This window comes from Lates calcarifer, linkage group LG13 (genome assembly GCF_001640805.2).
Source record: "Lates calcarifer isolate ASB-BC8 linkage group LG13, TLL_Latcal_v3, whole genome shotgun sequence".
NCBI lineage: Eukaryota > Metazoa > Chordata > Actinopteri > Centropomidae > Lates > Lates calcarifer.
In genome coordinates, this window is record NC_066845.1 from 24,683,318 (window position 1) to 24,787,789 (window position 104,472).

Here is a 104,472-nt window from a genome sequence, read left to right on the forward strand (position 1 = left end):
CAGGCTCCTATAACACAACAGGTCTCTCTAGCTGCAGTTAAGCTTCTGGTACTGATTTTTTCACTTCCTGTGTATATTCAACTTTGCTTCTGGTGGTATGTTGAGTAGGAGATTGTGTGTGGCTTCATTCAGTGAGGTGGATGATCTGCTTTCCCTGCTGGCCTCATTTCCATATGGCCTAGTGTTTCGCTGCAGGAAACCACACTTCAGTATCGTCTTAGTGAACCAGTAGACTCTTTGGTTCTCAGAATGTTCCAGCACAGTCTCGAAGAGAGGGGTTTTCGCAACCTTTTCAAGCTTGTGACTGTGTTTTGAGGTTGAGAAAATCTGCACTTTTCCGTGTTGCAGCAAGTTCACAGTTGTATTGTGAATTTTCATACTTATTCTGCAGGGATGCAAATATTTTTTTGGTCTATTACCCATTAGAAAATTGGGAAAAATGCCAAGGTGCCATCCTCAAATGGATCCTCAAATATTGACAGTGATACTGATCTGACTTTTTAGCATTTAGGTAAATAGCAACAACTGAATACTCCACCCCTTCCTTTCCACGTGTGTAGCAGAATACATGGAAGCCTTCAGGTGACAAAGAAGCGCAAAAGGCCCTCTCTAGACCCAGTGTTTGGTTTGTCCATTCTGGGCTGCCGTAGAAACATGATGGTGCAACATGGCTGACTCCTTGGAAGAGGACCGGCTCATTCTAGGCTTATGAAACACAATGGTTCTTAATTTCAGGTGAATATACTCTAATGCTAACGTATTTATGCATCTGTAGATCCTCCTAAATCCTACACACTGGTTCTTACAATGATTAATTGATAATTCATCTGCTGAATAATTGATAGTCATTGGTTGCAGCCACCAGATATCAGTATGTTAGATTAAGGTTGAGAGACTGCTCTAGAGAAAACTTTTTCTGTTCTCTATATGTGTCTCAGAAAGCGGCTGATGTCATAATAATGCAGAGTTAATGTGAACTCAGTGTGCCTGGACGTACATAACAGCAACTAAATCCCCATAAGATGAATTTTTAATGGTGCTTGCTACTGTGGCTTATGCATGCCCCTTCCCCCCCTTTTTCTGGTCTAAATGGTATGTTCCTCTCAGTGTGACGGCCATAGTCCCCCAGCACCACCACCACCACACCACCTCCCCTCCTCCTCCTCCTCCTCTTCCTCCAAAGCCCTGTACACCCCACCCGGTGTCAGGGGGGATCAGCTGTGCCAGTCCCGGCAGGCCACACACACACAGAGCGCTGGCTGGCAAACAAAGCCCCTGGCACTGCCAATGAAGACAAGCCATGCCTCCGCGCTTAGCCTCTCCTCTTCTCACGCCGCCGTGAGGGGAAGGCATGACACCATTGTCGTCGGGTTGCCATATCAGAGAGACGACAGTTTTTTGAGGGAGAGGAGACGGTCTTGGTTTACAGTGGAATATTTTTCTCCTCTTATGCTGCTGATGAGTTGAGATGCTCGCGGAGCGAAGAGAGAACAGCAGGTAGGGAAAATCTAGAGCTGGGTGCTGAGCTTGTCTCCGCAGCGACCAAAGGGTTTGTTTACTGTTAACCGGTGGCAAGCCTGACCTCGGTGGATGTAGCATGTTTATTTGTTATTATTGATGTAAAAGCATTGGCTGTCAGTGTCAGCACCAGACTGATTTACATCTTACTTAACATTTCAGCTGTTTTGGAGATGCTTACAGCCGGGGTGACTGAGTGCAGTCGTGTGATAAGCGTCGATTACCATCATCACCACCATCAAGCAGTGAGGGATGCAACAGTCGGAGCTACTGTATCTGTAACCAGATACCCTGATGGCTCTAGAGTTATCATGTGCAGGATAAAAAGCAGCATGGGCTTCTTCCATTAGGGCTACATTTAACTCAATATGACAACAAGTGTTAAGATTAGAAGAGTGTTGATCGTTTATTTGGTGGATATTCGGTTCCTTTTGTGTGATGTTTTTAAGTCTTTTTACTCATTGCTGATGCACTGCCACAACATAAAAAATCTTGCCTGGGTGCGTAGTGGAACAGGATTATTCATGAAATATTTTCCATAAGAGTGTCACTGATTTTTAAAGCTGAAACATCTGGTTGCAACTGATGAAATTACGGAGCACAATTTACATGTCACTGTGCTTCCTAGATCAAATTAAGCATCCAAGCTCTACTTAGACCAGCAGAGATTAAGGGATATTTAGTGCCTCCATTATACAAGCAGCAAATGACTTGTGACCAAGACAAAAGCAAAGATGGAGACGTGGGCTGATGGGAGAGAAAGAAAAAACATTACAAAGACGCTCTTTAGTAAGAATTATGATAGATAGGCGCATGAATTTCTGCTGCACATACAACCACATTTTAACACCTTTTCTATTTGGCCAATGGTGAAAGTTTTTGGTGAATCTTTGGTATTTAAAGGACAAATTCAGAGTTCAGATTTTATGGAAAGTTTGCCATGGGATGGTGGATTACCTTAGGGTTGAAATTTGCAAATGGAATACAAGGTGTTGTTGATGCAACATACAAATTTATGGAAATTTGTGATATCACAGTTAAAGCAACGTTATGCAGCTATTTTACTTTAAAATAACAGCTTCAGAATCAATTTGACGGTTCACTGACTTGTAATGAGTAGAATAGTGTCTCTTTCATTCCTGTTTCACGCCCTGAACGCATCTTTTTAGTGGGTAAGATCTCCTGCTAACTGAGTGATAGTCAGCAGCTTAAACTGCTGGAATCAGGCCCAGCAAGTTCAACAGTAATGCTGAACTGTAGATCGGTTAAAAAGACTTAGAACTCATTAAAAACCAGCGTTCATCTCCGATATCCAGCCAGGAAACTTTGAATATATTCAAAATTATAAATGGATTTTGGCTCGTTCGTTAAACAGCAGCACCTCTGGCTCTGGAAGAGGGGGATCATGGGTAATAGGCACCGTTTGTAGATGTTATAGTTCACTGAGTGGGACTACACAGTTAGAGCTCCGGTCAGTCGATTGATTTGCTCAGCAAAGTTAAACTTTGTTGCTTTAAAGTCAAACTGACTCTTAGAGTTGAGATTTAAAATAAACATCCCTCCTAATATTTTAGAATTATATAATTTTGTGGTTCTTGACAGCCGGCAATTTTGTATGAGACTCACTTGTTGTCATGGAAACTGCTCAATGATTGAACCAAGACATTATTGAAAAAATATTGGCTGGGCAACATTACTCTTTGAACTTGACTTGTATTAGAAGGTGTGTCTTGGCTTCTCTGAGAAATAAATCCACCTTTTGTCCACTGTTCACACTAGCCGCTGCTGCTGCAACTCAACATTCGCCAATTACAGTTTATCTGCCCAAACAGCTGGCAGTAGAGTCACAGGTAGAATTAAAGTGGGTGATTGGTGGGAACAGCCTGTGACAATGACACCCCAGTCGTCGTTTACCAAAGGCCTAAATAGATGTCCAGTGAGGAGGCTGTCGTCCTGTCTGGACTTGTTTGACGTGAGGTAATTTCCTGCCCTTCTGGCTCTTGTTACACTCACACAGATCAGGTTTTAGCTGCTAATCGAAAGCATGCTGTGGTAGTTTAAGGCGGCTCCGGTGTAACTTTATCACTCACACAGTTATTTTGTATTTTAATTTCTATATCATCTAGTCTGTCAGTGAACAAAGAGCGGTGTTTAATGGTAGGTTTTGTGTCACAGTGGCTTGCAGGGGACAGTCTAAATGCACCAACATTTGGCTGGAGGTTGGTGTGAATTCTCCACTCTGCCTGCAAAGCCTTTTACTTTCTTCAAATTTGCATTTTGTTTTACAAGTTTTGGTTCTTTATCTACCTCCTGTCAACCCAGTTTTTTTTTCTCTTCTTCTCTGTGGAGTGCCGCAGCTTCCACCTACCCCTGTAAACTGTCAGACAGGAGACATTTCTGTGATTACATCACTTTCTCCAGAGGAACAACCACACAAGCCTTTGAAGAGTTGGGCTTTTCCAGGGCATTGGCTGCCTTCATCTCCCAGGAGTTGGTGCTAACTCCGCGAGACGTTCATTGAAGCTGGCGTCCGCTTAAAGAGAATGCTTTGAAAAAGACTGGAGGGCCAAGAAAGCCAGCTCAGTTCCCCGCTGCATAGAGTCAACATTCCATTGATGCCACTGACTTGTTTTCTTTCCTTCAGCTGTAGACATGGTTTAATTCACTTTTTCCTTTGAATGGCATTGGTCTTAGCATGGTCAGGGATGCACACACTCTTTTCTAGCGCTCTAAGAAGTATCATTAGCTTTAAGTTGGTAATTACTCTGCACGATGTAGGTGCTGTGGGTTTCTAATCCTCATCAAAGCTGCCATCTTAATCCTCCCTGTTATGTCACCTCTCCCTGAGTTTGATCGAGTGTTCAGCGAGCTCTCTGCTTGCATGGGTCGACCGCTGGGCTTTCAAATTCACATCAGGGTGGAGAGATGAGCAATGAGCGAGCAACTTCTAAACTTATTTCGTTATATTAGGATATAAAAAGACGGTGTCCCAAACAAAAGCCGCTCAGTGGCTCAGTGTTGGAGATAACAACAGTGTGGCAGCTGTGCGAGGAATCTAAATCACTTGTGCTCGCAAATTTCAGTCCTTTTGAACCGTTTCCAGCTTCCTTCAGGTGCATCCACTCTCTCACAACACGTTCTGGATCAACAGATAAATCGGCTTCATATGTCTGAAGGAAGCAAGAGGCCTCTGTTGCCAAAGATGTGGGCATCATGTTTTTTCTGGCTATGTTTCCAGATCTGAAACTAAAAATGGATCCAATTAATTTCAAGGCAAACGCATGAAATAAAACACTCCCAGATATCAGGCTAATACATGTTATATCCATCTTTTAATGCAGATCTTTTATAATATCAACCAGTAAAAATCTGTCATATACTTTTCAAAAAGCTGAGATAAAGGAGAAGAACTTCAGGATTGTTGTGCTCATGTTTGGAGGTTTATACCACCAAAGAGCTAAATACTCCATGTGCTATTTGAAGCATTGAAACCTTTGTTTTCACAGAGGACTGGCCAGATAAAAGTCACCATCTCCTCTGAGATGAAGCTCCAGGAAATCAATCAGAAACAAAAAGCAGCTTTTAGGTAAAACTATACTCCTCTGTGAGATATTAATTAAGTAAAGCTGCAGCGAGACAGTAATTTATGCTCCCAAATCTGTTTTCCGTGTCTCTTAGTTTCAGTTTTGACTCCACTTAAGAGCCTAGTGTTGAAAGGGATGTGCAAACAGAGCTCGAAATGATATGTCTTAGGACTCCGGGATTCTGTGGTTTTGTGACGCTCGCTGCTTACCAAGTAGGTGGAGTGAGTTGTAATCCTGCATTTGTCTGTGGATCACTGCCTCCCCTTTTGTTGGTTTTCCAGCTCAGCCTTATGCTGAGTCGTATGACATGTGTTTGCCCCAGTTTGTGGTCCCGGCCCTGCTGCGCTCCGACTCTACCATTCTCTCAGCACTCGTGTCTGCTTCACTGACTCTCTGTTACATAGGAGCCCGGTACAGCAGCGTTAACAGTCAGCATTGTTCAGAGATAAATGCTGGCTTTGATCTGCGTCAAGGATACATTACAGTACAAAAAAATAGGTGGGCTATTTCAGCTGCAGTACAGCTCAACGTATAATCTGGTTAGGTCTGCACGATTAATCGTGTTAGAATTGGATCTTGGTTCGTACCTGTATGCGATCTTATTTCTAAATGACATGCTGCATTTTGATCAGGGACTTGAGCTGCATTAAAACAAGCGCTCCTGTTTTCCCTGAGTGGGAGACATGAGCAAATGTCTCATCATTTTTACACTCAAAAAATCAGAAAACCTTTGTGAATTTATTTTAATTTCTTTTGCTGCTAAAATTGTACATTGTAAGTAATAGTGGAGATCTCAGAACACACTGACAGCAGTAAAAATAAATCATACTGGGCAGAAAACACCAGCAGATGTCCTTGATGTCTTACCTCCACCACAGAGGTTTGTTTGTGTATTTGTCTGCAGGATTTTGTAAAAAGTACTAAACAGATTTGCACCAAACTTAGTAAAGGGATGGGGCGCAGGCCAGGGAAGAACCCATTAAATTCTGGTGCAGTTCCTGTTAAAGGGGCAGATATGACACATAAATAATTTATGTTATCAGAAGACTTCCCTTTTCCTTTTATTTTTTTGGAGTCACGCAGTCGTGTAGGATTGTTTGGCCTTGGTGGAGGTATGTGCTCTACTGAATGCCAATGTAGTTTGGAAGATAAAATGAAGACAAACAGCAACATCATAACAAACTGTACTTTAAAATGCCAATCATAGTTGACAGACTGTGATGCAGTTTTTCTGTGCAGTTTATTACTGACATTACCGAGTGCTTACTTTTGCTTTAACCTCCAAATAAAAGCTAAACATTTGGCTTTCAGACCTTGTTGTGATGTTCCCAGGTGCTAACAGTGTTATCACAGATAGATACCACAGCCAAACCTCTCAAAATAAGATCAAGGTTTTTTCCCCAGAGAAAACGTTTTCTTTTTTCTGCTAAGTGAATGATCCCCAGCTGAGCTCAATCAGTTAGATCCTAACTCATCATAATTTGCACCTAGATGACAGTAAGAACCAGCTGGCTTGTTTAGAAATGGCATTTCCCTTGCTGTGTGATGCAGCGTTATTGCTGTAGTTCCCCCTGAATTTTAATAAGCCTAATATTGGTTTTTCTAAGTGTGACCATGTCTTGTAACTTTAGCAGAAGCGCTTATTTCAGGCGAGGTGGGGCGCCTCAACTGTAAAACACTGTGGGAAAAACCCTGAGATCTAAGTTGTAAAAATACAGCACGCCAAATAATATTTTGGTGCACAAGAGACAGCAAAGATTTACAGTCGAGGATGACAAAACACTGCATTTTAGAGATTCATTTATTCATTTTCTCCCCTTGTGACCACACCAGATGACCTTCACATTTTCTGGCAGAGCTGTCAGGATCTATTTTTAAAATTTCTCCAGGTCTCCAAACGCTTTCCAAACAAATCCAAGTCTCAGAACAAACGTCTGCTGGTTTCTGTAGTTCTTCCTGTTTCATAGTGAAACTTGCAGTTTTAAACAGTGACTCAAGAACCTGTCCCAGTGGACTGGATATTTTTAAACCGGCCACAGGCCAACCACTTCTGCTTCTGGATTCTCAATTTTTGACATCCAGCAAGATTTTCTTCCTGATTGGCAGCTTTTCAACAGGCTTGTCTGTGGCTCAGCCTGAGTTTCCATTATAGCCAACAGCTGAAGACCGGCTTTTCTGCTGATGCTGCTGAGGCTACATCTTGATCACTTTATAACCCTGCTGCTGGTGTGCCGGCTTCGCCAAATGTGCAGTAGATCTGTGGCTTCTTCTCAAAGCCTTGGCCAGCTATAGATGTACCTCTTTTTTTTTACTACTGCCTGTGGTCTGCCCATTAATCCAGCAGAGGATTCAGTGTGTTTTATTTATGATATGGACTGTAATGTGGGTTGTGTGGATTATTAAATGATATAAATTAGAACCAAGGGCCAAATGCAGTATATGTGTCAACACAGAAAGGGAGAGGATTTAGGCAGAGGAAAGAGCTGCAGCAGTGCTGTGAATATCTCTCTCATCTCATCAGTGTTATGACAGGTAATAGTAGTAATCAACCTTTACTTCCGTAAACATAATCCTGATAAAACATGCCAAGGATAAACAATTCAGTCCTCACTCAGCGACCTTCAATGAGTCACCAAACACTTTAAAATCAGCTGTCACAGTCAACAGGTAAACATGTCAGCAGCATGTACAGACAATAATTTTCCTTTTTTGTGTAATTTCCTGTTCTGACTGTTACAAATTGCTGACTCAGCTTCTGGCATCCAATCAAAAACCAGGAGCCATTTTCTTGTGAAAACAACAACTCCTGGGTCTCAGTAAAACTGTTTCCTGGGAAAAACCCTGCAGGTCAGCTTATACTCAGTCAGCAGTTCACTCACATCACGGTTTTATGGCGGTGTTTGTTGATTGTGACCATCTCGGTTGACGTACATTAAAGCTGACAAAACAAACTGAATAATATTGTGACGACTGGCTGTCACATAAACAGTGGTCCCCATTGTTAGCATCCCCGTCTGGCTGCGTACTCTGTGCTTGATCTATGCAACACAAATGTACTTTTTCAACTTTATACAGTCAAACTTGATTTAAAGTTTAGTTTAAATTGAAGCTTCTCTCAATGGTGTAGTTAATCAGACCCCACCTTGTTACTTCCTGTGGCTGAAAAGACTTAATGTTCTGCACTCACTTCCTCTTATAGGGTAAAAGAGAAGCAGTACTGTGTTTTCAGTCAGTATATAGAGACTTTTTTTGTCTTAATAAACTATGATGTGGCTACAGCACAGTGAGGATAAAGTGTATCTTAAACCTTCAGTTTCTTAGTTGATATATTGCCTTGTATCTTCATGTTTTATTCTTTCTTTGCTGCAAAGATGAGATTTATTCCCTGGAAATCTGTGAAGATCACCTTAATATATAATAAAGAATAAGTGAGAGTGCAGCAAAAAAAAGTAACTCCTACAATTTAGAGTTGGTGCTTTTATAGGCCTGTCACTGAAAACAAAAATGTCCTGTCACGTGCTCAACAAACTTTATCAGTCCCTGCAGCAGGCAGGGTTATAATTTTGTTGTTTTGGAAGGATATATACTGTAGGGTTTTCTCTAATGCCTTATCTCCAACAGGCAGAGCTGGTGGTTAGTATTAGGAGTGTATCGCTGCCAACACACAGGCTGTATTGTAAATGTCAAACCCAGAGCCTTTCAGCTCTTGTCTCTTTTGATCTCCATCATGTGTCTGAAATTAACCCAAACATCCTACCTGTCCTCCTCTTATTTTCTAATGAAATCTTCTTTCAAACTGAGGAAAGAAGCCCAGAGGCACTGATGTGACACAACTAATTAAGGAACTCAAAGCGTGATTATTGCAGCGTTTGTCATTTCCTTTGATTTCTTGCTTTGTGATCTTTATGTTACCAGCTCTTACTAAGAGTCCCGGTATAGTGAGTGTTTCCTGTGTTGTCATAAAGCCGAGCACTTACCAGGTGAAGGGGTTCAACCCCTTGAATCTATTCATGCTAAAAACATACCGTATGTAGGCACTCATAGGCAGTGTCAGGCACTTGAGATAAAAGTGTACTAAATGGTGGATGTTAAATGGAATTGCAGTTCGAGTGTGAGTTCACCCAGAGGGCAGCCCTGCTGTGTGGGAAAAGTGAGTTACTAAAGCCTTCTGTCTGGGCTAATTCTGTTAGTGCCACCGATGCCACGTTCCTGTAAATCAGAACAACACTTGGAAGCTTCTTCGTATCCGTCCGTCTCTTCCATTCCGTCTTTTATGACGGTCCTTAAATCGAACGAGAGGGACGAGGAAGAAAGAAGATGTGGGTCGTTGAGATGCCAGTCATGGAAAAGCAGACCTCGAACGAGAAGGCTCTCAGCAGAGGGCAGACCTCTGGGAACACCTGATAATTGTCCCAATTAGTTATGAAACTGTAGCCAGAGAGTTGTGGTGCCAGGGAAAAGGTCATTGGGTTATCTAATCAGTGAGTATTTTCTTGTTGGGAGCATGATTTCAATCAGTGAATATTGTGCGTTTAATGAATCAGTTTTGTGTGATGGTGGGATGAGAGGAAAGGTGATAGGGTCACTGAAATCCTCCTCTTCTTTCATACCTACGTAGCCATTAAATTCAAGTATCTCTTTGTCACAAACAACTTAGCATATGGATTGATTGATTGGCATATGGCGTTAATTGGAAAAACAGTCATTTCAGGCACAAGAATAGAACACACTCGGGTTGCTGTTTACATGCAGAGGAGGAAACAAACAGAGCCAAGAACAGCAAGGAGCAGCATCCTCAGTCACATTATTCAAAATCATCTGTGTCTGGCATGCTGTCAAGTCTACAGACTACTTTAAAAAATACCCTAAGATCTCCGAAGTGCCATCAAGTGTGATATCACAACAACAGAATCAAATTTAATATACAGCCAACAGATGGAGAAGCTTTCCAAGAGTGAATTAGCCTGCTCGGAGGGGCTGTTACCCCGAGGGTTGTTGGTTTGAATCCAGATTTGTTTAGACTTCACATAAGTGGCTGCAGAGCGGGGATGGAAAACACTGCCTCCGTCTACAGGAGCTGTGATCTGTGTCTGATACCGAGTAGCACAGCAACATGTCTCTCTGCACAGGGATAGTGTATGAAATTCACCCTTTGGTTTGATCCTGTAAGTTTGTAACCCTGTGGACCTGATCAGTATGTGTGGAGCAGCAGGGAATCAACACAGTGCTAAAACCCTTTGTTTTGTTTTGGTTTGCATGCAGAGTGTACTGTACTTTGTCCCTGGGACAAAGTTTGGTGGCATGCATAGAGTAGAGCTGCCCTTTAGTGTCCTGGTCACTGGTTCACTGCATTATTTAGTTATGAAATAATCATTTTAGGGTTCTTTCACCTTTATTAAATAGTGATTTGATGGGACTATTATTAAAAAAATGGCACCCAGAAATCTTAACTGTGATATTGTGTTTATTTTTTAAACTAAAGGTCAGGAACTGTTTTGTCAGAGTCTAAAGTGAGTGTAATCCGCTGTGAGGAGTGCTCTTCTGGACTGCATGGTAGACTGTCATGTCTCCTCTGTGTCCAGGAAGCTGGAGGACTGGAGCTGAACTGTCAGTGCGTTTTAGCTGCAGTTCACTTCAGCGTATGTCTAAGAGTTGATCAGGGATGTAACCTTTGTAAATATACCTGACGTTTAGATGTAAAGGAAAAAGATGTACAGAACAGGAATTTATCCGTTGCAAGCTAAGGCTTTTGAGCTACATATGATTTCAAAAGTAGGCCAAGTGTGCAGCTGGTAAATAAAGAGACCAAAGGTCAGAGCAGTCATACTGTCATCGCAGGTGTAACAAAACACAGGTGTAACTTGAGCGTGATTATCTCTGATGGAGAAATTCAAGGAAATGAAACAGGATCTGAGGAAAGAGGTTCAAAGGTTTTTTTCATGTCTTCTGTAGCAAAACTGTGTGATTGTTTTTCCCCCATAAAGTCCCACATCCCCAGAGGCTCATACTCTATCATGTGGGGAGAGTAAATGAGAAATGCGTCTCTCTCCCTCAGTCACCAGTGTCAGTGTGCCCTTGAGCAAGGTACAGAGTGTCAGCGCGGTTGCTGAAAAAGGGAGCTTGTATTGAGATTGATGAGCAACTTAGTTGCACCGTTCCAGCCTCTTTATTCTGTTTTTACCAGCGGATGTTTGTCTGTGTTGTATGTAGGCTTTGCAACTCAGTGACGTCTCCTAGCAACCATCTTAAAGATAGTCAGGAGAGATTTGGATGTGTGGAAATAATGGCTAAAAATAAAACAACCATGCTGTAAAGAGAAAAGATATCAAATTAATACAGTACGAAGTAAATTGGCTTAAGAAACACATTAACCTTGGTAGATGTGTACTCCAACGCAGTGCCAGCTGTAGACTGAGATGTGTCAGAGCTGCCATTCTGAACAAACTGTTGTTTTTTAGTAGCTGGCCAACAAGGCAGCAAGAGACTACACTTTAAAAAACAAAAAATGTCTGCTTTATGTCTGAAGTACTGAAAAAAAGACTCAGGATTGTTTTAAATGAGCAATAGCTGTGTCTGCCACTTCTTCATTTTCCTAGTTTGAGAAACATAAACACATTTTCTTAACAAAACATATACATATATATGTTTACAAGGAAACAAAGCCACAAATCTGGCCAAGTGATGCCACCTTTGCCAAGCCCAAGTCAGGAGCCACCTCTGGATTGTAGCTGGCTGGCTGCTGCATAGACTTTACTATCTGGAAATTCATTCTTAGAGCTGAGGACCTTTAGTAAAGTCTGCAGAGGTACAACACACTACATGTTTATATTGTGATTTTGTTTTCTGCTCAATTTATTTACAGTGCCAATTATTTGAGAAGAGTGAAAGTTTGAAGACAGGCAGCCAAACAACCATTAAACTAAGAAAAAATATGATTTAAATCAGACTCTAATTAAAGAAGGAGTGAGTAAGAGTACAAATCTGCTGTGTGCAGTGCCAACTTTTGGTCGTTAACAGTTTTTAAAACTTTATACTGTGGACAAGCTTAATTGGTACCAAAAAAAGTATTCAAATTTGACATTCAGCCCAACAGGATGTTATAAGTATTGAACTGCTGTGAGACATGTGGTTAACGTCCCCTCTCCCATCCACAGGGCTGCCTTTGCCCTGACAAAGCCGCTCAAGATGAACATGGTGAAGAGGATCATGGGGCGGCCGAGGCAGGAGGAGTGCAGCCCCCAGGACAACGCGCTGGGCCTGATGCACCTGCGACGCCTGTTCTCAGAACTGTGCCACCCTCCTCGCCACATGACCCAGAAGGAGCAGGAGGAGAAGCTCTATATGATGCTTCCTGTGTTTAACAGGGTAAGTCACGGCAGGTGTCGGAGGCTGTTTAAACACAGGCAGATTAATGTGGTTGGCCAGATGTCAATTCATAACAACTCTGAGTTGACAGCTTACTGGAAAGCATTCACTTTGGTTCTGTGATGTTTGGAGCTGGCACTCAAACCTGGTATTTCTTGTCCGTGTAGACTTAATAGATACTGTTGATGGATTGATATGGAATCAATAAAAGAGACGTCACCTGGGAATTATTTGGGATTCAGATCCTGTGGTTCACAGGTCATTTCCATACAAAGCTGATAGTAAAATCTGATGGAAATGTACTGGTTGACTTGTGCATGTATGTTGACTTGCACACTAACATACATGTTTTCAGTCTACCATGTACATGATCAAATACAGTATGTAGATTATACTTCTCTAGCACTGACACTGAATTAAATCTGAAGCTCCTCAGTGACACAGGCTGGTCCCAAAGTACAGATCAGACAAGTTGACAAAGTGAATATTGTCTAATGCACACCTGTTAGACAGGTGCGTAGGAGAATGAAGTCATGCAACGGTAACAAATTCCCACACACTGTCAAGTTTAATCGAAATGCAACAGCCTCTTAGTGCTCGGGCCACAGGCTGCATCAAAAAAGAAATGAAATCCACAAAAATATTTTGTTATGGATATCAAAACTTAAAAAACATAGTTTGACCTTTAAATGGGAACAGCCATAGATGAATGTAAAATGTCTGTGTCTGTGTTTGTTTATTCAATAAAACAAGTTAAGTGATTTTTCTATTTATTTGCAGTCTTTCTGTTACACTGATAGAGCAGCATGCCTCTTTGTTTTGCAGCCGTTACTGCAGGCAGCCTTGCTGAGTGTTCTCGTCAGACTGGAGTGCCTTACCAAGGGTCTCTTGACTTGTCAGCTAATTACCCGGTGCTGGCTGTGATTCACTCACTGGTGGCATAATTCATGTCAAAAGTGGAGTGCTCCCGGTGCAGCGGGGCGCTGGGCTCCGGGCCTACTTTCATGTCAGATTTGCTGGATAAATAAATACACGATGAGCCGTTGTTGAATGAAGTGTAGTTTATCTTTGACCTGCGCTCCCAAAGGCCCCGGCTGCAGCGTGCACTGTGGCTGTAAAATTAGAGCACGCCAGAAGGAACACAAAGATGTTAGCCAGTGTACTTCAAATATCAAATGTTCTACTCTCTGGTCAGTTTAACCCTTGTTATAAATGCAGGTTGACATTAGAGGAGTTTTATTACCCTTTTTTTCTGGATTAAACTACAGCTGATCTGTTTCCTTTAGGTCTTTGGGAATGCTCCGCCCAGCAGCATGACGGAGAAGTTCTCCGACCTGCTGCAGTTCACCACCCAGGTCTCGAGGCTCATGGTGACTGAGATCAGACGAAGAGCCTCCAATAAATCAACAGGTGAGCCCTCTGGCAGGTAGATGTAGGAAAAATATAATAGGAAGTACTTGTAAACATCTATTTATCATTTCTTTGGCATCGTTGTGGGTATTTCCCAAAACCGTTTTTCTTCTTGTCACAAAGATGATCTACTTGTTCCCCCCTCTGCAGGTGTTTGTTCTCCCTTTGGATTTACTCCTTCCATTATGATCAATTTGGGTTGTTTTCATAGTAAAAACCATGATGCAAAGATTGTTTTTGGTTAAATTTTTTGCTGTCAAGCTGCAGCAAATATATCCTGTAAGAAAATAAAACACCCAAAATATATTCTGCCAATTTTTCATCTCTTAGGAACAGTGTCTGTCTTATTCTACAGTGATTAAAATGTACAATTTTCCAATTAAAACGAGCCTAGCTGTTTCACAGTCAGTAGATTTTCTTGTAGAAAGGACCAGTGTGATGTGTCTTTATTCTGACATGAAAGGTTAGTCTGCACTACAGGTGTGCCAGCAGCATCTCCGCAAAGCTTTGACAGTAGTGGCAGCTTTGACTGAGGCTTCCCCACAGGAAACAAACAGACGCACACAAACACACACACACACAGTTTGTGAGTCTCCAGCTCTCCGTCTCTGATTTCTCCTTCTTTATCATCTCTCTCCATCTCCCTCTCGTCTCTGTCTGACCATGTGATGTGTTGTTTTCGAGCAGAGAACAGCTCTGATTTTGCAACAGCACAGTTTATAAACACACACTTCTCCAGCTGGTCACCAGGCCTCTGTAGACTGACTCAGTAGTTGACTCAGGCTCTCGGCGGACTCTGCAGAACTCTGTCATCATCAACACAACTGATTTAGATTTTCTCTAAACAGCAAGCTGCAGGATTTTAAGCAAATATTTCTGAGTGTCTGTTATAAAGAGAGAATTTAATAAGTGAACGACAGGGTGATGTTGGACACAGTGCTGGTGTTGTTCTCACGATTTCCATGTTTGGAGATGAATCTAAGCAAATCAGAGCCTTTGTGATTGACGATAAAGATGATGAGTCAGACCAGTGACTGTGTGAAGATTGAAGACGTGTCTCTGCTTCCTCCCACTGTACAAAAAATGAAGCCAAAATATCCCGGATACAGGCGCTGCCATTGTGTGCTGGTGACGTCATTTGGAGCCAGAGTCTGTGCAGTAGTAGTGACTGGCCGGTGTGATCCCGCTCAGACGACCGCCCGACCAATCGTGAATCAATCAGAGCAGTCATCACCCACTAATTAAATGTCCCTTTTGCTAACGTGGAGGGGAAAGTCTTAAAGTGATTTTCTTGATTGCTTTAATTATCTGTATTAAATTTAGACAGAAAACATGAAGCCGGTGTCAGACTGAATGATGGAGCGATAACAAAATGGCAGTTCAGTTGCTTTGAAGCAGAACAGTCGTGTTTCAGTGGAGAAGAGGGAGATCCACATTAAAATTGGATAAAAGCCAGTGTCCATTCAAACGGTTTACATGAAGAATGCATGTGTTAATGTGTGAGACATGTTACGCTGTTATCTCTCTACAAGAAGCCAATTTTTGATTTATAAATTCAGTTTTTCTGTCCTGGAATAGTGGGTTATAGACGAGACAAACCCACAACCCTCAGCCCCACACTTTCCCACGTCTCGCATTCACCACAATGATTTATTTGTTGCATAACTAATCATTGTTCCAGCAGCCCATCTGCCTGCCACAATGAGCTGTCACTTTCCATCCAGCTAACGGTGTGTTTATGTGTGTGTGTGTGTGTTTGCTTCTCCAGAGGCAGCCAGTCGAGCCATAGTCCAGTTCCTGGAGGTGAACCAGAGTGAGGAGGCGAGTCGCGGCTGGATGCTTCTGACCACCATCAACCTGTTGGCCTCCTCCGGACAGGTCGGTAGAATAACAATAAACTCATTTGCATCACCGAGCTGACGTTATGTTTGTGTGTGTGTGATTTCTGTCCTGTGTGTCTTCGTATGTGTCCTCGCTTTGCTGTAGATGAAACATGAAATCTGGGGGAAACAGCCTGAATTCTGTATCTGTTTGACCTATTTCTGTCTCCCCTCTTTGATCCCTCCCCTGCAGGAAATAGCATCATCCTCTGTAAGAACTGAGAAACAGGCTCTTGAGTACGACTAAGAAATCCCACCTGACCCATCTCAGCTCATTCTCCCCAAACACAGTCATTTGTTAAACCTGCTTTACTGTACTGAGTGAAGGAATCGATGCTGAGCCCGATGTTTCTTCGTATTCTTATTTTCTCTCTACGCATAATCATGCTGCTGATGCCTCTGTATGTCACATGAGCAGCATTACTGCCATGCAGTGAGATCTAGTCAACAATTGGATTTGTTCTGCATAATTCTGAGTGTTCCCGTGGCAGCGTCTTGCCCTCCTGGTTTAAAGGTTAGACATTAAGCTCTTGTTTTCCCTCTCTGTCTCTGCTCTCAAACTGTGGCCAGCAGACGTCTTTTGAACTTTTCCGGCCCGCATTCCTCTGGAGGTCTTGAGGGGAGCATCGCTGTCAGCTGGCCGGCTGGCTGACTGGCTGGCTGCTTTTCCTGGTCTGCTGCACATCAGAAATCTGCCTTTGTTGTTGTCGAGTCAAACACGTCCTCTCTCCTTCCGCAGACATGTTTTAAAACCCCCCCGCTGCTCTTGTTTTTTCTATGAGTTACATGTTCTTGTCGACACACACACGCTCACAGCAGCCGTGCTTCATATAGATTTAGTTCACCTCTAAGACGGTGTGTGGAAAGATTATATTTGGAGGCTTGAGAGAAAATACAGCACAGTCTGTGTTTGTATCAGTTTGTTTCTGCTGCATTATGTTCAAAACAGTAAGTCACTGCAGCACTAAAGCAGAATAGTTGAAGGATAAATGCCTCAAGGGGCAACATTGAAGTGCCACTACTTACTGTGCATACACTATTGCAAAAATATACTCAGTCAGGTTTGTACACATGCAGACAGCAAGCCTCTACTGTCAGTGAATAAAAATAAAATTTATCCTTCAAGTCCACTTTCTGCTCCTCAGTTCTCACAGCTGATGCTTTGGGATTTAAACCACTCACATGTCAATGAAATGTAGTTTCTTTTCTGTTTAGAGACTGGTTCAGCTCTATAACCAGTCAGAATGCATTCTTGTGGTCATTTGAGTTGGTTGTGGTGGTTTTAAATGAAGCCAGATTCTTATGTTTTTGGTTTTTTAAACAGGAAGTGTGTTTTCATCAGATAAACCTCCATTAAATTCATACATTCTGAGTTCAGTACCATTTTATTCACTGATAAAGTTTCTTATGAAATGAGACGCCGACTAACTGAATATTTTCAGGATTGGGTTTTAAAGAATAATAAGGAGGAAGGGAAGGTTCCATTAGAGATTAGTTAGTATTGGAGCTTAAAGAATCTGGGACCAGAAACTGGATCCAAAATGGCACCAGCTATCAGAACCCAACCTGCATTTTCTCTTGTGTTCAGCCCTCCAGTCTTGGCATTCAGACGTCTCTTTCAGCAGCTCCTCTGAAGATTTTTGATGAGCGCTTTTCTTTAAGGAACCTTGAGACGAGCTGTAAAACGAGGCACGCTTCACAAGTCTCAACTCCAGAATTATTAACTTCACAGCTTTTATTTCTGCGGCTTTTCAGACGTACCCGCTCAATGAAATAAAAACAAACCTGTCATGCACATAATTACAGCTCGTTATTAATTGTCAGAGCTCAGAGTGTTTGAGCTCAGATGTTAACCTGCTGCTGCATCCTTTCCTCCATTCTCATCTGTTTCCACTATTTTGCCGACCTCCTCTTATGTCATCATGATGGGCCAGGCAACAGTTTCATTATACTGCTGCATAACTGCTCGATGTTCGTACACACAAACTGACAAGAAAAAGAATTACCCGCTGTTGAAGAGGGTGGCTGAGGTCCTGTTTGTGTGTTTTTCTCTCTCTGTGTGTGTGTGTGTGTGTTTCAGAGGGAGTGACTGGGTTTAATGGATTTGTATTCCTTTCCTCTGGTGTCTCAGACGGTAAAACAAAGGACTCTCCTGGCAGCTGGTCTCCCATAAACCTGACGTCACCTCCCTCCCTTTAATGCTCTTCTTCTGTCTCTTTTCTCTCCCTCACCTCCTGCTCTTTCTCCCTCAGATGATAAAACAGCAATATTTTTGTTTGTAGCTCTGTCTTTACCTCCACGCTGCCTTCTCTCTCTCCCTCTCTCTCTCTCTTTTTTTTTGTAATAGGATGCCCTTCACGCTCTGTGTTCCCAGTGCACTTATCTCTCTCTGGCTTTGACACAGATGGGCTTTCTTGACGTGTTTCTTCTTTTTCTTTCCTTGTGTTCATGTCTCTCTCCTTCCCCCTCTCTCTCTCTCCCACACATGCATCCAATAAAGCATCTTTCCCTCTCTGGTTTTCTCCCTGATTGACTGTTAGCAGTAACCTTGACCTTAAAGCTGCAGCAGGGCCAATAAGTCTGTCACGGCCTGTAAACACACTTCACCTCACGGGCTCGGTGAACCACAGGTGCTGGTCCAGTTTTCCATTATACTGATTCACTATCAACTATAGACTCCTCTGCCTACTTCTCCTTCTCCTCTTTTTCCTCTCCCTCCCCCCACTCCCTCTCTCCATCGATCAGCTGAGTATTTGAGTGTGTGTGTGTGTGTGTGTGTGCGTGCTGTCTTCTGTTATTCATCATCATGAGTCCACCTCCTCTCTCGTGCGCACACGGGGCTGGAGTAGAATGGGAGGGTCATTTCAACCAGCCACAGTGTGTGTGTGGTTATTGTCTTATATGAGAGCTCGTGTGTAAGTGAAAGTAAGAGTGAGGTAATTTGTCAGTGTGAGCTTTCTTCCTGTGTGTGTGTGTGTGTGTGTGTGTGTGTGTGTGTGTGTGTGTGTGTGTGTGTGTGTGTGTGTATTTGTGGGAGGCAGCATTTGATTATCTGAATCATTCGCCTCAGTGAGCACAAACCCCATCTCTTTCTCCGGCCCTTTTCCTTGCCATCAGGACAAAAACACACACTCTCTTACACACACACACATAGTAAAATTGTGGAAAACACACAATAAACACACACTTCAAGCACTCACAACTCTTCCTGCCCTTTCTGTTTCCTCACAGGAACACAACCATGAATCATAACACAGCAGTGAAAATACCCATTTACCAAAGTCGCACAAAAAACTAAAACATTTTCATCTTTATTTGTTGAGCACAAATCAGCTGCAGCTCTACAGAGATTTTCACAGTACAGTCGGCTACTGCAAAAAAAAATTCTGGTGTCAACTAGTGTTGCAAAGAGGCAGGAAGCTTTCCATGGGAAGTTAGGCTGGGGAATTTTGAAAATATTGAATTAGAAATGAGAAATTAGTGGCAATTTATACAAACTGTATCACAAATATAAACGTTTTGTTTTGTCATAAGCAGGCGTGTGTGCAAAATAATACACATTTTAAAAAAATGAAATTTTTGACGTTTATTGATATGTGAGTTGAATTTTAATCTATTCTTTTCACTGAACAACAACAAAAAACAGGAATGTTGAATAAAATAAACATATAAACCTGCTGTTAGCTAGCTTAAATTTATCTGATTTACTGGTTAGCTAGCTTGCAGTTAGCATATCTGATTTAGCAGCTAGCCAGCTACTGTACAAACGTGTAGATGTATTTTTGCTGGTTGAACTTTAATAGCACAGATCAAATATATTGAGCCCAGTAAAATGATTCAAACTGACTTGACTGGATGTGGATGTAGTCTCAACTACATTTAAGTTCCCTGTTATAGGCTAACCTTCAGTTTAGCTAATTTCCATTTCATTCCCATTAATTCCTGTTGATTCCCATTAAAAGTTTAAAATTTAGAAAATTCCCTGAATTTTGCAACCCTACTCTCAACACAGTTCTTCTTTTTTTTTTTTATAATGTACAATCTGTTTTGTTTTGTCCCTCATCAGAAAACGGTGGACTGCATGACGACCATGTCCGTACCCTCCACGCTGGTCAAATGTCTCTACCTGTTCTTCGACCTGCCCCACATGGCCGAGGCCCCGGTGGGCCCCACCCCGCAGCCGCCGCCCCCACCGCCGCCCACACAGGAGAAGACCCCAGGCCAGGGCCACACCCAGCCGGAGCTGCCCCTGGCCGATCGCAGGGCACTGCTACAGAAAGTCTTTGTCCAGGTAAAAAGACAACTGCGCTGGTTCATTGGTTCATCCACAGCTGGAAGATGTTTATTCTGTTTCAGCTTCTTCCTCGTACCACAGAATTAAATTAACTTAAGATTTAAATCTCTTAATACGTCAAAAATCAATAAATTACTTGATTTTCCTCCTCTGATGTAGAAAGCTATATTTACTTCTGGCAGAGAAGCAAATCTCAATAATTTGTTGTTGACTCGGTATAAAGTTAAATCTTGTAAAGATTTGTAGTATGTCAGTATTCTGCATCAGCACATTATAAGATGGTTATTGCTTTAGTTTGATCCTTGTGGGAAATTCATCCTGTTAAGTGTTACATTTACTCCATAATGGCCTTAGTCCCTTACACATATCACAATGCCAGTTACAAAAGACACATTTAACAAACACTCCTCTGTCTCCATGATGAAAGACTTGGGCTTCACTTTGCAAGCGGCTGTTTTTTTTTTTTTTGTTTTTTTTTCCAGCTGTAGTTTTATCAGCTCATTTTCAGGCTGATGCCTGGAGTCAATTTCCTGTCTTTTTCAACCGTTGCAGATCCTGGTGAAGCTCTGCACCTTCGTGTCTCCGGCGGAGGAGCTGGCCCAAAAGGACGACCTCCAGCTGCTGTTCAGTGCCATCACCTCCTGGTGCCCCCCCCACAACCTGCCGTGGAGGAGGAGTGCCGGCGAGGTGCTCACCACCATCTCCCGACACGGCCTCAGTGTCAACGTGGTCAAATACATACATGGTAAATACAAATATAGAGTATGTGTAGGACGTCTCAGCCCACCCAAGCTGCACTGAAGCGTCAAACCACATCAAGAGTTCATTGGCCACATGAAAAAAACTGGAAAAAGCTGTGTAATCCACATATAGGAGCTATAAACTTTTTAATCTATAGATCCAACAAGGAATCGCATTTTAAATGAACTAAACAGTTTGTTTACTGACGGTTTTAAGGCTCACAACTAATTTAAAGTTTGTGTTTTGGGAAATTAACGTAATAAAATCTCTCAAGCTAAGTCACATTTTATTTATTTAGGGGCATATAACAGTCTGTACAGCATTACGTCACCCTCTTTCATTCGACCCTCAAACGGGACAAAGAAAATCCCTGCATTCTCAGACTGAAGAGATGATTTTCTTTCTAGTGAAAGAGATTGGAAAAATTATTGACATTTCAGAGCTAATTAAGATTTTCCACCTGATGCTGAATCTTCTGAACCATGATGGTAATAAACCAAGAGCACAGCCTGCTTACATGAGCTCCTTGAAACTATATTATTTATTTATTGTTTATATTATTTACTCTATACATTCTGTTGCATCAATTCACCAAACTCGACCCCTCCATCCACAGAGAAGGAATGCCTGTCCACATGTGTTCAGAACATGCAGCAGTCTGATGATCTCTCCCCTCTGGAGATTGTCGAGATGTTCGCCGGCCTCTCCTGCTTTCTCAAAGACTCCAGCGACGTTTCACAGACCCTGCTGGATGATTTCCGGATGTGCCAGGGTTACGCCTTCCTCTGCGACCTCATGCTCAGGTACAGCTCCTCATTCTCACAGCGCACCATACCATGTTGAGCATTACGAGCACTGTGTACTTACAAGCTTCTCTCTTCGTGTCCAGACTGGAACAGGCTAAGGAAGACGAATCAAAAGATGCACTGAAGGACCTGGTGAACCTGGTCACCTGTCTCACCACGTACGGGGTGACGGAGCTGAAACCTGCTGGCCTGACAACCGGAGCCCCCTTCCTGCTGCCTGGCTTCGTTCTTCCACAGCCTTCTGGGAAAGGTGTGTTAGTGAGAGCAGCTGAATTTTGTTTCTTAATCTTGTTTTTTACCAACAGACAAAGACACAGACAACTTTAAATACAATTTGACACCTTCTTTAGGTAGATTAAATATCAATGACGTGTATTTTGATTCAAACAGATCGTTGTAATCGTGCTATAAAATCAGAACATGTCACAGTTCAGTCAGTCATTTGCTTCAGATATCTCCTCTCTCTTTCTGATTACATTTGCTTGAAAAGCAGAAGCATTATCTTCACTAATAAGACTCGTCTCATTACAGCTGATCATTCATTTAAAGAAGGCAGGTGCTCTTCTATATTTCTTTTACTGTCATCAAATCCTTTGAAAACACCAAAAAAGAGTCTGATCCTAGGAACAAGTACTGTGTGTATCCAAAGCATGAGATTCAGATATTATACCTCGCTCTGTTATTGTCCAAAAAATTGTTAAAAACCACAGAGCCACGTGGTTAGACTGCACACACTGTCCTGTCACTGTAAATACTTGCTAGCACATTGAATGTTTGTCTGAAAATAATCCCCAACAAATGCACTGTTTACTCCTGTTAAGTAATGACTGCTAAAAACATTAGAGCCCAGTTGCTTTCCATTGATTTACGTCAGGAACTAATGGGTGAGTGTCACAGACAGCTGGGGGAAATTGGAAAGTAAAGAGAAGTGGATTAACACATCGTCAGTCGCAGTCTTTTCATGAGATGTTGTGACAATAAGAAATGAATTCTGTGTGTTGACATTGTTTGAAATCCCAGATACATCAGAGAAAAGCGCCACATAAAACACCAGACCAGGAAACAGTTAGAGAAAAAGCATCTCTGTTAAAATTACCTTCTAAAGAAGGAGTGGAGGACACAGTGACACTAAATGTTGAGGGAGTGAAGACATTCTCTCGCTCTTCTATCCAAGATACAACCCAGTGATTCTCCAATCACAGGCCCGCCTCTTAAATCTGTCGACCACCACCGACTCAGTTTGCCCAAAGCCCCGAAACAAGGGAAAGGAATTACTTGTGGAAAAAGTCTTCATGTATACCCCAGCTGCCGTTATCTCCCTGTCAGATCTTAATCCCTGAAATGACTTTGATGCTTGGCTGATCCCAGTAAGCTTAACCTGTTGACAGACACCATGGCAACTCTGCCGCCTGTCACACTGCTGGAGATGAATGCCTGAAGCCTCCTGCATATAAATGTGGCTCTTTGGAGTCCAGAGATGCTTTAGTGGTTCAGGGAATTGTCTTGGGCCTAAGAAGCTCTCCCCCTCAAACGGTTCCCTCTTAGATAGTCAGAGAAATATACAGAATACACAAGAAATGAAAAGACGTGGGAAGTAAACAGATTAGTAAAGAGAAGAGTAGATAACTAAAATAAAACTGCTATGATTTGGAAGAAGAAATCATTTTTATAATATTTTAATTTGAAAAATAATTTTCTGAGTTAAAAAATCTTTTAAGATTTAATTAAGGAGCATTATAGAAATTAATATAAGCTGTTCGACTGCTTTGATCATTTTAGTGTGTTATAATAATTTAAACTGCTTAGTGAAGATATTCTTTCGTATAAAACTAAAATCCCTGCAGACAGTCACAGCATAGATACTCATGGGATGTCTGTGCTTATTTATTATGATATCTATAATGTTTCATCTATTTAATTTGATTATTATCAGCATTTATTTTAACCCTAAGTAGTTTTTAAATGTGACGTTTTTCTCCATTTGTTTTTCTTCGGACTGATAAAGTTTCGTTGTTGCTCTGGCCCAGGTCTTTGGATTTAAACACACTCACGATGAAATGTGTGTGTGACAGATTTGAACCCTTCTCGCAGTTGTACCATGTTAAAACTTCTCACTTCCATCCCTGCAGATATCGTAAAACACTGTTGCCTTCGCCCTGTTGATGCAAACACTGAAATTGTCAGCTCTCTAACCTCACACACCCGGGCACTAACACATTCAAGCTCTGCTGCCTGTGTTACCACACACACACACACACACACCCATCTAATGACAGCTCCAGCTGTGTGCAAAGTCATTACCAGAAGCCATCATGGTGTGAGGGTCCGCTTACATGCCTAATTAGCCTGCCACATTCACTTAATGGCTGTGAGTGTTTTGGGGTGTGTGATGACACATTTGACTGTCACTTTTCTTGTATGTGTTCCTGCGTGTGTGAGTTGTAGTTTGTGGTTCTATGTTTGCTACTCAACCCCAAAACGGAGGTCAGATTATGAGCATAGTGTTATTTATGTTATGGTATATTTAACCTCCAAAACACAGATGAGAGTTAAGGAACTGACGACTGAATTTTGACATAAAATAAGGATTTTCGCACTTGATGCTTCACTACTCCAACACCACCTTGAAACTGCAGGCAGCCAACATTTATCATAAAACAATAAAAGGATAAGGTAGTAAGATTAAGTCAAATTGTTGTAATCATTCCCAAAGGATTGTAGGAAACTTTTTTTGCTTAATAAGAAGCAAAATTCCCTTGTGTGAAGTGACAATTTTAGTAATGACCAAAAATGTAATTCTTTCTCAAACATTAAAGGACCATAAATTATTCATAAATCATTCAAATCAAAAACATAGCACAGCCCAGCATCAGTCAAATGTTTGGTAATTGCTTGTCCAACTAACGTGTGTGATAAAAACTTCAGAAAATTAGAGCAACACTTTGTAAGCTTTGCAGGTTAAATGCCATAAGTTGGTTTTGGGTTTCCTGTCCCCAAATCCTGGATTAAACACTGAAAAGCTGAGAAAAGATACATAATTCCACTTTTATACCAAAGCAATGCTTCTGCATGAGATCATTTTTCACAGTTTGACTCCTCCTGCAGTTACTGCTCTTTGGTTTCATGCACATCATTCATGTAACATCAGAAGTGGTCTCAGATATCTGAGGTTTCAAGGCCAAGAAAACTGTGTCTGTACTGATGAATCAAAGCCAGAGGAGTCATATATAGGTCCAGGTCTGACAAATATAAATGTGTTATCAGCCTCCATCTGTCTCTTTCTGCGTCTTCGTACTCTCATACTTATGGAGCAAGTACTGTCCCTGACTGTGATATAAGTGTAACATATGGAGATGGAGCAATACACTGAGACCATGTTCTATACTTTAAATTTCTTTCAGGCCACACAGTGCGTAATATCCAGGCCTTCGCGGTGCTTCAGAACGCCTTTCTGCGGGCTAAAACAAGCCGCCTGGCCTGTATGCTACTGGACGCCATTGGGAACATCTACGCAGCCGAGCCGGCCAACTACTTCATCCTGGAGTCGCAGCACACCCTGTCGCAGTTTGCGGAGCGCGTGGCCAAGCTCCCCGAGGCCCAGGCCAAGTACTTTGAGCTGCTGGAGTTTGTCGTCTTCAGCCTCAACTACGTGCCGTGCAAGGAGCTGTTCAGCGTCAGCGTGCTGCTCAAGTCGAGCACGTCGCACGCCTGCAGCATCACGGCCGTCCGGACGCTGCTGAAGCTGGCCAGGCACGACCCGGTGTTCAGCGACGTGCTGCGGGAGGTCGGCCTGCTGGAGGTGCTGGTCAACCTGCTGCACAAGTATGCTGCCTTGCTTAAAGACCCGGCCACGCAGCAACAACCACACAATAATGACCAAGGTGAAGAGCTTCCTTTCTATTTATAACAACTTCTCTAGGCTATAGTCAGGACAGGAAGTCGAGTCACCTGCCATAGCCATAGCCATAGTCCCAAACTGAAATTAGAATAGATCCTAAATGTCTACTAACATCACATTTCCACACAGTCAGAGAAAATAAAAGTTGGCATCATGATCAGAGTTTTGTTATGAAATCCTACCACACCGAGGAGCGTCTCTCCTGCCGGGCTGCTGACAGCACCATCAGTCAGACACAAGAGCTGAGAGTATCAGAGCGGCAAAGAGAAACGAGTCGCACCGTCCGGTGTTGCTCTGTCCCTCGTTTTCATCACTGACCCTACTTCTGTCACAGTTGGTTTTATGGTCATTTTAAAGCAAGACTCAGACTTCCTGAAATCAGTTTAACACCAGGCAGAAAAGCAGATGTGTTTCACCTGTAACCACACTCAGCAGTGATGTCATGGTAACACACCGACACAACCTGACGTACAATTAGTGAGTTAAAACACTGAAGGTCAGTAAAACAGTACAAATTCCTAGACTTAGAATATAAAGCAGAACTAGAGGTCTGACCTGAAATGCACAGGGCTGATTATAAAACTCTCCTCTGCTTTGTTTCCCCTCTGTCTGTAGCTGACTGTAAAAACAACACAGTAGCAGAGGAGCAGAAGCAGTTGGCCTGGCTAGTGATGGAGACACTGACTGTGCTGCTGCAGGGCTCCAACACCACCAACACTAACGCAGGTAAACACACACACACACACACACACACACACACAGTGCACAGGACTGGTGTGAAGAAGGTCTAAGTGTGTATTAAATCTTACAATGTCAGGATGCTTGTCTGTGTGTCTCTGTACGGTTGGATTGGTTTTTTAACACATCTAGCTCCAAAGCTGCCGACTACTTGAACACAAAGCATTTCAAACTGAACACACACCTAAGAGATGCCTGTTGAAAAGCCACAGTGCAGCTGCAGGTGACTTGTTTTATTCTGTGCAGGATGTTGAGCAGGAACGACATCAGTGAAGGACACACATTATCAGTCCTTTTAGAACTACTAATAACACACAAATTGTACTTTTGGGCTTTAACCATTTGCGTCATGTTTGACCTTGATGCTCACTGTGGTGATTTAATGTGTGTGTGTTTTTTTTTAAAGTCCAAATATCTATTTATGTTACTGAAAAACACAGATTCTCTACCATCTCCGCAGCCTGCTGAGTCTCGACCTATGACCTCTCTGTTGAGGTGGAGAGTAAAGAGAATTTTCCTCCAGGGATCAATAAAGTATCTTATTACATTTCCTTAGACCTCTTCTCTCTGAGTGTGTGTGTGTGTGTGTGTGTGTCAGTCAGCTCTATAAATGTGATGAGTCACAAAGATATCCAACAGGCTGCACACTGACAGCTCAGAGCTCTCTTCGACCTTGATGATGACTGGTCGCTTTCGTCAGAAAACCAGGCTGATGTGTGTGATATTTGTAGCACTCCACCCTGACACTTTGATTACATTTACATTTTACGCTTGAGGCTCTTCACTGGCAGTCTTATCTAGAGAGGCTTGAAACGAAATTCAGCGCGTCACCAAAATTACAAGAATGCAATTCCAAATGTCCAGGGTGAGAACCATCAGTAAACAGATTGTATCTTTAGTTTTCAGCTTCCTCATCCAAGCTTGAATAAATATTACCAAGATTACATGAAACCAGTAATAGAAATCCAGCTTTTAGAATAACTTTTTTAATCATAACATTTTCAGATGCTTTCATTACATCAAGACACATGTAATGGGTGACAGAGGAGTGCAAGCCAAGATCAAATGTTTTCAGTAAATTGCGCCAAAACCTTATCATTTTCATTTTACAAACATTAAAGGTGCCATATGTAAGTTTTTGCTAACGCTACAAAGCCAGTGTTAGCATTAGCAGCTGTTTGCTTACCAAGAGCTGCAACCATCACGTGAAGAGGTTAGAATACGACGTCTGGGCTGTGCTAATTCTTCATCCTCTCATGTTGGACTGAGGACGGACTGGACGCCGCAGTGGCTCAGTTTTATTTCATCTGTACGTCGCAGTAACACATATTTCTTTCTTTCTTTCTTTCCCTCTAGCCCTTTTCAGAGAGTTCGGCGGCGCTCGCTGTGTTCACAACATCGTGAAGTACCGTCAGTGTCGGGAACACGCCCTGCTCATCATCCAGCAGCTCGTCCTGTCGCCCAGCGGTGACGACGACATGGGGACCCTGCTGGGCCTGATGCACTCTGCACCGTCCAGTGAACTACAGCTGAAGACAGACATACTGAGGGTAACGAGGCGATTATTTCAGTGTTTTATGTTCATTTTCTCTTCAGCTGGGACATGTTGATTATAGACTTTGAAGTTATATTGGTTTTCTTTTTAAACTACTATGTATTTTTACTGGATGTGTTTCAGTGGCTGCTGCATGTTTGACAGCCATTTACTCTGTCTCACTGTATTTTCTTAACAATTAGTCTTGATCAACAACCGTTAGCACATTCTCTGTCTTTTAGAGCTGCTGTCATCAATTTGATGTTTTTTGTGTTTGTACAAAATGAGCTTGATTTTGTAGTAACTTGCCAGCACCAACAAATCCTTGTGTTTCAGTGAGAACACAGAGGAAAAGAAAGTCTGTGATTTTAAAATCAATATACATTTGAAGCCCTGCATGCAGTAATTGCTTCACGCCGGGGGCACAGAGTGTTAGGTGCACATATACGCACACACTCGCGCAGGATGTGAGGATGGCGGCTCATTTTCTGAGACATAATTGCATTTTCAAATTCCACTCCTTCAGACGAGGTAATTCTCACGCCTTCTGGAGGCTTCGGACGGATTAACCCGTCAGCATTTTTGCTCCTATTTCACTAATCAGGGATTTTAATTATCACCCTCAAAACAACCTAAAGACTCTGAAGAAGTTGTATCAAATCCAGTTTGAGGGGAAAATAATTCTATCCTCTCTCTTCATCAGGGGTTTATGTACCGCTGACAGTAACACACAAACAGATCTTAAAATTAAGCCGATTAGCCGTGTGAAAATGTACATTTAACCCTGTAATCTCTCAAGAGGAGACAGTCGAACCCTGATATGTTGCATCTAATCCTCAAGGCCTCCACGTGGCTCATTAAATAACACCCAACAACTACGTTTTACCAGCACGTAGTCATAGCCTGGTGGTTGTTTCCCAGCTTGGGCGACAGGAAGAGGATGTATTCAGCTTCCTGTGATTGGTTTTTAAAGAAATCCACTGAGTCTGACAGTATTCTAATGGAGCAGGAAACAGCTGCCTCAGTTTTTACTTCTCTTTGCTTCACTCAGCCTCCACTGGTCAGACATTATTTTTGCTAAAGCTATGACTTTGCTAGATATAGTATAGTGTGTATAATGATCACTGACTTCATGATTCTCATTGTAGAGAATCTTGAGCATGAAAGTTCATTATTGACCCCAGAAATAATTTTGTCTTGTTGACAAACTCTTTGTCAAACACACAAGTCACTGACAGATTTGTACAGTACCACAGTGTATATCATCTAATTAGCCAACACTACTTTATAGACTCAGCACTTAAAGCATCTTAAACCGACATCATCTGGTGTCTTATCACGTTAGTTAGTTTGTTTTTTAGTTGGTTTTATGCGTCTCTGAGATTTGTTTTGCCACTGCAACAGGGCAGAGATCAAGAATGATTTATTTTCATTCAGAATTAAAAACTTATCCTATCATACAGTACAATATATGTTTTTGTCTTATAAATCCAACATTTTTTGTATCAAAAAGAGAAGTTTCTTCCTTCAGAAACAGGATTATAATAAAAAAAAAAAGAGTCCCTGGTGGTACTGAGCCCCGTTTTCTCTGACACGTGCCTCCACATCACTTCACCTGTGTCATTCAAAAGCTTCATCTGTTGCCAACCCCAAACGTTTTCTCCACTTTTCAGTTGCCAATTAAAAACATGGCCTGTCACAGTCTTTTCTATGCTCTCAGGCTGTTTTTAGGTCCCCAAACTCATATCTAGGTTACAGTTTGATGTTTCAGTTTAGGTTACTTGCAAATGTGAAGCATAAAGTAAAAAAAAAAATCCAGTCAGTGCAGTGAGCCAAAGAAGCCCAGAGGGGCTCATAAATATGTCTCACCGCAAAAGACGAGTGAGAGGAAAATGAGTTGATGAATAGAGACATGACTGAATGAGGTGAGAAAAACCAAATGACATGAAAACTCAACAATGAAGAGAATAATTGAGTAAAAAAAAAAGTAGTAAAGTGAGTAAAAATGATGGAGAGAAAGTGAAACAAGATGTGTGACGCATTCAGAATTTTTTGTGCGCAGCTTGTTATTATTGTAAAACTTGATGGAACTTAAATGATCTGACTTCCCTGTCTTCTCCTGTTCTTCAAGGCTTTGTTGGCAGTGTTGCGCGAGAGTCACCGCACCCGGACGGTTTTCCGCAAGGTGGGCGGCTTCGTCTACGTCACCTCTCTGCTGGTGGCCATGGAGCGCTCGCTGTGCCAGCCGCCGCGACACGGCTGGGAGCGCGTCAACCAGAACCAAGTGTTCGAGCTCCTGCACACCGTCTTCTGCACGCTCACCGCCGCCATGCGCTACGAGCCCGCCAACTCACACTTCTTCCGCACGGAGATCCAGTTCGAGAAGCTGGCTGATGCTGTGAGGTAAGGTCTGCTCGCACGGATCCAGTAACACCTGAGCTCCTCGTGTGATTTGTGTTAATCACAAGAGGAGCTCAGAGAACATCTGTGTTCTTAATCCTCCGCAAATCTGCTCTGTCTCATGTGAATCGGCATATTTGCTTTTCATATGGATGCTTTGACTTCCCTCCTTTTATGGCTGGAAAAGTGAAGAGGCTGTAAATTATGAATGAAAGCTTTGATAGGACTCTGGGTGCAATTTCAGGTGAGCTGAGCATTTAGGTGGATGATTTTTTTCTTATCCAATAATTAAGATAATTGACCACCACAGTGCCTCCAAACATTTGCAGAACCTTTATTTGGAAGTATTATAATCCTGCATTGTTATCATCCGTGTTTGTAGCTAGCAGTTTTCTTATTGTTGGTGCATTACCACATTTCTTGGTGTTTTACCACCAACGACTGGAAAAGTGCAAAAACAACACCAGAGGTGTCTGTCACTTCACCCACGTATGTGCACAAGACAAACAGAATGGACTCACTAATGGTCAGAAACTCCACAGGGTGTCTTAATTATTAACACATGTTGAGCTTGGAGGTTCCTTTTTGATCACAGAAGTACCTGATGTCTTCTGCTTTCAATCACAGTCAAAATCAAAGTCAAAACAGCATCAAACTTCAGACAGATTATCAATAGTGACACATGGTTCAGTTGTCCTTTTGAAAAGCAAACCTTCTTGATGCTAACTGCTTTGTCTGCTTCTCCTCAGGCTGCTGGGCTGTTTCTCAGACATGAAGAAGCTCGGTCCCACGGCCGTGTTCCCCTCAAACGCTCAGCCTTTCCAGAGGCTGCTGGAGGATGAGGCTGCCCCTGGAGGCTGCGCAGGAGACAGCGTCTGTCCCACACTCAAACACTGCAGCAAGCTCTTCATCTACCTGTACAAGATGGCCACCGACTCTTTTGACAGGTCAGTAGATTACAGAAACTGGACAAAAAAATAAAACTGCACGTTATACATATGATTTCAAAGGTGACTGTAAATATACTGTAAGAGGAAATAGATGCACATACATCTCTTCAGGAAACACTCCTGCCAAGATAACCAGCAGATACACAGTAATGTGCTTTGCTTTTGTATGAGTTAAGAGCCTGTCAGTTGTGTGTATATTGCACCATAAATCAGGCCTGAAGGGTCAAATGCAGCTTGGAGGCCGTGGTCTCTTTGTATGTAGTCAGGCCATTCAGGTAATAATTGAATAAAGGTGAAGCGTAGTTGTCAACGTTCTGTTATTTAAGTTATCCATCAGTTAAATAACTGATCTCTGTGGCTCAGTGGAAAAGGCAGAGAGCCTTTAGCAGATTGTAGCCACATGTTCACTGAGAACATCTCTCAGTCCTATTAACATGTTGGAGTGCTTAATGAAACTTATTTCTCTTTTTCTCGTGAGGGACCGTCATGTTCCTTTTGGCCTCCTTTGAATCTTAAAAGAACCCTCTGTGAACTTTTTTTAAATTTAAGATTCAGGATCCAATTTATTCAGCCTGAGGGGAATTATTGTTTGGACAACAACACCACTTCTCAACAAACACAAGTATTTTCAAGTGACCTAAAAAAACTGTTTTCAACTTAAGCAGAAATACTGAAGCGTGGGAGAAACGGTGATATCTTAAATCTGTGCTCCAGATCTGTATGAAGTTACTTTTTGTTTGAGTCCTGCTTCTTTAGCCTCAGTGATCATAGAATAATTAGCCAGTTCATTCTGTAGATTATTTGTTAAACTATATGAATTTGCTGCATCTTGCTTCAAAATCACTTACAGCCACGTTGAAGATTGATTCTGACCATGATACAAAAAATTGGTGGAACAGTTCACTTGTTGTGAAGTGAACAGGGCATTCAAAGGTCGAGAACAGTCAGGTGGTTCTCTGTATTTACTGAAGCAGGTTCCACAGCTGTTTATTTGTCTGATTGTACAGTACAGCCACAGCTCCCGCTCAGTCGAGCTCGAGGCTGAACTGTGGCAGCTGAAAACTCCACAGACATTTAATTTCAGTGGTTCTGGTTCAGCTGGTAGTGTTGTCATGATGCCAGCCAGTGTGAAACCAACTTAAATGATAAATATTCAGAAATGAATTACCACTGTGACGCCACAGGAAACAAGACAGAACCATCACACACATTTTTAAGCTCTTAACGTGGGCTGGGATTGAGTTGAAGAGTGTTTTGTTGCTGTTCCCAGTGACTGGACCTGTTGACCTCTGCAGTTAAGAAGCAGACTGCAGTGTAATCAATTACAATCCTCCTCCTTCCTTTCTTCTTCTGTGTGTCTTTGCTCCACCTGGAGGTCACAATCAAAAATCAGACTCCTCTGTAGTTAGTTGTAACGCCTGCGAGTCCTCGGTCACTATGACAACACTACACGCTCAGCTCATGTGCGGTTCAGGCTGGCGTCATGCATGTGCTCCAGCTGTAGCTCTGATCCTGTTTCCTCTGTCGGCTTTTCACTAACAGCTTCTTTTTCCTCTTTTCTTCTCGTCTCTTCTTCTTCCTCTAACCTCTGGCGCTGTCTGGCTGTTCATCCTCGGTCTGGTCCATCTGCACGGCTGCATGTGTGGTTGGTGTGTGCGTGCGCGCGTGTGTGTACCTGTGCTTTTATGTGTGTGAGTGTGTGTGATGTCCTCTCACATCTGTTTCTTTGTTCTTTGTCGTGTGTTTGTGTGTGTGTTTTCCCTCTGTGTGTGTGTGCTGCCATGCAGTCGTGCGGAGCAGGTGCCTCCCTGCCTGACTCATGAGACCTCGCTGCCCTCGCCGTGGGGCACGCCAGCACTCGCCAGGAAGAGGTAGCTACAGCGCTCTGCCACTTTTGCCACCCTCATCCCTTCCCCTCCATTTTCCTCACCTTCAGTCAACACGCCCACTAGTGGCAAAACGACCAGGAGCCTTTTTATCAAATCATGAAAATGTTCCTTACCTTCAGTGAAGTTACAGCCTTTGGTGAAACAGACTTCCAGGAGAAAAACAGAAGGAATAACTCAGTCAGGCGTTTTTTTTTTTCCAGTGATGATAAATTCAATTTCAGGTTTTCATCTGATAATAATTATTAAAGAGTCAAGAGTTCAGAACTATGTAGGTGCACATCATGGAGAAACACTTGACAGATGTCCTGCAGTATCTAAAGTCCACAGTGATCGTTCTAAAGTATTGATTATTTTGAATAATTGATTCGTTTGTCACTGTCACTATTTCACAGAGCCCAAGTTTACATCTTCAAATTGCTTGATTGTACAGTTCTAAGTTATAACAAAATAGGAGCTGAAGCAATTAATTAAGCTGATTAATTGATCAACTAAAATAAAAAACTGCTGCTTTGATAATCGATCAATCATGTTGCTTTTTTCCGAGCGAAAATGCAAAAATGAAAACAAATCTTGGTTATTGATTTGAAATCCTGATTATTCCTCAGGCCTTAACTCATATTAGATACGAGGCTGAAACCTTCTTGGAGTCTGGACAGAGCAATGGCTCCTCATCTTACACTTCTTCCCCTGGAAAAATGTGGGCTGTCAGACGAGTAGGAGCAGAGAAGATCATTCCGAATCACAGCGATGTGACGGTCCCACAAAAAATGAAATGAATAACTCAAGTGAACTGTATTTTTCTTGTTACCTCTGCAGCAGTGTCTTAATCTGTCTCAGTCTTTATGTGAAGCACTTTTCTACAACTAATTTCAGACACATTCAACCAAATTACTCTCAGTCCAAAGTAGGCATTTTTCTTCTCATCACATTCCTCCGCACCCTCCTCCTCCTTTTCCCTTTTCTTTGCTTTTCTCTCAGCTAAAGTGGCCCCCTCCCCTCCTAACCCCAAACTCTGCTACACTTTGAATTCCATTTACAAAAGGAAAAACAGTCGAGACATTAAAAATGCACTCTGCTTTAGTGAGCTGTAATGGCTGTCAAGGTGAAACGGGGGGTCTCCTCTCAGTAGTCTCTCCTTCTGTCTGTCTGGATCAGTTCCAAGGCTGCATATTCATGAGGTGGACTAATCTGACAATTAGAGATGATGAGGTCCTCGTCCTTGTTTGTATACCTCTCTCTGAGCTCCTCTGTGTGGACTTTAATTGCATTTCCCAGCTGCTATTCCTGCATTTGGCCCATCAGTTTCAACACCCAAAGACCTGTGATTTTATGTTGAATATAAAACAGTTTCCTCTGCTCCAGATTTTTTCAAAACTCATAAAATGTGAGGAAACTAAGATGTTAATTGCCGAGGTTTTACTTGGTTTCAAATGGAAACACCTCATGTGATTTAATCTCTGTCCAAATGATACTCAGCAGCAAATGGCAGCAGTTAGCAGTATGCAAATTACAGCAATCAGTGCTGTGATTATGTTTGTGACAGTGACACAGTAAGAGATTTTGATAAACAAATATTTTTTTATCTAAAAAATAAACCCAGGCTGCACTGACTGAGCTGGATAACAGGAAAATGTTTATTTCTCCTGCCAAAATCATAAACACTGTTCAGAAGTCAAAGAGTTCTCTGGTTTTATCTTTGATTTCTGTGTGTGAAATTGTGAGCTTAGTGTTTGAAGAAGGGTTGAATTTTCACCACGACTGCTGGAGCTTCCTGCAGTATGCCACCCAGTAACTTACCTTACATAGCAACATGCAGTAAGTAAACTTTGTCCGTGTCTCTTCAGAAAGTAAATAATAATCTCTAAGTGTGTTTATATTCTAAACAAATCAAACAATCAAAGTATCCTGCAGCTACTGTGACCGTGAACAACCCAGTTAGTTTCCTGCACCACATCCAACCCTTCCAGCGCTTCATGCTGACTCCAGCTTTTTCCAGCTCACCATCTCTCCTGAGGGGGGATTTGCCACTCTGTAATTTGCATCGCAGCAACACGCCTATTTTGTCTAATTGCCCGACTGCAGGCCCCAGCAGATCCTCCTCCTGCTCTCTGCTGTTTGCACACGAGCAGGGCTCCGTGCTTTAGATGAGACGGTGGTCGGCTGACAGCTTGATCTCTGAGGTGTGAAGACGGCTGACTCATGTTAAATAAAGTGTTGAATCCATTTCTTTACGTTGATTCGGTGATTTAATTACTGCCTCCCTTGTTATGAGAATATTTCCACAGAGCTGTGAAACAGCGTTTCCCTCTGAGAGACACTGTGGCTGTAAATATGAATATTTAGCAGACACTTTCCCATATTTTTGTGAGCCACTTACATATTTTACAGTAGAGGGCCTCCAAATAATCTCTCCAAATAGTGTCTCAGAAAATAAACAAACAGGTTTCCCCATGACTAAACAAAATAACACAAAGATAATGTTGCTCCCTCTAAAACAGAACTTCTTTACTTAGCATAACTTGAGGAATAATTTGATTTGACTTGGCTGGAGCTAAGCTAAGTTTGACTTCTCTCTCTCTCCCTGTGCTCCCAGACAAGGCTACTATGGTATGTCGGGCCCCCCTGCCCCAGTCAAAGCCCTCACAGACCTGAAACTCCACCTAACCAACCCCTCCCACCCCGCCGCCTCCTCGTCTTCGTCCGACATGGTGGTCATTCACGCGGGGGCCGTCCTGGCCATGCTGGACCTGCTGCCCTCTGTCTCCTCCGACAGCCAGCCAGAGGTGAGGAAACAAGAAGGAAATGTACTTCCTGTCAAAGTGGGTGAAGGGGTTATGTGTCTTTTGAATTGAATGCAAACCTACCTCGGCACAACCAGTGTGAAAGAATCGTTATATGGTGCTGTTTAATTCCTCCACCATTCTCCTCCCTGCAGCATGCTCTCGACCTGCAGCTGGCGGTGGCCAACATCCTCCAGCTCCTGGTGAACAGCGAGAGGAACCAGCAGGTGTTGTGTGAAGCCTGCCTCCACCAGCGGCTGCTGCAGCGCTGCAGTCAGGCCCTGGGCGATGAGGACCACCCGCTGCACCCGCCGCTGCAGAGGATGTTTGAGAGGCTGGCCTCGCAGGCCCTGCAGCCGATGGCACTCAGGTACTGGACCTGGAAAAAACAGCATATTAAGTTCACTTCTTCTTCCAGCCAATCAGATTATCAGAATACAGAAAGAAAAGTCTTGGAAAAGCATAAACATTTCCTGGTGTTCCTGGTATAATGTAAGCTAATTGATTAAAATGGCTCTAAAACAACAAAAACAAGAGTAATTGTTTGTAGCCATATTAGCTGCTATTCCATCCCAGTGGTTTGTGGACACTAATACAGTTCTTGTGAGAGATACTGTAGCTCAGACTTACAGCTCGATGTAAATGGTTTCTCTTTCTTAGCTTCTTGTAAATACAGATACGATACGCAGAAATAAGTGCGACACACGTTCACCTTTTCCAGCAGTTTGTGTCACTGTTGGAAGCAGTCCTTATGTCCTGGTTAGTGTCAGTGCCACCGAGGAACATGAAGTTTTCTCTCCAGTGACTGAAAAATGAGGTGGGAAGGATAATCTGCTGTGACAGGCTTCAGTGTGTGAAGGAGGGCTACGTATTCAGACAAAACTGAGAGATTCTCATTTCCCGCTTGACTAGTTAAGTGAGATGGGAGTTTGGGGTTGAGGAACGGAGGGGGGGGCTTATTTGTCATGCACATGGTTGGTTCTTTTCATATGTAAATGCTGCTTCCCTGGCTGATATTTTCTCCCCCCTGTAATTGTGCTGGAGGTAAACATATCTGTAGCTGTCAATCTGTTTCCCTTCCTCCTCTCTGTCTGTCTGTCTGGCTCACTCTTGCGCTGTCAGTCTTCTTCTGTCACTTTGCCCTCATAATTCTTCTCCTGCGTTTTTTTTTTCTTCTCATTTTGTTTCTGCTCTGCCGACGTCAGCCGGCAGCGAAGCTCCAGAGTCTTTCTGTGTCTTTGGTGTGTTGTTCTGAAGCTGTCTGGTTCCAGCCGCCAGTGTCGCTCAGTCAGCGCTCTGACAAGTGACACAAAGCCTCACTGGGACTCTTCACTTTCATGTTACTTACATGGCAGTCAGCCTTATCTCCGACTTTGAAACAGACTTAAACATGCTGTTAACCACAGCTGTTGAGGTGTTGAAGTCAACCTGCTGACTTAACGTACTGCATACATTGAGATGGATGCTTTTATCCAGAGTACTTTACAGTTTCATGAGAACATATACGACATGTTTATGATTGGTCGTCCCTCTGGGAATACAGGAAGTAAACCTTTCAGCATTGGAGCCACACTCCTCTTACTGAGCATTTACACACCCGTAGATAATAAAAACAGCTGTTTTATGTTGATAAATAACTTATTTTTTCCACATTTTAAATGTCTTTGATTATCACAGAGGTTTCCTCTGAATAACATTCTTGATTTCTTTAAACTTACATCTGGTTCCAAAGTCAGAGGACTTGTGTGTGAGTGTAGCGTAGCTTAGTTTATTTCAAAAAACACTTCCTCTTCAAAGCCATTAAAAGGATTTTGATGCAGATTTATGCTGACTTGCTAATGTTTGCTGTAAAACTAAACAGAGGTAACAGCTAATTATGGTGAATTATACTCATCCTGTGTGTTTTTTTTTCTTCGTTGGTTTATTTTTAATCACAACGTCCTGGGCATCTTCCCCTCCAGGGAGTTCTTACGTCTCGGAAACCCTCTGAACTGTGGCGCCTGGGACAAGAAGCTACTGAAGCAGTACAGAGTCCACAAACCGAGCTCTCTCAGCTACGACGTGGAGATGAGAAGTAAGACAACAACAACCCTCATGCTAGTTTTGATCACATGATAGTCACTGTGCCAGAGGTCTCAGAGGAAATGCTGTTCCTAATCTGAACTGTTTAAAACAGAAGATTGTCTGAGATTGCTTCTCGGCCCCTGGCTGCATCTCTCTGTTTCTACAGGGGCCACACTGTCGTCTTCACTCAGCTCAAAGAACACTTTGTGATGTGGTTGTTTATAAATGTAATAACATTATCACCAACACATGTTATTACTTCCAAATGACAAAAGAAATCTGATCTTATAGCTGCAGTACATACTTAAAGTAAAAGTTTGACATGTTTATTGTAAGAATTTTATTGTTTTAGGAAGAGGAAGTGGTGCACATTAAAATTTAACTTGCATTATGCATTTTCTAATCAATAAAAACACAATGTAGTGCATTTTTTTAAATCTCTGATTATAATATGTTTGAATTTGTGTGACAGTCTCTTTACAGGTGAAACTGCTGCTTTTTAATACCTAAAAATTGTGGTGCTATTAAGTCCACAGCAGTCCTCTATTGCGCTTATGAAATGATTATGTCATTTGGGAACCATTCCCATCTGCCAATGTGGTACCAGCTTCCTCCTGGGACAAAGTTTCACTCTGTACTAAAAGCTTAAAAAAAAAAAAGGTCATCAATCTTCCAGCAATTCTGCTGCTTTTTCTTTGCTCTCTCTCTCGGAGCTCACTGGGATGAATCCTCCAGTGAATAGGCCATGATTGCAGAGGATGAGCTTTTCGCCTAAAATGTAATTGCTGGTGGAAATTACTGGCACTGGCTCAGTGGTGGAAAAAGGGACAATTCCATAGGTTTCAGAAAAGGTTCAGATGATTCCAGCCTGACTTTAGTGTGTACAGCTCTTATATTTTATAATCGGCATGTGTCACTGTTAAATATGGGACTCTCTGCACCTTGGATATATACAAACATTTAATGTGGGAAGTGCATGAGGCGCATATGAAGAAGGGTCGTCTAACGGCCAAGCTGCAAGTAGAATAGAAATGCATTCATTTGTAAGCAGAGCAGCAAGTTGTCAGCTTGTCGGAAATCCAAAGTAATCTCCTTGGCCTCTGATTAAAATCCAGTTGATGTGTAAATGTTCTATTTAAGCAAAGACTGCGTAGAATCTAACGCTAATGGTTTGTTTTCTATTAACAGCTGTTCGTGTTTGTAATTTTGTGGGCTCCTCAGCATGTCTTAATTGTTTATTGTGTCTCCTCCCAGCTGAGAATGGATATTAAGTCCCTGCTAATTACTGCTCTCTACAAGAAGCCACTGTTAGAACACATGGAGCTATCCTTCTCCGTCTGTGGGAAGATAATCTAGTGTGGTTTATTAACCGCCATTGATGGGAGTTGTAGCTCTTGTTTTTATCTAATTTGTCTTTGTCACATCTGCTGACTCTTAACAAATAAGTTCTCAGTGGAGGATAAAATATTGTACTTAAAACCAGGAGTTTTATTCCGGTCCCTCTGAGGCGAAGAACATGCAGGGCTGATTTAATGCTGCTGTACTCCGTATCATGGGAATTGGCTTGGCCAGATCCAGCTCTTAGTCTAAAGGCCTTTTTACCAACTCTGAAATTTCTGTGTGGAAAATTAAATATCAGTTATTTTAGATTTACTACTTTCATACCTGAGGTCTTGCACACACAGAGCTGTAGCACTGCAGGAGTGTATTATATTTTTATTCAGTGGCTGTTTATTTTCTAGTTTTCTGTTTCTGTTTTATCTGAGCAGGGCTGTTCTAAAAACCGTTTCAGTGAGAAATACCTGCAAATATACAAAGCTTTGAATCTTCAACAAACTCGTAGATTTGTGATTTGCCAGTTTCCTTTACAATATTATTCAGGAAGTTACTCCAGATACTTGACTTTTTCCACAGCTTGCTAACGCAGTTGTAGCTTTTTAAGCCTGCCACCATCCCGGTGCCAGTGCTGGGAACATAATAATTAATTATAATGAATTAATTTTTGTGGTAATGCATACAGTAATAATTTAAAAATACCCCCAAAAAAGGAAGCATCTTAAAACTGATTTGGACGTTGATTACCACGGTAAAGGGCGACGCTTTGGGGTCAGTCTGGGTCAGTCCTCAATCTGAGTGACCAATAACAAAAAGCCAAATATTAATTTATGTAACTACTGTTCATATGAACAGCAAAAACAGCATTCAAACAGTTAGTGATTAGTTCAAGGCGAGGCAGGAGAGCAGGCGAAAGAAGAAACTAATTAACTAATGGTCAGATTGTATTATCAGATCTGTGGTCACACCCTCTGAACTTAACCTCTCTGACTCCACAGACAGTATGACCATGTCCATGGAGGGCTTCGGCCCCGACAGCGTCTTCGCCACCCCAGCGGAGGATAACGGCCAGTACCGCATCAGCCGCAGCCTGGTGCGCTCCGCCGAGGGCAGCACCGTACCTCTCACCCGAGTCAAGTGCCTGGTGTCCATGACAACACCCCATGACATCCGCCTACACGGATCGGCCGTCACGCCTGCGTTTGTGGAGTTTGACACCTCGCTGGAGGGCTTCGGGTCAGTCAGCATTAACATTAAAAACTTAAAGCTGCTGTTTAAATATCTGGCTTTCTATTAGTAACAGTATAACGTGACAATTATTTATATTTTTCTGCTTTTTAGCCTCACACTCCTGCCTCTTTTACGACATTAAACTGGGTAGAAACAGAGTCTCTACTACTACCACTTCATTAGTTTATAAAACTGTATGAAGGCAGAAAGTATATGCAATAGCAGGTAACTTTTATTTAAAAACACAGAGATATTATCTTAGTTCCTGTGGATAATATGTCAGCAAACAGTGTCCTGTTTTTACATCCGGCAGACACAGATCAACATTCACTCTCGTCTGGAGTTGTGTTTCTGTCCACCTGATTGATCTCAAGTTCAATATTAATTCTTTTATTAAGGTTTGGTCTCCACCAGTTCAAAAAAAATAATATATAAATATAATAATAAATATTGGAATATTGAGAATATACTATACTAAAGCAGGAAGGATATACAGTATAATAAATGGATACAGGAGGTTTTAAACTGCACTGCTGAAATGGCTTTGGTTGTTATCGTCAGTGTTTTTCTCTCAGTCAGGGACCAGTCTTCATTACATGCTTTTAAGAATGTGTTGCAGCAACAAATGATGCCCATTCTCCTGTAAACCACTTCCCTGTAAATCTTTCTCCTCGTGGATCAATTTTCCTCACCAGAGGCACACACCTCGGGGGTGCCACGTGTTATTTTTCCCCTGCAATGAAACAGGTTGTGTGTGTGTGTGTGTTTTTAACCTCACAGCAGCACCTGTGACTGTCTCAGCAGGAGACTGTTATTCACCTCCAGTTGTGGAGCTGCGCATACAAATAGGTTTATTTTCTGCCTTTTATGTCACAGGGCACCCTTTGCTGGGCTTTGTGGGTCTGCTGCTGACAGGGTCTGCTGCGCCTGGCATTTTGTGTTGTATTTTAGCGGCACAGTGAACGTTTGGGCCAGGGGAAATGAAGGTGTGTGGGATGTGACCTTGGCAATTCGCCCACACTCTTTCAGCGACATGTGTGTGCATGTGTCAAGCACGGTTATTCTTACATAGAGTAAACAACTCTCAAGAGAAACTTAAGACTATGACATGTTATATTTTCATTAATATTCATAAGGATACAAGGTTTAAGAAAATACGAGATGTCTTGTAAAAGGTCATTGAAGAAGTTTTCTGTCGGTTTAGCAGCAAAATGCTGAAGGTTATTTCCTGTGATTCCCTGACCAGCATTGAATTACTAGATAGCATCAGTGTGATTGGGAATACGTGTGTGTATTATGCTGTTGTAGCCTGCAAAGGTATGAGCTGGGCAGTGGAAAAGTGAGTTAAATTTGGCTTCATCCTGTGTGCGACACCACCAGTGTTTTGATGCTGCTGACTTGTGTTGCCCTTCATCATTGCTCCAGTGAAGAAACAGCATGTGTCACAGTTGATGCTCCCCACATCTCACAGTCCTCATCAGGCGACTCATCATTCATTATTTCAGGCTGTGAGATGGTGTTGAAAGCTCCAGAACAAGCTTGTAAGTGGACTTTGAGTGAAGATTTCTTTTTGAAGGTCAAGAACTCTCAGTACAAAATAATCTTTGGTGTAATCCCAAGACTGACCGTGATTGGAGCATTATCTAATGTTCAGGGTGAAATCTGAGGCTCCTTTATAGCGATGGCGTTCAGGTCTTCATAGATTAATCAGTTCTACTAGAATTCACTGAGTCTCTTTTTTTTAAATGAAATGTCAAAGCATCTTCCAGTCTTAAGGATCAAGGCTGTTTCCTTTACCCATAAGAGCCCATCTGAGTCGTCGCAGCAGCCGCATCAGAATAGAACATAGAGTTTCTCCTGAAAACACAGCAAAGGCAGCACGCTGGCAACGAGGCACTGGCCCACTTTCTGCACAGCGTAAACAGAGGAGGGCACACACACACACACACACACACAGAGACTACCCCTCCTTCCCCTCCCATCTGTCGGCATGAAAAATTGATGCCCCTGCTGCTCTTAGGAATCACACACACACACACACACACAGCCACTCTCAACATGCTTACACACACTCAGACACACAAATGCACACTCACCCAGCCAGCCATTTCGCTATCAGTGTGGGTGGAGGGGGCGGAGGGGAGAAGCTCTCCCCCCACTCTCCCTTTTTGAAGAATTGAAAAACTGCATCTCACCCTGTCTGGGTAAAGAAAAATTAGCATGGCAAGTAGGTGAAATCTCAGGAGTATTTTTTTTTTCTTATCTTATCGTGGTGATGACTAATAGGGAAAAAGACAGCATACATGTAGTTACTCTGAAGCAGCAGGGAGGTGCTCTTGTTAGTTAGACAGACTGTCTGTTAAACAGAGGACTGCCCTTGAGAAGTGTCCTTGAGAAAGTCATTAAATCCCTGCCAGCTGCAGGGACGCTGTCCTGTTGCTAACCCTGACTCCTGACCCTCCTGTCCAGGTGGAAAAACAATAGTGAACACTCAACTTAAAAAATAGAAAAATAAATACATCTGGGCTCGTTTGGGCTCAAACAGTCTCTTTTTCTAAATGCGTAATTAAAAGACCTTATTGTAACTGCATTGTGTAGGGCTACAGCTAACAGTTGTTTTACTGTTGAGTAATGCAGTGCAGAATCAATTATTAATTAAATAAAATGTTAGAAAATAGTAAATAAATGCCTGTCAGTTCATCAGAGCCCTGTTCAACCATCAGCCTAAACATAAATATATTCAATTACAATAATGTAAAACAAAGAAATGTTACAAATCCTCACATTTTAGAACCTGGCACCAGTGAATTATGGGTAATTTAGCTTTACCCCTTTTTCATATTGTCAGCAAATCCCATGGAAAGTCCAAAACCAACAATGAATTAATCCCACAGACTAAGAGACAGACTAACACATTGTTGGCTTTGATCTTGTCATTGGATTTATACACAGGTAATTGTTTTAGCCCTGGTTAAACATGCTTTGTCGTTATGTTTTTGACAGAATTGAACTGTGCCTACATTCAGCATGATGCTAGTCCACAGGAGGAACCCTTTCAGATTTGTGCCCCTTTGCTTTATTTGTGCTGAGCCATTGCTGCAGCTTGGCTTTCCTAGAGAGAATTACATAAGAGACAAACTGAGCGTTGCTTTCTTTTCAGATAATAAAACTTGGGAGCAATGGTATTGCAATTAGTTGGCTCTGCATAACACTGTTTCCTGCAATATTAATACAGGAGGAAGTCATAAAGAGAGACTGATACAATAGCTGAATTATGATTTTATATTTCTTGTGCAGATACAGTATTTAGTTCTTATGACTTGGGTTTTCTGCTGTCCTCTAGTGCGGTTTTGTCCGGGTCTCTTAGGTTTCTGGTTGAATTCACCAGAGTGCCTTTTTACTCTCTGAGGTCGTTTTGTCTCTCAACAAAAAAGGAGGAGGAAAAAAAAAAACAAATCCCAAATCCCCATGTTCATTTCCCAAAGCACCAGTGTCTTCAGTGCTGGTTCAGGATGATTAGAGATGCGAAAATAGCACCTTCACCGAGGGGCAGTGAGTCAGCAGAACACGACGCCAACTCACAAGTCAAATTCTCTGTAATTTTGTGGAATGATTGTCAGTCTTTGTCCGCTGGAGAAGTCCTTGAAAAACTGGATGACAGTGCATACAGACATCAGACTTGAATGTTTATCAAGCAAATAAAACAAGAAGCTGAAAGGAGACTTTTAAACTGTTTTATATTAAATATCTCCATCTTGTCATCATCCTGTTTTTTGCTGTTCATTTTATCATCAGTCTTCTGACTAAAGTTCCAGAAGATGCAACTAACTGTGTGTGCACTGATTCCTTTAAAACCAGCCTGAATGTTTGCTTTCATCCCACCTCCACCCTCCTCTCATACATAATTAATCCTTGAGTATTAGGCAGTTGAAATTTCCATATTATAATACAAAGCTTCTGTGTCTCGAAGCGCTTGAATTACGAGACTGTTCGGATGAGTTTTTCTTATAGTTTATCTCAGGGATGGAGCCAGACTGCAGCAGTAATTCAGCAGACCTGCTGCAAAGCTCTCCTCACAATAGCTACATCTGTAAGCTGACGACACGTTGTGTATCTGTTGCAGCTGTTTCCCCAGATAACAGGCATTAATCTGTCCTCTGTTGTCCTGTACAGGTGCTTGTTTCTGCCCAGTCTGGCGCCGCACAATGCTCCCACCAACAACACCAACGCCTCAGGTGTCAGCGATGGAGCAGTGCTGAGTGGGATGGGTACAGGTAAAACCAGCTCCAATTATCTGAGTGTTTTTCTTTGTTCTAGGTTATGCTGCAGTTCACCTTGGAATATGGAGATGTATTAACTAATACAACATGTAAGCTAGCTGGGAATGGGCTAGCATTAGCCAGCCACAATAGCCCGCTAAGCTTGCAGGCTTGCTGCTTCAGTTGCTAACAGGCCAGAAAGTTTATTCAAGACACATTGTACTGTCTCGCAACTTTCTACAAACTGTGCCTCTTTTGTGAATAGCTTATATTCTGGTTTTGTGGTGGCTACAACATTGCTTATATGGTAGTTTTTATAACTTGTTAAGATGCTTTGCTTTTCATTTCAGTCTGAAATTGAGACATTTTTTATAATTCATTTAATTCAGGCTTCAGTTTTTTTGCTGAAAGTGCTGTAAAGAAGAACGTTAGCATTGACTGTTTACTTACCAGAAAGAAAGAAACGTTGCGAGTTCAGCATCAAACTACATTTCTTTACGCTGCTCTGTGACCTCTTCAAAATAAAGGTTTTTATTATTACAAACAGAAGAGGACCTGGGTAGTTAGCTTGATATCAGAGTGGATAGCAACCTCTCCACTGTAAATGTCTTTATATACGGTACATTCTGCAAGTAGCTGATCTTAATGGCGACGTTTTCTGAATGTGACATTCCATCCTTCAGCTCAGCATCAGTCGGTTCAGTCTTCTTCTACCAAAATACACCACAGTAAACAGACTGTAAACAGGCAATTTACATCAACATTCAGTATCTGATGCATATTAGCATGAGGACAAGGCCTTATAAATACAGTTGAAGTGGCACATTTCATTTTCCTTTTCATCTTCTTCAAAAAGGAGAACATTGTGTAACTGCTGCAAAGCATTTTAATGTCAGGTTGGGATTTAACCACCAACCAGCAGCCAATTTGTGGTACATTTTTGTCACTTTACCGGCTAGTTTGGCAGCAAACAGACTGTTAGTTGGAAAAACAGTAATTTTTTTCTTGCCCCTGTGGTATTAACATGTTCCATCATTGTTTCAGAAACGATTTTGTTCACGTTAACTTGTTATATCTGTGCTGCTAGATTTTCACACCGTCTCTCTGGATTTGTTCATGTCATCTAAAAAGAATATATGTCGTGTCATGTGCATCATTTGTGTGTGCATAAGAAAAACAACAACACCTACAACCCAAATGAGCAGCCACTCTGATCTGTGTGTGTCACCTCCCTGTGTGGAACCCTGATTCATATGTGCAGCTGCAAACCTCGCCTGTCCTCGAGCCTTTCATTTTCTGTCATCTGGTTATATAGTGTGTTAAAAACAAACCTGTTTGTTACGAAATGCCTCATAAAAAACACTATTTTACCTCCAGGGATTTTACAAGAAGAAACCTCCTTAGACCTGAAGACAGATAAAATTAACATATGACGTTATGGTTGATTTTCTAGTCTGTATCCTCATTTAGTATTTATGAAGCACAGCTAGACTCTTCCTTCTCCTCTCCTCTCCTCTATTAATCGATCCTCCTCCTCATCCACTCATACATTACTATCATTCCTCCATCTGTTTACCCATTCATCGCAGCTCCCTCTACACTCATCCACCCCACGCCGTCCTCCTCCTCCTCTTGTCTTTTCCAGCCAGTCACCCAGCACTATTTATAGACCTCACTCTTTCGTCTTCCTCATTTCTTCCTGTCACTCACATTTTCCTTTTCTCTGTCCTTTTCCCTCCTTCCCTATCTCAGTCTCTCATCCTCGCTCCCCTTTTTTCCTTTCCTCCCCCTCGTTTGCTCCTTCTTTTTCTTGCCCTGAATCTATCTATTCTCTTTGTCACTTTCCCTCCCTTCTTCCTTGCCTCATTTATCTCGACCCCCTTGCCCACTCCCTCCCTCCCCTTCCTTCCCTGCTTCCCTCTCTTATCTCACTCCTATCTGTCCCATATCCTTGGATGACATCACCTAGGGTCTCATTCATCAAAATGTCTTCAGTCCACCCAGGAAATCATAACGTCCCTGTTGTCTCAACCATCTACTGATATACATAAGAAATAGATGTATTCCCTGCAACCAGTTTCCATCTCGATGTTCTTTGTTCCTGCGGCACTTCCACTGCAGCTTTTCAACTGTTTTCCCTGTAATCCACGTCCCCAGAGTCTGTGGTCATCTCCACAAATAAGAAATAACGTAATGGTACCAGTGAGCTCGCATTTAGCTTGCTGTTGGGTCCGTCTTTCAGTGAGCGGGTGGTGGTGTGCCAGCAGACAGTGAGTTATGGTATTCTGGACCATTTTAATTTGGTCCAGTCTGATAACCTGTTGAGTGACAGTCATATCCTGAGGCACTGCGAGTTTGTGTCGCTCCGAGGCTTTCGGTTCACGACACTGTGGCCGAAAAGCTCATTTCTGCCTTCATGTCACTTCTTTAGATGTGGCTCTTTTTGATAACAGGACAAGACACACTGTCTGCTCAAATCTGCCCTGAAGGATGAGCTCAGATCTTTTCAGTATGCTACGTGTGTTGTTCTACAGTTCTGTCTGAGAAGAAGTTGAACTGTGTAGATAAACTTGACACAATTATGTTTGATTTATTTGTCAGAGATAAAGTGCTGAAGCGAAACAATTACAAATGAAATGATAAGCCAGAAAAATAATGAATGACTGAGAGATAAGGTGACCCAAGGGGATTATTGATTTCTAACAAGTAAACATAAACTAAATAAAGTCAAGCAGCTGTAGCGCATGCATAACATTCATATTACAACATTCAGCATCAGTAGACAGTGATGTATTACACGGCTGTCAACATTGTTGACAATTTTTGCTTCATATTCAGTTTAATATCAAATGGGAAACGAGAGTGAACATGCAATCTGTCCAGACATGATGATCAATAAATGAAAACGTCTCTCAGGCAAAACATATTTTCAGAGGATTTCAAAACGTTAGAAGCTCAGTGTAATGAAGAGAGAGAGAATAACATTGTGTCCTGTACAGTTTAATGTTATCTCATCTCACTGGTCACTTTTTGTTTTGGAAATCACACCTCCTCTTATCTCTTCTTCTTCCTCCTTCCCCTCTGCAGGAGAGCGTTTGTTTCCTCCTCCGTCAGGCCTGAGCTACTCCACCTGGTTTTGCGTCGAGCGTTTCAGCGCGGCTCCTCAGGCCCACCCGGTGCGGCTGCTGACAGTCGTCCGTCGGGCCACGTCCTCGGAGCAGCACTACGTCTGCCTGGCCGTGGTGCTGTCGGCCAAAGACCGCTCGCTAACCGTCTCCACCAAGGAAGAGCTGCTGCAGACTTACTGTGAGCACAGCTGTAAAACTTAACAACCTGTTTCATTTATTGCATCATATGGAGGTTTTCAGACTAAACGAGAGCCGGCATTAACAAAGTATGAATAACAGCTTAGCTCATTCCAGGCTGCAGTGTGAATCCTGTTATAAAAACCGGGCATACAAACACAGTAGTATTGTGATGTGTGTATTAATGTAATATAGTACATATTTTCTCAGTCTCAAACATATACACATATCTATAACAACTTAAAAAGCTTCAGTTTTTCCGAGTTAACGTTTTTACTTCTGTTCAAGCCCTCTGACTCATCAATACTGCCCCCCCTCGCTTCTCTCTCCCTCCCTGCCTCCATCAAGCAGCGGATGAGTCGAGCGAAGAAGCCTCCTTCTATGAGATCTTGCCCTGCTGCGCTCGCTTCCGCTGCGGCGAGCTGATCGCTGAGGGCCAGTGGCACCACCTGGTGCTGGTGATGAGCAAAGGCATGCTGAAGAACAGCATGGCCACGCTCTACATCGACGGCCAGCTCATCAACACTGTCAAGGTAAAGTCCGGGTATCATAAAATGAGTTTAAAGTCATTAAATTTAAATACTGACATTCACATACTCAGTGTGTGAGTCCTTTAGTCTATTAAAAATATAGCTTTTGTCCAACCAATAGTTTAAAACCCAAAGATATTTAGTTCACAATGATCTTAAAACAAAGAAATGGAGCAGATCCTCACATTTCACAAACTGGAACCAGAAATATTTTGGATTGTTGCTTCATAAATAATTTAAATGATGATTAGTTGATTAATAAATGCAGTGCTGTTCCAAATACGCAGTCCCTTTACATGAGGATCTATGCAGAATGTGCTGATGTGCACTCGCGTTATCAGTTAACACAGATGGATAAATAGATAGAGATACAGAGTAGATATCCAACTGTACCTGTATCATTATCTTATCAGATATATTAAATACTATAGAGAGCATGCTATATACAGCATCTAAGAGTGAGTAGATATCTGATTGTAGCTGCACCATTATATACTCTACCAAATACTATTTCTAAAGATGGCTACACTAAGAGTGAGTGGGTGTGTGATGTGTCTCACCACCCACAGATTGCACTTGCTTTAACTCCCGGGATATGGTGATGATATATTACTGATAATCGCATTAGGAAACAACTAAGCTCTTAGGATCAGTCGTGGTTATCTTTGGAGTGGAGCCTTCTTTGATGGGAATAGCCCAAATGTTTGGATCTCTGACCAGTATTCTGGTAAAAAATCACAAAAACAAACCGTAATCTAGGCTTTAAACAGCAGCCCTGCAGTCAGCAGTGATGTGGCTTGTGGTTTAGTGACTTTAGATTCCCCTGAGATTAGAGAACAGAGCAGGCAGACCACAAGTCTCAGCTTCCTCTTGGTGACACTGATAACAGCAGCTTCATTTCCTGCCGAGGTCCTCGTACAGGAAACAAGAAGCCGGTCGTATACATGTTTCTTAGGCGTCTGTTTGCGTCTCCCAGTGTTCTTGTGGTTGTGTTTTTTGTCCCCAGTGAATGGATGTCTGCAAAGCACAAATCTTCTCTCTAGTATCTCTTCCTTCTATAAAGTCTCTAAGGATCCCTTGGCTGCTCTTCATAGCAAAATCAAAAAATATCTACCCAGTAACAACAACAACAACAACAATAGCAGCTACTTCTCTAACAAGTAGATCTTTGCTCAAAGAACTGATAAAATATAAGAGTATAAAACTCTTTGTACATCCCCAACAATCAGTGCATTTACTTCACCCGCTGTTTTGAAAACTTAAGGCTGCAACTAATAATTATTGACTTTATAAATGAATCTCCAAATGTCTTGTTTTGACCGACCAACTATCTAAAACACAAAAATATTCAATTTACAATTATATAAAACATCTGTCATCTGTCTGTTCAGTCACCTTTTTTAAAACCGAGATAAAAATATATTAATCCTCTTGGATTACTGTTTTTAAGTTACTCTAACTTGCTTGTTGTGTTCATTTCTGCTCCTTCTGCTGTAGTCAGAATAAAAAGCTCAAATTTACATGATCATAATTTAGCTCACTGTTTACCTGTATAGAAATCCCTCACCTGGTTCATTGCCCTCCCCTCTCCTGCAGCTTCACTACGTCCACAGTGCTCCGGGCGGCTCCGGCTCCACCAACCCTCCCGTCTTGAGCACAGTGTACGGGTATGTGGGGACGCCGCCGGCCCAGCGCCAGCTCTCCAGCCTGGTGTGGCGTCTGGGGCCCAGCCACTTTCTGGAGGAGGTCCTCCCTGCCACCAGCGTCGCTGCCATCTTTGAACTGGGACCCAACTACGTGGGCAGCTTTCAGGCTGTCTACCTGCCCTGTGAGTGGTCCTCCTCCACTGTCCTGAAAAAATTTACTCTCTCTCTCTTTTAGTGTCAGTCTTTCCTTTCTAACTTTTTCTCGTGTTACTTTTTGTCATTTGTATCATCTTGTTAAATCCTTTTTTTATCGTTTATACCTCCTGTCTCTCTTCTCATTGTCTCAGGTAAAGACTCGAAGACAGAGGTGGCACCTGCCTCTCCGGTGGCGCTCGTACCAGAGGAGAAGGTGTCCTTCAGTCTCTATGCTCTCTCTGTGTCTACACTCACTGTGGCCAAGATCAGGAAAGTTTACAACAAACTGGACAGCAAAGCCATCGCCAAACAGGTCAGACACACTGCTGCTGGGTGGAGTGACAGCCACCATGTTAGCATTGCCGTTTACTCAGGCCCCTGTGTGTAGAATTTGAGAACTCACAACCTTGGGAGACTGAAAAGATGAAAAAGAGCAACATCTCACTTGAAGGAAAATAACACTGACTTTAACAAATGGAGAATGAGTGTTTCAGATGCAGAGTAAAAATATATAAATCTTATATCAAGCTTCCTTATAAACTGGCCTCACACCCAAGAGCTGCTTTTCAGCTTATTAAAGATTCTGTCTCTTGGATGATAACCTGGCAGTAGTGATATATGGTGATGTTTCTGGTTAAACAAAAGGATCTTCCTCTTTAATAAAAAGCTCTGTCTCTCTAGGAATCCTCTCCATAATGTTGTCAGACACTTATAATAACAATCTGAGCCTGTCAGTGGCAAAAACAAGTCGGTCAGTGGGCGTACTTTTGACGAATTGCCCGTTAGATTACATTACAGCAGCTGTTGCTCAATACTGCGCTGATTCATTCTTTTATAATGTGTTTTTAGTTCTGTTTCACTTCACCCAAGTTATTTCATATGCTGGGAACACTTGTGTTTAGCAGCAGATTTACTTTATCCTAACTTTTTCGTGAGTTCAGTTTCTGTGGGAGGAAGCTGGAGTCTGACTGGGTGGAGTGTGCTGGAGTGTGTGTTGAGCTCACTGACTTACATTACATCATGTCTGACTGATGTAACTGACAGAAAAAAAGAAGCAGCTCTTTCCCTCAGAGTGTTTTCACTGCAGAGCTTTAGTAAAACTGCAAAGATTTCAGACAAGAAAGATTTCTATCTTAAATAATAAATAAATACACACACAAAATATTCTGTGGAGGTTTCTGCTGCTTGCTCTATTTAGAAATAAGCACACACACACCCTCAAACACCCACATGCACATATATACAGACATATATTCAGATGCATATTGGTGTGCAAAGGTCAAACTCACTCTTCAACAGATAATGTGCACTTGCATGGATGTTCATTCACACTTTCATATTTGCTTTTACAGTTAATAACACACCCTCCTATTATCCCACAAAGAGTGTGAGTTTGAGCTCCCGCCTCCGTCCTTATCTCTCTCCCCACCTGTCAAGTTATTTCCCAGCCTGCCCCGCTAAGCCTCGACCCACGGCGACTCGCAGGAAGCAAACGGCAGAGAAGCGCAGAGGCGGCATTTCTCCTGTTACAGAGTCGGGAGAGAGTGGTTTATTGTAGCAGCAGTTGGGGAAATACGTAACTTTTTTGAAGAATTCTCAAAAAAACTACAAAAAAGGCAAATGGAGACAGTTGTTATTATGTTATTTCACTTGCTAAATTGGGCATCGTGTTAAAATGAATCAATTATTGGTGTCATATTTCATTCTAACTGGCTGAATAAAAGCATTTCAGAAAATTCAGCCTTTGATACAAGACTGCAGCTTTTAACAGAAACTTCTGATGCCCCTGAAACAACCACATCCACAACAAGCAGTGTTCAAACCCCAGGATAAAAATATATGAGCATGGGAAAAATTTGACGATGACAAATAAAGAGAGTAAGGGAGACAGTTTTAATACAAACGTAAAAAAGTGAGAGTGGCTGTGTATTTCTTTAACTGAACCTCCTCTCTCCCTCTGTCTGTCTTTAGCTCGCCGTGTCCTCTCATGAAAACGCCACTCCGGTCAAACTGATTCATAACGCCGCCGGCCACCTCAACGGACCGGCCCGGACCATTGGAGCTGCTGTCATCGGATATTTAGGTAAACCAGCAAAAGAGATGTGGGATTGATTTGGTACGGCACTTCACTGCACTGCAGATGTTCTCCCAGTCAGGGAGGGAAAGACTAACACACCACTCCTCATTCCTCCTCCTTCAGGTGTCCGTGCCTTTGTGCCCAAGCCTGTGGCCACCAACTTACAGTATGTAGGTGGGGCGGCGGCCATCTTGGGCCTGGTTGCCATGGCGTCAGACGTGGAGGGGCTGTACGCGGCTGTCAAAGCTTTGGTGTGTGTTGTAAAAAGCAACCCGCTGGCCAGTAAGGAGATGGAGCGCATCAAAGGCTACCAGGTTAGAGACTTTTCATCTGTCACGTGAAAAGTTTTGACAAAACGCAGAGGCGATGGTTAAAATGCTGCTGTTCCTCCCTGTGCAGCTGCTGGCGATGCTGCTGAAGAAGAAGCGCTCGCTGCTCAACAGCCACATCCTCCACCTCACCTTCTCACTGGTGGGAACAGTCGACAGCGGCCACGAGACCTCCATCATCCCCAACTCCACCGCCTTCCAGGACCTGCTCTGTGACTTCGAGGTAAAGGGTTTGTGGGCAAAGTGAACCACTGTACCAGTAAATGCTATGTGAAACAAAATACTCTGCGCCAGAGTAATTAGATTCCTCCGCATTATCGCAGCCCAGAAAACTCTATACGCCTATATTCTAACCAACCATAAGCATCTTGCTCCACTTACACCCCTACCTGGCTGCTGCTGCAGTGAGAGTCGCAGGTATATTCTGGGATGTATAAGCTACTGTGACAAAAAGAGAAAAAGTTTTACTCTGCAGTCGAGCCTTGGAGAAACTGGATCACTCTGTGCCAGGATGCCACCTCTCTTTGCCAGTAGTTTGTGTTGCCAAACACGACTTGTGTCGCAGCGCTCTCAGTCTGCTCCTTCTGCTCCTCAGGTCTGGCTCCACGCTCCCTACGAGCTCCATCTGTCTCTGTTCGAGCATTTCATCGAGCTGCTGACAGAATCCAGGCAAGTATCAAAAGTGAAATGCCCTGAACCAAAGAATGTCGTTTAAGCAAAGAAGTTGTGCTCTAATCTAAATGTGTGTGTGTGTCCTGCTCCCTGTATTGAACAGTGAGGCAGCTAAAAATGCCAAACTGCTGAGGGAGTTTCAGCTGATCCCAAGGCTGCTGCTGACCCTGAGAGACACCTCACTGTCGCAGCCCACCGTAGCTGCAATCAGCAACGTGCTCAGTCTGCTGCTGCAGGGCTTCCCCAACCCGTATGACCTGCTGCGGTGAGCATGGACACACGGAAACACATGGGACTCCAGCTTGACCCCTTGCTGGCAGGTTCACCACAAACAATAAAAACACAAATATTAAACAGAACCGTCCCGTCTCGTTTTTACCTCACAGGTTCGGCCAGTTCATCTCCTCCACTCTTCCCACATTTGCTGTGTGTGAGAAGTTTGTCGTCATGGAAATCAATAACGAGGAGAAGATTGACGGAGGTAAAGATAAATTAGATGCAGGAAAATATTTAGTGACTGATTTTCTAACCCAAATAATCTTTCTAATCTATTTCCTCATGAAACTCTCTGTGTCTCCAGCTAACGATGATGATTTCGGTGGTCTGCTGTCAGCCAATCTGATTCTGCTGAGAAACCGACTGTTGGACAACCTGCTCAGACTGCTGTTTACGACCAAAGAGAAATGCTCCGTTAATGCCCAGTAAGACAGCACTTAGCAATAATAACGATAAGAAACTTTGGTGGTATGGCACCTTTCATACAAAAAATGTTAAAGTTAAAAACAGAATGCATAAAATCAAGTAAAATACTCGAAGGTTACAGTTTCAAAATGACCTTACCTGGAGATGTGGCTATAGACCATCTGTTCACCCTCACCTGCTCTCTGTCTCCCCCTGCAGAGCGTGTGAGGAGCTGGTGCGGACGCTGGGCTTTGATTGGCTCCTGATGTTCATGGAGGAACATCTCCACTCGAGCACAGTGACGGCGGCTCTGTGGATCCTGGTGGTGCTGCTCTCCAACCAGTCCATCCTCAACCGCTTCAAAGAGGGCCTGTGTGGAGGAGGCTGGCTGGACCACACCGACTCTGTCCTGACCAATAAGATCGGCACAGTGCTGGGTGAGTGCGGGAGCCTCGGGCGGCTTCACGGTCACCATGGTAACACAGCTAATTAAACAGAATCTGAAGCATAATTTTAACTTTGAGGTTGGATTTAGTGAATTTTAGTTTTCTCACAGCAACACGTGCTTGTTACTGCCTCAAATAATTTATCTTGTTAAACCTTTGAACTTGAACATTGGCTTTCCCTCCCACAAGTCAGAAGGTCAGATGCATGCAGTAATAATGTCCAGTATAAACACTATATACTCAGCAGACACCTCTCCTCACTCTGGCAACGCTTTCCGTCGGAGTTGGCCTTCATTCAGTAAACACAAAGCTGCGCAGTTTGTGTGCCGCACGGCCAAGGGTTTGTCTTGTCCTTTTGTTTTTTCCCTGCTGCTGCTGCTGCTGCTGCTGCTGCTGCTGCTGCTGCTGCTGCTGCTGCAATCATAGTCCCTCCTGAGCTCAATGGTTTTCAGCCACAGTTGTTTATTTACCCTAAGACAAGAATCCTAAAAGTTTAACAGATGTAAACTTGCATGATTGTTAATGTTTACCTTCAAATCATGATTTTTATTTGCTCTTTACGCTCTAAACATACATTATTAAAGCATATTGATAACAAAAATAAGAAATATGATCATAATACATTGGGTTTTTTTCCACTTCTTTAAAGCAACAAAATGTAATTTTGATGAGCAACAGCGCCCTCTGCAGCCATGAGTAGTTCTTAATTCCATTGGTCTGTGAGTCTGAGCAGATAAACAGTTTTCATGTACAAGAAACAAAGTTTCCTGGATTTCAGAGATGAACGCTGGTTTTTAATGACTTCTAAGTCTTTTTAACTGACTCAGCTTTACTCTGCAACTTGCTGGGTCACTCAGTTAGAGGGAGATTGTACCTGCTCACCAAAGCTACATAGAGCGAGAACAAGCTGTTGTTTTAAGGTAAAATAGTTACATGATGTTGCTTTAAACATTACATCCCTACCAGTATCAGCTTACCAACCTCCAGGCTGAGAACCATTGACCTTGCTTATGGAAACCCTTAGTAATGACGTGGCCTAACAGAGCAATCATGGCTGTAGCATTGTCATATGTGCTTTGATTAGTTTTCTTCAGAGTTTGTCTTCTAGCTCAACCAAATCCTTATCTTTATACGTTTGAGTTACACTATTAGTGCTCAGTCTCCAACATAAATCCCATCTGATTACCTCAGTTAGAAGATTACAGTCCTGGGTTATTACTGTAACCACATCCTACTTCTTAAACCGAAAACCAGGTGCAACAGCTGTATTCAGAGCTGCCAGTAGGCGCCTTAGTCACAGCAGTGAAATCATCTTTCTACCTTCAGATGCTGTAGTTCTATTCCTAACGTTCACTTTCACCCCCTCTTCAGGTTTCAACGTGGGCCGCAGTGCCGGTGGACGCTCCACTTTGCGAGAGATCAACCGGGACGCTTGCCACTTCCCAGGATTCCCTGTGCTGCAGACGCTGCTGCCCAAACACACCAACGTGCCCGAGCTCTACTTCCTGCTCATGGCCCTCTTCCTTCAGCAGCCGGTCACTGAGCTGCCAGACAGCCTGCAGGTACATGTTAGTATACCCAACCTTCTTCTTTCTTTTTCACTAATGACTAATATTTCCTGGCTGCTGTACTTGAAAATCAGTGGACATGATGATACAGAATATCTCTCACAAGTTCATGTAGTAAATGCAGAGGAGAACCCAATTCCTTCAGCTTACCTGGAGATAAAATATGAAATTGTTTTTCAAAATTAAAGCGAGTTAAAGAAGCACCACTGACAGTATTTGATTTGCATGTGCATGTGCAATTCTGCATCTGTAACCACTAAAATTAACAAAATGACACATGACAGTATCAAATAATGTGTTTATGTGACAGTATATTACCCCAGTTTGTGTGTTTGTCCTCTCAGTTTGACCTGGACTCCATCTGGACCTTCATCTTTGGCATGCCGGCCTCCAGCGGGACAGTGGTGGGCTCCATCCACAGTGTGTGCACCGAGGCGGCCTTCCTGCTGCTGGCCATGCTCCGCAGCATGCTCAACCTGGTGGGAACCAACATTATCCAACCTACATGATGAAAAAACCCTAGGAGCTTACATCTTTTTTAATCTATCTTATCATTTTCAAGAGGAACACACTTAAATTATAAAAGCACACAGCCAGAAAAATGGAGGAACTGAATTAAACATTCAGGTAGTTGATCCTTGAACCTCTAAAATATCAGACTCTCTCCGTAATTCACCACTGTTAGACTATAAAGTTTGCCAAATTTTCCAAGGTCGTAATGCTTTCAGGATAAAATATTTCAAATGGCGAGTTTGTAACTAATTAAATTCAACCCAGGTTACAGGTTCGTCCTTTTTAAGCGGTTCTCAAAAAGGACTGGATCATCCTGGATTCTCTAAAGGTGCCGTTTTTAAGCTCCGTTAATCCCACAAAAATGACTCGGCACACATGCACACGTTCATCCTCGTTCACACACTCACACCAAGCGGGTTTGTCAGTGCTTCCACTGCTCTTGCTGCTGAGAAGCTTCACAGGACCTCCTGCTGGCTAAGAGGCTCAGTCGTGGCAGAGTCTGCTGCCGAGGGAGTTCCACTTTACTTATTTGAACTACAGCCCAGTTTAAATGATAATGATTTATTCACGCCAGTGTTTGATTTGTTGTTTTGTGCGTCACTCTCCAGCCGTGGCAGTCAGAGGAGGAGGGCTCCTGGCTCAGGGAGTACCCCGTCACCCTCATGCAGTTCTTTAGGTATCTTTACCACAACGTACCCGACCTGGGACCGATGTGGCACAGTCCTGAGTTCCTTTGCGCCCTGGCAGCCACCGTCTTCCCTTTCAACATCAGGCCCTACTCTGAGATGGTAAGTCTGCTCATTTTTACTTTAATTACGCTGAAGCTCGATAAGAAATCTATGACCTTTCCTGGTCACCAGAAAGGGATTGCAGCAACTTTAATAGTGTTTTACCTTCTTCTGCACAAATCTCAAGTGTCAAGACTTTTATTTCTAATGCATGAGGAGTTTTTGTTCCACTGAGAGCTGAGGGAATGGGCTTGAAATTGGGTTTTAAAGCAAAAAAATCTCATCACCAGGGCAAGTAATCACGTGTATTGATCAGTAACCCTATCAACCCGCTGCAGATATATTGTGATTCTCTCTTATGGGGCTGTAAAATCCTGAAGTTATTACCCCTTTGGAATTTCTCTGGGAGTCATCATGGGGACTGTAATCTTCTTGAAACTGCAGTTTCAAGAACAAAGTGCAGGATGCTGCAGTTTTTCTCAGGTGTTTTGTGCAGTTTCCTTATTAAGATAATTGGGTGTTTTGGCAAAATGCAATTGAACTGAAGCCACAGAAAACAGCAGCAAGAACATGGAGGAATTATATAAGGCTGTTTTGTCATTTTATAATTGTGAAAAAGAAAATTTAAATAATCGATAAATCGGCTCTAGGTCAGTGATTTGGACGATGAAGCTGGTTCTCCAACCGAGGAGTTCAAGGCCTTCGCCGGGGACTCCGGTATGAACCGCAGCCAGTCTGAATACTGTAACGTGGGCTCCAAGACGTCCCTGACCAACCACCCGGCCAAAAAGTATGTCTTCGACTTCATGAGGGTCCTCATCATGGACAACCTGTGCATGACCCCGGCCAGCAAGCAGACGCCCATCATCGACCTGCTGCTGGAGGTGAGGAGACGAGTCCAGGGTGGGAGGGGGGGGGGTCACCAAGCCAGAGGAGGAGAGCGGAGTACGTCTTCATAAGTAATATTCCTGAATGTGTGCGTCTGGTTTTTGCTTCTCTTAGGCCTCCCCAGAGCGCTCCACCAGAACTCAGCAGAAGGAGTTTCAGTCAAACATCCTGGACGGCGTCATGGAGCATCTGCTGGCTGCTGACGTCCTGCTAGGTCAGAACAAAGTCCTCAACACCTCATCCCATACAGTCCTGCCAAGCTGACTCACAGAAATCCTGAATTTTAGAACAAACACAAACCTCCTGCATGGCCACAGATTTTTCATCCCACCTTAATGGTTTGTTTCCTGCCAAATTAGCAAATAGAAAGTACAAACTCACCATTAAATTAACCTGGATTTGGCCTGTGGCTGGTGCTAATTTACCCACTCTTACAAAAATAGCAGATGATTAGACAGAAAATGGCTCGGGTAAATATGCTGCAGGACAGCTCGGACAGATTTCTTACTTGGCTCTGTGAGAGGCTTTAATGGTTGCATCATGAGTCAGCAAATCACAGTGCGACGCAGAGAGGACTGCAGGCCCCTTCAGCGTTTTATACAGCTGCTTATGTCCTGTTAGGCCTATTGTTTATTTTCCTAAATCAGATATATGCGCACAAGACTAGACTAGAAGAAAAAAAATATATCTAATATGTTTTTGTCCTTTAAGCAAAAACAAAAACCTGTCTAGCTTTTTTTCTCAGAATAGTCACGTTATATTCAATCTTCTGTAGTTGAGAAACAGTTTCTCTTGCTGCCCGTCTCTGTGCAGGTGAAGATGCCTCCCTGCCCCTCAGCAGCAGCGGCAGTTATCAGATCCTGGTCAACAACGTCTTCTACTTCACTCAGCGGGTGGTGGACAAGCTGTGGCAGGGCATGTTCAACAAGGACTCCAAGCTGGTGGTGGACTTCATCGTGCAGCTCATAGGACAGGTAACAAACAAAATAAAACCTCCTCACCTTTACCTGCACAGTGTAGCTGCAAGTATAGGACTTAAAGAAACCTGACTGCCGGTGCTTCTTGTAAGCAGTTCGGTTTGTAAGACCGACCAGTTTCACTCCAGAGCAGCCTGAGGCAGACGGACGGCACCTGTGTGCTGCCTTCACATAACAGTCCTTCTGTGAGTCTCCTTCCACTTAACGCAACCGGTGAACACACTCAGGATTAAATTAGATAAGCAGCATCCATCTGAAAGCAGGCCTCACTTTCTTATTTTAGTCAGTGAAGGCACAAAAATGAGATGCGGCTGTTGTTCCATTCAGAGCCTGGAGTTAGACAGTGACTTGGTATATCTGTATATAAGTGGAGCTGGATGCCTGTGAATTTTTCCAGAGTAAGTTCAGATAAAATATTAAGATATTTTGGTTTTACTGGGTGAAAAAAGGTCTTTTTTTCCTAAATAATTGATCAGTTCCGTTTTAACTCTCCAGTAAAAAAAAAACATGAGTTAAAGTGCAGAGACTTCACAAGTTTAAGTCGTGTGGACTTTGTATTCTACTATTTCTGCAATGCCTTCCACACACACTACTGTACAAGAGAGAAGATTAGGAGATTAAGCTCTAAAATTAATTTTTCAAACCATAATGCTCCTTTGTGTCTCGGAAATATCCCAGTGTGATTAGTCATTAAGATGGCCGTCTACTTAATGCTGAGGCATACAGTGGGAATTAGAATATAGTCGCCTTTCACTTCACTGAGGTGACTTGAAATATAAGCACCCAGTCCACACAGTATGTGCTTGCAAGACAATCCCACTGCAGATGTACATGTTGTGTTGCTTTATTGCTGTTCTCAGTTTGGTCTTATCAACCACACACACACACAGAAATCCTCTCGGGTTGTCAGGAGATAACCGACTATAAAATACAAGTAGTAGGATATTAACTCCATACTGATATAAGTAATTCATAGCAGTGTTTTTCCACTTAAAGTCCTGGAGCAGTTCTCTGCTCAGTCACTGTAACAACAACACTAGAATAACAAAGCTGCATTCACAGCCTTTACAACAACTTAACCCAGTTCAACCTCAGTTGCTCCAACAAATCTTCTTTCTGCTCAAGTATTTCCACAGCAGCTTTATCCACATCCAGGCCACAGCGGTGTTAACAACCGCAGCCTCAGCTCAGCTGTGCTTCCCACCTTTTTCTTGTTCTAGTACTCACTGATATGAAAATACTTTCCCCTCCAGTCTAAGAGGCGCTCCCAGGGTCTCTCCCTCGACACCATCTACCACTGTCTGAACCGGACGGTGCTCTACCAGCTCTGTCGACCCCACAAGACGGTGGCTCAGCAGGTGGCCCTGCTGGACGCCCTGCGGGTCCTGACCGTCAACCGCAACCTGGTGCTCGGGCCGGGAAACCACGACCAGGACTTTGTGGCCTGCCTGGCTCACTGCTTCATCTGCCTGCACAGCGGGAGGTAAGGAGGCAGTTTGTGTAGGATGGGTACTTTAAAATCAGGCTGCTGTTTTTGTTTTTGTATGTGTAGCCAGAGTCTGACGCTACACAGACACTACTCATTAGCCTTATTTTTTTCTTATTTAAACCTGGATGACTAAGGTCTTTGCAATTTTTTTTTATTTTGAAATCATGCTGGGACGCTATCGGGGGCTTAAACATAGTCAATTTTATTTCTAGTACAGTACAGAAGTTATCTCAAGGCACTTTTCAGATTGAGCAGGTGTAGACTGTGCTATTTATATTATAATATTTACAAAGTGATTCCCACTGTGAGCAACACAGTGAAGAGGAAAAATGTCCTTTTAAGAGGCAGAAACCTTGAGCAGAATCAGACTTAGGGTGAGCGGCCATCTGCCTCGACTGGTTGGATCATTGTGTCTATTAGACATTAGAACTACAGGTATTTTTATAAGGATGAATCCAAGAACTATAAAACTACAAAAACACGCAAAGGTTTTGTAACAAGTTAACCTGAGTTGTCAGTGTATAAGGTTAAAACTGAACATTAAAACACGATTTTGAAAGCTCTTGCTCATCTTTGTTACGTCAAATAAAAATCTGTCCAAGTGGAACACCAACCCTGCCTCATCACATGGCCTCTGTTTACATGTAGTCATTTATTTAGGATGAGAAGAAGGGTGAGAAAACATGGTAAAGACACAAAGAGTCCTGTGTTTTTGTGGTTCTATAGACAAGGTTTAAGTCAGTGAGATTATTTCTTAGCAGCTCTACCTCTGAGGAATGTTTATGCCACTAAGAAACATTAACTCACACAGAGTCACACCCTTTGTTTCTTTTTTCTGGGCCTCAGGCTGTGTTGTGTCCACTTAAATACAATACTGGAGTGTAATTATGGCAAGCCTCTTTTTCTGTGCCTGCGTGTGTGTCCTGCCAGAAGTACTGACAGTTTCCAAACCTGCAGCAGGTGGGAAGAGACTGAATTTCCTACCATGCTGGGAACACAATATGCTTTAACACAACACACTGTACAGCCACAGAGAGCAGACTTATCTGCTGCAGAGAAGCCAAATAATCTAACTCTCCGCGTGAGTCTGCCTGGCAGGTTGGTAGCTGAGCCGCTGTGTGTTTGTTTCTGCAGCAGCGTGGAGGGCTTCGGTCTGGAGGCGGAGGCCAGGATGACAACCTGGCACGTAATGATCCCCACGGAAAACGAGGCTGATGCTACGCACAGCCACGACGTCAGCGAGGGTGAGGCACCGTTACGTGTGTTTGATTGTGGGTGGACAGTGAACTTGTTTAACCCCACTGTGTGGTGTTGAGAGTCATCTGTGCAAAATATCTTCTAGTAAGAAAGACAAAACAGAAATATATAGTCAAACATCTGACTGTGTCTCTGTAGCAGCTGGTATACCCACATTTTGGGATTTTCTTCCACTTTTTCTTGATGATATTTTAAAGCTCACTCAAGTCAGATGAGCTGTGTTCAAATTCATTTGTCATTTTAAACAAATCCCATTTGACATGAGGGGATAGTATCTGTGAAAATGTGACAAGAAAATCCAGATTCAGTCTGTTCATAAGCTGCAAGGGTTTAACACTCAGTAAAGGTGGTATATTTTAGCATGTTTTGGTTCCTGTGATTGTTTGTGTTTGCATGGAGACATAAGTGTATAACAAACAGGGAGAAAGCACATGATGTGAGAACATGTCAGGCATTATGAAGGAGTTTTACCAATGTGCCATAAATAATGTAGAAAACTGATCATTGTCTACCTGTGCAGGGCGGCAGCTGCTGCTGAAGGCGGTGAACCGCGTGTGGACCGAGCTGATGCACAGCAAGCGTCAGATGCTGGAGGACATCTTCAAAGTGTCCCTGCCCTGTAACGACAGAGGCCACGTGGACATCGCCACAGCCCGGCCGGCCCTGGAGGAGCCAGCCCTGAAGAGCTGGCAGAACCACCTGGGTGAGAGATTTAGAAAAAAACACACACAAATACAAAGGTAGAATCACACAGACACAAACTGAACATTTCCTCAGCTGTGCCCATTTAGCATTTGTAGCGTCCTCTATTCCCTTGGAGTGTTTATGGCTTTGTTGCCCTGACATAACTAGATCAACTTTTTGGGAGTCCCTCTTGTTGTTTTTCAAAGGAAATACTTTTGTCCGGAGCTCTGCCAGTAGGACCTGTTATAGCTGATCTGCTCTCTTTCTCTCACTCACTTCATCAGTGTTGTATTTTGCTTATGTAAGCAGAGTGGCAAATTACTACCAGCCACCTGCCAAAGCTTTGACTCGGTCTGCTGAACCAGACACGTTGGCAGGTAACCAGATATTGTTCGAAATTTGCTCTAAATTTGAGCAAAATCGAAGAAGAATTTCCAGGACTGTACGGACTAGTTGTTGAATAGGAAATGACACTGATGAAAACAGTGGCAGCTCTGTGTAATTTCCAGAGTAAAAAGGACATCCTGAACAATGTGCTTTTTTTTAAAGTTCACTTTGATTGTGCTGAAGTGGAGGCAACTAAAACCAAAACTATCCTTTAAAGTCCTTGAGGCTAATTTGCTATTTTTCAGCATCTGTCTGCTGCTTTCTTGTGCTTAAAATCACCAAATGTGACTCTGGTTATTTTTCTTTTTGTGCTTTCCTCTCTGTTGTTTAGTCCATGAGAAGAAGTGTATCAGTCGTGGAGAAGCAGTGGTGCCGGCGACCCAGTCCAAACTGTCCAGAGTCAGCAGCGGCTTCGGTCTCTCCAAGCTGACGGGCGTCCGCCGAAACAAGAAGGAGAACAGCCTGAACAAGAACAGCCTGTCTGCACAGGTAAAAACAGCTGAGTCACTGCACCGCTGTGGAGAACTTAAAGTATCCAAATTAGTTTCATTACATTCTCTTATTTCTGATCAACAGGAGACTTTCCAGTGGATGTTCACGCACATCGCTGTTGTTAGAGACCTGGTGGCCATGCAGTACAAAGAATATCAGGAGGTACCTCATTTGCAGATGGTTTAAGCAAACACAGTATCACTTGCAGAGCATTCAAGCCTGTTTATTGGACGTGATATCTGTCAGCTCAGTTATGCTGAGAGAGCAGCTGCAGGACAAAACAACAGAGTCTTATGTAACAGAGCAGTCAGGATAATTCTAACCAAATAAAACAAATGTTACAGGTACATCGTCACAGGCTGGAGTCGCAGCTGTGACAGCATTTATCATTTAGAGCCTGATTTTTATCCCTCCGTCTCCCAGCGGCAGCAGAACGCCCTCAAGTACGTGACCGAGGAGTGGGCATCCATCGAGTACGAGCTCCTGCGTGAACGTGGCCTCTGGGGCCCCCCCATCGGCTCCCACCTCGACAAGTTTGTGCTGGAGATGACGGAGGGGCCCTGCCGGATGAGGAAGAAGATGGTCCGCAATGACATGTTCTACATCCACTACCCGTACATCCCCGAGACGGAGACAAACACCAACTCAGCACAGGTATTCAGCTTTAATCATCATTAGAAACAGACATAAAAGCAGAGGAGAGAAGCATCAAAGCGAATAAATGACACAATTATCAGCCTAGACTGTAAATATAACATCTCTCACTAAATGCATTCCAAATATTTGAAATTAAACATGTTGAGAAGATCATATATTAGAAGTCATTTTGTCTATTGTGTCCGTGGCAGTGACCAGTCCCCTGCAGAGCGGTCAACTTGTAATAATAGCTCTCCTGAAATAGAGCTCTTGGACGAGCTCATCTCTGTCATGTGAGGAAGTGACACCAACAGCCGGTGGCTCACTTTCCCTGGCACCGCCAAGACACATTTAGCTTTGTTTGCTCTACAAATAATCCCTCCTCTCTGTTTGCCCACGGGTGCCTCTCTCTGCACTCTGCAATAATTTATTTGGTCAGGAAGATACAGAGAGATCGCTCACAGGCGTCCGCAGTCCGACAAGAATCCCTTGATCTTCAGTGCAAATAGTGCTTAAAGAGAGAATGTGCCTGTCACCCTGGATTGATCAGGCAATACTGAGGTGCTGGGTAAAAGAAGAAAAGGAACAGTACACATTTAAGAATTGCACAAAAGTAAAACTGATGCCACAGGCAGTGTGTTGGAGATCTGCACAATCAAGAGTTTGTGAACTCTGCTTCAAACGACCACAGGCCTGATCATAATATATCAGTTAAACATGCTCAGGGAGCAGTGGCAGGATGTGTGTCAGTGTCATAGTTAAATACCATCACCAGGCATTTGCTCTTGGTCTTGCAGTTCTTGCTCAAGGCCACAATGGCAGTAGATGTCCCTGCTCCATGTTCCAGTTAGGAGCCATTAAAAACGCTTGAAGGATCCCCAGAGATCTTCTCTGAAGGTTTCTGTCGTGTAATGTTTTTCCTCTGAGCTCTTCGACTACAAATACGTGTTTTTATGCTGAGATAATGTGGTTTAATATCATTATTTGTTTTTCTAAAAGGTGCTAGTGGAAACTGAGCAGTAACATGTCAGGCTGATACTGTGTAAGTGGCTAATCTGGAATGAGAGGAGGCTTTTGTTTTCAGGGTTACTGTCATTAACATCATGTCATATCACTGTATATGATGTTGAAATTCTGTTTCAAATGGAACAAAAACCGTGGGCCTCTTGCTCAGAGGCACGGTACACAGGTTTTGTTTTGTTTCTGGTCTTAAGACTTCCAGGATGCGGTGCAGGCTGCAGGTTTCAACAGTACACGTTACCCGCTCTACAGATAAGAAGAAACATGTGAGATTGAAAGACTCTCATCCTCCCTCTCTTTACCCTCTCCAGCCCTCCTCCCCCCCTCTGGTTCCCCTGGTACACTCAGCTCTGGCTGGGGTCCTTGACCGTGCCCAGGTACCTCCCTGAAGTGCACGTGGATAAGATGATTCCGCTCTCGCTGACGCCTGGTGTGACTGCATGATAACAGATTTAAAAACTACATTAGAATCACATGGAGCAGGGAATTGTTGTTGTAGAGTTTGTATGGGATGAGTATCGTCAGCAGCTGATGTTGTCTAATCAGTTCCACGCAGTTAAAACTACTTGCTTCTACTTTGCAAGCAGGGAGAGAAATTCAGTGCTTTAACAAATACAAGGAAAGAGAAATGATTGTGTTGGTTTGGATGTGGTTGATTACATCTTTGTTTTGCACGTGTGGGCAAAAGAAGTGCTTGACTTTTACGTATGTTTTGCTGTGAAGTTACAGTATTTTTCTGCCAACAGAAGACAGAGACAGTCCTAGTTATGGTGTAGGTTCTTGTACATACGGTATCTTACTGTGTGAGAATTGTAACCAAACTAACCATGACTTTAGATTTTGTTGTGCAGTAATCTCTTTTGCATGTGGGTGAAGTCATTTTATGTCCATCCTCTGTCCCTCTACTTTATTAAAAAAAGCTGCAGCTAAATATGATAAACTGTTAAATTTAATTCCTCTCTAGTGGATGTGGTTGTAGAATTCCCAAGTCAACATGTATTTGGTCTTTTTTTCCAGGAATGCAAGAGACTAAAACAGTACAAGGAAGGATCTAAAAGAGATAGCTATAATAAAACATTTCCTCCTCCCCCTCCAGAAGCCTCTGCGTTACCGGCGAGCCATCAGCTACGACAGTAAGGAGTACTACATGCGTTTGCTGTCCGGAAACCCCGGCATGTACCAGCACTCTGTGGAGCACACCACAGAGGGGGAGACCACACAGCACGAGCCCGAGCACGGAGAGGACACCATCGCCAGAGTCAAAGGTACGGAGATGAGAGAGATTCTCATCTTCTCTTCAAGAAATCCTCCTCAAAATAAGTCACAGAACGAAGAGGAGAAGTTGTTTAAAGTGAATAAATGTGAAATTTGCTTGTCTAATTTATTATAGACACATGATTTCTGTGTAGTCTAGTTCACCCAAAAGCCCTCTCTAATCTGTCTTTGTACCTTTCTGCTCTCCAGGTCTGGTGAAGGCTCCTCTGAAGAGGTCTCGGTCCACGGCGGACGGCGCAGACGAGGACAGTCAGGAGCAGCTTCAGGAGCAGCTGTTAGAGTCAGGAGGCCCCGAGGAGGAGCAGAGGACCGACAACACGTCACTGCTGCGCCTCCTGGAGGAGGGAGAGAAGGTCAGAGAGGGACACACGAACATATGAGTGAATAATTAAAAGAATATTCATCATATAGAAATACATATAACCTTATTTTCTGCACACTTCACTGCTTTTTGAATTTAAGTGGATTCATTTTAGTATTAATTAAACTGACCAGCAGCAGGGGGAAACTTGCTGTTGGGGCAGCAGCTCTTTTGTTTTTCCAGCCTCACAAATGTAATTTACTGACTGACATTATGAGCTCACAGAGTGGCAACTTTGAACAACATGAAAATTGAACTAAACTGACAAATTGCAATATTATTATTTATCTTTAAGCATATCTCTCCTTTCAGTGTCGCCCAAAAGTAGTGAAGACTTTAACAGATCCCTGCATGTTGCATCTTGCAGTTAACTTTAATATCTCAGTAAATTCATTGTCCTTTGGCTCACACACTTTTCAGTCAAGTACTGCTGTAATCTGTCTGATGTCCACTGAGCAGCTCAGCTCTAACACCTGTGTGCACAGAGCTGTTTTACCAGCAGTCGCTGAGTTAGACAGAGAGTACATTTCCCCTCTCTTTTTGACTTTAATCTAGTGACTTTTTATCACAACGCTGCTGTCTCTAAGCTAATTAGCTCTCGCCTGTTCCTCACTTCCACTGCTCCAGATCCAGCACATGTACCGCTGTGCCAGAGTGCAGGGTCTGGACACCAGCGAGGGTCTGCTGCTGTTCGGCAAAGAGCACTTCTACGTCATCGACGGCTACACCATGACCGTGTCCAGAGAGATCAGGGACATCGACACGCTGCCGCCCAAGTAGGTCCACACACACACACACACACACACACACACCTGTATGGAGCGTCAGGTCTCAACACCAGAGCTGCATAATTAATCCTGAGTGAGTTTTGGAAGCTGCAGCTCACAGATGACACAGTTACTCCCTCAGTAAAGGGTGACATCATTCCTCTGGACGCTGCAGTGGGAGTTTCTGCTGCCAGAATGATGTAATGCTGCTGATGGAGCATGCGTTGTGAAACTCAGCAAAGCTTTTACATATTTTTCTTTTTAGGGAACTTGCTTTGTCTGTTTCTTTGTTTTCTGCTGGAAAACAGCCAGAGAAGAAAAAAACTTAACAACAGATGGCTCCCAGATTTTATCGTGTCTCCCTCGGGTGTTTCAGTGTTTTACCGTCTCTTCAGCTTCACTCTTGTACAATCAAAGCTTTTTGTCCTGCGGGGCTGAAATGATGAACTGATTAGCTTTTTCAAGCTGCATAAAATTATCATTCAATCACTGATCAATGACATTTTTTATAACCAGATAATGGACTATATAATTACATTTTTAACTAGCAGTATTTTGTGGTTACAGCTTTTTGAGTATTCACTTCCTTCATTGTACTTTTTCCAAAGCAATTAGAAGACATTTAAAGGCAGCATGTTTAGACTAATAGTTATTTTTTGGTGTTTTTTAATAAACAATTAAATAATGGCAGATTAATGATGAAATAGTTGAGGATTCACTTTTTAGAAATGTCATGATGTTTTTAGAAGCAAAAAGTTTCTTCAAATCTTCTGGAGGCGGCTATGGATTTTTTGTGATGTGAACTTGTTGCCCTTGTGGATGTGAGTTCTTGGTGGGTAAAATTTAAACTGAACAGTTCTTGAATGCATCACTTTCTGTTCTCTGTGTCCAGTTTGCACGAGGCGATCATCCCCAGAGGAGCAAGACAAGGCCAGAGCCAGCTGAAGAGAACCTGCAGCATCTTCGCCTACGAAGACATCAAGGAGGTGCACAAGAGACGCTACCTGCTGCAGGTGAGCATCCACACACACACACACACACACAGAATTACACTGACTGCTGAGAAACAACACTGAAATGTTTGGACTCATTAAAATCATCATGAGAGGCTAAACATCCCAGCTCTTGCTAATGTTTGACTCATTATTGTGTTTGTTGATTATGAAGTCACAGTGTGTCTTCTTCTTTCAGCCCATGGCAGTGGAAGTCTTCTCAGCAGACGGGAGGAACTACTTGTTGGCCTTCCAGAAAGGGGTCCGCAACAAAGTTTACCAAAGGTACTGAATACAGATATAAACACAGAGCTCGGACTGATGCTGCTGCTGCTGCTCTCATGTTTCAGAAGTTTCAGGAAGAAACTTTATAGTATATTTGTGTCATTTCTGCAGGTTCTTGGCTGTGGTGCCTTCACTGGCCGACAGCTCAGAGTCAGTTTCAGGTCAGAGGCCTAACACCAGCGTTGAACAAGGGTAAGACCTCCTCCATGTTACGTTTAGCACGGACAATGTCTAAAGGAGGAGAACTACTCAGCGGTTTTAACTAAACATCCTCTGCTCTGGTGTTTGTCAGATCGGGCCTCCTCAGCACACTGGTTGGTGAGAAGTCAGTGACTCAAAGATGGGAGGTAAGAACCTGGACTCATCAGTCTGCAGCAGCACAAACTGCAGCTGTGTCGTACCTGCATTAACTCAAACCTCGCTCATGTTTTCCAGCGAGGAGAGATCAGTAACTTCCAGTACCTGATGCATCTAAACACGCTGGCTGGACGCTCCTACAACGACCTGATGCAGTACCCCGTCTTCCCCTGGATCCTGGCCGACTATGACTCAGAGGTAATTGAACCTTTTCTCCCCATCATTGTCTTTTTCATCCTCAAAACAAGTTGCCAGTGTGTTTAACGTATAACATGAACTCCATTCACCAGGAGCTGGACCTGAGCAACCCCAAGACTTTCCGTAACCTCGCCAAGCCGATGGGCGCGCAGACCGACGATAGACTGACACAGTACAAGAAGCGGTACAAGGACTGGGAAGACCCCAACGGTAAGACATTTAGACACTGACACATCCTGTCCTTTAAAGTGTCAGATTAAAATATCAGAATATTATTATTGATTGTAATTATTTTTAGAAATTAGCGCTAGAGATCCTTCCATAACTGAGCCCTCTTGGGTCTGTATCTGTGGAAGTTTCACACCCTGATCACACATTTATTCTTATGCATCTTAAATCACTGCTGTTGTTCTCAGCTGATCTTGTTCAGAGTTCCCCGTGCTTCCCAAAGCTGTGTTTTCCTGTTCACACTCGACGTGTTTATTAGTTTGTTGCTTTCTTTCGCACCAGGTGAAACCCCAGCCTACCACTACGGCACCCACTACTCATCAGCCATGATCGTAGCCTCGTATCTGGTCCGAATGGAGCCCTTCACGCAAATTTTCCTCAGACTTCAGGTTTGATCTGAGCTTTCCCAACCTACTGAATGTTCTCCTCATCAAATCTAACTTTCCCACTGGTCAGGAAGTTTCTGAAAACAACCCTGACAGAGAAATATTTCCTTCTGTGTTTGTGTGATTGGTAGGGAGGTCATTTCGACCTGGCTGACAGGATGTTCCACAGCGTGCGCGAGGCCTGGCTCTCTGCCTCCAAACACAACATGGCCGACGTCAAGGAGCTCATCCCCGAGTTCTTCTATCTGCCGGAGTTCATGCTCAACTCCAACAACTTCGACCTGGGTCAGTAACGAGGAAGCGTTTACAGTAACAGCTGATGGAAGTCAAACTGACCACGATACTTTGAGTGCATGAATATTAATGTTCTGTCTGCCTTCTGTCGTTTGATGTACCAGGTGCCAAGCAGAATGGCACCAAGCTGGGTGACGTGATCCTGCCACCTTGGGCCAAGGGCGACCCGCGAGAGTTCATCAGAGTCCACAGAGAGGTGGGAAATGAACCCATTTGTGGTAAATTAGCTCTCAGTTTCAGAGAGCGCTCTTTAACTTGTGTCTCGTCTCCTCGCCCTTCTCCAGGCTCTGGAGTGCGACTACGTGTCGGCCCACCTCCACGAATGGATCGACCTGATTTTCGGCTACAAGCAGCAGGGTCCGCCGGCCGTGGAGGCGGTCAACGTCTTCCACCACCTGTTCTACGAGGGTCAGGTGGACATCTACAACATCAACGACCCGCTCAAAGAGACAGCCACCATCGGCTTCATCAACAACTTCGGACAAATCCCCAAACAGGTCAGTCACAGTACTGTACTACTCCTTTTGTCAGTACTGTTTGTACTGCTGCTGCTTACATGATTTGGAGTTTAGCAGATGTTTAAACCTCACTCTTAAATCACGTTGATTTGTGTGTGTTTCAGCTGTTTAAGAAGCCCCACCCTCCCAAACGGGTACGCAGCAAAGCCAACGGGGACGTAGCGAGCATTCCTCCGAGCTCCAACAGCGACAAGATCTTCTTCCATCATCTGGACAATCTCAGACCTTCTCTAGCACCTGTCAAAGGTACATCTGTGGGCACTTTGGTCTTCACTGTACCATGAATTAATTTAATTTCGGAAACATCTGTCCCATTGGGAAATAAAACCCATCTAACCCTAATGCTGTTGTTGTTGTTGTTGCTATGCTCTGCCCATTAAACTGTGCAGCACTCACTCCTACGGCACATGAATCCCCTCAGACTCAGCACTCACATATTTTTGTTATTACCCTTGTCTAGAGCTGAAGGAGCCCGTGGGACAGATCGTGTGCACAGACAAGGGCATCCTGGCTGTGGAGCAAAACAAAGTTCTGGTTCCCCCCACCTGGAGCAAGACCTTCGCCTGGGGCTACGCCGACCTCAGCTGCCGTCTGGCTAACTACGAATCTGACAAGGTCAGTAACAGTTTTTCTAACAGCCACAGTTTCTCAGAGCTTTAAAGTTGTACTTCCTCTTCCCAAGCACACTTCTTCATTTTCCACACTGCTGCCTCTTCGTGTCACTGACCCTCATTCTGCCGCCTGTGGAGCTCTTAGTTTTATAAGAAAAAATGTTCACATACTCTCTAAATGTTTTTATTGAAGTATTTTTACTGCCTTCTGCTGACTGATACTACCATTAAACTGAAACACAGACTGTTGTAGATGTCCTCTGTGCCTGTATTTCACCTTGAAAGTGATTGGTGAATGTGCAGCATTATTTAAGACTGTGTTTCCCCCTGCTGGTGCTTGAATAAAAATGCACTTCCCTCACAGACCCCTCAGATTTTACAGCCGCAGCCATTTCAGACGTCCCTCATCCACTTCTTCTTCATGTGATATGTTACTGTTGTCTGTATTAAACTGTTTCTCAGGCATTGTACGGAGGAGAATCAGTTTTTTACCCAGTTGCAAACGCTTGTTTTTATTCTCTTTTAGACTGAGAACAATTGTAGCAAACCTGCACTACAACAGGCTCCTGTACAGAAGCTCAGGGGTTATTGGTTCTAGTTTCTTCATTGCTTCTTGTCCTGAATGACTTTCTAAAGCCTTATAATGTAAAGGAGCTGGTTGCTGATGTCCTCAGTCTAATCAGCTCTGCGGCCCTCAGGCTGCCAGCCTTCGATCTTAATCGTCAGTCTCGTTTCAGGCGTTGGTGGTTTACGAGTGTCTGTCAGAGTGGGGTCAGATCCTCTGTGCCATATGTCCAAACCCGAAGCTGGTTATCACCGGTGGCACCAGCACGGCCATCTGTGTGTGGGAGACGGGAACCTCCAAGGAGAGGGCCAAGTCACTCGTCCTCAAACAGGTGAGCACACATGACGTTCTCTCCGGGGCTCTCTGTTTCTGTAGCCTCCATGTTGGCGTCTCTAATTCCACCACAGGCAACTTTCTGATTGCTTTGTTGTGTTTGTGTTGCTCCTCAGGCTTTACTGGGCCACACAGACGCTGTAACGTGTCTGACGGCGTCGTCGGCGTACCACATCGTTGTCAGCGGCTCCCGGGATCGAACCTGCATCATCTGGGACCTCAACAAGCTTTCCTTCGTCACACAGCTCAGGGGACACCGGGCGCCCGTCTCTGCTCTGTGTATCAATGAACTGACGGTGGGTTGGAGCATAAATCTCTCCTGAAAATAAAGTCATTATGTACTTTTACTCCAGAGCAGTAAACAGCAGCTGCGTGTGTTTGTGTTTGTACAGGGGGACATCGTCTCCTGTGCAGGAACCTACATCCACGTGTGGAGCATTAACGGCAGCCCCATCGCCAGCGCCAACACCTTCACAGGACGCAGCCAGCAGATCCTGTGCTGCTGCGTGTCGGAGATGAACGAGTGGGACACGCAGAACGTCATCGTCACCGGCCACTCCGATGGTGTCGTCAGGGTAACCATGCTCACTTTGACTTAACAGAAGCCCAGTCTTGCAAAAGCTGACTTCATTATTTCTAATTAAATCTTTCCTAAATTTTTTCCTGTAGTTTTGGAGAATGGAGTTCCTCCAAGTCCCAGAAACCCCTGCTCCAGAACCAGTTGAGCCAGATGTGCCTGACTGCTGTGGCGAGGAGAAGATTGGTGAGTCCACTGAACATACAAACATATTTAAATTTTCACAATAAGTTTACAAGTTACTCATTTTTCTAATATTTCTTTGTGTCACAGAAGGCGGCGAGAGTCACAACGGTGACGACGACAGCAGTGAGTCAGACGGAGACGAGCCCAGTCTGAGCCAGGAGCCCAAAGCGCCGCGCAACCCCTCGACAGGTGGAGGCAGTCAGCCAGGCAGCACCGTCCACAGACCCAGAGGTACACAAACATCAGCTCTACTCGTCTCCCTGTGTTTTACTGCAGCTAAATAGAAACTGATGTTAGCAATATGTCTGTATTACAGCCACGGAAGTCAGACTTTCAAATGATGGCTAGACTATCTTTTGAATTATTAAAACTGATTATGTGAGAGTAACTTTTAAAACATTGATGCACATACCTTTAACTTCTCATGCGTGTAATTAAATTTGTTCATCGTTCAAAGTTTCTTTTACTGCTTTGTCATTCCACCTTATATTTCCCTCACTGACATCAGGGGACATCATGAGACAGGAACTTTAATCCATGGTGATGTTCTCAGTCCTGATTAATAAATATCTTTAAGGTCCCTCAGCCCGAACTGGAGCGTCCTGGTCGATGGACAGCGGCTCTGACGACTCTCACCGCTGGTCAGACACCCTCAGCATCGACGAGAAGGACGGCTTCGTGTTCGTCAACTACTCTGAGGGCCAAACCAAAGGCCCTCACCCTCATCCAGCTCACCCAGGACAGAGCTCAGTTCCTCAGCCTCTCCAGCCCTCCACCATGGAGGCACGGACGTATAACCAGCTCAGGGCAGGTGTGTGTCCTGTAGTTGTCAGAAATTAAGTTTTGAATTTGAAGGTTTTTAACACGGCTGTTGCAAAAAAAAAGAAAGAAACACTCTTGTCAAAGATTTGGTTTTTAAGAAAACAGTATGAAGAGAACTCCACTGATCTGCTGACAGGGTGTTTGTTGCCTTGTTAAAAATGCTGCTTCTTTAAGTGTTTGTTTTTGTGTCCACAGGCTACAGATGGGAGCGCCAGCTGGTCTTCCGGAGCAAACTCACCATGCACACAGCGTTTGATCGCAAGGACAATGCTCACCCAGCAGAGATCTCCTCCCTCGCCATCTCCAAGTAAGAGAGCCGAGTGTCTGACACCAAACTGAGATGACATTTTTATTTCTGACACATCTGGAGAGCTTCTTCCACATCACATCACACCCCTGAACGATGTGAGGGACGTACTGTAGCTGTAAACCACAGTTGTCATTGAAATCACCTCCACTCTCCTCCCATTCACCCTCCACTTCTCTCTGCTTTCTCCCCTTTTAACATCCTCTCTTCAGGGACCACAGTAAGATCCTGGTGGGCGACGGGCGCGGCCGGGTCTTCAGCTGGTCGGTCAGTGACCAGCCGGGCCGTTCGGCGGCCGATCACTGGGTGAAGGACGAGGTGGTCGACAGCTGCTCCGGCTGCACGGTTCGATTCTCCCTCACTGAGCGACGCCACCACTGCAGGAACTGCGGTCAGCTCTTCTGCCAGAAGTAAGAAAATTACTGCAGCTCATTATAATGAGCAATGGGCTCCTTCATCAACATTCAATTTTCAGGCGCAGTTTTTGTGAGAGATTTCTGTCTGTACTGCTTTTGTCAGGGTCAGCTGGAAAAAGGGAGATGCTACATATTTCTCTGCAGCAATCACAACATTTGATTGAGTGTAAAGACGGGTTTTGACTGTGAAATGTTAATGGTGTTTTTTGGTCATGTTAATACTAGAAGGCGAGAGAGCCTAACCCTCAGCTAACATCCTTATTCTAATACCAACACCTTTGGTTGATAAGTTTCCAAGTTTTTCCAGTTCATTAGTCTGTTCCATACAGTTGTGAGTGAAGATCTTTTCATACATTTCAATGAATTCTTAATGTCTCGTATTATTTATTTGGCACAACGTGACACAAACTTCTCAGTGAATGTCTGGAGAATTTCAGAAGAACTTGTGACACTGCTGTTAAATGTTTTGCATCTTTCCTCTTCACCTCATCCTCAGCATCTTTTAACTTGGGCGTTCCCCAGAGCTCCGTCCTCGGTCCTCTGTTATTTTCTCTAAACTCGTTAGTAACTATATTGTGTTGTAAGTTGCAGATTTATTCTTAACAAATTCTGTTAAGACCAATGGCTACATGTGTTCATATATATTCATATTTTTCCTTGTTTTTTTACTCTGACATTTGCTCCTGTGAGAACCTGGATTTCCTGCCCGCCATTTTTTGAAAATACTCACCTTGTCTCTTTGTGTTTTGCAGGTGCAGTCGTTTCCAATCAGAGATCAAGAGGCTGAAGATCTCGTCACCGGTGCGAGTTTGTCAGAACTGTTATTACAACCTGCAACACGAGCGAAGCGTCGAGGACGGCTGCAGAAACTGAGCTTCACCTCCACCTGCCGCCATCAAGAGAAACACCTCCCCTTGAGGACTCCTACCTGAGGAGCATTCCATTCCTCCATCTTGCCTTGTTGTTCCCTCAGCACCTCCCACATAACCCCAAACTCTCTCTTCCTCAAAACCACCTTTACCCCCTTCGTTTGTACAGTAACCACATGTACTGTAACACACTGACAGACTGTAACAGGAGGGAATGTCGGCTGTTTCATCATCGTGACGGTAAAACTCAGCAGAGGAGACACGGAAAAGATGTGGATAACAGATTCGAAAGGAAATGAAAAAAACTCAATCACCACTTCACCACCTGCACTCGTCACCTGGAGGAAAAAAAAAAAAAAGCAAAACCACGCTCGACGCGGCACGCTTGAGTCAATCACCTGCCATTGTTGCTCTGAGATCAAGAACAGGAAAAACTGCTTCCTCTTTCACTGCAAGATATAACAAAAACTTGTTTATAGTGTAAATACTTACCATGGCCTTTTTAACTCTAAGAGGAACAAACGGAACAAAAAATAAGGTCAATGAGAAAAAAAACAAACAGAAACAAAACAAATTGCCTGTAACATAGCGATGTGACTAACCACTCCTGGCTTTAAAAAAAAAAAGAAGAAAAAAATCGATTGTGTGTAGTCTGCGTCACGAGTCACGGCAAGTTCAGAGGAATAACACGGAGGGGAGGGAGGGATATGAATGTCAATATTAATGTCTGTGGGTTGAATTTACTAGTGGGTCTAGTTATGCAAAATTACTTATTTTCTTTATAATTTTTTGTTGTTGTTGTTTACAAAAATGTGATTTATTTTGTGAGTGTGCGTTGCCCACAGTGTCAAGCCATCACCATCAGAGAGATTTATTATCAGATCGTCTTTTCCTTTTATTTTTTGCCAAATTGTATCAATTATGATGATTTTTTGAAAATAACCTATCATCTATTCTGTCCTTTATATGAATTCCTATTTGGAGAATCTTTGTCGTTGCTGCTTTTTGAAGACTGGACACATTATCATTTCAGATTTTATTTTATTTTTTATGTTTTTAAAGAACCATATCACTCATTTATTTTCAAGATTTTTCCTATTTAAACATCATGGGTTCATCATCTGTGAAATATTATGAATTAGGTAAAAAAACAATGCACGATGCGCACATGTAATATTGCTGCACATTTAATATCCATCATTTCTTTTTCATTTAGTTACTGTACAGCGCTGAAGCAGCTTTTTCAATGCACACAGAAAAGGGACTCCTCGTATGAACTATTTTATTTCTATACAGATTTGTCGTTTGCTGGACTTCACTCTGATCCTGTGGCATTATTAGCAAACGTGGCACTCCATACACTTTATCCTCAGTCCTCGTAGATGTTAAACTGGAGGAGCAGCAGCCAAGCACCTTTTTCAAAGAGTTGTTTTCAGTAACAGAGAGAGAGTACGTAGAGATGTAAATAATCATTTGGGCCATGAAATCATGAAATGAATTTACGATGGTGTAACTGCTGTTTGACCCTTTTAGGCTTTATGTTGCAGCTGTGGTACAGATGCAGGGAATAACTGTAACTCCTGAGCCCAGCAGAGGAGGATACAACTGTATTTTCAGGTGACAGTTTACATTGACGTTGTACTACATGCATATCAGCTACTTTTCTTCACACTAATTTGTGCCATGTTTATGCTCCGTAATGTTTCCTAATCAGACCAGTCAACTTGGTTTGGATGGCCAGGAACCAATTTAATAGTTTCGTTCTCTTATTTGTAGACTAAAGATTAGTTGATGGAAGGTTTTGGTAAGGTTAAATTTTAAAAGAAAAAATGGCTTCAATGAGCTTAGAATTGAGGGATTCCTGTGGACGAATCTATGAGGTTTAATTTGTGCCTTATGATTTAGTACGTTTATCCAGGCTCTTTCACACTGCTTCAGCTTTTATTGTGAGTTTGCCTGGTCATTATCCCTGCTGCTGTGTCACTGTCCACTCTGGAGTTGTCTCATAAATTCACATCGGGCACAGACGTGGGCCAAGAGCGGGAAAAAACACAAAGACAAAAAAAGGACGAGGACGGTATCAAAGTAAAGGACATGAAGACGAGACGTTTCATCATTATAATGTAGTCAGAAAAACAGATGAGGAACTACTAACAACACAAATCATGATGGACACGATGCAGGGATAATGAAACAACAATGACAAAGCAAATGCAGATCGATGGCTAAGATCATGTGTTGTCATGTCTTTAAATAGGCCTGTTTGCTCTGGTGCACGTCACAGATAATCTACAGTTTTATTATGTCAAGGAAAATACTCTGAATCCTTTATCTCACATACCTGGTTTTCACTGGGCTCTTGTGTGACCTCTGCAGTGTTAGTTTGAATTGTGAAAAATGTTTTTATGTAGTGTCATTTTTGATGTTACCACTAGGAGTCGCCAAAATCCGAAATTTAAAAAGAAAGTAACTTCATGGAAACTAACTACTAAATATGTAATGAGGTTTAAAAACGACATATAAAATCACACTTTGGCACAAATTAAACATACACGTCTGTCATATTGAAACGTTAATATCAGAGTTAATTATGTGTTTTCTGTTGTTTAACGTAACAGTTTACTGCGTGTACATGTTAGTTATTCGTCACCACAAAATACAGTTTTCTCGGATGTCTGCCGCTGCTGGTCTCAGTAGTTAAACGTATAAAGACTGAACACGTTTCCTTTGGTTTGTTACTCCCTTCTTCTCGCTTCGTACACGTTCATGTTGTTTTGTTTGTGTTTCTGTGGGCAACAACTGTGCATTCAAGTGCTGCTTTCTTTCCTTCCTAGAGAGATTTTGTTTTGATTCCCACTAGTCTTCACAGAGTCTCAAACATGTACAAACAAAAAAAGAAAACACTTTTCAGAAAGTACTTTAATATTCACCCCACACACACACACACACACACACACACAGATCTCCCCCTCTGACGTTGTACTAATAATATGCACTCTTGTTATTGTCGTCATTCTTATATCATCCTGCATTTACGTACTGTAATTTAGCGTGCAATCATGCCATCTAGCTGAAAAAGGCCGAGTCGGCTTCTATCAATCAAGAGTTCCTTTGCACCTTCACGTGTACAAAAAAGAAAAGTCAAGAGGAATCACAGGTTTTTATTGAATGCAGTTTTACGTTGTCATTTTAACAGAAAGGTGCATTTCACAGCAGATAAATGAACTGTACAAAGTATTTATGCAATTATAACTGGTTTTAGATTTTTTTAATGATTATTGCGATTTCAGCAAGTTTTGTTACTTGTTGCATGTCTATTAACACAGCTGACTTTCTGTGTCAGTGCATTGTACATGTTCCCGGCATTATATTATCTTTTTTTTTGGTTGTTGTTGTTGGGTTTATTATTGTTTTGGGTTTTTTTTTCGGAGGCATTGTCTGATGAGTTGCCCCCGAGTGACCGAGCGTCAGGTCCGTGTATAGAGCTGCAGATTGTGTCCCCGACTCTGGGTGGACTTTTGTACTCTTTATGGAAAAAAAGAGGACTAGATGAGAGAAGAAGAAGAAGAAGATAACGATGAGGAAGAAGAAAAAAAAGAGAAAATCTTGGATTATTTTGGTGGTCTTGTATTAGACTGCATTACTACAGTATCTGGTGTGCAATCTGTGATAGCTGAATGTTCCTTGTATATTTGTGTTCACTACATCCTACAAGAGAAAAAACAGTAGAGTAACCCCCCGCCCCCCTTACAGAAACAAAATGTTACAATAATGCAATAGATCTGGTACTTATTCTTTTTAATTTCATTTCAATAAATAATTGCTGTTTACCACCAAAGACAGACTCAGTCTTTTCTTTTCTAATTTTCTAAGTTGTAGTTTTTCTTCCAGAGGGAATTTAGATTCACCAAACATTGTCCCTGTAAAAAACTTAAGCTCTTAAGTTTTGTACTTTATGAATGAAATCACTTACACTTATCCAAACACCATTTGTTTTAAAACAAAGCTTTCACAGGTGAGCAGATATTTTAGGTTCCATTCATCAGAAATAAACCCATACTGATATTTATCAAGTCTGATAATGTGCATTAATAAAACATCAAGTGGCTCCACAGTATGGTAATGAACTAGTTTACAATATTAAAGACAAAAAGAATATTATTTTTTTAAACTGCACCAGTAAGACTGAGGAAATCTAAATGAAAATCCAGTTGAGTTTAACATTTCATCTTCTCATTTTAGAAAAAGGTTTGAAGAAGATTGAGTTGAGGTGGTTAAACATGAGGCTCGGGGGACAGGAAATGTGTGTGATGTTAGTTTGCGTCCCCACAAATATAGTACTGCTGTGTGTGTCTAAGCTGGGTCATTATTACTGGTCGTTGCTCACCGCAGCACGAAGCAGAGCTGGTCAACCAAGTATGGAGTGACTGGAGAGAGAGAGAGAGAGAGAGAGGGGCTGTCTCCACCGCAGCAGCAGACCTGCATAAAGTTTGACAAAGAAACACAGACTGAGACCGGAAGTTTTGTGGCTTGTCCTTCAAAATAAACCTCTCCTGATTGAAAAGAGAAGAAACAGCTTTGTCTTTAGAGGAATATTTCTGTGTTATCACCAAAGGTTACACAGGTACCACAGATGCTTCCTGTGTGCAGTTTTGAGGGTTAATTATGAAACTTGGAGAGACCTCCCACTTCCCCCTCAACGAAATTTTAGAGGAAGATTATGTAATTTTTTACTCAACTACACTAACGTCTAACAGTTTAAGCTTTTAGAGGCAAAAGAAATAATGTCATAACATAATCTGTACATTTGTTTTATCGAGTATTCAGATATTTTACTTCCTGTAAGTACAATTAATTATTATTAAAAATGTTTACGCAAATAAAAGTACATGAGAAAAATGAAGTATTAAAAGTAGGAGTGCTGTTATGCCCCTGTGGTTATTATATTTTTAAATGTTAACTTACAGGTTTATGCATTCATGTGAAAACAGCATTTTATTGTTGTAGCTGGTCAAGCTGGAGTTAATTTAAACCACATCATATACTGCTGGGAAGTTTAATCTGCAGCAGTGTGTTATGTTTTATTATCTGAGCATATTTTCCTTAAAAAAACAAATCAGCAAGTAATAACTAAAGCTGTCTGATAAATGCAGTGGAGTAAAAAGTATAATATTTACCCTGATATGTGACTCAGAATCCTACAGTTGAGTAAATGTACTTTATAATTAATTAATTGATTAGTAAATTGCTAGAAAATTATAAATAAATAAAAAATAATCGTTTGTTGCAGCCACACAACTCAACATTGAAAAAAAGAAAACGAGTACATGGGGAAAAGCAAGGTACTCCTGAGTAAGGCTTTTACTGTGAAAGTCTCCACCGGAAGCTGTCGGTCGTTATTTAATGGCGCTTGGCGGTAGGAGGGAGCAGAGACTGCGGTGATAAACAAATACACGCAGTGGAGTCGTTAGTACCTTGTGGAGCTGTGTGGCAGCGGTTTGGCAGCACCGGCTGACTCTCGGGGAAGCTGACCTCCTTCACGGGCCGAGCTTTGAAGCCAAAACCGGGTTAAAAATCCAGGACTTTATCTGAGAAAAACCCAGGATTTTATCCCTCGTCTCTCTCCCTCCCTCCCTCCTTCCTTCACCCGGAGTCGGCTTATGTGACACATTAACGTCCCGGCGGCGAAACGAGCGAAACATGACGGAGCTGAGGAAGCGAGGCGGAGGCGGAGGAGACCCTGACAGCACCGAGAATATCAGCGACAAGGTAAAGTGGACCGTAACGGGTAAAAAGACGCCGGATTCCCGGTGAGACCTCGCCCCTCAAAACAAGTTAGGCAGGTTGTTGTCAGACGTTGGCCAGACTGGCCAAGCTAGCTGGGTTGCCAGGTTAGCAGGGGGAGCTACATAAGCTAATGAGTTAGCCGCTGGCTCCCGTTAATCCCGCAACAACCGCCACACAGTCACGGAAACTGCTCGGTGTTAGGAAATAACGACTTGTTTTCCCGACGTTCACGTCCTCATCACGGCTGTAGATGTCACCGCGTTTTCACGCTGTCATCGTGAAACACACACAGTAATGTCATGCTCCTGCTGGCTCATTCAGAGCCGCACTCAGCTTTAAAGTTGGGTTTGTGTGGCTGAGCAGGTGTAAATAAACAGGTGGAAGGTGTGGAAGGCCTCTTGGCTTGTAGTGAAAGACATTACAGGAGGTTAAAATATAGAGTCCAAGTCATTTCCAGGGCAGTTTAAACAGCTTTAATTGCCTTTAATTGGCTGTATTTGTGCCTCTTTTCCCATTGATTCGCATCATTCTTTTAAATAATCTTATAATTAAACACTTAACTCTCTTCAGAACTTCTGTTTTAACAGAAATTATTAAAACACTTTACCATACAGCGAGTTAGAGAGCAATTGAGGATCTGAAGCAAATATTTAAAATGTAAATTTTGTTTGCGTATTAAGATTAAAACAATCCAGTTTCTGGTAAAACTAGAACATGTGAACTTGTGACAGCGATGTACTTGAAAATAATGATGTTTACTATTAAAATAATTAAGCATCAATAGCCCTGATTGATCGTGACCTTTAGTTCTTGACCTTGGAAACAGCTGGGCCACTTAATCAAACCAAGTCAGGTTTATTTTAAATTTGCCTCACAGGGATTTACAGTCTGTACACTGCAGGACAGGCTTTATCTGTAGACTCTCAGTTCAGATAAAGAGAAACTCCACAAATCACATGTAAGTGGTGATAAAATGAGGAGAGGCCTCAGCGAGACGAACAGAGAGTGATCTGTCTTTGAGGACTGGACATGGAACTGTATTTATCCTGAGCATTTTCATTGCTCTGTTCATCTGAGTTGCGGTCGACCGTTTGTTCTTAACTACTGAGCAAATAATTTTGATGGTTGATTTATCATCAGTGGCCAAACATTTGCAGGACCCAGAGTTTTAACTGTGAGCATTGCTGATTTTCTGTCATTTATCAGTGTAAATTGACTTTCTTTGAGTTTAGCTTTAGTTTGTACACAAACGTGTATTTAGAGAGGTTTCCTTTGTTTACTTGTGATGGGCCTTTTTTGTTTTTTGGCAGTTAGAAAACAGGGTGACACATCTGTCATTTAAATGAACAGATCAGATTAGTTTTAGCAGCGAACAATGAGGGAACAATGAGTCTAATAACTGAGGAAATGATGAACTGATTGCTATTCATTAGCTGCAGCCATTCACGTTAATGGACCACCCAGAGTCCCAGCGTAAATTATATCTCCTCATGATAAAAGTGGATGTGTTGTTTGTGTCTCTACTCTCTCTCCATGCATACAGGGATCATTGAGCAATCCCACTCGGCCCACTGATTAACTGGCCTCACAGAGGAAAGAGCTCGCTCGCCACTGCTCTGCATAATGTTTCTGAAACTGAGCCAAGGAGCTCGAAATGTCCCAGAAACACAGCACAGAGCCCGTAGATCATACGTGTGCTGTCGTACGCCTGCTTAACACAAGGTCACCTCTTTGGGAAGTGTGCCGCCACAGTAACCGAAATTTCCATATGACCTTGGTAGATAGAGTATTTAAGTTTCTGAACCTTCACTGTATTCAGATTTGATAATTATATAAGTGATTAAGGAAGTTAAAACACCTACAATCACTGGTTCCATCTTCTTGAATGTGAGAGTTTTCTTCTTGTCTCTGTTTATTTCTGTCAAACTCAGTATATTTGGGTTTTGGACTGTTAGTTGAACAAAACTTGACTCTGACAACTTGTGGTGGCCATTTTATAGACAAATGATTGAAGAATTGATAATAAGCGTTGTTATTCGTGGCAGCCCATCGTCTCCACCATCACTCCCCTCCAACTCTCCATTGGTGTGGATACAACATGCAAAACCTTTACTTTTTTATATTTGTTTGGAGTTTGTGTCTGTAAAAATAAGATGCACTTCCATGCATCCGTATCATGCATCAGTTGAGATAATGAAATCATCTGTTGGTGTAAATCCTGTCATCCAGGTTCTGACTGCTGCTGTTGAAGTTTGATTCTCTCTGGAGCCACTTGTGCTAAAAACAGATTCACTTGTGCAATTCAGTCACATGTTATTTACATCTATATGTATTTATTCTCTGGTTGCCATTGACAGGCTGTGTGTTTACAGCTTGGTCATTTTGGCAGAGCCACATCTGACGTCTCACTGCTGTCCCAACTTGTTTGTCGTTGTCTCCTTCACGGTCCATTTTCTGGACTGAGATATGTGAGAAGCATGACTTGCCAAATTCAAACAGGGATTCAGTGAAGGGTGAACCCTGCTGGAAACCCTTGTGTATGTTTTTAGAAGAATCCACCGACTTTGTCGCCTGAATTGTCAGAAGGATGTAAGCTTCACAGACAAAAGGCTTTATGACACTTAAATTATGTGTTCATGTTGCTGTGTTTGTCTTAAAAAGGCTCAAGTCTGTGTTCCCTTCAGGGCTGCCCCCTAAAACTTGTTAACTTGACACATCCGTCGAGAAGACCCCCGAGTCGACTCACAAAATGTCAGTTGACTCATTACACTTTTTTTAGCTGCCTCTCAGTATACAGAGCAATGCAGCTGCAACGGAGCGTCAGGCTGTAAACTGCACAACAGAGTCTTGTCTTAAAATGACAGAACCATAAAAATAACTGTGGTGGAAGTAGAGACTGGAAATGAAGGGCAGAGCGACACCGGACAGGGTGAGGTGCCACTCGTTTCTCTTGGCCGCTCTGATACTCTGGCAGCCCGGCAGGAGAGACGCTTAATGGTGCAGTAGGATTTCACGACTGAGATTTGACCAAGACGGCAACTTTTATTCTCTTTGACTGTGTGGAGATGTGATGTTTTCAGTGATGGGTTTTCTAAATGCCAGAAAGTCTGTACAGAAAAAAGCGAATAAATAATCGAACAGCCAATTTCAGTCCGTCAGGTACAACCCTACTTCCTTCTCAGTTTTTCATTTAAATCTCAAAGTGAAAATGCTTCATAAGGCTCTAAATGATTAATCTGCACTATACATATTTAGGCGTCCATCCGTCTGTCCTGTTCTCGTGAACGTGATCTGTCAGGAACGCCTCGAGAGAATTTCTTCAGATTCGGCACAAACCATTTGCATTTTCAAGGATGAACTGATTAGAATTTAGTGGTCACAGGTCAAAGGTCACTGTGACCTCACAAAACACGGTGTGTGTGTTGGCCATAAATCAAGAATTAATACGGTCGTTATGACAAAATTTAACACAGATGTATAATAGGTCAAAGGTCAGCTTCACTGTGACATCCTTTCTGGACGTTGTTCATATTTCCTGCAGCTTGACTGGATGTGGGAGGTGACCAAGCATGAGACTAGTTTTACTGTGATTCAGATTAGAAGGAACAAACTGTAGGCGTGATCCATCCCAAGAAACCAAGAGAACAATGTTGGGCAACATGTAACTAGATGTGTACTGCTGTCCACCCACAGTGTTGGAATCGACCACGCTGCCCTGTGTCTTCTGAAAGCATTAAAGATCTGCAGAGAGTCAGAGAGTGAGAAATAAGCCCATCAGCCCAAAATACTGCAAATAAAAACTCAACTAGTTTGTGTTTTTAATAAGAAGCAGAGCTGTTTTGAGAGGAATGAGTCAGACCTATCTGTGTCTTATTTTGGAGGTTAAAAGATCACTTTGTTGTGTCACACACCCTGAAGCAACACCCACATGAGACTGTAGCATATTGTCTGTAAAGAAAACTAAGTGTAGGGCTGCAACAGATTCATCTGATAATGTGCTTATTCTAGAAAATGTCAGTAAATGTGTAAGTTGATGTTTTTAAATGTCTTGTTTTGCCTGACCAACAGTCCAAAACCTGAAACTACTTTACAACAATAATAAACAGAGAAAAGCAGAAAATGTTCACAGAGGAGAAGCCACAAAAATTCAGCTCTTAAGTAGGTGTTTTATTAAGTGCCACACACTTACACAGACTCACAGATATATATATTCAGCCCTCCCTGTGTGTTATCTCCAAGGCCAATATGTACTTTGAGTAATTAGTCAGCCATACATGCATACCCAGCGGTGTGTGCTTGATTCACATATTGACTCTTCACGCTGCTGCTCTCCTGCTCGTGCCGCTGACACTGTTGCCGGGACAGTTAGCGGCGGCTCAAGACTCCACATGACAGTTGACCTTGGTGGGCTGTCTGCTGGCCGGCTGGTCGGAACTGAAGCCTCCAGCAGCAGCACCAGTAGCGGCGGCGGTGGCGGCAGCAGCAGGCAGTTTAACGCTCTGATAGTCACAGCTTCGCTCTGCACAGGCCTAGATAGAAATGTCTTTGGACGGCTCTGCATTCAGATAACCTCGTTTATTTGTGTTTCCAACCTCGAGCTCAGCGAAGTTTTAAAAAAAAGGATGGTGTAGATTTGAAGGGTTTTGTTAGTAGGGTTCAAAGGACAATCTATCAGCTCGATTCTTCATGTCCCACCTAAAACTATGAGCAGTGATGATCCCTGACTTTAAATGAAGCATCAGGACAGAACATCTTCAGTTTCAGCTGTGCTTTGTGATTAATCTTATTACTAAATTACTCAGCCTGACATCATGTTAGTGTGAGCTGTTTCCTGTTTTGGAGTGTGCGTTAAACAGTATCTTGAATCACTACAGAAGATGCTGTAAAGTAAAGTAAAGTTTTGATTGGTGATATACATCAACCCTTTTAATCGGATCTTACCCAGGCTTGTCACCATTTTCTGGTCATTTTTCCTCCTCCCTTCTTCTAGACACAGGAAGATGACCTCCTTGTTTTTAATACGGATAAACTCCTGACTGCCTCTGTTGTTTTTCCACACTGGAAAACAGCTGTCAATGAACACAACACCAGACTTTTTTGGGTGGCTGTTAAAACAGATTTGGTGAAGCTTTAGATGTCTATAACCAGGGTTATTTAATGCTAACATAGCATGCAAATATTCTAATCTAATCTGTGTTAGCTATCATGGTAACATTTACCATGCTAAATATAGGAGTAGCACTATGCCAATATGCTAAAAACCCAGGTTAAACATTAGTATTTTCAAAAATTCAGTTGGAGTAAACATGCTAAGGTTTAACTGCATGCTAACATGCTAACAATAGGATAGAGGTCAAACCATAGCAGAGCCACAATACAGCTGAGGTTGAAGTTGAAAGAAGAATGGTGAAAGCCACGAATGACAGAGTAGAGCTGAGCTTGACAGTCGGCATCTTCTTTTCATTTTTCATGCATCCAGCAGTATTGATTTGTGTAATGAGTGTTGCAGTCCCACAGGGCCGTCTCTGAGGCCACAGACTGTTTGTCTCCTGCAAAATGGGCCTTTTTGCTTCGTGCTGCAGTTGTGTAGAGAGACGCCGAGCTGCTAGACCTGAAAGATGCTGCTAGCAGCAGTGCTACTTCAGGTCAGTGTTCGTTGCTGATTAGCTTAACTCCTTGCAGCATGAGTGAACCCACGTAGGCTGTAGCTTACTCAGTGATCCCCTCTCCAGAGCCCATAGCACTGCTGCTGCTGCTGCCTGCAGGTCTGAACCTCACAGGTGTGTAAACTTGTTTGCTGTGCCGTGGTGAGAAAGTCGCTATGTTTTCCTGTTTGATGAACAGCCTCTCACTGCTATTCAACCTTAGACGTGTCTTTAATTAAATCAGAAGTTTGCCGCTCCTTGTTGATTACTGTTGATCAAGCTAAATGCTCATAGATTCGCTGGATACAGGCTGGTTGCAGCACAGCTAGGTTGAGTTTGCTCAGGGTTCATCTGTAAATGTATGTTGTTGTAGCTGAGGTCCTGTTGTATCCTTTACTGGTAAATTTAGTGAAGCTCCAGTCAAAAAGTAGCAGCTGCCAGCTTTCACGCAGCAAAGAAGCAAAGATCTTAAATCATCACACCTCCAGTGAAAATCAATTTCAATTCCACTGTAGCCGAAGACAAATTTGTCACCATAAAAGGCTGCTTTAAGCCTGTCTGGGACTACATGTACGGACTGTACTTTTACTCTGCCCATATTGTCAGTCATGCCTTGGGCATTCTGGGATAACCATGCACAACATCCCTAATCAAACCCATGCACACATAGTCACACACCAGAGCAGGAAACCGCTTTCTATCTGCAGGGCACAGTGGTATGACTAGTTCGACCAAACAGTCTAAAACAGGCTGTACGTTATTAGCTCTGCTAATATGTCCCAGAATCATGGGTTCAGTGAATTGATGTCAGATCTTATTCTTTTAAAAGTTCAAAATCCATCAGACTGTAGTAAAACTTAAAAAACTCATTATAATTGACTGATAATGATAGTTTGATACATTTCTTTGTGAAATGCTGATCTTCTGCTCCAGCGCTGAGAGGAATCATTCAGCTCAGGTATAGTGTGTGTTGTTAGGTTGCTTGTCTGTGTTGGTCAGTATCAGCCTTTAGATCTCATGTGGGTGTCGGTTCAGATATTTCCTGTTAACTGAATTATGTTTTTCTTCGTGGAGAGTTGCACTTCATCTGACGCAAATGATCTCTTAAGTTCCTAAATTCTTACAAACATACATTCTTAGAAAAAGATTATTACAGAAATACATTTTAATATCAGTCTATAAAGGTAGGAAATTGTGACATCAGACAATTAAAGGTCTCCTCCTTGCATCATCTCATAATGTCAGAATCTCTCTTCTGTCTGAAGTACTGACACTGTTTTCTAATCAGCTAATAGTTTCAGCTCTAGACAGAAGTTGTTTCCACATATAAGCACCGTTCTCAGATAAAAAAAACCTTGTATTTGATATTGTAAAGGTCTACATCGGTGGCGAGCATGATGCTTGAGATGAGCCTTCGTGAGGACGTGGCTCGAGCCGCTTGTTACTTCTCATCTTGTGTGATCCCCCTCTCTCCTCCTCTTCCCCCTGGCTCTGCAGAGAAAGCATTTAATAGCCAGGACAAAGACGACAGAGGAGGAGCTGCAAGGACAGCCATTCTGCTGCCGCTGCCTTAGTGTGTCTGTGTCACACTAAAAAACACAGACATGTAGTAGAAAGTGACTTTCTGGGTGCCACCTGCTGTGGCTGCGTCGTGTCTCATTTCACGCTCTGTTAGCAGTGTTTGCTTTGTTTATTTGCAGGTTTTGATCACAGGTACTCAGAGGCCCAGGAGTAGTTTGACCACATAGCATAACTTGGATTGATATCACACAGTCTGACAGCTTTGTTTGAGGTGCCTGTGACTAAGCAGTGGTTGGCATGGTTTGCTAAGTAAACAGAAGATTAACAGTGTTTGACAGTTTAATTAAGAAGCTTGAGTACATTCATTCAGCCAGATTAAGGCAGTGATACTGTAGCTCTGCATGTAGCACGTTTGTGTGTATGAAGTAATGGAAAATTAGCATCATGAAATGTCTATTCTTTAACAGTCTGTATTGAAGAGGTAGAGAGCCTGTGGGTGGCCATCCTGTTTGTGTTTTGACTGTTGCATGTTATGCTCACAAGTCATGAAAACAAGGGAGGGTGTCACTTTATGAAAATGAGGCAGGATGGATAAATGTTAGTGATGAACAAGGGAGTTTTCTTCTGTTGGTCTCTAATGATTACCTTCATTATTATTACTTTTTATTATTATTAATCTGATGATTATTTCTTCACTTTGTTCTCAGATTGTTTATTTTATCCAACCAACAGTTCAAAACCCTGAAATGTTCAGTTTCAGGTAATCAGTTATCAGAATAGTACCAGATTGATTTTTCTGTTAATTGAGTAATTGTTTACTTAAGTAATTGTTGCAGCCATATGTAAATCTCTAGCAGGCCAATATTGGTGCTCCGCAGGTCTTTAACTTTCCATGCATAATGAAAATGATAAAATGATGCAGGTGCTTGAGTTAATCAGCTGGAGAAAAGGTCAGATGATCAGTTTAGCTTGTTTTACATATGAAAAATGACTAGTTAAAATCTCTGAGATTGTTTGTCTGTGTTAAACTAACTTCTCCTGCAGTGGCAGATTCTGAAATATTTGAGCTGCCTCTTTGGTTTATGAGGAGTATTTTTCTGTGACAAGAGACTGGTACCATCTAACCTGCCACAGTTAACATGTAAATACATTTAGCTTGTGTCTGGTGTCCATTTCTTACCAAGAGGATTGATAATGAAGCTTGGAGAGTATTGTTTCGTCTTACTTTGACTTCAATGTCAGGCCGATCCTTCAGGCACTGTTTTGACCAGTGCAGTGTTTTTCTTTCCTTTTTCAGTCAAGATATGTAAGCAGCACTGCCAGATAGGACCCTGTAGCTTTCCACTGTTTCAGTCTGCAGGCTTCATTAAAACCTGAGTAGAAATCTACAATTACACCTCTTCTCTCCTGAACTCTAACACCAACTCAAGTGGCCCCCTTCTCCTCCTCCTCCCCAGCTCCTTCCTTCTCCGCTCCATCCTGCTCCCACTTTCAGTGCTTTCCCAGTTAATTACAAGATCTGGCTGAGATTAGAGACCTTGTTTCTAAAATGAAAAGCTCACTGATTTCACCCTGATGCCCCCGCTAACCGTATTTAGCAACGTTTGGGTAAGAGCAACCATGAAAGGAAAAAAATGTCCAGGAGCATCAGCCAGGCTGTCAAGTGCACGAGGAAACGTAATCTCCCACAATGAGTGTGTGAGCTGAGGAGGAATTTCTCTTGGTTTTATAAATAGACTCCTTTAGGGAGAAAAAGCATCTCCACTCACTGCTTTGTCACACGATAGACCATTACTGCTGTTAGCTCAAGAACAAAAGTGCTGGGCTTAATTTCTAGGGTGTCACTTAACTAACTTATTAATGATGGTACAGTGTCTGCACTAACTCAGCGAAATCACCGAGCCAGCATTTCTCTGCAAGAACCCAACCAAACTTCTGCTATTTCCAAGTCTTGCTGGGATTATTAAGTTATTTTAAATATTAGAAAACAGGAGAACATTTGCTAAAAATATTAAATAAATAATACAGTTTCCAAAAGGACTGTTTCTCCTTTTTATTTTTTCTTTCCAGAAAGTGAGTTTTGTAACTACAACAAACACAGGATGACTCTTAAATTCAAGACAGTGGCAGAAAACATCCCGCTCTAGACTCACAGGCTGCGTGTGTCGACTGGGTTTAAATCCAGATTAAAGATTCATTAACACCAATAAAGATGTTTACCTCCCGGGCAGCAGCCCGTTAACCTGTTGACACCAGGTGTAGCCTTTCAGCTCGGTCATGCTCGGCCCGTAATGCTCCAACTTCCTGACGAGACTCGATTGAAACTTTCTCCTTTTATGTACATGTTGAGGATTTCATCGGGTTGAAACTGTGGAGCATGTGAGCACTGTAAAGGCAAGAAAATAGTTGAAACAAAATACATCTCGAGAGTAATGTGTGTTTGAATAAACGGCAGTGTTGATAAAATATCAAGATACAGGATTAAAATATTGATGTGTGTCTCTCTTATTGTGAAAATACCTTCAGTTTTTGCAACATATTTTGAAAGTATTGGACCAAATGGGTCGTATTACCAGCAGGCTGGCAGCCAATGTTTCATGGAGAGAGTGAAGACTTAACTGGAGTTTCCACTTTCCCTTGCTGTTCTAATTTAGTTGATATTACGTGGGAATAAGGTCACTGACAGTCTGATGGTTTTGAATTCCTCGAGGCTGTCTCTGGTTGAGAGGAGGAAATTTGTTGCACACAAATAGAAAACACACCCACACACACCTCCACATTTACTTGCAGACCTACTTGAATCCCAGCCAAGTTTAGAGGACACATGCACCACTAAACTCTGGCCTAATTAAACCACCGTCTGCCCAGTGCTTTGCTTCTCTATTCTGTTTAGACAAGACTCTTATTTGACTACCTCAACATTTACTTGTCGTTTGCATCTCATGAGCGCTCACAGGCCATGTCCTCTGTCTTTTTCTTGACAGGATGATGATGTTTAAACAGCGTCCTTCTCTGTTATCGCCTTGTGTACACTACCCTGTTGTCTGCCTGTGTTTTCTACACAGGCCTGTGTGTCAGGTGAACACTCACTATCTTAAGTCAGTATTTGAATATCCGTGTGTCTGTGTGTTCTGTCAGGAGGCTGACGGTGATGACAGGCTGGGCCTGCAGGGCGACGCAGAGGGAGAAGGTGATGGTGACTCCAAAGCAGACACTCCAGATGTTCCTCTCTCCACAGCAGACACAGACAACACTCCACAATGCCTGAACAAAGCTCTGGAGGGCCTGCCGCCCAGGTACGCACCGCTCAAACACACACATATACTCGCAGCAGACGGATGCCAGCAGCTGCTGTTTGTTCCTGAAGTGCATCCTTGAGTGTCGCTGCTTAGGAATTTAACAGCAATTACTCTGCAGCTTGATCCTGCCACAGAACAAATTGGATGGATCAAGGAGCTATTAACACTTAGCACTTAGCCTTATTAGTCTAATATATTCTCATGAGAGTCCATTTTAGCTTGACAAGCTTTGTCCAAGATGGTGGCAAGTCAGCAGGAACGATGATCTGTGGTTCACTGTTTAACTGTGAAGCATCATGTTCAGACAATGAAACTTTCTAAAAAAATAAAACACTAATTCCTACTTTTCCTACAAGTGAATGTGAATCCATGCCTGTCTGCTATCAGTGCTATTTTGCACGGCCAGTCACAAAATGAAGTTGAACAAGCCTGAAGTCTTCAGAATGTAAACTTCACTGCCTCAGTGCTCAGAAATGCAAAACAGCATTAACTGTGCAGGTCAGATGACTTCCAGCCCAAAGCATTGTTTAACTTCAGCCACAGTATTGCTGTAACAAGCAGTTTCCCCTCCATCCTTCCTGAATAGATCCTGACAGAGTGATTGATCATCCTGCCCCCCTGCATGTAGGTTAATTGGACCAGAAATAGATTTGAACCTGAGGAAGTGTTTGAACATGCTCTTATTAATTCAATGAAGGAAATGCAGTTGCTAGTGGGTGAAAGTCCTCAGAGAGGTTTGACCCACAGTGGCCTTACTTTTATTTTTCCCTGTCACTCTACAGTGGTCATTTATTTTCAAATGTGTAAACGAGCACAACAGGGCGATAATAATAAGACATGATGGTCCATCAGTTTGTAGGTTTTGAGATAAACCAGTTTCACTTCTCAGTTGACACACCCAGAATAGGTCACTGAAGCATCACACATTCATATGTATGTATTAAATGTCAAGCTCTGAAAAAGGCATCTGCTGACAACCTATCATGTCAGGTATTGTCTGGTAGCATTTTGTTTTTCATGACCTTTAATGTTTCAGACATTCAGAAACAGTGTGGCATTAATAGCTTTAATTAAGGGACACATGACTTCATTTCTTAAGTTTGATCTTTTAGTGTACACACAACTTTTCTCTCTTGACCCTCTGTGCCTATGGAGAATCATCTTCATTTATGGAGGCCGAGTGCCAGAGCTTCAACGTAAACACAACAAAGTACAGTCTGGGAAATGCATTGAAGACTGGAGTTAAAACTGTGAACAAGCAACTATTAAAAAGACTTTTTCTCGCACAGTTTACATTCTTGCAGTGTGAAAAGCCTTCCTGCCAGAAGTTCATCTGTACCAGTTCGAGTCAGCGGCACCTTGAACACGTATGAAAGACGCCTTGTTTGATATACAGATGAGACGTGGAGGGTGTGACCAATGAGTGACGGCCAGGTCACAGGGCTTAAAGGCTCACGAGGAGGGAAGCACTAATCCCTGCAGGCTCGAATGGCTGCTGTGCTGCAGAGAGACCTGCAGATGAACAGACTGCAGAGAGAGAGAGGGAGGGGGATGGGAAGAAAGGAGAGAGAAAGGGAGGGAAAGAAATTAGAAGGAGAGTAGAAACAGATGGAGGGATTGGGAAGATGCAGTAGAGAGGAGGATGAAGGGGGGAGGAGGGATGGCAGCGGATGAATGCAATGAGCAAATTGACACATTAGAAAAGGATGAATGGACTGACTTCAAGGTGAAGAGAGGAGGAGGAAGGGTGGTAGTTTTAACGAGAGAAAGTGATCGAATGATGGTGGGATGAGTCAGAGCGAGAGGAGAGAGAGAGAGAGCACACAGTGCTGAGTGGAGGCAGCAGCAGCTTTTTTCATGATGCAGCTGTTTTTCTCCTCCATTCATACGGCAGGCAGCAGGCTCTCAGCCCTGCTTGGCTCCTGTGCAGCTTTTAGCTCTTTCCTCTCTTTTGTTTTGCTCCCAGGCAGCAGGCATGCAGCGGTTTGCCTCACAGCAACACGGACCACATGACGTGTTGTGAAAAACACTCCAGAGGACGAGGCCTCGTTTCATACTTTTAGCCCTACTGGTGCCAGGGCGGAGGCAGAGGGGGGCCAGCACTCTCAGATCTGCCCTGGTCCTCTCCTCAGGTCACCAATCGTGCACTGATCTGGTTGTTGGCTTCACTTTATTTTGGTTATCAAACAGATGCAGACAGGAACTAAACCAAAATGCCTCAGCATCTCTGCTCTCTCCTCTCTTCTCCGGTCTTGCTAATGTTATGTGAGACCCACCTTTTTCAGTTTGCCTACCAATCAAAATCACAACTTTTAACCGTGACAATAACGGTGTGTGGAAAAGGGGCTGGGAATCTCAACAATTCCTGAATGTGCTGCCGTTTCATTTCATGGTGCCCAGAGGATTAATCCTTACAGTTGTGGTGATCCCCTGCGCCAACAGCAGGTCAAAGGTTTCGCTTACCCCCCTGTGAAATTTGTCAACATCTGTGATGGACTGGCATCAAGTGGAAACACATATTTAATGACTGTGAGGACCTCTCAGTTATAAAACCAGCTGTTATGATCACATGCTGTCCTCCAACTCCAACAAGTCAGCTGATAGTACGTCAGCTCTTTAAATTCAAAGACTAATGTTGGATTTCACAGAGCTGATGGGGTGTGTTTCTGGGAATACAGACATGGAACCAGGCAGTAAATCATACATCTGCATCCTACTTTTCTCTCCCTATTCTTTGAATGAAAATTCAAATAATGCATAAATTAGTTCATGAAATATTCATGTTATTTCGAGATGGGAAATATATCAGTAATTCAACGTTTCCATTCTCCACAGATGGAAGAACTACTGGATACGAGGGGTTCTGTCTTTAGCCATGATTTCAGGCTTTTTCCTCATCATCTATATGGGACCTGTCACTCTTATATTAGTGGTAAGTGACAATGATTGATAATGTATCTCACTGCGTCTATCTTACTGTCTGCTCTTTTATGTAATTCCCTCTGTTATTTGGAATTCAGCTGAGATTCCCTGTCATGCCTCTGCTCTCTTCCTGTCATCTGATGTAGGTCATGACTGTCCAAATCAAGTGTTTCCAAGAAATCATCACCATTGGCTACAGAGTTTACCATTCCTACGACCTGCCATGGTTCAGGACTCTAAGCTGGTAAGGAGAAAGGATTTTACAGCAAACAAAAGAGAGTGGTGCAGTTAGGTGGCCATTGTCTTATTCAGAGACACTAAAGTGCTCAATTCCCAAAACACTGACTATACGGGAATTGGAAAAGAATCAGACCAGTGTCTGAGGAGGGATGTTTGTATTCCAGACAGGAACTTATGTAACATTTCTTAGGAAGTAAAGATGTTTCAGGGAATTTTACAGATGGCTCTGGAATATAGCAAAGCTTTGTTTGATATAAAAGTAACATTGGGTCCAATGCAGAGTCAGTAAGTGTTTTAGAAGAGATGAAGAAAAGATCACACACCAGGAAGTACTTGGATATAGTTTTGTAAAGTCACTAACTTTCACACAGGGCTTTCTGTCAAACACATAACAAACTATACTTCTTTTTACTGTCTCTGTCGATAAATATTTGGGATCTTTTCCACTCACTTTGATCAAATAGTTGTTGTCAGCTTTAAACAGCTACACAAAGTTCCTGCTCCTTTAAAGACAGCATTTCAAATTTCAGGTGTTTGTTAAAGAAGAAAAAAATTCTCAACTCAAGTATTGTATCAGCACTAGTACCAAAAAAATGTAAATACTACTGCGCACTAGTGGCCTCTTTAGGTCTGCTCGTTCTGTGCTGTCTTTGTGATTTAATGGTGTGAAAGGAGATTAAAAACTTAATCACTTAGTCATTTCTCCAGTCGGCCTCACTTCACTTAACTCTGCTCTTCCTCCAGTGAAACGCTGACTCATGTCAGCTTTGTCTGCAGGTAGTTTCACCCAGCCAACCCCCCTGTAGTACCCTAAGTTTGCTTCTGTTTCTGTTTCCGTTGCAGTGTTTTTGTGAACAGGTCACCTTTGCATACACAGCCACACACCCACAGTATGTGACAGCAGCACCCGGTGCAGCCAGGAGCAAAGATCACTGCCATGCTGGAAGTAAATGAAAGCTAATTGAAACTTGCCCCTTTCACCAAGGCCAGCGGCCATAACAAGCCCTTACAAACACACACACACACACACACACACACACACACACACACACACACACACAGAGCAGGTCAATGTACAGTGGGCAAGAAACACTGGTAGACATTAAAACCCACTGACCCACAAAATCATTAGCACAAATTTCTGCACAACAACAGGAACTCTCAGTGAACGCAGCAACACTCCTCCTCACCAAGAAACCCTCAGATACACTGAGGAAAAAGCAACAAAAACCACATGTAAAGAAAAACTAATTCCCTGTCTTTCTTTGTCTCAGGTACTTCCTGATTTGCGTCAACTACTTCTTCTATGGTGAAACTGTAGCGGACTACTTTGGGGCTCTGGTGCAGAGGGAGGAACCTCTGCAGTTCCTGGCTCGCTATCACCGCTTCATCTCCTTTGCTTTGTACCTCGCAGGTGACTCTCACCCTCAAGACAATACGACTGCTGTATCTCGAAAAACACACACGCTCTTTGGCCCCTCTGCTCCCACTCACGTTTCTTTTAAAGAGATGGAGTAGATTTGGACACACACAGTGTGTGTGGTGGAGTTGAGTTACAAATAACATTTACTGGGGGAGAAAATAGAACAAAAAGAGCGGTGGAAACCTCAGGGAGATGTGTGATATAAAATCACTATTGAGTTTACTAAGTGATTTACAGTGACATGAGCTCATCTCTTTGTGTTTTCTCCTGAAGCCTTTATTCATTGATAGGATGGTTTATTGCTCTGCAGCAGGATGTGCCATAAAACACTGAGCTGAGGCTTTTTATCTAGACACTGACTACACTAATGATTCACATACATTATGTGTAAGAAGAAGTGGTTAAGAAGAAAGCTTATTTCCTGCTTTATTTCCAATGAAAACTTGAGTTCAGCAGCCTTAGAATTAGTGTTTTATATTTTTGGATGTGTTTTTAGAAGCAACCATTTAATTTAACTTTATCTATTTATTTCTCAGGGACAGTGCACATTAATAAACATAACTGTTAGCATGCCAGAATTAGCTAAAAAAGTCAAGAAACAAGTTTAGAAGAATAATCATAATGTGAAGCTTTGCAGAAAACAGACAGAAATATTAACTAAGATATGAGCAACACTCATCTCTTGTTGTTGTCTTATCATTTTGTGGTGCTAACTTTTCAGATCAGTCCTGACTTTCAGCTGCATTGCTACTTCATTTTAACTTTTACATTTACAAAAGAGAGATACAACTAAAACCACACGACACATGGAAGATAGGAAAACTACACTACACTGTAACACCTGAAGGAAAACCACAGTTTATTATTCTTGGTATTAGTCTTGGTTATTTTTATGGTTTGTTATAATATTGTACTCGACCCAACTTAATTGCTAAGATCTCTGAATGTGGCAATAAGGGTTTTCAGTAAAAAGATTTTAAACCAGCCACTAGACTATTATCTATAAAAATAATACAAACATTATTGCAGAGGATTTTAGTTAATTCCAGTAAACAGCACATGTTTGATTGCACTGCAGTGATGACAGATCACCGCAGCAGCAGTCTGATTTTTATTACGCTGCTGCTGCGACAACAACAAAGTTTCCCTCTGGCATGAATAGAGCTTCTGTCTACTGATCTCTCAGTGGCTGGTTTTAGAGTCTGACGCAGGGTGGACAGGTTTTCTTCCTGAGTCTTGCTGACATAGTTGTCTCTCAGTCGACCCAGCCAGGCATCAGCTGCAGTTTTAAACCCCAAGGACGCTCTGAAGCAGGCAGCATCTTCTCAATCTGTTGGCAGTAACGGCTCCCCTGAGGGCCTTCACAGGTTCACATGGACAAATAAAATCACAAAGTCTGAATTAAAATCAGTCATAAAATCCCTCTAGATGTTTTATTCATTCACTGGCATGCTACACACACACACACACCTCTCCATACAGTATATGTGATTTATTATTGTTGTTGTGATACACATTTTTTAAATCTATACTCTGTAATCTTGGAGTAAAAACTGACAGCATGTTGTCTGCTCTTTCACAGGTTTCTGCATGTTTGTGCTGAGTTTAGTGAAGAAACATTACCGCCTGCAGTTTTATATGGTGTGTATCAGCCAAGTTAACCCTCTCCTCCTCCTCTTTTACTACACCACTAACCTTCCTGTCCATCCCCTTCCACTGCTTCCTACTCCCTGTTATGTCCTGTTATGACGGTGCCATTGTAGAAGTCTTCCTGCACATCTTTTCTTACTTTTCAGCTCTTTTGAAAACATGTTTGCTGTTAAACGCTGCGCCTTTTGTTTCACTGTATCACTCACCGATAAGCTGTCCACATTACTATGCAGAATTTGATCCTGGATAAATGCAGGACTTCCGCAATGGCTTCAGCTTTATTTCACTTCACATGCATCTGTTTGTCTTTCTCTGCCATCTGTGGACACCTTTATGCACCATATTTTATTGGCCCAGACTAACTTTATCGACTGTTCTGCACACATTTATGCAAAGTATTGAAACTTTATCATTTCCCCAGAAGTTTTCTGGCAGAAGAAGGAACTTTCTCAGCTTGTAAACACAGCTCTGTATAGAGTGGTGCAGGGGTGACGTACTGTTGTTGGCCAGCCTGGAAGTTAGCATCACCCTGGTTCCCTCAACAAAAAGCCACTGGGATTTTTTATTGGCTTTTGGATTATTATCTGTGCCAACAAAAGTTTGACATCACTTTTAAGCCTTAATACAATCACCAGAAGTAAAAAGCTAATGTCAGGCTACAAACAAACAGCACCACAGTCGTGTGACTTCAGCAGCAACATCACTAAGCTTCAAACTTGTAATATAATTTAGCTCTGAGCTCTTCTACAAAAGCCTTGAAAGAGCGTGAGCAGAAACACAACGAGGCTGTAAAGGTGGCCTGGTGAGTAGATGGGTTTTCATGTTAACGTCCCCGACAACCTCTGTAGTCTCATTTAGACACTCGTTAGCAACGAAAAGTTTAAAATATTACAGGTTGGGTATTTTGTGAGACATTTTATGTCAGGGAGTAAAACGTAAAAATCGTTAAAGCTTGTGTTAAAACCACAGACCTTATTTCAGGCTTCTAACTTAAAACCCATTTGAAAAACTCATCGAGTTGGGGACGAGGGAACGGGTAGAGCTAACATGCTAACTCATTTCCAGTTTTTAGGACTCACTCCTGCAGCACTCTGTACAAGCTGAAGCCTGGTGTCATTATGCTGCTCTGTCACAGTTTCAGTTAATTCTGTTGCTCGCCTCTTGTTGAATATCTTGTTCGAACATGTCTGATACATTTGTGACACTCATCCCAGAATGTTTGACAGAGCTTTCCCACCTGCTGCCTTCTCTTCTCACGCATTCACATGTTTATTTGTTTTGCTGTTTTGCACATGCACTGTATGATCATCTTACTCTGCTGTGTGGCCTTGTCAGCGTCCTTCACCTCGCCTGTCTGTCCGTCCGTCTGTCTGTACGATTTCACTATTTCTGACACGAGCCAACTTCTGAGCAGGCGTGGCCACATTCCAGTGCAGTGACACTGTGGTGTTTGTGTTTGTGTTTGCCATTCCAGTTTGCTTGGACCCATGTGACCCTGTTGATTGTGGTAACTCAGTCCCACCTTGTCATTCAGAACCTGTTTGAAGGAATGATCTGGTAAGCAGGACACAGAAACGACAGACCAGAGGAACCTGCCTCCTTGTCTCTTGACCATCACTACATATGTGTCGTCACAGCTGTGTTCACTGTTGTGGAGCTCTTCATTCAGGCTTTTAAAGTTTGACGAATGCAACAGAGACTTCTCCAAACCATCAGTTTATTTAAAAATCACATTTACACATAAAGCATTTTCTGTTTAATTACTAATTCACTAAAATAACTGAAATCACGATGATTACCTTTTTATCTTCACAAGTAACATGTTGCCACGTTAGAATATGACACAAGTAAGAGCCAGGTTTCATTTTATAGAAGCGTAGACAGTTTCCAGTCACAGTGAGACTTAATCAGATTGTATCTTGTGCTTGGTGTCGTGTCCCCCACCACCTCTCAACCTTTTTGAAATTCCTGTTTTCCAGGTTCATCGTCCCAATCTCCATTGTGATCTGCAATGACATCATGGCCTATCTGTTTGGATTCTTCTTTGGGAGGACTCCACTCATCAAGGTAAATCCAATATTTGATACATTTACATTACATTTAGTGTATACTCTATACTGTCTTATAGAGAACAGTGGAAAGAGCAGACATTAATAGATCAACATTACAACAAGCAACCAGTACAACAGGTGTCTTGACAAAATAGAATAAATATTTTAATTATTGTTAAACAGTGAATTCTCAGTGATAGTTATTCCAACTGACAATAGACAGAACAATTCAGATAAGTATAATTGTGAGTTTTTGAATGTGTAGACTGGGATGAGACATGGTGTATTTATCATTTTGCTGTATGAATAATGAGATATAATTTTAGATTTGAAGACTTTTCCATTGCTGCTCCTTCAGTCCAGGGGACTGGTCGGCAGGCGTAGCCTGAGAGATGCTTCGTTTAGAGAACTGTGGGAATATGAGGTGCATGAGAGCGATTCTGTTCCTCTGTATCTGGAAGTCTGTTGCCATAGCAATAACTGAGCACATTCTTGGTGGCAGTCGGGCTCACAGAGGTCGTGCTTGGGTTTTATTGGACATGATCTATAGGCACATCAGAGGAGTGAAGGTATCTTTGCTTTTTTTCTGAAAACGTCCTTCTGTTCGCTTAATCGAACCCTGAGTCAGCACCTCCATGTTTGAGACAGTGGTGTCTAATAAATACCTCCTTTCTAGAATTGACTGAAGACTATTGCATCAGACTCCACTCTTGAATAAATCAGGGTGTTTGTCTCTAAAATTAAACCGAGTAAGTGCATGAAAGAGAACTTTAACACACACGAGCGATTCAGCAGCTCCGAGCTGAAGACAGCAGGGAGAAAAAGAGGTTTATGTTAAATCACATGTCGGTGGCGAGGCAGAGTAAAAACCACACGTCATGCTGATGTTGAAGACCTCCTCTGTTTCTGTGTCTGACTCCCCCTGCAGCTCTCACCCAAGAAGACCTGGGAGGGCTTCATCGGAGGTTTCTTCTCCACCGTGGTTTTTGGCTTCATCGTGAGTACATGATCACATGGTCCATGTTTGCTTCTACACACAATTTCCAAGTATTCAAGGCAGGAAATCGTCTTTTTTCTTTTCTTGTCTACTGTTTGTAGTAGCTGATTAATTCCCAGCTGGATTGAATGGAACGTCTAAATTGTAATTGGTTATCTGCTGAACTGCTACTGTAGATAAGAAACAGCCACTGCCAAACTTTATGAGTTGTGACTGTTGGCGGTTTCCCATCATGCTTACCACTGCCAGACAGTGTTTTCATAACATTTAGTCACATGACCTCCAGTTTCCGTCTCAGCAGTGAATGTCACATATTCCTTGTTGCAGCTGGTAATTGGGTTTTTGTGGTCTCTACATTCACTGATCACTTTCACTCATGTAGCTGGTGGAAATTTCCAGAAAAGCGTGATCCTCACTTCACCATCTGCAGTGATAGAAGATGGCACATCAGTGTGTTTCAGAGGCTGAGCTTTGCTCTGTGTTTTGTTGTGTTTTACCCTCAGCTGGCCTACCTCCTGTCTCAGTTCCAGTACTTTGTGTGTCCCGTGGGCTTCAACAGTGAGACCAATGGGTTTACAGTTGAATGTGAGCCTTCTGATATCTTTGTGATGCAGGAGTACACTCTTCCTGCTGTGGTACAAAACACACTGAGATGGGTAAGACTGAGTCCCTTTTAACTCCTGGAATTTAAGAGCAGATGTTCTACATCCAATAACATAGTGTGTGTGTCCTGTCATTGTGAGACTATTAAGTGAAACCAAAATATTACTAAAACCACTTAAAGGCTGCTGCGTCAATTTTATATTCTCTCTTTTTTTAACATTTCTTCTTGTGTAGTGTCGTTTTTTCAAAGCAACCACACTTGAATTTCTTTGTTCTTTCATGTTTGTGGCTAGAGAGAAGATAAAAACGAAGCTTTTTTCTCTCTCTCGTAGAAAACGGTGAACCTGTACCCCTTCCAGATCCACAGCATCTTCCTCTCGTCCTTTGCGTCTCTCATCGGGCCTTTTGGCGGCTTCTTTGCTAGCGGCTTCAAGCGAGCGTTTAAAATCAAGGTAAAGAACATTTTACTGTTTCTCCCTCATTTTGCCTCCTTTCAGATTTCCTGTCCTCAGCTGGTGTGTTGTTTTAGTCTTGTTTGTTTAAGTGTAATTTCCCTCAAAATCAGTTTTTCAGGTGAGATTTAAACGTCCTTAGCTTGTTATTTATTGTTAGTAGTTAGCACCTCTACAATCTGTTCTTTATGATTGAGACTTCACTGCTCTCACACTGAGAAAACGTATTAAAGTGACTGCTGCTCCACCTCAGGCTACAAGGTCACAGACAGAGATTAGTTTAAGAGAGACATTTAAATATTGCAGAAACTGGTTGGAGCACATGGCTTGTGGTGAAGAGCTGAGACAGGTCACTCAGTAACTCTCTACTTAATCCCTCACACAGCAGCTCACAGTCACTGCTGGAGGCTGTTGAGGTAAAACTGCAGCCTCCTGCTGTCAGACACTGAGCAGCACCACTGCTGTCCCTGCAGCTTCAGAGCTTCGTTAAAGGGCTCCTCGCTGGGAGAAGTCATTGCTCAAACAACTCAGCCAGCTCATGTTTATGTAGTCAGTGCTTCTGAAACTTGCTGACTGCTTCTGTAGCACATCTCCACCTAGTGACACCATGACAGGTGATTTTTGCAAACTGCTGAAACAATAGAACTGCACTAAAAAAAACAAAGTGAGAAATTCATTTTAGAACTCTTCTGTAATAACTTTTAGAGGAAATAACATGGATCACAAATCATGCTCCAGTAATGACAAACACAGGCTCAACAGGTACCTGAGTTCTGATGTTATGACACCCTGGTCTTTCCTCTCCTCCAGGACTTTGCCAGCACCATCCCCGGCCACGGCGGCATCATGGATCGATTCGACTGTCAGTACCTGATGGCCACCTTCACACACGTCTACATAGCCAGCTTCATCAGGTAAGACGACCACAGGCGTTTCCAGCAGGCTCTGCCTAGTCTGCACACATTGTTATTGGACCAGTGCAAACACTCTCAAATGTAAAAATGATGATATTATAGAAACAATCAAAGAATACGACATTCCACTCCTCAGTCAGACAGAACTACGAGTTAAAGTCAAAAAACAATTAAACCCTGAATATAAAACGCCATCATTAAAACCCAGTCATTGTGCTGGATATGATAATTGTAATAGCTCTCACAGCCAGCAGAGGGCAGTAAACATGAAGACAGAAATCAAATGAAGCTTTAGACCCTCTGTTTGTTCATAAGAGCTTTTCCTTTGTTTCTTAAACGTGGCTTTAAGTTGAGGTGAGTCCAGATTTGGATTTTTTTTACCCACGTAATTCCATGGTGGTTACATCTGTAATCGTTGTCTTTCAGGGGACCGAACCCCAGCAAGGTGCTGCAGCAGCTGCTGATGCTTCAGCCTGAACAGCAGCTCAGCATCTTCCACACTCTGCACTCCCACCTGAGAGAGAGGGGCATGCTCCCCCCGGCCGCCGCCCAGGCCGAATGAAGGACCGCCGGCTTCACAGGGTGATGACTGGAGAGTGTGTGTGTGTGGTGGTTCCGGAAAGTTTGTGTAAGCATGCACACACGCACAGACACACACACTCTTTAAGTATACCTGTACGGTGTGTGATCGCAGGCCTCTCTCAGAGCGTCCGTCGTCATCCTGCCGCCTCCTCATTCGACTTCCAACCAGCTCCAAATCACAACTTAGAAACTGAGGTGACTCGTGTGGAATAACCTCGTAGTAAAACAAACAAAAAAGAGAAAAGAAAAAAAGAAACAACACAACAACAACAACAGGCGGCTTTGTTGCTTTCCACCTGGACCGGCACATAAACTACCACACAGCTCATGAGCGAGCGAGCAGTCCCCATCCTTACAGACTGAAGATGAAATGTCTTATCAAACTAAACGACTTTAAAGCACACGGCTTTCTCAGCGCAGGTGGATGGTGGATGTGCAGTTTTGGACGGCAAATATTGCACTGACTTTAGCTAAACAAATGGATTTAAGAAGCTTTTACCAGCATAAACTGGGCCCAAAGTGTTGGGCGTGTGGACCTGAGCTACAGCGAACAGACTGTCGAGACTTGTCTTTCCTGGGGTTTGGGTGTGGGTGAAGTAATGATGCAGCAGGGTTGTCAAACATACTGTAGACACTGTTTTATAGACTACGCTCTATTTAATGATCTTAACCTCACAACATAACAAAACGTGTAGCATGTTCGCGAGTCCTGTCTCGGGCTTCTGCTAAACTAAGCCATGTTTATCCTCCTCTTCCACAGCGTGAACTTTTAGCTTTTAGGTTTCTGTCTAACTCTAAATAAGTCGCACAATGTAAGTCAACGATGATTGACTGTAGGCATGTT

At 42.7% G+C, this 104,472-nt stretch overlaps 2 protein-coding genes across 2 annotated transcripts; both read left to right on the forward strand.

Annotated features, from left to right (window-relative positions):
- Nucleotides 1-966: 966 nt before the first annotated feature.
- wdfy3 (WD repeat and FYVE domain containing 3) lies at nucleotides 967-79,380 on the forward strand. The gene is made up of 67 exons (XM_018682347.2): nucleotides 967-1,497; nucleotides 12,257-12,467; nucleotides 13,754-13,877; nucleotides 15,646-15,755; nucleotides 19,824-20,048; nucleotides 20,604-20,796; nucleotides 21,409-21,595; nucleotides 21,682-21,848; nucleotides 25,000-25,479; nucleotides 26,112-26,222; nucleotides 27,591-27,784; nucleotides 29,900-30,171; nucleotides 30,918-31,115; nucleotides 32,906-32,989; nucleotides 35,601-35,790; nucleotides 35,943-36,157; nucleotides 37,749-37,861; nucleotides 40,185-40,422; nucleotides 44,590-44,690; nucleotides 47,763-47,981; nucleotides 48,332-48,513; nucleotides 50,107-50,338; nucleotides 50,504-50,664; nucleotides 52,323-52,434; nucleotides 52,552-52,742; nucleotides 52,828-52,980; nucleotides 53,353-53,426; nucleotides 53,533-53,694; nucleotides 53,816-53,910; nucleotides 54,010-54,130; nucleotides 54,330-54,547; nucleotides 55,928-56,124; nucleotides 56,469-56,603; nucleotides 57,246-57,425; nucleotides 58,016-58,249; nucleotides 58,368-58,467; nucleotides 59,067-59,227; nucleotides 60,484-60,713; nucleotides 61,854-61,963; nucleotides 62,497-62,679; nucleotides 63,379-63,536; nucleotides 63,624-63,701; nucleotides 63,963-64,193; nucleotides 66,292-66,460; nucleotides 66,660-66,823; nucleotides 67,459-67,607; nucleotides 68,491-68,611; nucleotides 68,790-68,875; nucleotides 68,987-69,067; nucleotides 69,168-69,222; nucleotides 69,311-69,430; nucleotides 69,523-69,640; nucleotides 69,941-70,047; nucleotides 70,176-70,329; nucleotides 70,443-70,534; nucleotides 70,623-70,835; nucleotides 70,961-71,102; nucleotides 71,317-71,471; nucleotides 72,205-72,363; nucleotides 72,482-72,661; nucleotides 72,758-72,940; nucleotides 73,035-73,128; nucleotides 73,216-73,359; nucleotides 73,706-73,939; nucleotides 74,146-74,257; nucleotides 74,470-74,667; nucleotides 75,426-79,380. Exons 1-67 carry the CDS (start codon nucleotides 1,469-1,471, stop codon nucleotides 75,544-75,546), a joined length of 10,710 nt encoding a protein of 3,569 aa, XP_018537863.1. The 5' UTR covers nucleotides 967-1,468; the 3' UTR covers nucleotides 75,547-79,380.
- A 1,570-nt stretch (nucleotides 79,381-80,950) lies between these two features.
- On the forward strand, nucleotides 80,951-104,107 carry cds1 (CDP-diacylglycerol synthase (phosphatidate cytidylyltransferase) 1). Its single transcript, XM_018682344.2, has 13 exons — nucleotides 80,951-81,311; nucleotides 91,634-91,791; nucleotides 94,630-94,726; nucleotides 94,863-94,960; nucleotides 96,231-96,370; nucleotides 97,962-98,020; nucleotides 99,504-99,586; nucleotides 100,009-100,096; nucleotides 101,009-101,077; nucleotides 101,581-101,733; nucleotides 102,013-102,132; nucleotides 102,943-103,046; nucleotides 103,473-104,107. The coding sequence occupies exons 1-13, from the start codon at nucleotides 81,243-81,245 to the stop codon at nucleotides 103,606-103,608; spliced, it is 1,374 nt and encodes a 457-aa protein (XP_018537860.1). The 5' UTR covers nucleotides 80,951-81,242; the 3' UTR covers nucleotides 103,609-104,107.
- Nucleotides 104,108-104,472: the final 365 nt, after the last annotated feature.

Bases quoted from the DNA above. Each gene is read 5' to 3' on its own strand.
- wdfy3 (XM_018682347.2), top strand. From the start codon at position 1,469: ATGCTCGCGGAGCGAAGAGAGAACAGCAG. The intron at 30,172-30,917 runs GTAAGGTCTGCT...GCTTCTCCTCAG, and splicing joins AAGCTGGCTGATGCTGTGAG to GCTGCTGGGCTGTTTCTCAG. The intron at 52,981-53,352 runs GTAAAGGGTTTG...TCTGCTCCTCAG, and splicing joins ACCTGCTCTGTGACTTCGAG to GTCTGGCTCCACGCTCCCTA.
- cds1 (XM_018682344.2), top strand. From the start codon at position 81,243: ATGACGGAGCTGAGGAAGCGAGGCGGAGGCGGAGGAGACCCTGACAGC. The intron at 96,371-97,961 runs GTGACTCTCACC...GCTCTTTCACAG, and splicing joins CTTTGCTTTGTACCTCGCAG to GTTTCTGCATGTTTGTGCTG. The intron at 102,133-102,942 runs GTAAAGAACATT...CCTCTCCTCCAG, and splicing joins AGCGAGCGTTTAAAATCAAG to GACTTTGCCAGCACCATCCC.